Below are 143,306 nucleotides of genomic sequence, written 5' to 3'. Positions count from 1 at the left end.
AATATCCGGTTTATCAAAGTAATCCAGATCTATGGATTTAGTAACCGGATAAGTCTTGTGTATACAAAAGATGTGATGGAAACGTGGTGGTATTTTTGTACTATACTTAGATAACATTTTTGGTAGTTGGAAATAATATCAAAATTTGTCAGAAGTAAGGGTATGGTTGTCCAAACAATTCGATATAAAGGACTTGGGAGAATGTATATATTCTTGAGATCAAAGTAATAAGGGATCGCAAGAAAATAATATTTTACTTATTCCAAGCTTCATACATCGAAAAAATCCTTGCTCGTTTTAAGCATGCAAAACTCCAAGAAAGGTTTCTTACCTTTTTAGGATGGAGTAACTTTATCTAAAGATATGTCTCTGTAGACATCAAAGGAGATAAAGGAAATAAAGGCAGCTCTTTATGCTTCGGCTGTCGAAAGCCTAATATATGCTATGCACGAGATCAGAAATCTGTTTTTCCAAGGGCATAGTTAGCAGATATCAAAGTAACCCTGGACAAGGATGCAGTAAAACATATATTGAAGTACCTTAGAGGCACTAGAGATTATATGCTAGCTCACAAGGCAGTTAATTTGGTTCTTGTGGGTTGCATGGATTTTGACTTCCAATCGGATAGGAACAATAATAAGTCAACCTCAGGGTTTTGTGTTTACTTTAGGAGGAAAAGTTATAACTATGGAAGAGTGATAAGCATAGGTGTTTTTCTGGACTCCACCATAGAAGCTGAGTATATGGCAAGCCTCTGAGGTAGCCATAAAAGCTGAATGACTTAATAACCTCAAGATAGACTTAGATATGATTTCTAGTTTGTCCAAAGATTATTACAATTTATTGTAATAAAGGTGCAGTAGCAAACTCGAAGAAACCATGAGTCTATAAGGCAAGTAAACACAATAGAGCGCAAATACTACCCAATACGAGAAATTGTAAACGAGGAGAAGTTGTTGCCGCCTAGATTGCATCAGATGATAACCTAAGGTCCTTAAGGCAAGAGCTTTTTGAAAGGCATGAGAATCAGATGTATGGCAGCAGATATGGCAGCTTAGTCTTTTAGTATAAGTGGGAGATTGTTAGAATGTATACTAAAAGCCTAGCTTTTGGTATAAAACATTTATCTAGAAATAAGAATCACATTGGTCAAATGTCTACATTTGTGATAAATGTAGTTGTTCAATTAATTTATACTGTAGATAACATAGTATGTGGTGCCACATGCAGAAGATGATGTTATCAGTGCCTTATAAATTATAAACAGTAGCTCACGACCAAAATGGAAAGGAACAAACCATTAGAAGGTCGTAGTGTAATTAGGTATCAGTTTATCTTGACTGTATAATTACACTAGTACACTTAGAGTGTATTGAGTAGGACCATTTGAGGTCGTTTCTTTTATACTGATTTTATAAAGAAACAAAGACCTCGGTTATTATGGAAGTGTGTGCTCTTAATCCTAATATAATAACAAGCACATATAGTTGATATTTATTTCTTTAATTTATCAATGGGTGAGATTTAGTTCGATGAATCAATAAGCCCGATAAGTTGGGAAATGGTATCACTTATAGTGTGTATTATTGATTATAGAAGGAAACTGTGTCCTAGAGATACTAGGTTGATAATGTCCTCAAGAGGAGCTCATAAGGATTGTCATGTTAAACCCTGCTTAGTCCGACATGATGATAAGGTTGAGTGGTACTACTCTTGGACTAAGAAATTAATTAAATGAGTTGTCAGTAACTCACTTAATTAGTGGACATTCGATATCTTAAACACAGGGAGACTAACACACTCATAATAAGAAGGAGCCCAAAAATGTAATTTGGGATTGGTGCGGTAGTTCAATAATAATTCTCTAGTGGAATGAATTATTATTGATAAAATTAAGTTGTGTGTTCAGGGCGAACACGGGATGCTTAATTTTATCGGGAGACCAAAACCAATTCCTCCTCTCGATCCCTATCGTAGCCTCTTATTTATAGAGTTCTATACCCACCTATACCCACCTTCTATACCCACACAATAAGGGGGCCGGAAGCTAGCTTGGGAACCAAGCTAGTGGCCGGCCCTAGCTTGAACCCAAGCTAGTGGGGGTCGGTCAAATTAAATTTAAAAGGGATTTTAATTTTAGTTTTTATTATGTGGAAGAAATAATTTATTAAAGAGAATTAAAATTAAAATATCTCTCTTGTAAAAGATCTACAAAAGATTAAAGAAAGAGATTAGATCTCTTTCCTTATTTGTAGATTGGAGAGTTATTTTATTTTCTCTTTAAAATTATTCACATGTTGATAAAATTAAAATTATAGAAATTTCCTTTTATCAACCATGAAGAGATTTTTAAAGAGAAATTTTATTTTTAAAATTTCCGGAAACAAATTAGGAAGTTTTAATTGTTGATTAAAACTTGTCCAATTTGCTCCCAATGATGTGGCCGGCCATTGAAGTTTAATTTGGAAAATTTGTTTTATTTTTCTAAATTAAATCATGTCAAGGAAATTGAGGAAATTTTATTGTAATTAAATTTCCTAATTTGCCTAGGCCAAGGAATATAAAAGAAGGGGTGAGGGTGCCTTCATGAGAATAACCTCTATTATTTTCTCTCCTTCTTTTGTTCCTTGGTGTGGCCGGCCATCCTCTCCCTCTCTTCCTCTTGTGGTGGCCGAACCTTTCTCCCTTCCTTGGAGCTCTTGTGGTGGCCGGATACTACTTGGAGAAGAAGAAGAAGAAGGAGAGAAAGTTAGCATCTCTTGGAGCTTGGTTAGTATTTTGGTTTTGTTTCTTGGTAAAGCTTTTCCTTTGTGGCCGAACCTTGCTTGGAGGAGAAGAAGGTGGTTGGTGGTTTCTCATCTCGGTAGATCGTTGCCCACACAACGTCCGAGGTTAGAAGAGGAATACGGTAGAAGATCAAGAGGTTTTTCTACAAGGTATAACTAGTAATTTTTATTTCCGCATCATGCTAGTTATTTATGGAAATAATACCAAATACAAGAGGCTTACGTTCTAGAATTTCGAATATGTTTTTTCGATATTGTGTTCTTTTGTTTTTTTCTTTTCCTTGTGATTTGATTGTTCTCTTTGGTTAACCTAAAGTTATTTTAGGAAATTAAATATTAGCTTTCTATAAAAGGTTTTGTCTAGTCGGTGGTGGTTGCTCCCATATCCAAGAAGGTCATGTGCCTCGCCACGTCAGTACTGAGAACCAATTATGGAAATTAATATTTAATGGAATTAATAACTTAAGGAGACTTGGGTCGAACGTGTAAAGTTCCGCAGGAGATCCAAGTCAAAACCTAAAAGAACAAATAGATTAAGTTTTGGATCAAACGTGTTAAGTTCCGCAGGCGATCCAAAATTTAATTTAAAAGAACACATGGTAGCTAGGGAAAGGTTCAGATCTTTGTACAAAATTTTTGTACAGTGGAACCTATAGGTTTTCCGAGTAGCAACCAACACCTGGGTCAGCTGATCCACAGTCTGTTTATAGATACCCTCAGCCTGACTTTTTTCTTCGCGAAGGGTTTGGAGTTCCTGGTCAACCGCCCGCAAAGCTTGTTGGTGCTGAGCATTCGCCCTCTTCAAAGCCCCTATTTCGGCTCTTTGAGCACGACCGACTGATGCGGGATCATTCAATTGCAACTCCAGCTCGGATACCCTATCTTCCAACACCTTATTACGGTGATGATGGAATTGGAGCGTTCTATTTATCACCAAGGATTCGACGTGGGCCTGACCCAAAAAACTAAAGTATTAAAGAAGAGTAAAAGAAGTTTTGCTGCATGAATAAGTAAAGCATACCTGAACATACAACTCTAAGAATCTCTCTATCTAGTTGGGTATAGATAAGTCCTCCATTTGCTCAATGCTTTTATCCCAACAGGTAGCCAATTGTCCCCTCGTGAAAAGGCAACTAGTGGGGGCATCCTGTTGTCGCAGTAGCTTTGACTTAGAGGGTGTGGTGGAATAATAGTGGCGATAGGAGGAGCCAGGCGGTTGCTGAGACGGTGCTGTTGGTTCAGGAGGATTCTGAGGGGCCGAATGAGAGGGCCCTAGTCTTGATTCACTGGGCGATGTGTAGCTGAGGGACCTGCCGAGTTGCCAGAAGCCCCCGGAGGAACATTGATAGGCCGGGAAGAAGAAGTAGGCCGAAAGGAAGTGGGAATTTTCTCTGAAGCCTGGGAACGCATAGAATGAGGATCTGTGGTCGCCCCAGGACTGGGAACAGGCGCACGGGTCTCTTGGGCGTCCCAAGATGGAGGGACCGATTCATTGGACGGACCAACATCATCCAAGTCTGGATTGACATACCTTCGGCGAAGCCTGTGAGCTAGGGGTTGGTCATCTGAATTTGACTCTTCAGAAGAAGGTCGAGGCCGGCGAACCGAAGTAGGTGCTGCAGGTCTGGTTAGACGCGCTTGCCAGGATGCCCGGGAGGCCGCTCTGAAGGAAGGACTGGCGGGGGTATGTCCCCTGACCCAGAGGGAGGTCAGGGGGTCTGTCGGAGAGAGGCCTCAGGAGCCGTCTGGGAGGCGGACATAGAAGTTGATTGAGGGATGGACTGAGGGGCGGTGGTAGTTGTTCCTAGCTTGGTCGGGGCATCATGTGGGAGAAGTCTCCGATCCAATATGATTCGGCTCCTTCTCATTATTTCTTGTTCACTAAGAGGAAGAGGTTGGACATCGGATGCTCGAAGCAGCGTGTTGGATGCACAAAGAAACCAAAGTTGTAGCTACCACATCGAACAATAGTGAAGACATTTAAGGTCAAACAAAGCTTACCCAGGGAGCGAGGCAACTCGGAAGATGGGATACGGCTCAGCCTAAAGAAAGACAATACCTCTTCGGATATTAATCTCATTAAGTCCAATCGCCAGCACTTGAACTGAGCCAAGACATCTGTAAAGTGGGGGTCATTACTGAAATTCCCCATGTTAGGTATCACGGGAAGGATCCAATGCCAGCGAGTAGTCCACTCCACAGCGCACGGGAACTTAAGGACAAAAGTACCTATCCTTCCAAGTCGGATCAGAGGAGGGAATGGGGCAGAAAAAGATGGTCCGGGTGCGGCCCTGAAAGCGAAACAGACCCTCGCTATGCTGGCGAGGAGTGAAGAAATAGTGGAATAGGCGGGGATACTAGGAAAGTTTGCAAACCTCGCATAGAACCACGAAGCCACATAAGAACCTTATGGAATTGGGGGTCAGCTGACCTAGAGAAATTTGGAAGTAACAGCTTACATCAGAAAGCAAAGGATGAATGAGGAAATGAAGCTCTGCCACAAATTGTTCCTTATAAAAGGTGACGTAACCCTTAAGGAGGAGAAGAAGCCTGGTGCAGGGTGTTGGGAATAATGATATGCATGTTCCTGGAGATCTCATAGGTGAAGCGAAGATCGTCCAGATACGTACCCTCAAAAGCTGAGACTCCAGGGGGGTAAATGATGTTGGGAAAAGCCATGGGAAAATATTTAAGTGATAGTCAGGAATAAGAGGATGAGGCAGACAGTGGACAACACAAGGAATCAGGGAGCTGGAGAAAAAGGAAGCGAGAGCAACAAGAAGCAGACAAAAGGTTCCATGAGGAAGCATGGGTGAGCTATTTATAGCAGATACGCATAAGGGAAAAATAGTCACATCACCATCTAACGACCCTTGATTAAAACACTTTACAATACGTGTGCAAAAAGGAGCCGCACGATCGTCACAAAGAATGGAGCACGGAAAAAGAGGTGGGAAACAATAAGTGGCGCGAAGTACGAGGGTCATCATGAGTTACCTCGGGAAAGAACGCTCGGGAGCTAGTTCGGGGGATGGAGCACGTAGAGTTCCTGGGCAGAATCATCAAACAAAGCGTTAAGTCAGAACATCTAACTCAGAACGAATCGCAGATCAAAGAATGAACAGATCGCAGGCCGGGAAACAAACAGATCGACAGACAGGAAACAGACAAGTCCTCGATCGGGAGATAAGAAATGGGATGCTTAAGAAAAGGATAATAGATGAGAAATTTCTTGAACCTAAGTGATAGCGGATAACAGCAGCTCAGAAAACGGCAGATCAAAAAACGACATATCGGAAAACGGCAGATCGAGAAACGGTAGATCGGGAAATGGCATATCAGGAAATTTCCTAAAGTCAAATAACCTTCACACAAAAACAGTTTCCAGAGGATTACACATTAAAGAGGTTAACTTCAAGGTTGGGGATCTGGGGGAGTTACACCACTTGGAGGTGCTTGGATAGTCAGGAAATCATCGTCATCCACGAAAGAAGGAAAGGCTTCGTCGGGAACTTCTTCCAGCAAGCACTCCCTGTTCAGGAAGTCTACTGGGGGGGACATAATGAAAAAGTCCTTGCTCAAACAGTTGACGCACTGCTCCCACACCCCCGTAGCAAAGCATCCGATCGGTGAAATCCCCTATCTTCTTCTGGAACACAGGAGACTTAATATAGGAGAGCCTGCAAGCTTCGAGACGCGCGCCTTCGCCTGATCTGTATTCTACTAGTTCCACCATCACTTCCTCTGTAGAGGTCAGAGCCAGGGCCTTCTCTTACTTTAAAGTGGAAGCTACCGCACTGGCTACCAAGTCCGCTCGAGCAACTTCCAGGTCTTTTTGTATGATCTTGTTAGATTCCTGGAGTGCCTTCAAGTCTGTAATAAGAGCGGCCAGCTTGGAGTCCTTCTCCATCAACTTGTCCGCCAGCTAACGATGACGTTCACCCTCCGAATTTAGCTTGGAGTCGCTGGTCTGCAAGGCCGCTTGCAACTCTTTTATTTTTTCAGTGGACTCCCGGACCAGTTCTCGAGCAGACTGGGTGGACTCCCCGGCCACGTAAAGATAGGAGTCCAAAGGGTCAAATGGGTCACGGGGAGTCAACGACAATTCCGATTCTTGAATGTGAGCCTTCAGTGGCTCGATTTCTCAGAGCAAGTCAACGGCAAAATGAGTCAAGCATAAGCCGCTGGAGCAGGCCTGCTCGGCAAAAAGAAGAAAATCAGCAATAATGTACGAATTAAGTCTAGAAAAGGAAAACCCACCGCTAGGATGTGTCGGGAGGCCAGATCCAGACTCTCCCACTGAGAACTTTCACAGAATTGCTCATTGGTTGATCGCCAAAGGGCGGCTAGTTCACATTGCAGATGGATTCTGCCACACATGGGAGGGACATCTGCCCCGGCCGAAGTCCCTACCGGATCCAATTCAGCCTCGGAGGGTAGGCGCTAGGAGGTAGTGAAATCTCGTTCATTCTTCTGAGGTCGTCCCCTGGTGCGTGCAGATGAAGGGGAAGGGGCAGTCAGTAGAGAGGAAAGGGTCGCAGAGCTCTCGGGCTGGTCTCCAACAGAAGGACCGGCCTGCTCCGGAGCCAAAACCCGGATGGGAGTAGGGTCGGGACTTCCGCCACCCGGGGGGGACTCCTGAGCAGGAACTCTGGGTGTTGGCGCTTGGACTTTGGGAAGCTTGGAAGAAGCCCGTTCGGGCAGGTGAAGCGGAGAAGCCTGGACCGAAGGCGTGACTCTTTTACGTTTACGCTGGAGCCGCAGGCATTTGTCCAGAGGAGGAGAAGGAGCCCGCTCTTCCTCAATGGGCTCCAGAGTCGTGGGGCCAGCCTAAGAAGGGATAGCCGGCAAATAAAGGGGGGTGGAGGACTCTGAAGGTTCCCCCGAGGTTTCATGTGAGGGAGTTGCCGAAGGGGCAGTCAGGCCCTTTGCAACCTCATCACCCACAGCTTGCAGAAGATCACTGGGCATTCGAGCTGAGCCCTTTGAGTAGGCTCAGAACATAGTAGCCTCTGCAAAGCAAATAGGAAACTTCAGTTAGTGAAGACCGGCGGAAGGAAGAGCAACATCTTATCGAAAGGTGCTCCTATATTTGCTGGGACCGGGTTGAGTCCGAAGAAGTGCAAAAACCCTTCTCGCAATATCACATAGAGAAGAAGTCGGACTCCTTGTATTTTCTTGGAGGCAGCATGACAGGTAGGATGATGGGTATGGTCACGCAACTCAAAAGGAGAGGGAAGAGCGGAACGCCATTGGGTGGGCCAGGTCGACAACTCGGGTGGATGGATAAAGAAAAAATGAAATTTCCAACTTTTGTTGGAGGAAGGCATATCAGTGAAAAATTTACATCTGACCCTGGACTGCACCATGAACACACCAGGCTCGAAGCGTTTCAGTGAATAGAAATGATGGAAAAAGTTTGCAGTCAGATGAATCTGGTACACCCTATAGAGGATGATCATGCCACAGATGGCATGAATGACGTTCGGTGCGAACTGTGAAAGAGGGATCCTAAAGTACTGATTCAAAGAAGTGAAAATGAGATGAAGAGGAAGGCGGAGACCTCCCAAGAATTGGTCCTTAAAGAAGGTTACAAATCCCTCGGGAGGGGAAGAAGGGCGCTCAGTCGGTCTAGGAGCACGCAGTTAGTAATCAGTCGTAAGGCACAAGCTTTCCTGAATCTGGGCTAAGTTGCTACCATCTAAGTCAGAAATGTAATACGAATACCAGGGTACTGTGTTACCTTCCACCATGGGAGAGTAAGAAGGAGGGTGAAGACGAAGAGAAGAAACATTTGCAAATAACAATCCAAGAAGAACTCAAGAGACAGAGCAAGAGGAAGCGATAGAATCGAAAGAAGATGTCAAGGTGAGAAGGCGACGGCGGATAACCTTTAGGGTTTATAAAGCCAAAACCCTAGGGAGTCTCGAAAAGGAGAAAGGAATGATGCTGTGAGACGTTGGATCTAGGGTTGCGTGCTAAAAGGCGCTGATCAGCAACAGTGGCGGTAAGGGTTCGTGGGACACGTGTCGTTTCCCTAGGAAAGATATTAAAAAGGTCTTAATGATGGATGTCACAAGGGAATCATGAAGCGGGATTTTCGTACGACTACATTCCGGCGCGAAGATTATCATCAGGAGAGGCAACCATGTGCTTACCTCGGGAAAAGCAAGGCCGCACGTCATGATTGTAACACCACCTCGGGAAAGAGAAGAGAAAACGAAGGGACGCAAGAATTTGAATTTGGCGCTCCTTAAGGTTAAAAGATAAATAAACATTGGGTTAACACTAGTCTAATTAAAATTTGCTTGAGACATTTGCAGAAAATATTCCAAGTGCCATGCAGCTGGCTAAGCATTTACAGTATAACACCCAGGAGGGAATGACAGAAACGATCTCCAGGCCAGTCTGCAAGTATTCATCTAACCCCTGGACCTGCCAAGAAGAGGTTCTTTATATAAGTGAGATATGCTCTCATGCCCAACGACCATCCAGGTCAGTGTTCCAGACTCTCGTCCCAGAGCGAGTTATAAGTGAGCTATGCTCTCACGCCCAATGATCGTCCAGGTCGGTGTTCTAAACTCTCGCCCATGAGCGAGTTATAAGTGAGCTATACTCTCACGCCCAACGACCGTCCAGGTCGGTGCTCCAGACTCTCGCCCTAGTGTGAGTTATAAGTGAGTTATGCTCTCACGCCCAACGATCTTCCATGTCGGTGTCCCAGACTCTCGCCCCAGTACGAGTTATAAGTGAGCTATGCTCTCACGCCCAACGATCTTCCATGTCGGTGTCCCAGACTCTCGCCCTAGTACGAGTTATAAGTGAGCTATGCTCTCACGCCCAACGACCGTCTAGCTCGGTGTCCAGACTCTCGCCCCAGTGCGAGTTATAAGTGAGCATGCTCTCACGCCCAATGACCGTCCAGGTCGGTGCTCCAGACTCTTGCCCCAGTGCGAGTTATAAGTGAGTTATGCTCTCATGTCCAACGACTGTCCAGGTCGGTGTTCCAGACTCTCGCCCCAGTGCGAGTTATAAGTGAGTATGCTCTCATGCCCAACTACCGTCCAGGTCGGTGCCCCAGACTCTTGCCCCAGTGCGAGTTATAAGTGAGCTATGCTCTCACGGCCAACGACCGTCCAGGTCGGTGTTCCAGACTCTCGCCCCAGAGCGAGTTATAAGTGAGCTATGCTCTCACGCCCAACGACCTTCCAGGTCGGTGTCCTAGACTCTCGCCATAGTGCGAGTTATAAGTGAGCTATGCTCTCACGCCCAACAAATATATGATATTTCGCAAATTGCATACATGTTATTTTTCTCATAAGCCACATAGAAGATAACTGATATCTAGGAGTGCCCCGCAGTGCTGGTAGAAGGGTCATTCCTCTACTCAGGGATTCTTCCCAATTTTTTTTTTTTTTTTTTGGGGGGGGGGGGGGCCTTGAGGAAGCCTAGGTTTTTTCTGATTCCGCCTTGAGAAGATTAATAAAGTCCTATTGTTAGGCAATGAAGTTCCGCTGTTGGGCGATAGTGTCATCCTTAATACGAATTTCCTCCTAGAGAAGAGATATCGAATCAGCATGTTTATTTTCCAGATAAATTTGGAGATGTTTTTGACGTTCCAGGTCTGAGTAAGCCTTCCGTTTTAGGGCTACTTCAGCCCTGACCCGAGATTTGGCTGATGACAAGAAAGCTTCAGTATCCCAACGAAGTGTTATTTAAAGATCCCCGTCTTCAGTCATCTCAATCAGCTCTGCTTCTTTTTGAGCAAGTTGATGAGTAAGCTGATTTAATCGAAATTGGAGATGTGACTGATCAACCTCGTTAGAAGAAGATGAACTCATAGCGTTGGCAGAAGGGGGCTATGATCAAGGAGTGCTAATCTGGCATCTTTTAAAGGAGGGGAATAGTGAGAGTTAATGATACTGTAATTAAGGAGATCTAATTCCCTAGGTTAATGGAGCAATTAAGTGGGTAAGGAACCCTAAGAGGCAAGGAATAGAGGACTGTGTCGCATTTAGTTCAACAAGGTGGAAGAACAAAAAGCTCAGATTGGGCCTAGTCAATTAGACTTGTTTAGGTCAAAATACAACCGTGAGAACAGATAATGCAAGGGTTATTATATAATAAAAGTTGAAGAACATTTGTTCAGGTTGCGTTGTCATTGCGCATTGCGAGATCCAAATCCAGATGCTTGGTCCTTCCTGACTAGATGAGCCTGAGCACGAGCTAGATCTTCCGTAATAAGTTCGATGGTAAATAATATAATGAACCTGACTTTGAAAGTCTGATTGTGCCTTAAGTTTTAGAGCTATCTCGGCCCAAGTTCGAGATTTGGCCATCAGCCAGTGTCCTTCCATTTCACGAGTAAGAGAAACTTGAAGATCTCTGCTTTCAATCATCTCTTGTAAGGCTTCATCTTTCTGGGCTAGCAATTCGGTCAGTTGGGCAATCTGTGGATGCAAAGAGGAGGGTTTGCCAGATTCCATTGCAGGTTCCATGGAAGCCTGAGTATGAGAAGATAATTGATTCTATTAACAAGGGGGTAGCTTGAAGAAAGGAAGGGGGAAGTATACATGACCTTTTTATAAGGGAAGAGAAGGTGAAGGGGTTGCCTCGGAACCTGAGACGACATTTGGGAAACAGTATCTCATTTATAAGAAAGTGGTATGATCGAAAATCAAAGAGTCAGCACGCATACAGTAAAACCCCGCCTATCTTCTCGGAGGGCGAGGAATTCGGAAGATAGCGAGAAAAAGGTCAGTGAGAGATGCAAGAACCAGGTCAGGTAATAAAGGGATTTGGATCTAGTCAGTCGGACTAGAGCCTCCTTCGACTAGACTTGAGGGGGAGGCTTGTGATATGGTGTATGATTGTGGGGTCAGGGAGATGACGTGATCGAAAGTCAAGCCCAGGGAATGGTCAAAAGTCAAGCTCACGCGGCGGTCAAAAGTCAAGTCCATGTGGTGGTCAGAAGTCAAGCCCACGGGGCAGTCAAAGGTCAGGCCTATGTGGAGGTCAAAAGCTCGGCCTACGTGGAGTTCGAAGGGCCTGGTCGCAAAATGGTCTGAGTCGGGCGCAGGCGGCGTCCTAAGGATAGGCCTATATAGCGAGTAGGAACTCGGAAGCCAGGATCATAGGTCAGGATTTATAACCTTACGGCACAAGACACATAGAACGAAGGATATAGGTCGGAATGTGCTAACCAAGGATATAGGTCAGGACTTATAGCCTTACGGCTCAAAACACATGGATCAGCGCACATAGGTCAGAATGTGTTAACCAAGGATACAGGTCAGGACTTATAGCCTTACGGCTCAAAACACATGGATCAATGCACACAGGTCGGAACGTGCTAACCAAGGATATAGGTCAGGATTTATAACCTTACGACACAGGTTACATGGATCAACGCGCATATGTTGGAATGTGCTAACCAAGGACACAGGTCAGGACTTATAGGCTTACGGCTCAAAATACCTGGATCAGCGCGCATAGGTCGGAATGTGTTAACCAATGATACATGTTAGGACGTATAGCCTTGTGGCATAAGATACATGGATCGAAGCGCACAGGTCGGAATGTGCAAACCAAGGATACATGTCAAGACTTATTGTCACGCCCCAAAAAGAGTCCCTGCCAGACAAAAATTTGACAACACCTCCCCTATACGAGTGACAATCAAAACATGCAAACATGGTATCCAGTATCTGCTAAATATCATAGATGACAACAAGAGACTGTATGAATATAAAAATGAATAACTCAAAGGTTTGAGTGGGAGTATCAAGCGCAAGAAAATAAGAGTGGAGTCAAGGTAAAACGGTTCTTATCCCAAAATAGTTCATGCACCATGTTCAAAGAACTAAAGAGACAAAGTAAGAAGTACCCGCCTTTATACGTAGCTCGTGTCAACCATCTTCAACAAGATTCAAAGATCACATCCAACTCAAATCCTACAAATACAAGATACAGGACAAAACTAAGAATATACAATCAATGTATCAACTATTAATCAATCTAAACTGTTTCAAACTCTTCCTTCACATGCTTCAACCTAATCCAAGAAGGACATGAACTAACAATTCGACATACCTAATTTATAATGGATTATCCACATACTCATCAAATCCATCCATTAATCATCATCAACAAATTAACGAACCCAATGCATAAATAAAATCAAATCTCAACATATCTTACCCCAAATTTGCAACAAGGTAGCACTGGAAGTGGCTTACAGCCAACAACGACAATCTACAACTATCCTGTAATCCTAACAATTCAAATATTGAATCCATCAAATAGTCTTGTAATCCAATCAAAACTGAATTCAACAACCTTTAAACAAAACTTACCTAAATTGGCAGTTCCCTCTCCGACAGGGCTTAGGTCACACGGCTGTTGAACTCAGTGAAGGGAGGATCGACGGTGTGATGCGAGAAGAAACTGAGAGCATCGGGAGATGAAGGGCTCGACATTGGACTGTGGTCAGAGAGGGTGGCGGCGTCAAGCGGCAGTGTGCGGCTCGGGAGGGAAGAGGAGATTGGGGCGGCGGTCGCACTAGGGCAGAGGCACGCGGAGGCTAGTGTTGCTCCTTCCTTCCGGCGACGGCTGCACTCGGTGATGACTGCACTCGGTGACAGCGGAGACCACAGCGGAAGAGGATTGGCAATGGCAATCGGCGATGACAAGATTGGGAGAGCTCGTCAGTTGGCGTTGTGTGGGAGGAGACGATGCTACAACCTCGAGGTCACGAGAACATTGCCGGCTGAGGACTTCACCGGTGACGATCGGGTGAGGAGAGAGAGGTCGACGACCGCGGAAAGAGGAGAGGGGATGAGCGGTGTCGGCTTAGGGCAAGGGAGAAATGAAGGAAATGAAAAGGGAAAAGAAAATAAAATAGGGAAATTAAACATTTCCTCGTTTAAATAGGATAGCTTAAACAGGCTTTTCCGTAGCCCAATAATTGATCCCCTTAACCTACATCATACGAACTCCATTTAAATCCCAGAAAATTTCTGAATATTCCTAAAAATTTCAATAAGATTGTTCGTCCATTAATCTTATTATTTAATTATTATCTGGTTCGGTATTTTACACTTATAGCCTGACGACATAAGATATATGAACCGAGGTGTACAGGTCGGGATTCAGGATAAGCGGAAGCAAGCCGAGGCGTATAGGTCGGGACTCAGGATAAGCAGAAGTATACTGAGGCGTATAGGTTGGGACTCAGGATAAGCGGAAGCAGACTGAGGCGTACAGGTCGGGATTCAGGATAAGCGGAAGCATACTGAGGCGTACAGGCAGAGATTCAGGATAAGCGGAAGCAAACTGAGGTGTACAGATCGGGATTCAGAATAAGCAGAACTAGACTAAGGCTTAACATGTTACGACTTACAAGGTAAGGAAGGTCGGGAGTTCACAAAACATGACACGCAAGACAGAGAGGGACATACAGGTTTGGAGTTATGAAGTGGCAAACGCAGGTCAGGAAAGGTAAGTCTATACCCATAGGTCGAGGCTGGCAGATACAAGGATCCAGTCCAGGGTTAACAGATTGGCGCAGGCATACACTATACGACAAGTAAGCCAGGGAATCATAACAACCTGTCAGGAAATAATCACTGCATGTCAGAGAATATGCTAACAGTCTGGTGCTCACCGCCCGCTGATTCCTTCCTAGACCTATAGGAGGACGCCACGTGTCATTCACCCCAGACAAAGCCTGACCTCCGACATTCCTTGATACCCGTCAGACTCCAGAAGCATCCATTGCAGTATAAAAAGGGATGCTTTACCCTTTACGCAGGTACGCTCACTCGTCATTTCATACTCATCTCTTACTTTTCGTCCTTTCTCTGTGTTTTATGGGGAAAATTAAGTACCTGACTTGAGCGTCGGAGGGCATGACGCAGGGACTTTTTCCTTAATTTCTGGTCTCTAATGACTCGTGGGCTCGTCTGAGTGTGCGCAGGACCCCTTACTTCGTCACCACCCTCCGTCATCCGTTCGTGTAAGCTCTCTTGGCGGGTACCAGATCGATTCGGTTTCGCAGCGACTTTCTGTCAACCCCAGTGATAGCGCGACTCGCCTTCATCCGACACAGCTTTCGGACAGAATAAAAAATCTAGATAGAATATGATGAGGTGACAATTATTATAATTTTTCAATGAATAAAAGCAAGTTAAATTTTTTATTTATTCTTCTCTTCCACATACGGTGGATTTTTTTCCCATAATTTGTTTTATTTTTATATAGAGTGAATTTTTCTTTCATAATTTATTTTAAATTTTTTCTCCTGTCATTCTTTTTTCCTACATTGATCCCATACATATTATTGTAAAAAAAACAAGATCAGAGAACGAAAGTTTCTATTGATTTATTTCTTAATTAAACTGTGGAGATGTAATACCACAGCGAAGCCTCAAAGGAAACACAACTAGACAGACAATTTTTACTTATTTAAAAGCTTACAACAGCGCAAACGCATAAAATTATATATTTTAAGACTGGTTCTGCGAACACACGTCGTTATCGATCGGCAACGGAGACCTCCATTGCTTCTCTTTCGTGATACATCTATTTAGTTGCATTCAGTCGGAGCGTTGAGTTTGCACTTGGCGGGCAGCTGCTTGGCGAGATCGGGCTTGATGCCCATCTGCGGCAGCTCCGGCGAGTCCTTGTACTTGCAGAGGCAGGGGAGGTCCGCCTTGGCCAGCGCGGCGCAGCACTTTTCCGACGGCGGCAGCGCCGGGGCCCCGCTTTTCACGCTCGGCAAGCATGCCATGAACCCCCTCTCGTTCATCTTGCACATGCTCTTCTCCTCTGCCGCGGCGGAGCCAGAGTAGAGGAGGAGCAGAAGGGGGAGGACGACCGAGAGCAGAGCTGGCGGCGCCTTCGCCATTTGCTGATTCGCCGATGCGTTCGTAAGTCGACGGCGATGTAGATTAAATAGAGGCGAACGGGTGATGCCCGTGAGCGCGAGTTGGCGGCATTAGGGAGCTCACAGGTCGATCTTGATCCGAACAAAATTGTAGTTTATGCCTAGTCCGCAGACGCTGCATGTGAGAAAGCTTGTAGTGTTTCAGACCTTTCGGTGAGAATTATATAACATGTCCTTCAATTCGCGGATCCCATTCTTGACAAGTGTATTCATTTGTGCCTCCTGAATTAATTAATGACCGGTGAAAAATTTTGATGGATTAGATCGGTCGAGGATTGAAATAATTGGACCCGCCTGAAAAACAGATCTAAAGGAAGATAAATCATGCAACATTGATTCTGGAAATTTACAAGAAAGACGCAAACAAGCATTTGATTCGTTAAAGAAAACGACACGGTAATCATAATTGCTCAGCAATTGTCGGGCGTGCTGAGGTTGCACTTGGCAGGCAGCTTGGCGGCGAGTTCCGGGTCTATTCCCAGTTTCGGCAGCAGCGGCGAATTCTTGTACGAGCAGAAGCACTTCAGGTCGGCGGCCTCCAGCGCCTTGCAGCACGCCGCGGATGGCGGCGTCGGGTTCGGCTGAGTCACCGACGGCTTGCATGCATCGGCCCCCGCCTGCGGCATGTTGCACACGGCCTCGGTCGTCGCCGGCGTCGTCACAAACAGCAAGACGACAGTCAGAAGCACTATTACTGCTCCCGGAGAATCCATGGCTATGGGTTGGTATTCATAGCGATCTCGATGGGATGATATATAGTGTGAGGTCGATCGAGGGAACTGATTAGGGTATTTGATTTAGGTGGAATGGCGTTGGGTGGGTGCGAAGTCACGAACCTGAATGGTGCATTGGGCTTGACGTCTGGGAGATTGGCGTATCAATTAGCCTTTCTTGGCTTGACACTTGTTTTTTAAAGTTTCCGGCACGGCAACGTTTCGAACCAACCGCTTGTTATCTTCGATAAATAGGTGTTGGATGAAGGGAGTAAAAAATCTAATGATCGCTTGAACTAATTGAAAACCATGTAGTAACTCGTGCATTCCTCTCATAAATTTAATATGTTTTGGCGTTGTTGCGATGGATTTTATGTTATATTTTGAAGGTCCTTAAATTATTTAGGTCCTCATTCTGTTTTTCTAAATTAATATATTCTTATAAATTATTATGTTTCTAAAAGCCTCTTTAATATATATATACTCTTGAAATTGAGAATTTACATACTTATAAAAACCTAATAAAATTAATCACAATTTAATTTTAATATGTAGGATAACAACATTCACTAATAATAGATTTCTAAGACTAGTTTGATTAAAAAAATATCAATTTTTTAAATAATATAAATCTATAAATAATATCTAAACTAAAAGATTTAATATTATTAAAATTAAATAAGCGAATTGAGATTCTTAAAAGTTAGCAGTTCAATAAAATGCCGAATTATTTTAGCTTGATTGGTCCGACCAAAGGACTAATGAAACAGAGCAACCCAGCTCATCTCAGCCGAGCAAATCACATTTCCCTAAACACTACAAAATTCATCATTAATGACAGGTATTCTTTAAATTCCATCTGTTCTCGTACCTTCTCTTATTAATGACCATAGCAGTCGATGCCATAACAAAGGTTACAATGTATGTAGGTCTCCAGCAAATGTTGTTCAAAATATCAATAACAGATGAAGGCACCAAATGCAAATGGATTGCATAAATCTCTCCCAGCAAAACGTAATTTGCTTAAAGGAATCCATGCGGCCATTATAGTAGTTCATATGATATGTCGACTCCCAAGTATCCTATAATCTGTCAGCAAGGAGCTTCAAACTGACGCAGACTTTGGCTGACTAATCTGAATCCCTAGACAGCACATATACATGATAAGCCTAATCCTGAGCCTATTACAAAAGATGAAACACCCGCTATCAAACCCAACACATAGACAAAGCCGGAGCAATCAGAGACAAACAGTCCGACGAGGCGTAGAACAAACCGTACATAGTAGGCATAGTCAAAAGCAAAACTCTTTCGAGAACGCCATGCAAAAAAAAAATGAATCAGCAAAAATTAAAATGGAAGAAAACTCGATTATCAATAAATATTAACACATTTCGACCCAAAAACTTAAGATGTAGTAGCTAATAAGAGTTATCTCGACAAGATCCTCGAATGAGAATCAAGAACAAAAATGATATATGAAAAAGAAAAATGTCAAAGCCGGGTCGCATGGGTGATGTCGAAAAAAACAACACCACCCGTAATAATGGCTGCGATGATTTATGTTGCTGGACATGGGAGGTGCAGAGAAACCCTAAATAACAATTCTCAACACCACATCGCCAGCGACCATCGCAAACAAAAATGCAAAATTAACTCAAAACCAAAAGGAAGAAGAAATATAAGGAAACCGGAGATGTATCAGATCTAGACAAGAACGGGGCCCGTGGAGGAAAAGAGGAGTCCGCTCGGTCAGAGATCGACGGCTCAATCTGGCTGGTCATAGGAGGCGTTCGTCCATGGCGATAAGATCGACGCCGCTATACCAGCGATTGAATAAATGGAGAACGAAGAAGAACTCGTCAGAAGAATTGAAGGAGTATTTCGGCGGCATAGAGAATGGCTCTGTTACTAGGGTTAACGGAACGAAGGTGAGGGGCATATATAGAGTGGACTAGGTTCTACTTGGCCCGAAGATGTGTTTGAAAGTGGGCTTACATAAGCCCAAATCCGTTCTGATAAATAATTAGCAGCAAAAAAAAAAAAGATGATGAAATCGTCCAGGGTGATCCCAATAAAGATAGGTAGATCACATTCCGTTGAAAATTTCATCCAATGATTCTTACCGCGATAATTTTCTTTATATTGCATTTCCAAAGATTTTTATTTTTTCTCATTTTGTTTATTTCTGATATGGCGTATAATAAATAAGTTTTCTTTTTTTTTTTTCAGTTTCTTGGAAAAGGTCTTTTTTTTAAAAAAAAAAATTTATAAAAAAAATTCACTACCTGACTTCTTGACTAAGTAAGATCGCCTATAATTGGGCTTACTCCCGGTTCAATCCCACCGAACCGGACGCATGGCACGTGGATTCAGCGTGACACTGCCCTATTCCTTCGTTGCGGTACGCCGACCTTGTGGCAAGATATATCTCTCGCGTCGCGAATCGTGGCAGTGCATTTTGCTCCGCCTCGTTGGGTTTCATCGGTGACGGTCCTTTTTTTCTTTCCTTCGTCTCCACTCTCTCTCTCTCTTTCTGTTCCCTTTTTAATAAGTCGATGTGTATGCATCATCGCCTCATCACGGCTTGTTCTTCCTCTCTCTCCAAAACCCTTTTTTCTACCGCTTCCTTTTCGCTCTGCCGTCGTCGCCCTAATCGCAGGTCCGTCGTCTTAGCTTCGATTGCTGCTTTTTTTTTAATCGCTGGTTCCGATCTACGACGCCGATTCTTATCGGGTTTTGGGCGGCAGGTTTTGAGGTAGGGCGTGGTCTGGAACCGCGATGGCGGGGCACCGTTCGAGTCTCCCGCTGCGGCTGCAGCAGATCTTATCTGGCGGGAGGTCCCTCTCGCCGGTCCTTAAATTGGAGAGCGAGCCCGTGAGTTATCCCTAGACTAAACCTCCTGTTTCTGTTTTTGATTGTTACTTGCATGCTTATGTTATCGGCAGTGGGTACTGGAGTGTGGTTGCATGTATGGATGATTTGTTTAGATTGAATAATGAACTGGTGTCATAGATTTTCTTGTTAATTGATCTACTGCCTTTTTGTTGTATATTTTTCCTGTTGTAAACTTGTTTCCTCTAATTAGTGAAAAATGTTATTAGTTGCAAAGTAAAAAAAATTTGCTGGAGATTCAACTCTTTCGTCTCCACAGCGTGGTGTTTGTGATTCTTTTTCTGATCCATCTTTCTTATTAGCTAGTATGTTCGTGTCCAACTGATGCATCTGAATTAGCAAGAAAAAAAATTGTGACACAACTTGCTACTTGACGTGCAAAGTTATTACTCAGGGCATCTTAGATTTTCAGAGCAAAAGCAGAAAACTCAATAAGGGCCAAAACACACGTGAATAGGAGTTGCAACAAACATCTGAATTTGAGATATTGTTTACTGGGTAACATTAGGCTAATGATGTTTCTTGCTTCTGAGTGTACTTATTTGATCCTACTTTAGAACACTATTTTTTCTCTCATCATTATCATGCAATCTGAAACAATACATTACTTTTGATTGTTGAGGCAATTATGCATGCAGTGTCGCAAACATGGTCTGGGTTCAATTTGTTATACATTAATTGAATGGATATTATTACCTTTTTACATATATAAATGATTCTGTATACAATTTTTCTAAGTCTTTAAAGTTGAGGAGCAACCTGAAAAGGTTTGCGTACTATGAAATGCTTAAACAATCAGGACAATTCAAAGCTTTGACTTGTAATAAAAGAAATGTGCTTAGCATAGAGATATTCCAATGACGTCTCATGTATTCGTTTTGATGTGAAAGTTACAATTAAGGTGGTATAAGATAGTGCATGCTGTACACTTGGAAAACATGATGCATATGAATGTTGTAATTTGTGACATGAAATTTATGGTGAGAATTGAATCCATCAAGTCTATGAGCTATTCTTCAGTTTTTCAGAAAATAACCTGATGCATGTAAAGCCTTGTTGACGCTTCCAAGTTTCTAATCGTGTAGTTTGGAATTGTTCTGCGCTAAATTAGTGACATGCACTGATGTTCTGTGAACTTGATTGTGAGAAATTTACATTTGTCATCATCCTTAAGCAGCTAAACCAACATGCTATCCCACATTTTCTGCCCTGACCTTAAGGAAAGATATGAATGCAGATCCCTTGATTTGGAGATAATAAATTTCACTTGGATAGTTCATGTCTGCTGGAGTATCTTGCATGCATTCTGTGCATTTTAGTTAGGCGTAACTGATAGGTCATGTTGAGAGTTACTTTTGCCAGACACAGTCAAACTGTAGACCCTTCAGTATCTTGTTCTTTTGGGTTTTCTCCTCTCAAGTTAAACATTACCATTGGAAATCTCTATTAATTCTATTTATTTTGTTTGATCATGTTACTTGAAATCCTTGACTGATTCTCGTTTGAGATAATTCCAACAGTTTTTCATGAGATGTCTGTTGTTGATGGACTTTTTGGTTTCAGCTGATTAACAACATATCAGTATGAGTTGATCATTCAGTGTCAATTTATGAATCGTCTTATTATAGAATCATAGTTATAGAAATCAAACTAGATGGGCTCCAGGACATTGATTCATTTGTTGGAATGGTGGTTCAAATTCAAGATACTGAATTGCATCCACTTCCAAGCATCAACCCGGCCAAGAAAATCAATTGAGATGCTCCAAATTAACCTTCTTAATTGCAAATCTGTGTGCCTCATATAGTGTGACAATGCATACCTAAGATTTCTGCAGCTAACTTATGTGGCTTTCAAAGAAAAAAGAAAATTTGAGCCCTTGATAAAGAAACTTATGATGTGAACAAGGGCCACTGTATGGATTGTCTACAAGTTTTTTTTATTGAGATCTATTTAGGGTTAAGGTTAATTTTTACAACTTCTGGCTATGTATTTATTCCTTTTTTTTTGTCTATATACAAAGTACCAATGCTACTTCATTGCTTGAATTATTGTATACTTCCTAACAAGACAGAAGCAGATGTAGTCATGTTTGTCAAGATACTCATTGCTAGGATTGAGATACAAACTAGGAACAAGGGGAGACTTGTAGGTTTGTATTGTAGGATTGATGCATTGAATCATTTGGTTGTGATATTTATCTCTTTAGTTAGAAGTTAAAAAGACTTTGATATAATCATTTTTTTTAAACAATAAACATTGAAAAGATTTCCTTCAAATTTGAAGCTTTAAAATATCTGAATGAATGCAAATATATTCCATGAAGTGAGGGTTGTTGGGTTTGTGATCCATGTTGTAATGGTGGAGCATAGGCTCTGAAGGTAACTTTGAAAACTCACAGTATGATTTATATCCTACCTAGAGTCTGGATTGTCCAAGTCAGATTGGGTTTTAACATTGTAAGATCCCAAGGCCCAAATTACAATCACGACTAACATGGCTGTGGTAAACTATTTAATTCATCTACATCTAACACACATTGATGAACTGAAAATCTGTCATAAAGGATTTTTGAGAAATTGGTTGTTACAATTTTTTCCAAGCAAACCAGCCAGTCTGGTCCATGTTTCACCATTGTGGAATGAACTTCAATTCGTTATGGATGTTGAACCTTCTTGGCTCACTGTTTATTGACTTCTTCACCTTAATTTGATCCTGGTTTTTAAGCTTGGTTTAATCTGGATCACTATCAGTTCTGAAAGTGTTTGGTTTGATTTAATACATGTGATGACTGCAGTTTCCTAGCACTCACTCCTATTGGAAGAACCCACTCTCCTCACTGTATCACCTATCTGATCCGATTCCTAGTCATGTTCTGAACTCCTAGTTAAACTGGATCTTACCTCTTTTTCCTTGATTCTGATTGGGTTTTAATAAGCTTGGTTTGATCGAGACAAGTTTCAATTCTGAAAGTCTTACTTGATTTTAATCCATGTCATGATCCCAAGATTCCAAGTGCTACGTTTCTTGATCCTAGTCGCCAACTTGTTCTAGCTAAATTGGATTTATCCCATTCATTCTGTTCTTCAATCTCTAATCTGGCTGATATGGAAGGGGCTAATCTTCATTTTCCTTCTGATGCGTAGTTCATCTTTGACACATTATTCTTTCTAAAAGCTTCTTTTCTTATCTTTGTCTTTGTAGATTAAGGCTATTGTTAAATTGGAATGATTTATATTTTCCCAGAGATTTGATTTGGTAGTTGATTTTTTCTGCCATTTGTATACCTCATTTAAATTTGGGGTATATAAGATGCTGCAAGTGTTATATTTTGTAATTAATGAGCTGGTAAAAGAAAAGTGTGATTGATGAATTGTAGGGTAATTCATAGATTATGAATTATTTATATCAATTATGATGACTCACAATGGTATAAAATAAAATATAAGATTAATGCATGAGAAGGTGCATGTTGAGTAGATAATGAACTAAGGAAATAATAATTCTGATATATAGATTAGTGCAAGATTTCATCCAACTTGAGTTTCGTCTTGACAAATTTTAATTCATTATCCTGTTCTTCAGAGTGGAACTACTACCATACAGAATTAAACATGGCATGATGAATGAATTAGCCACCTTTTTTTTGGGCTCTGTTCATCCTGTGTAGTGGACTCAGTGTTTCTGTATCCCTCTGAAAGCAGATACAGTAGTCTGCATTATTTCTGAGTGAACATATAATTTCAGCATGTTTGTAATCTAAGTTTGACAATTCTCCCGTGTTGTTTTCATAGGCATAGGACCCCATGTTTACTACTTTATACTTTTTTCTTTGTATGGGTCTTTACAGAATGTCAATTATTGTGAGAGATAAGACATTGTTTTTATGATAATAATTTTTTCAAGGCTGTTGTATATGCACTACTATTATGGTGTATCTCTTTTCTTTTTGATATTCGAAGAACAGTCTCATATACAAATGTGATGTCCTCTTTATTGGATGTGTTTATGACTATGATTCTAGAACTGATGTCGTGTCAATTAAACGCACTCAAGTTTTTTTTTTTTTTTGATTATTTTTCTATTTATTAATTAATTTCCTATGCGTAGGTTTTCAGTTGTCTCATACTAGTTTGTATTTGCAGCCACCAAAAGTCAAGGATTTCATTGATAGGGTGATTAAGAGCCCATTACATGATATAGCCATTCCTCTTTCTGGTTTCCGTTGGGAGTATAATAAGGTACAGTATTGTTTATTAATTACTTAACATCTGAGGTTGATCTATTTTAATGCATCTTTGGCTTTAATTTGATTTCAGGGAAATTTCCACCATTGGAGGCCACTTTTTATGCATTTTGATACATACTTCAAGACATATCTTTCTTGCAGAAAAGACCTCTTATCTGAAAATATTTTAGAGGAAGAACCCTTTCCCAAACATTCTGTTATGCAGATCTTAAGAGTCATGCAGATTATTCTGGAAAATTGTCGCAACAAAAGTTCATTTGGAGGTCTAGAGGTGAATCTGAAAATTTATTTTTTAGAAGAAGAATCATACCCATATAGCATGCAATTATAAAGGACTTATATATTAGCTTTGCTTTTCATGTTGTTTCTGACTTTTTAATCATGTTCCTGAATCAGCATTTCAAGATTCTACTTGCATCCACAGATCCGGATGTCCTTATAGCTTCCTTGGAGACTCTTTCTGCGTTGGTGAAGATAAATCCATCCAAGATGCATTTGGGTGGGAAACTGATTGGTTGTGGTTCTTTGAATAGCTATCTGCTCTCTCTAGCACAGGGCTGGGGAAGCAAAGAAGAAGGCTTGGGTTTGCATTCATGTGTTGTGACAAATGAGAGAAATCAACACGAGGGATTAAGCTTGTTTCCTACTGATGTTGGTGACAAATGTGATGGGACCCAACATCGATTGGGTTCTACTCTCCATTTTGAATACAGTATACCTTCTTCCTTAGCTACAGAATCTACCACTGAAGGAAGCAAATCATCTAATATTTGTGTCATAAAGATCCTTGATATGCATTTGAGAAAAGAGGATGATTTGAACATTTTGAAACAATGTGTCGAACAGTTTAATGTTCCTCCTGAGCACAGATTCTCATTACTTACAAGAATTAGATATGCCCATGCCTTCCGATCTCCTAGAATATGTAGGTTGTATAGCAGGATTAGTATTCTTGCATTCATTGTTTTGGTACAATCAAATGATGCTCATGATGAACTCACTTCTTTTTTTGCGAATGAGCCTGAGTATACAAATGAGCTTATCAAGCTTGTTCGCAATGAAGATTATGTGCCGGGAAATGTTAGGGCATTGGCTATGCTTGCATTAGGAGCTCAGTTAGCAGCCTATGCATCATCTCATGAACGGGCTAGAATATTGAGTGGTTCAAGTATTATATCTGGTAATGGGAATCGTATGATGCTGCTAAATGTGCTTCAGAAAGCTATTGCATCACTTAGTAACCCAAATGATCCTTCTACTCCAGTGTTTGTTGATGCTCTTCTTCAGTTCTTCTTACTTCATGTGTTATCTTCCTCGAGTTCTGGTAGTGCTGTAAGGGGCTCAGCAATGGTTCCTCCTCTTCTACCTCTTTTGCAAGACTCTGATCTGGCACATATGCATATTGTCTCCTCTGCTGTTAAGACCTTACAAAAGCTGATGGAATATAGTAGCCCTGCTGTGTCTCTATTAAAAGATTTAGGAGGGATTGAACTTTTGTCTAAGAGGCTGCAGATTGAAGTATACAGAATCATTGGCCCAGGTGAAGGTACAAGTAACTCAGTGACATCTGCAGATACAATAAGCCCTGATGAAGATCAATTGTACTTGCAGAAACACCTTATTAAGTGCTTGCTTAAGGCATTGGGTTCTGCAATGTACTCTCCAGTGAATACTGCAAGGAATCAAGATTCCCAACAAAACTCCTTGCTTTCATCTTTATCCTTGATATTTAGAAATGTAAGCATGTTTGGTGGGGATATTTATTTTGCAGCAGTAACTGTTATGGGCGAAATAATTCATAGGGATCCAACATGCTTTCCTGTTCTTGATGAGTTTGCTGTCCCCAAGTCGTTTTTATTATCAGTGACATCTGGGATTCTTCCTTCTTCAAAGGCACTCATCTGTGTTCCTAATGGTCTTGGTGCTATCTGTCTTAATACCAAGGGATCAGAGGCAGTGAAAGAAACTGCTGCATTGCGATTTCTGGTTGACACCTTCACAACAAAGAAATATTTGGTAGCAATGAATGAGGGTGTTGTTCTTTTAGCAAATGCTGTTGAAGAGCTTCTTCGGCATGTATCTTCACTAAGGAGTACTGGGGTTGAGATTATTATTGATATTATCAACAAACTTACATCTTTTGGGAATGATAAATCCAAGGAAACTGTGGTGGATATGGATGAGAACACTGCCATGGAAACTGATCGTGAAGAAAAGGCAAATGAAGGGCATGATTTGGTGAGTGCCATGGATATGGCTGTTGAAGGAATCAGCGATGAACAGTTTGAGCAGTTATCCATCTTTCATATCATGGTGTTAGTTCATCGAACAATGGAAAACTCTGAAACTTGTAGAATGTTTGTTGAGAAGAAGGGTATAGAAGCATTGTTAAAACTTCTTCAACGACCTAGCATCACTCAGTCATCGGATGCCATGCCAATTGCTTTGCATAGCACAGTTGTCTTTAAGGGCTTTACCCAGCATCATTCTGCATCCCTTGCACGAGCTTTTTCTTCCTCGCTTAGGGAGCATTTGAAAAATTCTATGAATCAATTCAGTTCATTTGCTGGTTTATCTTTGCAGGATTCCAAGTCTATACAGGACAGTGGGATATTATCGTCTCTCTTTGTTGTTGAATTTCTCCTCTTCCTTGCTGCTTCAAAAGACAATCGCTGGATTAGTGCATTGCTTACTGAATTCGGAGATTCTAGCAAGGATGTTCTAGAAGACATTGGGCATATCCATCGTGAAGTCCTGTGGCATATTGCCCTTCTTGAAGATTCAAAGGCTGAAAGAGATGATTCTTCTAATGAGGTGCATGTAGATCCTGGTGTGGACCATGTGGTTGATTCTCCTGAAGAGCAACGCTTTAGTACTTTCAGGCAGTATCTTGATCCATTACTGAGAAGAAGAGTTCCTGGCTGGACTTTTGAGACTCAAGTTTCTGACCTATTTAACATATATCGAGATCTTGGACGTGCAGCCACTGGTTTACATAGACGGGGTATAGATAGCTTTTCAACTTTGCGAGTTGCTTCTGGCTACCAATCCCAGTCTTCTAATTCTTCAGACAGCTCTCCTGTGAGTAGAACAGAAGATGCCAAACAGAGATCTTACTTTTCTTTATGTAATGACATGATGAGGTCACTTGCTTATCATATAAACCATCTCTTTATGGAGCTGGGAAAATCAATGCTACTCACTTTGCGCCGTGAGAGCAATCCTATAAATATCTCTCAATCTATTGTATCTGTTGGTAACACAGTTTCCTCGATTTTGTTAGGTCACTTGAATTTTAGGTGGCATGCAAGCACTTCAGAGAGTGAGACTTCTGTGTCTACAAAATGTCGCTATCTTGGCAAAGTTATTGATTTTCTGAATGGGGTTCTATTAGACAGGCCAGAATCTTCCAATCCAATTATGCTTAAATGTTTGTTTGGACATGGTGTCATTCAGTCTGTTATAACCACTTTTGAAGCGACAAGTCAGTTGCTTTTCACACCCAACAGAGTCCCACCTTCCCCAATGGAAATGGATGATAAATGTCAAAAGGAAGACAGAGAAGAGCCAGAAAATTCATGGATATATGGTCCTTTGGCTAGCTATGGTACTGTACTGGATCATTTGGCCACATCATCTTTCATCTTGTCTTCCTCAACAAAGCAGCTGCTCGAGCAACCAATTACAAATGGGATTGTTCCATTTCCTCAAGATGCCGAGGCATTTGTGAAATTGCTTCAATCCAAGGTTTTAAAGGCTGTACTTCCCATTTGGACTCATCCTCAATTTTTTGAATGCAATTTAGAGTTTATTACTTCAATGATCTCTATTATGCGGCATATTTACATTGGTGTTGAAGTCAGGAATGTCAATACTAGTGGTGGATCTCATTTAGCTGGTCCACCACCTGATGAAGCAGCTATATCATTGATTGTAGAAATGGGCTTTTCTCGTGCAAGAGCAGAAGAAGCATTGAGACAAGTTGGCATGAATAGTGTTGAGATTGCTACTGATTGGCTGTTTTCACATCCAGAGGAACCACAAGAAGATGATGAACTTGCTAGAGCTGTTGCCATGTCCCTAGGGAACTCAGATGGACCATTGAAGGAAAATGAAATTACAAATTTTAAGATCATTGATCAGGAAGAGGATGCTGTCCAATTGCCTCCTGTTGATGAAATTCTGTCAGCATGCATGAAACTCTTGCAGGCGAATGGATCCTTAGCGTTTCCTGTGAAAGATCTGCTTGTTTTGATATGCACTCAAAATGATGGTCACCACAGACATAAGATCCTCTCTCACATCCTGGATCATGTAAAACATTCTTCTATACCATCAGTTCCTTTAAGTGAGAATGTGTTGTCTGCACTATTTCACATTCTTGCTCTAATTCTCCATGATGATGCTATGGCGCGGGAAGTTGCTTATCAAGCTGGGCTGATAAAGATTGCTCTGGATCTGCTTTCTAGGTGGAATCTGGGTTCTTCTGATGAAGCAAAACCTCAAGCTCCAAAGTGGGTCACTGCATGCTTCCTTTCTGTTGATCAGTTGCTGCAGGTGGATCCTAAGATGTCTGCTGGAATATACAATCTAGAACAAATAAGAAAGGATAACCTCAATCCTCAGAAATCAATTGTGATCGATGAGAATAAAACAAAGGATTTTCAGTCTTCTCTGGAGTCTACTATGGGATTTTTGGATATGGAGGACCAGAAGAAGCTTTTGGAAATATGCTGCAGATGTATAAAGAGTCAGTTTCCTTCTGAGACCATGCATGTGGTGCTGCAGCTGTGTTCTACATTAACTAAATATCACCCAGTTGCCGTTAGTTTTCTTGAAGCGGGAGGTTTGCAAGCTTTACTCAGCTTGCCTACAAACAGCTTATTTCCGGGGTTCAATAATGTGGCAGCTGCAATTATCCGCCACATTTTGGAAGATCCTAATACTCTTCAGCAAGCCATGGAGTTAGAAATACGTCATAGCCTCATTGCAGCAACTAGCAGACATTCAAATGCAAGAATATCACCACGAACTTTTGTTCAGAACTTGGGTATTGTTATTTCCAGGGATCCTGTGGTGTTTCTTAAAGCTGCGCAAGCTGTATGCAGGATTGAGATGGTTGGTGACCGACCTAATGTAGTGCTCTTGAAAGATCGTGAGAAGGAAAAGCCCAAGGCTAAAGACAAAGAGAAGACAGCTGAGAAAGACAAAGTATCTACTAGTGATGAAAAAAATACTGGGGTAGATGTGGCCTCAGTTGTCCCTGGAAGTGGGCATGGTAAACTATCAGATCCTTATACAAAGAACAGCAAGGCCCATAGAAAAATTCCACAAAGTTTTACAACGGTGATTGAATATCTCTTGGATTTGACTGTGAAATTTGTCCCTCTTCCAAATGCAGATTCTCAAGCTGATGCTTGTCCTCCTACTGCATCAGTATCAGACATGGATATTGATTCCACCTCTGCTAAAGGAAAAGGAAAAGTTATTGATGTTTCATCTCCGGATGGCAAAAATGATTCCCAGGAAGCTCTTACATCTATTGCAAAAAGTGTTTTTATTGTTAAACTTTTGACAGAGATACTTCTCACTTATGCTTCATCAATTCATGTATTACTTAGAAGAGATTCTGAGCTCAATAGTTCTCGTGCTTTTTCAAAGTGTATAAATAGCAATACTAGCGGGGGAATCTTTCACCATATTCTTCTTAATTTTCTTCCTTATTCGGGAATTTCTAAGAAAGATAAGAAAACTGATGGAGATTGGAGGCAAAAGTTAGCTACCAGATCAAACCAATTTTTGGTGGCATCATCTGTTCGTTCAGCGGAAGCCCGTAGAAGAATTTTTTCTGAAATAAGCAATGTGTTTAATGACTTCATTAACTCATCTAGTTGCTGTAGGGCAGCCAATTCCCGCATGCATGCCTTTGTCGACCTACTTAATGATATCCTTGCTGCTCGCTCACCAACTGGTTCATATATTTCGGCAGAAGCTTCAGTTACTTTTATTGATCTTGGGCTTGTTCATTCTTTAAGTTCGACACTTAAGGTGCTTGATTTGGACCATGCTGATTCACCAAAGCTCATCACAGGAATCATTAAGGTGTTAGAGTTAGTGACAAAGGAGCATGTTCATTCTGCTTACATCAACACAGCAAAGGGGGACAATTCCCTGACGCTGGTGTCTAACGAGCATCAACTTGGTTCATCTAATGATCATGGTGATAGGTTTGAGGCCTTGGAAACAATCTCACAACCTGATAATGCAGAAGTGATGGCTGACCAAAGAGAATCAGCCATCCAAAATTTTAGCAATTCTAGTTCCATGTTAGATGACATGGATCATGACCGTGAAATAAATGTGGGTTTTGCTCGTGAAGCTGAAGATGATTTCATGCATGAAGCTTCAGAAGATGGTACAGGTATTGAGAATGGTGTTTCAACTGTGGAAATAAGATTTGATATTCAGCAAAATGCTGAAGATGACATGGGTGATGATGATGATGATGATGATGATGATGAAGATATGTCAGGGGATGAGGGAGAAGAAGTTGATGAGGATGATGATGACAATAATGACTTGGAGGAGGATGAAATTCATCAAACCTCTCATCCTGACACAGATCATGATGAGCATGAGATGGACGATGAAGAATTTGATGAAGATGTCTTGGAAGAAGAAGATGATGACAATGAAGATGATGATGGTGTAATACTCCAGTTAGAGGAGGGAATTAGTGGAATAAATGTCTTTGATCACATTGAAGTTCTAGGTAGTGACAATTTTTCTGTAATGCCTGTTGACATATTTGGCTCTAGACGTCAAGGGCGGACAACATCCATTTACAATCTTCTTGGACGAACTGGTGACAACAGTGCCCTTCATCTTGAACATCCGTTATTGGAGGAGCCTTCTTCGTATAGACATCTAGTTCACCAGAGACAATCAGGTCAAATTATATTTTTTTGGTTCATGCTTAATCTTTTACTTTTCATAGTTTTTCTTGTCTTAATCATTTTTAGTTCAATTAACACATTATAATAAACATATCTGTTAAATTATGTAGTTTAAGAAGTACTAATGATATCTCATGCTTTCATTTTTGAATTTTTTTTCAGAAAATACTGTGGATATAGCTTTCTCAGATAGAAATCATGAGAACACTTCCTACAGAATGGATGCTATCTTCCGTACATTGAGGAATGGACGACAGGGACATCGTTTTAATATGTGGTTGGATGATAGCCATCAACGTGGTGCATCTAGTGCCCCTGCAGTGCCTCAGGGGATTGAAGAAATGCTTGTTTCCCGACTAAGACCGCCTACACTTGTCCAAAACCAAAGCATGCAGGTTAATAGTCCTCAAGAAAAGCATGAACCCAGTCAGTTGCAAATTGCAGAGACTGAAGTTAGGGAAGAAAGAGCTGCAGGAGTTAATGAGAACAATGAGAACATCGTTATACCTTCACAAGCAATAGACGGTTCTCGAAATGCTGGTATTGTAACCTCCAGTGGTGATTCACTCCAAGACACTGGTGCATCTGGTGCAGGTGAGCAAGTGTCAGAGATGCACTATGAACGAGCTGATGTTGTTGTGCGAGATGTTGAAGCAGTGAGTCAAGCAAGCAGTGGAAGTGGGGCAACTATAGGAGAAAGCCTTCGCAGTTTGGAAGTAGAAATTGGGAGTGTAGATGGACATGATGATGGAGATAGGCAAGGTCCCGTTGATAGACTTCCTTTGGGTGATTTGCAGTCGGTAAGTAGGCTGAGAAGGTCATCAGGAAATGCTATGCCAGTTAGTGTCCGTGATACATCTCTTGAAAGTGTGAGTGAGGTCCCACAACAGAATGAGGAGCAGCAGGAGCCGCAACCAACAGTAAATGTTGATACAGATACAATAGACCCTACATTTTTAGAGGCTCTTCCAGAGGAGTTGCGAGCTGAAGTACTTTCCTCACGGCAGAATCAAGTGTCACAGGCTTCAAATGAACAACCTCAAGCTGATGGAGATATTGATCCTGAATTTCTTGCTGCACTTCCACCTGATATAAGGGATGAGGTTCTAGCACAACAACGGGCTCAAAGGAGACAAGAATCACAACAATTGGAAGGTCAACCAGTTGAGATGGATGCTGTTTCAATAATTGCTACACTTCCTTCAGATGTTCGAGAAGAGGTAAACTTTACTGCTTAGCTTATTCTTTTGTATTAGATGCTGTTGCAGAACCTAGATACTTTGGACAGACACAATGTGAATATAAGAATCTGTTTTTAAGAACTTATCTCAGGGTTAGATCTGTTTTTTCATTATCTATAAGTATCCTCCTTGAAATATCATTTTCCATAATGAATAATACACTGTTCATTTTAGGTGCTTCTGACCTCACCTGATACTCTTTTGGCGACACTGACCCCTGCACTTGTTGCCGAAGCAAATATGTTGCGTGAAAGATTCGCCCATCGGCACCATACTGGAGCACTCATTGGTATGAGTTCCAGGAGTCGCCGGGGTGAGTCTTCTAGACATGGTGATGCTATTGGGTCTCTGGACAGAAATGTTGAGGCTGCTGCACGTAGAACTGCACTAGGCAAACTGATTGAAACTGATGGTGTTCCCCTTGTTGACATGAATGATCTCAAGGCAATGATTAGATTGTTGCGTATAGTTCAGGTAACTGTATATTTTTTCTATTTTGATGTTTAATGAAAAAGTAACATGATTTTCAATTGACATTTGTGATGTTTGATTTGCAGCCACTGTACAAAGGTCAACTACAGAGGCTTTTCTTGAATCTATGTACCCATCATGAGACAAGAACTTCTTTGGTGAAAATTTTGATGGAAATGTTAATGATTGATCTGAGGGGACCTATTAACAGTTCGACTGAATCTTCTGAATCACCATTTAGGTTGTATGGGTGTCAGAGTTATATTGCATATTCTCGTCCTCAATTTCATGGCGGTAATGTCTTAACTTCAGCAGAATATTTGTTCAAACACATGAACTATATTTGTTTGATGATATGGTCATGAGTCCTTGAAAATTGAGTGTACAGTTTGTTCTTGGTCAACAGCTATTTATTGTTGTTTCCATCTGCTAATCAAAAATATTATCATCATTTATTAATATTTTGCTTCATGCTCACTATTTTTTTCTCAAATGTGCAGGGGTTCCCCCACTATTATCACGTCGTATTCTGGAGACATTGACTTACTTGGCTAAGAACCATCCCAAAGTGTCAAAGCTGCTACTACATCTTGAATTGCCAATTTTGCCAGAAGCAACAGACAGGGGTCGTGGGAAAGCTGTACTAATGGATGAAGATAAATCTGAATTTAGAATTGGAGCTTATGCGATTGTGTTGCTTCTGGGGCTCCTGAGGCAACCATTGTACACGAGGAGTGTTTCCCATTTGGAACAGGTACTGCTAGTAAACAAGAGTAGCCAATATCTAATTCCTATTTCAAGTTCTGGACTATTACTGAACCTTTTCTTTTCAGTTGTTAAACCTTATTGAGGTTGTTATTGACTCTGGCCTCTCCAACAAAGCTGAAATTTCACTTGAGCAGCAAACTTTGCATGACACACCATTATCTGCCGATGCTGTCGTGTCTTCTGCCGATGAGGATGTTAAATTGATCAAAGCTGATGATTCTGGAAGGCCTTCTACTTGTGGTACGAACAATGAAAGAAATACATATGATATTTTACTTAGTATCCCGGAAGAAGAGCTTCGACTTCTATGCTCATTGCTTGCACGTGAAGGGTATGATTCTTTTCTTGTCCAGTTGCCTTCTCTGCATGATCTATGCCTTGTACCTACTTCCGTAATTGAAAATGAGATTGTTAGAACAAGATTATTTGTCAAAGCTCCTTTTTCTTCATAAGTTATGCTTCCAGATAATTGTAAATGATAATAAAACCTTAACAAAATTTTCTTTTCTGTCAGAATCTATAAGAGCCTGTTGCAGTAGCATTTTCTTTTTACACACAAACTTAATCTAGGGCTGTTAGTCATGCTATTATATTTCCTCATCAGTCATGCTACACACTAATCTGATCATTGATTCATCATTAATTAGGGTATGTAACTTACACGGTGAAAGACAGTATAGTATTTGTTTCATTAATGCAATTAGCCTGCTCTGTGCTGCACGCTTCTTTTCTTTTGCCTGCTACCTTTTACTCATTTGATTTTCCTATTTAGCATCTTTCAGTTTTGTCTGGGAATGTTTTCATGTCACACACCTACTTGATTTACGCCATGTAAAATTAGGCAAAAAGACTGGATTACTTTGTCGAACTGAGCCTCACTGCTGCTCCAGTATTTAGATTTTTTACCTGGAAATATTTATTTGGCGTTTCTTGAGTGATCTTTTTTTTTTTTTTTTTCTTCAGATTGTCAGATAATGCTTACAATCTTGTGGCTGAGGTGTTAAAAAAAATGGTGGCCAGTGCTCCTACATATTGCCATTTATTCACTACAGAGCTTGTCACTTCTGTGGGGAATTTATGTGTTTATGCTATGAAAGAACTTAACTTATATGAGGATGCTGAAAAAGCTCTTCTGAGTTCGTCTTCTATCAATGGGACTGCAATCTTGAGAGTTCTTCAGGCATTGAGCTCCCTTGTTGCTGCATTGCATGAAAAAAAGAAACCCGATTCATTTGCCGAGAAAGACCAAACTGATGCCCTTTCTCATGTATGGGTTATAAATTCTACACTGGAACCTTTATGGCTAGAATTGAGCAACTGCATAAGCAAAATTGAGATGTCTTCAGAAATTCCATCAGATTCAGCATCTCTTTCAGGAAATTCAGCATCCGCTAGCACTGGTGCAGTGCCACCACTTCCACCTGGAGTGCAAAACATTTTGCCATATATAGAGTCATTCTTTGTGACATGTGAAAAGCTGCGTCCTGGGCAATATGAAGCAGTACCAGATTTTACTTCTGTGGCAACTGACATCGAGGATGCAAGTACCTCAGCTGGAGGACATAAATCTTCTGGGTCTGCAAATACTGATGAAAAACAAGTTGTTTTTGTTAGGTTTTTAGAGAGGCATAGAAAGTTGTTAAATTCGTTCATCCGACAGAATCCTGGTTTACTTGAGAAGTCGTTTTCTCTGATGCTTAAAATACCAAGATTCATTGAATTTGACAATAAACGTTCTCATTTTAGATCAAAGATAAAACATCAGCATGACCATCATCACAGCCCAGTTAGAATATCAGTGAGAAGAGCTTATATATTGGAGGACTCATATAATCAATTGCGAATGCGTTCACCACAAGACTTAAAGGGAAAATTGACTGTGCATTTTCAAGGAGAAGAAGGCATTGATGCAGGTGGACTTACTAGGGAATGGTATCAATTGCTTTCTCGTGTAATTTTTGATAAGGGCGCTCTACTTTTTACGACTGTTGGAAATGATTCAACATTCCAGCCAAATCCCAATTCAGTATACCAGACAGAGCATCTTTCATATTTCAAGTTTGTTGGACGAGTGGTATGTTGTTTGTTTAACTAGAAGCTCTTTAAACTTTTTTATCTGAAATTTGCTAAATTGTTTCTATTTTCCAGGTTGGTAAAGCACTCTTTGATGGTCAGCTCCTTGATGTCCATTTCACAAGATCATTCTACAAGCACATTCTTGGAGTAAAGGTTACTTATCATGACATTGAGGCTGTGGATCCAGATTACTATAAGAACCTGAAGTGGATGCTTGAGGTACTTTAGAGTACATAACGTATTTTGTTTTTCTTTTATTCTTTGTTGTTTCATTTGTGTCCCCACCCACTAAAATCTTTAATTACATTTTATGTTCATTGTCATGTTGATGCAGAATGATATAAGCGATGTTTTGGACCTTACTTTTAGTATGGATGCTGATGAGGAAAAATTGATATTGTATGAAAAGGCAGAGGTGATGACTGTCTTTACCTTCTTCTGTCTAATAATGTGTTCCTGATAATGTCTGTATTAAGTTTGTGAAGCATATATTTTGTATGATCTGTGTATTTGTGCTTAACTATCCAGGAACTTGTTGCAGGGAAAATATGGTTGCTATAGGTAGTTGCATTTTCTTAACTAGATATGTGCATGGTAAAATGTTAGATGGATTAAATCTTTATATCTACTGTTAACATAATGACCAAACATCCTGCTTATGAGTGGGCTTTTATTGGGTTTATTATTTTTCTTATTTTTATTTACAATTCTCTTCGTGCCATACCTATTGGCCTTTTATTATATTCTGCATTGTTGCTACCAAGTTTAGCAGTGAAATCCCTAGAATAATATGCTAAGATGCTATGTCAAACGTTTCCTTTTCTTGCTTATGTTCTGTCAATTGAGGCATGTATTTAGTGTTTTGAAATTTAAATCCCCAAGTATGGTGCTTTTCTTAATCTTTGACCTGAAAAAAATATGATATCTTATTTAGTGTTTTAAATCCCGAAGTATGGTGCTTTTCTTAATGTTTGACCTGAAAAAATATGATATCATTTTTTTAATGTATCTTCTGAAGTTATAATCCTTTCAAATCATTCAATAAGTTATGCTTTGTTATTTCATATTTGTGTATCAAAATGTTTCAGGTAATTATGCCTTGTTATTTCATATTTGTGTATTGATATGTTTCAGGTAACTGATTCTGAATTGATTCCTGGGGGAAGAAATATTCGTGTCACAGAAGAAAACAAACATGAATATGTTGATCGTGTGGCAGAACATTTGCTAACAACTGCAATTAGGCCTCAGATAAATGCATTTATGGAAGGATTTAACGAGTTGATCCCGAAGGATCTGATTTCCATTTTCAATGATAAAGAATTTGAGTTGTTGATAAGTGGACTTCCAGATATCGATTGTGAGTTGATATTTGACACGTTTTTTTTTTCAGACTTTCATTCATCAATCTGTCATGGTATTATATATCTGAATGCTCGTTCTCTTATTCTTACTCTGTACCTCCTGCAGTGGATGACTTGAGAACCAATACTGAATATTCTGGCTACAGTAATGCATCCCCTGTTATTCAATGGTTTTGGGAAGTTGTTCAGGGCTTCAGTAAGGAGGACAAAGCCCGATTCCTGCAATTTGTTACTGGTACCTCAAAGGTAATTTTTTTAATTAGAAATTATGGTTGGTAAGCTATGAAGCATTAAATGTACTTAGATGCAAACAAATAACAATTGGCGAATACATAGAGAAACCTGTGTTAGTGCTATCTAACTAGAAGGATTAGTATACACCAAAGCATGTGGTGGTTACTAGGCATTGTGGATTTCATCTTATAAACCTCTATGTCTAACCGCCTGAAGCACCAACAAAGTAATCACTTTTGAAGTGGGTAAAGCAACAATTTGTTTTTCTTGGCATTAATTTGATTGATGAGCAAGAACATACCGTGCTTGGAAGGAGATCCATTTGTCTAGGTTATGAACTCTTGCTTTTGGACCTGAAATGAATGAGATTATTGGATTCAGCCTTTTCTATATTGCCTTACAAATCATTTGGTAACTTATTAATGCATTTCTTGGAATTCAGCCTTCTATTTCTGAAATCCCTATGAGAGCTTGTTATCATCTTCGCTGAATCTTCCTATACTATGTTTCACGCCTAAAAATAGTACCCATGTCCAAACAGATCTTACCTGCCCAGAAGAATGACCGCATATTGTTGTGCTTGTTTTGTTGGCATTTTGTTTGACGACTGCTATTTCTTCATATTGGCACATGAGTAGACATTACCTTTGTAATCAGTCAGCTATGATTAATATTCTCTTTTGCGTGTCAATGTGTAAACCTTAATTGTCTATCATTATTTGTTATACTATATACTTGAATTTGTAATACCAGCATTTGTTATTACTATCTGAATTCATCAGCTTATTACTCATTGTGTGCATCCCCTAATTGCTTTAGCATTTTTTTTATTATTTTGTTTCTTTTCTTTTTGAGCATGTCTCCACTAGTTGATGTTTTGTTGCCTTTACCAACGATTTTCCTATATCGATAGGTGCCATTGGAAGGTTTTAGTGCTCTTCAAGGAATTTCAGGTTGTCAGCGGTTTCAGATTCACAAGGCATATGGAAGCCCCCATCATCTGCCTTCAGCTCATACATGGTATGTTGTTCCTCCAATTGTGGCATATGTATTCTGAAAAGTTAAAATGAATTAGATTGTTTTTTTTTCCTGATTTTTTTTTCCTTCCAAAGGAGGACTGCACACATTTATGTAGGAAAATCCTTGTAGAGAACCATTTACAAAAAGAGAGATATGAGTAATTTGTTGATAACAATTTTTTTGGAATTTCGTTGTCCGTGTACTTTATCTAGGCCGACTTCATACAAGTACGTAGTCAAGAATAGGAAGCTCATCCCACATGACTTACTATATAGTTAGTAAAACACTTGATTTTAATAATTGCTATGCTAGACTTCTAATGAGTTGTATTCTTTCGTCTGATGTTCTTTCTCTTTTGTTTTGTTCTATTAGTTGTGGTTATCATGCACTTTCACTTCCAGAAGCAATAAATTTTTTTGCCTGAGTTGCATTGAGACTTCCATCAAAGTCATTTCCTCATGCCGTCTTCTACTTTGTATTTGCTGCAGCTTTAACCAATTGGACTTGCCAGAATACACTTCAAAAGAGCAGTTGCAGGAGCGATTGTTTTTAGCTATCCATGAGGCCAATGAAGGGTTTGGCTTTGGTTGAGACACCGGCGCTGCTTGGAAGGGTTGTGCACTTTGTACAGATAGGTGTATCAGACAGGGATTACAGAGCCAACATACCTTGCTAAGGATCCGAAGCATGGTTTTCTCAGTTGCACATCATCTTCAACAAATGGTAGGGTGGATCATAAGTTGACCGACTCCTTGGCTATTGAAACAATGATTCTAGGGGGGAAGGATCACATATACTCTCAATCTCCAAGTTCAGTTTGCAAGCCTGAAATCATAGGAAGGTTTCAGGAAAACCAAAAACAAAGCCATCTGCAATTCAAACTGTCTGGAGTGTGCTTTCTCTTGGTCAACTTGCTTTTTTTTTTATTCTCAAAATTGTTTTAGCACAGTTTATGGACCGCAAACACCGTACAGTTTTCTTAATTGGATACTTGTGGCTGATTATGGATGGGCGACCTCGTTCTTTTTGTCCTGTAAAGGTTTAAATTACCTTGTTGCCCTGTGATCTAATAAGTTTTACGTTTCCTTGATGCTTCGTGGCAGAATTTTATTTACACCCGTTATTATTATGTGCATTATTGTAATATCAGTTCGACATACACCTATTTACAACTTCAACCTAATAATAACCAACATTAAACCCTTGTAGACTAAAATAATGCATGGTTTACCTCAAGAGAACATATATCGTAAGTTTACATATGGCAATTTGTTTGATCGATGACTAGGGTAATCGCGACCCTTTGTCACTATAGTCAGTGATATAGCTGGATCGCCTGCCGAAACATTGCTTCTTGTATACCGATATATAGTTTAGCTTGTTACCTTACGAACATTGTTATCGTGGCTCATACCAACCTTATTCATTCACCTTCAAACTGTTGGATCGGCTCGACTAATTGCATATGATATCTTTCACGTGCCTATCAGATCGTCTAAAATCACCGAACGATCTGCTGTGTGTGTTTCTATTCTGACAGATTTCAGTTTTTTTGTTTGTTTTTCTTACTGAATTTCTTCACCCTAACTTTTTCAATTGACTTTTGCAAGTCAAACATAGAAGTCAGAATGCTATGCGTTGACCTATGCTCTTTTTCTTTCATCAGATACGGCGGCGCTCCTATGCTGAACTGAAGATTTTCCAAAAAAGATGGAGAAGAGCTAACGCTAAATGCTGGATCAATCCCTATCCAGATTTTACCGATTAATCCTGGAGATAGATAGTCTTTTTTTCCTTATTTGTTTCATAGATAAATTTGAAACAGAATTTATGTTTCAAAAACTCCTATTCATGGCATATTCAAATATTTCACGATATTTCTATCTTCAAATTCTATTTTTTTTTTCATCATCATCATAAGAAAAGAACAAGAAATTATATTATTTTGTTCTGGATAAAGATTAACTATTTATCTATTGCAACAATGGTGGAAAAGTACCTAAAGCAATAAAATATACATGAAATACAGCTGCACAAGGATGTGTGAAGCTTTTTCCCTAATTAAGTATTTTTAAATTTCTATTATTATTAACTAAAAGAATAAATCACACTGTGGTAAAAGTTTAACCCTGGTTAGGGTTAGAAGAATAGAATAAATAAGAAAGGTTAGGTTTTTTTTTCCCTTTTCTGTATTTTTTCCTGGATTAAGTATTTTGGTATTTAGGAAATATTGTTTGACTAAAGGTGCTCAAACTTCCCCTTAATTAATTTTGAAGAATTTGGGAGGAAATTTTGGCGTCCGCTCGGATCTAGCAATTCCTCCATTTATTCGGATCTTCTCTCAATTCGGTGATCTTTCATTCCCTTAATTTCTGATCTTATCCCCTGTTTGATCTACTATTTTATCTTCCCCCTCTTTTTTTTTTCCTTTCTTTTTTACTACCGTGTTTGCTCTGTAGTGGCGATCAGGACATCTAGGGTTTCTAGGTTTGAACGTGAATGGGAATTCGTTTCCACTGTTTGCTAATTCAGGCTCGAGAAGCTCTGTTATTCTTCAAATCTTCGTTGTTTAGTGTTTCAGTTGCTCATCTACTTCTTTCCTGAAAGCCTCGGGATCTTGGGGGGGAAAATTAGTTTTTTTTTTTTTTTACCACAAAGGCTCTGTTAAAGAAGTTTTTTTGTTTTTTGTTTTTGTTTCACTCCATTTAGCTTGTTTGTTTTAGCTTTGATGTGCTTAGCTGAAATGTGTTTGAGCTGTTCTCCTTTTATGTAGATCTAGTGTTCTATGGTTCAGTGCATGTGGTAACGCTTTGGAATTCCTAGTTCTTTGTTTTCTTTTTAATTGATGATGTTCGATCATGTTGCAGGAGAAGATCGATTTTCGAGTTGGTGATAGTACAAGGGCACCAAGAATTTCACATTGTTTTTTTAAAAAAAAATTTTCTTCTTTTCTTAATCATGATCATTGATTGAATAAGCGAAGAAACATTGTAGCATGGATTGTAACAGGGAGGAGGCCCTTAAGGCAAAGGAAATTGCAGAAAAGAAATTCAATGCCCATGATATCAAGGGTGCAAAGAAGTCAGCTTTGAAGGCTCAAACTCTCCTTCCGTCACTCGAAGGCATAAACCAAATGATTTCCACTCTGGACGTTTATCTTGCAGCTGAAAAGAAGATTAATGGGGCGAAGGACTGGTATGCAATTCTATCTGCGACTGCCTCAATGGACAAAGGGACACTGAAGAAACATTACAAGAATTTATCACTACAGCTCCACCCTGACAAAAACAAGTCCATAGGGGCCGAAGGTGCTTTCAAACTCATCTCAGAGGCTTGGAGTGTGCTGTCTGACAAGAGTGCGAAAATGGCGTTTGATCAATTGACAAACGACAATGGTTTTGTTAAGAAAGCTTCTCAACCGCGTGGTGATAGTGCTGTTCATAATACTGCAAATGGTTTTTACTCATTTTCCAACACCACAACATCTAGCAAAAGGGTTCGCAAGAGCAAAACTGCTGCTCCATCTGCTGTCCCTCAAGCTCATTCTGTTAATCTGAACACATTTTGGACATCGTGCAGTCAGTGCAGGATGCAGTATGAATACCTTAGGATATACCTTAATCACAATCTTCTCTGTCCAAATTGTCACCAAGCCTTCATGGCCCTTGAGATAGGAATTCCTGGTAATGCAGCTGATTCTTCTATTCCTTGGCCAACCAAGCAGCACCGGCAAAATTCAAACCATAACTACACTGGTAAGAATGGATATCCTTCCGAGTCCAGTACGTCAATGTTTCACAGAACAGGAACTTTGGAATTCCAGCATGGTGCAAATTTGGAGTCTGGTAATCATCAAAATTTTCAATGGAGCGCTTTTACAGGATCAACTGGGGCTACCAGTACAACAGATTCTTCACTTCAAACTGTTTATGTAAACCACAAGAAGTTTGAAAAAATGAGGAGAAAATATGAGAAGGCAGAAGCAGCCGCTCGAAGGGAACAGCCTGTTCAGACAGAAGTTCATGTCAACAGCTCAGCTGATGGTTCTGGAAATTATACTACTTGTCAAGAGCAGCCTGCTTTTAAGGTTGGCAGACCAAAAAAGAAGAGAAACAAGAGTGACGAAGGTGCCAAGTATCATGGAAGAGGTGTGACTGAAAATATATCCACTTGCATCGTCCAAGGGGATTGTAGTGTTGCAATTGACCTTCCTAGATCTAGGATGGTTTCCAGACATAACTCTTTGAAGGAAGTCTCACAAACTAATATGCGGGAGATATTGATCAACAAAGCTAAGATGACTATTTGTAGCAAGCTAAAAGAATGGAAGTTATCTAAAATAAAGAAGTTGAAAGGAAAAAAACAACTAGAGCATAAAAGTGGCCGAGAAAGAGCCATAGTGGATGGAGATAAATGTGGGCAAACACTTCCTTATGGTTCCAGCATAAAGGAATCGACTAGTGACCATGATGTGAATTTAGGTGAGAAAGTCCCTCGACCTGTATCAATTGACGTACCTGATCCAGATTTCTATGATTTCGACAAGGATCGCTTGGAAAGGATTTTTGAAGGAGACCAGGTATGGGCTACATATGACTCTGAAGATGGTATGCCTCGACTGTATGCAATGGTTCAGAAAGTTTTGTCTCGTAGACCTTTCAGTATTCGCATGAGTTTCCTCACTTCTAAGTCCAACCATGAACTAGGACCGATTAACTGGGTAGCCTCTGGATATGCAAAGACATGCGGGGATTTCAGGGTTGGCCGATATCGTATCAGTGACACAGTCAATATATTCTCACATAGAGTTAGATGGGAGAAGGGCCCGAGAGGAATAATTAGAATTCTTCCATGTAAAGGCGATATCTGGGCCTTATACAGCAATTGGTCTCCAGATTGGAATGAGCTTACACCTGATGATGTGATATACAAATATGAAATGGCTGAAGTACTTGCTGATTATCAAGAAGAATCTGGTGTTACTGTCATGCCTTTGGTGAAAGTTGCTGGTTTCAAAGCAGTGTTCCATAGGCACATGGACCCAACGAAGGTTAAGAAGATCGCAAGAGAAGAAATGTTCTGTTTCTCACATCGGGTTCCTTCTTATCTGCTAACAGGCGAAGAAGCTCATAATGCTTTGAAGGGCTGCCTTGAATTGGACCCTGCAGCAACACCTGTTGAACTTCTTCAGGTTATTACTGAAGTAGTGGAAGATGTGAGTATGCAATTGAATGACCAACAGTCAGGTAAGTGATCCTGAATCTGTACGACCAACCTTCAGAATCAAATATAGTGCTCACCATGAAAAAGAAAAAAAAATTGTGGAATCAAGCATAGTGGAATTTTCTAAAGATTGAAGTTTTATTGATCTTTTAAGTTCCATCTCTTTCCTATGATGGCTTGGACTAGGATGTCAGGTTAGATGAGTTGCCCACATATCTTGTGATCTAATCATTATTTTTTTTTTATCTCCATTTGTCATACTGATCGCATGTCTAAACAGTACCGACTAATTGATTTCTACTGAAAGTCTTAGGATTCCTTCTCCGTCTGTTTCCTTTTATCTTCACATACTCAATTGTGTAGGATGAACACTGCTGTATTTGTTTCTGTTTTTGTACTCGCATCTACACAAACAAAGCCAAATCCAACATAACTCCTTTCAATGATTGAAAACAATATACCTTAACCAACTCATTTGAATGAGAAAATATTTGTTTATTTCTCCTATTCATTTGAATGGGAATGGATTGGATTAGATGAATCTCTTAAAAAACCTGCTTATTTATTTTCTATTCATTTCAATGACAAGGGTTGGAAGAGTTATAAATGAATCAAACGTTTTTAACAAGTTTGGTGTTCGGTTTAGTAAACAAGTCTTTATGTTCGTTCAATACGCACAAGATTAATTAAATGAATAAGCTTAGACAAGTCGTTAAATTAAACAAACAAGCTTGAACATATATTTTTAGCACGTTAATGTTCGTAAATAATGTTCGTATACATGTTTGTGAACAATATTTATCAATAAAACTCTTAGGCCCCCACGTGATATCCAGTTGGTTAGAGGGCATGCCTTTGGAATAAAAATCCCTCTCATCTTCTAGTCAATTTGATGGTTGACTATAAATTGATCTTATCATTTACCTTCTTTCACATAATCTAGGGATGAATTGTAAAGGGCGCTTGGAGTTTGCATAATCATCTTTGCTACAATCAATAAAACTTCTATTAACATGTTAAATTAAAAAAAAACTGAATAAATAAATTCATATTAAGTTTAATAACTAACCAAACAAATTTAAAATGTAAATGTTTCAAACAATCAAATAAGTTTAAATTAAAAGTAAACAAAGCTCAAGCTCATAAACTAATCTAAACTTGAACAATCATTTCAATGTCTATGTCTTTGTTCATTTTGGACTGGACTTGACTCATTTACTCTATCAAACAAATTTAAACATCACAAAACTTGGATCAGCTTTGCTTGTTTACCGCCGTAGGTTGGATTTGATCTCCAACCCAACCAACCCATTAAAATCGCTTAACTAACTCAACCAATTAAACCAACTTGTCTGCCCTTTAAATGGCACACTGAGGCTTGTTGAAATTTGAGTTCAACATTTGCAAGCAGCTAGGGTTTCAATATTGAAAATTGCAAGCGAGTATTATTTTAAAACCAGTTAAATGAAACCGTTTTTCTGATTATTGATGTAGCTCGTACAGATTGAACTAAAACCTGGAAAAGAAGTAGCAAGCAATCAATGCATTCTTCAAATATTGTCGACCTTGTCACTATCGATCACGCCACAATGAAAAGTAGAAAATTGTAAGCTCGAGTGCCAGATGATCCTCTTATTCAGGTAAAAAAAATGTCCTCTTTTAGACCACTGGAAGCTCGCCACAGTCACTGATCACAACCCTCTTCTTTGGCCGGTCTCCGCGATCTGTCTCTTGAGACTCGATCAACTTCACCACGTCCATACCCTCAAGAACATGGCCAAAAACAACATGCCTCTGGTCCAACCATGGCGTCTGCACAAAAAGGAGTTGCATCTTAATCACTGGCCATAATAAATGGCACCATAAGGAAGAAAGGAGTCTGAAATCTAGTTCAGGAAAATGGTTCTATAAATGAGATTAAAAAAAGTTGTCGATGCCTGGTAACACATCAAGGGAAAAAAAAAAGGTTCTAAAGAATCTACTGATAAAATATATTATGCTAAAGTGACTGATCTCAAGATGCTTATTGGGACTAATGATGCTTACTGTTCCAAGATAAGCGTAAGGCACTGTCTTTCGATCTTGACAGGCAACATTGCAAAGGGCATAAAACAATGGACCATGATAAAATTGACTACTAGACACAATGATCAAACTTGTTAGCTTTCGTCAACATGGAATAAGCTGCATTTCATGCTCTTTCGTTTATGAAATAAGACTACCATACTAGAATTTGTAGGCCCCAACCAGTAAATAAACAGATGCAGTTAGGTTAATTAACTGTGAAAATAAACAGATGCAGTAGAGTGACCATGTTTATGAGAAGATTGCAAATGGTGACAACTGGTACAGCTATAGACTGTCATCCTCCCCAGCATTGTTAACTGGGGTACTCATGCGAATTGAAGAAAGAAAACACAGACCAGTAAGGGTTTCCCTCCTAGCTTGATTTCTGTTAGATTAGGAAAACTTGCCTTGTAGACCTCTACTTCAAGTAGCTCCATTGGCCCACAAAATGCTAATTGTATTATTAAAAATTCTATAATGAAATTTTCCCAGTTGCAATTTCTAAGGGCATTCAATTAAAAGACACGATGCTATATGGTGGTTCCACTTCTAGTTACAAAGGGACTTCATAAAATTAAATAGAATCCCCAGTCACAGGTTTTACAGTGCACGTGCCCACCACCTTTCTCCACATTGGAAGCATCATTCCGAGGTATCTTCATGAGTTTCCAACTGGAGATGGTTTGGCGTTTATATTTGCAGATGAATATCAACTAACAATATCCAATCCCATACTTAATTTGGGGTATCTTCAGTAGTTAGTTAAAAGAAAAGAAGATTTTTGCAAGGAAAATCAAATAATCTATAGTAGAGTTCAATTTAATTATCAAATTATCAGACTACTGAACAAATCTTCTCTTCATTGTCTGAGCATTGTATTATGTGCACAAGTTTTGGGCATGAGGGACAAGAATTTTTTTTTACTTTTGCAACAAGATGAATGCCCTCATCATTCATGGACTTAAAACTCAAAGCAAGCTTCCAAACAAAAGAACCAAACCCTAATCTATTGTTATGGTGTTGCAGGCAGGAAATAAGTGGAAAGATAGAAAGAAAACAAGCTGTCCTCCATTTGATCATTAATGGTCTCACAAAGTCAAAGCAAACTTCCAAACAGAAGAACCAAACGCCCAACTTATTGTAATGATAATGAATGCAGGAAACAAGTGGAAAGAGGAAAAGAAAATAAGTTTTGTCCTCCATCCAACATTTCTTGTCTTCATATTTGAAAGCAAGCCTCCAAACAAAAGAAGCAATGCAATCCAACCTTTCATATTTTCCTTCGATAATAGGTACATTATAAAAACCATTAAAGTTCTGTTCAAATTAACATAAAGCACAGCATGACTCAGCAACCACCCCAACGGAATTTCAAATATTTTTTGACTTAACAGGAATAATATCAAGTAAACCAATAAGTGTGCGTCTACTAGATCCTTTTTACAGTTTCTAGGAAATATAACATTATTCTAACTGAAATAGTTGACTAAATGTCAAGATGCATGGACAATTTGCAAATACCAGACCAAATTTCAGGAATTAATTCGCACGTAACTTTACCTTCACAGTGCAGATGAAGAACTGACTTCCATTAGTGTTGGGTCCTGCATTTGCCATACTAAGCACTCCGGGTCCCACATGAACCACTGGCAAAATCCTCGGTAGATAAGCATCTCTTATCCAATATAGTACAGTTTCAATAAATAATGGCAATGTTGAACATGTTGAACTTACACTTGAAGTTCTCATCTTTAAATGTGCGACCATAAATGCTCTTACCACCAGTTCCCTGAAATTCAACAATACAATTTTCTGATAAAGATTTTCCTTTGTGTGCATCCACATAACAGTCAAGCAAATATTGCCAAAACATGATTTCAATCCAAAATGGACTCATTGATGTTTAACTTAAGACAGTCGTAGATTTTGTTAGGTGCTTCCTATGTAAATCACACACCAAAGTACGATCCATAGTGTATTGAATGGCTCCAAGGTTATAATGCTATTTAGCATTAATACAGTGGAACACGATGTACAAAAGGAATACTTAATGAGATTTGACACTGTAAACATTCAATGACAATAGAAACAATTTATTCCCTAACTGCAATTGATATAATATTTAACTTCCCTCTGAGTTTCAGTAGATAGATGTTATACAATAGTCATCATATATTATGTAGATATATATGCTACTAATGCTGTAGCAGTAGTAGTAGTAGCAGCAACAACAACAACAACAACCAAACCTTATCCCACTAAGTGGGATCGATTATATGGATCATTTTACGCCATTGAACTATATCTTCTACTATATTATCATCTAACTAAGTCTTTTTTTGTCTTTTTCTTTCTCGTTTGATATGAGTGTTTGTCATAGTTTCACATCGCCTAACTGAAGCATTTATTGATGGTCTAAATACATATATGCTACTAATGCACCATAGAAAATTTAAGTTCACTAATATTAATACTTTTAGTCAAGTAATTTGTATGAGACTGAAGAATATGTCAAAGTTAGATTTATATTTTTAACCTAGAAATTGTTTTTACTATTCTGGATATTCATTATATATCTTCATATGGATCTTGTATGCTTAGTATGAATTCTTGAAATTCTTTCAATAACATGATGTGGAGAAAGATTATTTGATAGTGCTAGACCCTTCTTTTTTTGGTTCAGGAATGTCTTATTTCAAAATTTCAATCAGTTTGTGTCTATTTTCATTCTTTCTATTAAAAACGAAAAGAAAATTCAAGGGAAGCTGTTACTGTGAACACGTCCCAATGCAGTACATGCTTGCAAATCATCATGAACACCTACATTTCCCTTGTCAAAGTCTCCTCCTTGAATCATGAAATCCTTGATTACACGATGAAATGAAGATCCCTTGTACCCGAAACCTTTCTCACCTGACCAAACCACAAAAATGACAAGCAAATACTGTCAAACCAAGTAAGCAAAAAGAAAAAGATTAAAAAAAAAAAAAATCAGAGGACGAAGGCAACCTGTGCAAAGAGCACGAAAGTTTTCGGTCGTCTGCGGAACATCATCACCGAACAGCCCAATCACAATCCTCCCCACATCCTTCCCAACCGGGTTGCCAATGCTTATGTCAAAATACACTTTAGTGGTAACCTTAGATTGCAGCTCAGTCACCTTAAATCCCGTCAGAAAACACAAAAGAACTACATTTCAATTCAAAATAAAGGAGCAAAGGACCGAATAGCAACCAGACTAGGGGGAAAGCGAAAGCAGTTAATCAATTCAAGAAATAAAGAATCAACAGAGGGGGAAGCCCTAATCAATCGAATCGTCGAACCTTCAGCTCCGCGCGAGGCGAAATGGTGCAGCGGGCTATTCTTGGGGAAACGGGCGCGAATCGGAGAGCGGAGGAAGACGAAATTTCCGGCCGCGTCCAGGATTTCAGGCCCGAGTAGGTGTTCGAAGGCCTCAGAAGAGGAGCCCGGGAAGCGATGCTCGGAACACCCGCATCTTTTGGGCGTACGCTCGCCTACAAGAGAGACAGAGATAAGTCGTAACTACAGGACATTGAAGCAAAGGTAGAGAGAAGGGAGGAGCGTCAGTTACGATGGAGGTCAAAGAAGCCGCCATTGATGAGGAACTCGGGAGGAAGGCGAAGATGCCGTGGGTTTTGAGCTGCTCGAACCCTGCAATTGAGGAGATAAGACCGACGCAGGAGCTCATAAAAAAATAAATGTTTAAAAAACATTAAAACTATTTTTTAAATTAAAATTTATTTTAGTAGTATATTCGTTTTACCTAGAACTAACGTTTTTTTTTTCTTTTTAATTCAGATATCTGACTCGTCGGTCCAACTAACCCTAGAGATACGGTCCGACTATACAGATCGACCATCAGATGAACCTATAATTAGTCTAAACAATTTTAGTTAAAAGTTTTATTATTGATTAAAGGGATCAAAACTATTCTACAAGTAATTTTTGATATCTTTAAAATTAGTTAAAAATTATTTAAATTGACTAAAGCTACTTTAAAACTAATCAAATGACTCTAATAGTACAATGTAGGTCAAAATTGTTCCAATATTATTATAATAGATTTACTAAAACTATTACAATGAAGCTTTATTAAAACTACTCTACTATTAGTTAAAATTATTTCCATATTAATTAAAATTATTCTAATGTGATTAAAAATATTTAAATATTATTATAATATAGAAAAGATTTAACCATCACTAAAGAATTTTAATTAAAATTATTTTAAAATAATTTTAACCAAAATACTTCATATTATAATAATTTCAATCATTGTATATTTAAACAATAGTATGGCATGAAAATTTTCTGGAAAATAATAATAGAAACACATTATTATAATTATTCAACCTTTTGGTGGTATAATTTCTCAACTTAAAAAAAAAATCATACAATTTGTTTGAATCTCTCTTTTTACATATAATAGATAGAAGATAGAGCTGAGACACCATCAGTATTATCTTATGAATTTGCAATCAATGCAATCAAATTATACAAAACATGTCTAAGAAAAATTGCAGAGTATGATAAGACTGCTACAAGGCACTCTCTTCCCATGCCATGAACCAACTCAAACTCAAATTTTGGCTAAAACACAAAACAGGATGACAGCTTCCTCTAACAAAACTCACTGTGCTGGGAAATGCTATCACCATCGAACAACATGGTAGATCATACTATCGCTGATGGATAGAACCATTGTCGTCTATCTTATTGCCCTACAATATAGAGCAGGAGCAAGAGCAAGTTTTCTTCTTTGGCAACTCGTCGACCTTCTTTTCTGAAGAGGAAACAATAAGAAAAAGAATCATCTGAGGGGTTAGATATATTAGAAGAGTACTAGCAAGTAGGCAGATTCAAGTAGTTAGGATAAGAGTGAAATAATAGATGCTGTACATAAGCTTCCTTAGGAGGATTTGATCACTTGGATGGAAGATCGGATGAAGACTAAAAATGACAACAACAAATGCTCCATATCTAATTTTAAGTCTTTTATTGCTCTCTCTCATATCTGCCATCTAAGTAATTAGAACCTCAATGTTAGGAGGTCAATGACTAGTGATTGATCGTGATAAAATACATCTTGTGGAATGTCTTGGTTGATGACAGAGAGTGTCTCTCTTATACATCCAATTCTAGTGTAACAGTTCTTTTCTACTAATATAGCATTATTTTATCCCTCTCAAATTTGTAATAAAGAGGTTTAAATTAAATCGTTATGATTGAATGGAAGGACACTTTTGATGTGGTTGAATTCTTTAGTTTCAATCGTTGAAACTATTCCTTTATAGCTTACTCTCTTGATTTCAACCATTGAAAACCATCCAATACTATTGTTCATTATTTTCAACCAAACTAGTCGTATGGGAGTGAGATCAGAATGTTAACAAAAACCTGTGTATTGGAATTATGATAAATGATTTGTCAAGTGATGCTTAAGAATATGTTGAATTGAAGTTTCTCCAGATAGAATTAATCTAAGTTCTTCACAGTGCTAGAGAACCAACCTGCTGTCGCTCAATTATAAGATACAAATGCATGAAAACAGAAGAAATGTAAGTTCTTCATAGTGCTAGAACCAACCTGCTGTTTCTCAATTAAAAGTTAATAATGCATGAAAACAAAAGGAAGCTCACGGTATGAACTATTCCAACTTGCCTGTTTTTGTTTTAGTCAATGTAGGTTGCACAACGACATGCATCGTGATAACCCCTGCAGGGAGCTCACCAAAAGGTGATCTGCATTGGGCAATTGTTGTTCCATTCTCCAATACTTTGCCAGCACTGATTAGTTTAACATCATTAGCAACTTTTGGTGCAATCTTCTTGTCTACAGAAAACAGCAATCAAAACTAAGTTAAACGGTAGGCTTGGCACAGCCAAAGACTAACATGTACAAAAATCAAAATCACCAAAAAAATCATGTAAACATAGAGCCATAATAACATGAAGGGCATATATAAGAACATAAATGGACAAGAGGAATAATATCGAATAGAAGAAAAACACACCTGAATAGTGCATGTATAGAGACTCCCAGTGATCATCTGAAATAAATAACTACGAACCTTTGAACAACTTGCATGAAATGGATTCAGTGCAAACTTCTATTCTAATTATATTATTATTACTACCATTTTGTTTTTTAGTTCCAAATGTTAGATGATTCATTTTCAGTAATACCCAAAAAAAATTCAAAGTTAGGGTTACTTCCACAAAGAAGTATTTTTCCTTACTAAAGTAAATGACTTGATAGTAAAAAACAAGCAGCACGTTGTATCTCTTGCTGATTGTGCAAGAGACTTCTTCTGCCTAAGAAGAAAAGATCAACACTAATAACTACAATGTCAAAAGAATAAATAATTAAATATGTATCAAAACTGCACCGCAATGAACTACAACAAGGTCCTATCATAAGAGTTCCCGAATGCTATCCCACTACTATGTTCTTTGTTACCACACTACTATAATTGACACTAACTAACATCTAGAAGAAAAAGGTGGTTATCAACAATATCCATTGCAGTCCTAGATTCAACACCATTGCTAGTCAATCACATACATCCTCACATGGATAGTACAGTTGCTAGAAAAGATTGTAATGTGGATCAAACAAAAAGAGAAAAATGCCAATGCACTATGATAATGATTAAAGACAAGTACTGACCAGGCACAGATTGCATCACACAAAATGAGTCAAGAAAAAATTTAAAAAAAAATCAGAAAATCAGAAAATATACAAATATTGAAGGCAAGTATTATAAAATATTGAAATGTGTTGAAATTAATTCATCGTTAGATCAATGCATTGAGAGGCAGCGCAAAGGCAAAGCTTCATGGTATACTGTTAAAATACTTTAAACAAAGTGATAAAAACCATGTAAAAAATAACAACAATGGGAAAAAAACGAAGAAGATATAATTGCAAGTAAAATGGGAAAAGTTGATCGGGATCAAACTTTTAACATTTCCCCTTGAGGTTTCACAACTTCATAGTGCTCCAAACTACTTTCCACTACCTGAATTCCAAGATCGTCAGAGGTACTGTGGCAGAGAACAAATGTTTTCTGGTTGACTTGTTGGATTGCTCACACAAATTTGAGAAAACGATTGAAACTTTACTAATAAGAAAGGGCATTGCAAGGCAAAGAGCAACAATGTTAAACGGAGTTAATCCACTAAGATCGGTAACGTTAAAGGAGTACCACAAATCCAAACATAAAGTTGTCAAAGCTGAATTCTGGAGAATAACAAGATGCCACGAGGAAACTAACAAAGTAAGGATTTTTTAAAAAAAAAATCAAAAGGTTCTTGAGCAATGGAAATGAAAAGAAGTTTCATTCGTCTAGCATCAGAAAGAAACAAGAAGAAAAAAAAGATATTAATTTGACAAGAATGTAAGACGAGAAAGTGAGACTCCTACCACGAGGCCACTCGGAGATTATCCTTTCTTTGAGCATCGCGACAGTGGAAGAAGACGAGTATCGAATAGGACCGATGTCCGATCCATCATACAGCCGGAACTTGAGCTCGATCAGATCCTCTTCTTGCATTTGCTCTCCCCGATCTAACACCACATGAAGAACCCATCAAAGACATCGATCGTAAAATCCGTCAACCAAATACGAACTCCACAAAATCAAACCGACGAGAAGAAAAAACAAACCTTTCGCGACGGAATCCAGCAGGGGCGGTGAGATCGAGAAGCCAAAGCAAACCGAGGGAGAGAACTGAAGAGCCGATAAAAAAAAGGAAGACTTTGCAAGAGCGATCCCGCGAAGCGCTCGAAGAATCGCTAGGGCAAGGGTTCCAGCAGCAGCATTCGATCCAAAGATTGCAACAGGAGGCAGAGGGAGCGAAAGAACAGAACAGACGAAAAGGAAGAAGGAATAACAGGAACAGACGATGTGATCATATCAATCAACTCTCCACAATAATACATTGGGAATATTCAATAAAATCATTGGGGCTATCTTCAAGATTAATCGGTTGAAGCAGTTAATATTTAGATTATTAAAATAATAAATTAAAAAAAATTATTGGTGCAAAATAGGGATAGAAATTAGTAGAATTTAGATCGGATTTAATATCTTCTGTTCTCATTTTCATCTATTCTATACCCATCTCCATCTTCAGGATATCCATCTTTATACATATCTCTATAGATAATTAAATAGTTTCGGGGTATAGTGTCATGATAGAACATCCAGATTATCATCCAGATATTCATGACTCGATAGCTAAGATGTTGGACGTCTGACAAAAATAAGGAGAATATCTGATTATTTGAGTTTTTTAATCGGATTTAAAAAATCTTTATAAAGGAAATAAAAAAACATTGATATGATTTTATAAAGGAAATTATCATTTTACCCTTAATTTTTTTATTTTATTAAAAGTACAAATTTGATAATTTTAGATCTATATAGCAATTTTAAATAAAATTATTATACAAATCTAAACTTGCCCCCAAAAAAAATTAAAAATAAGCGGATGGAATAACTCGAGAGGTTCTTAGAAACATGTGAATTTTGAACCACTTAAATTTATATACAATTTTAAATAAAACTACTATATTAAATTAAACTATTCAAAATTAGAAAATGAATACATAAAAAGTCTCAAGAAGTTGAAAGAATAAGAAAAAGAACTTATTTGTAAAGAACAAAAAATGGAAATATAAAATATATAAAAATAAATGGGATTAAAAGGCATATTATTATGCAACTACAACCTTGTATTTTTTCTATTTTATTTCTTTCATTTTCGCAATAATTTAAAATCACACCACACACAATAATTTAATTGAGTTATCACATCCATGACAACTATCTTATTAACTCAAACGAAATTCTTCCAAAATTCTAAGTTGCTTGTGATCATAATAAACAAGCACAAAGACAAATGCAACTCGAGTCACAATCCCATTGCCTTAATATTGTGTTCAACTTTAGTTTATCACCCAACATGGCACATCTCCCTTGCTCAACCTTTCTAGCTAGAATCCTACTCCCCATGACTCCTCCAAGTGGAATTTCGACATGTCCATGAGATCAGATGCTAAATCGAAAGCGAATACAAAAAAAGAAAGAAGAAAAGTAAATCCCATTTGGTAAGATGGAACCCTAACTTTTAGAAAGAGTGGCATGGCTCCATGATTGAGGCTTTAGAACCATAGTTGAAGGTGCGCATGATGTTTTACCACTTTGAGTTTGAGCCTTACATATTGGACCACCCAAATAATAGTTTTAGAATGTTTCATTAAGTTAACGAGTCGGTGAGGCATGTGCTTAGCAACCGATAATAGACATTCACTTTTTCCCGCTTTTTTACGGTGAGATTATGATACTTTATATATATGAATCTATAAGGATGACAAAAATGAATACATTTTAGATGATCGTGAAAGGCATACTACAATTCAATATGTTTAAGTTCAAATTAATAGTGTCTCGCTCATTTAAGCTTATAAAACTTCACTATCACATGTGATCCACCTCCCGATTTGGCTCAATTTCCCTTCCCTAAAGGTCATTCGAGAATTTGGAGGACTACCGAAAATCGCCTCCCCCCCACATGCCATGCTCCTCTCCTTGCTTCCTCCACTAGTTCATCTTTGGTTCTAGCAACACATAAGAAATGAATTCGAACACCGAACCCCCCCAACCGATTGATACAAACCCATAGACATCAGTTAATTTACCCAAGAAAAGTTCCTTAAAAGGTATCAAACCATAGAGTTAAAAGATTTTACCATGTTTCTTCATGTCTCCATAGACATTTCCTAGTACTAGATTCTTGGATCACTTAGTAGTATCGATACGTCAAACCTTTGAGTCCTGATCACGCCACCTTACTACTCACCTTTTGCTATAAAACTTCCTCCTCCTCTCCCTACTTTGAAACACACCTCCTCCTCTTCAGTAATCCTGCAAAATTCAAGCACAAGGAGAGTTATTTCTTTGGTTGGAGCATGGATAAGACGGTTTTCGCAAGGCATGGCAGTGTGTTAAGGCTGCCTCCTGGGTTCAGGTTCCGCCCTACTGATGAAGAACTTGTGGTTCAGTACCTTAAGAGGAAGATCCACTCCTGTCCCTTGCCTGCCTTGATCATCCCCGATATCATCAACCTCAGGAACTATGATCCCTGGGATCTTCCTGGTTTGCTCCTCTCCTAGAAATTCTAATTAAAAAAGAGTTTTTTGTTTGTTTATTTTTTAGGACTCACTTGTCAGCTTAATTCCATAGGTGGTTGCAAAGAGGTGATGTACTTCTTCACTCGCAGAGATGCAAAAATTTTGGGCCATGGCCAATTGAACCGAGGTGCTAGATCGGGGTACTGGAAAGCTGAAGGGAAGGAGAAGCAAGTGGTGGCTTCTTGGCACAACCAGGTGGTGGGGATGAAGAAGGTTTTGGTCTTCTACCGCGGAAGGCCGCAAACTAGAACTGATTGGATCATGCATGAGTACCGTCATGTTCCACAAAGGAATCACTCTACTCATGTGAGCTTTCAATTCCCTGTAAATCTTACTATTTCTTCTGAAGAACAAGAAACCGAGGAAGAAATATTTCTGATAATCGAAATGCAGGATTCTTCAGGTTCGAAAGGCGATTGGGTGCTCTGTCGAATTTTTAGAAGGAAAAGAACAGCCAAGATGGAGAATGATAACGAAGAGGGTGGAATAAGGCCATCTTTCTCCTCTTCCATGGACTCTAGTTGTGTCACTGAGCTCTCTGATGGAAGTAGTGATGGTGAGGAAGCTATCTCAGCAAGAACATGAAGTCAAACTCCATGACAAAAGAGCATGGAGATCTACTGTATCATTATCGATCGAAATAAAATTAAAATTTCTATGTAAAATCCTTCATCTTTCTAGGGAAATTAAGTTTACTAGATATCTTGAAAATGTGAAATGCTATATATATTCATTGTGTCTGTGATAGATGCCTTTGGCTTTTAGGAAAGAAATAGCTCAGCTGACAAACAACAGTGGATGAGGAAAAGATGCATATGCTTTACGGGTCCATCGACAAAGCACACAATCTAAACAAGAATATTTTCCACAAGATTATGGTTTCATCATGCACAAGTAAAGATGACATCATTTCTGAAACAAAAAGTAGATTATGTTAATTTCCAAACTTTTATATTCTTCAAGCTTCCAAGATCGACTCAACTGAAAGCTTGTATGTTCGTATTTTCAGGGGGGAAAATCATTGTAGGAAACTAAAATAATCAACTGAAAAAGTACTAGAGTTGGATAACATATGTACTCAACTGCAATTGTTCTTCAGAATGAGTAAAACAACCGTAATTGTTCTTGCCACGGCAGGAAAATAGGAGTACATCCGACCAGAGTTTCTTGTGAGTTTGGCTTTGGAATCATCGTTGCAGACAGCAACCTCTGATTTACTTTCCTCTTTACGGACAATAACTCTCAGGAAATTTGTGCAGCAGCCTTTTGCATTAATTGCTTTGGAATTTGAACAGTGTTCCTGTCCTTTCCGCAGCTTTGGTTGAATTAGGATAAAGCTCATTTCATCTCAAAATACCTGTCACTCGGGAGAAGTCTAACTTTGATACCATGTTGAATTTGGATGGAACTCAATCTCAAAATGAAATGGGCGACCCTCTTCCAGCAGACATATTGGACTATTGAGCACAGAGCATCTTAATTAACTTCGATATGCACCATCTATTGTGAGTAAGAAGTACAAATCTAGCTCCGTCAGCTAGCAAGTTTTTTTGGCTGGTTCAATCAGAAATGCAAGTCGATCAAATGTCGACTACTACTTACTATCACTCCAGTGATGCAGGAGACCTTCATCTGAGACAATTCATCGAACATCTCTTTGTGCCACCCAATGAACGACCATACCCAAGTGCAGTAGTGGATTTGACTATCCCCCAGGCACGGTGAGGTGCAGCGGTAAGTGCACGCCTCTCATATTTGAACTTCTGGACCACTGAGGCACTATGTGTGATCTTGCGTGTGAATGTCAACTAGTGAACTATCAATGAATAGGTTTACGAATAGGTTTAGAAGCTGTCTTGGTCGCCAATCACCTAGTAATAATGAGTATTAGTGGGGAGATCTAGTAGTGATAGAAGAAGATGTAAGAAAAAGGGTTAAAATGATGGCTCTGACGTTCAAGACAACTACTTGTCAGCGGAAGTGGAGCAAGAAGAACGAAAGGAGATGTTTAGAATTTTTGGATGAGTGTTCATTTACCTAAGCCCGTAGGAATGAGCTCTCTTTCATTTCTTTCATGGAGAGACGGTTGATTCCTACGTTTTTAAGATCTATTGTGTTATTCACTTTTTCTGAAATAAATGGCGACATTATTGGGAGGAGCTCGGAACCAGAGGATAGTTTGGCCAAATGGGTCAATTCCTACTGTCTTGACTAGTGGTGCACGTGGGCCGAATCAAGTTTGGGTCAGTTCGAGCTCGAGAAAATTAAAAAAAACTCGACTCAAGCGAGTTTGTGAAGTTGAGCTTAAGCTTGACTATCTAATCATGAGCTTGAGCTTGGATCAGCTCAAGTTCAAGAAAATTAAAGAAGCTTGGCTCAAGCAAGTTTATGAATTTGAGCTTGAGCTCGGCTATCTAATCATGGATTCGAGCTCGGCTCGAAAAATTGAATTAAAATGACAAAAGGTACTATACAAAATGTAATTCAAACATTGGACCATTAGCAAATCCAATAAAACTTTCTAATCATAGATACCTTCTCAAGTTATTATTATTTTTAAAAATAGTAATTATTTTAAATATTAGAATACTGAATTAACTTGGATCGATAAAGCTCGATGAGCCATCGAGCCGGTATAAAATGGGTTTGAGATCAGTTTGAATATTAAACGAGCTAGCTAAAGCTCGACTTGAGTTCGGTCAACTTTGAGCTTGAGTTGAGCTTTGGTCGAGCCCTCGCGAGTGGCTTGCGAACAGTTTGACTCATTTGCACCCCCTAGTCTTAACTGCCCAAGCCATGTGACGCATCTCTTGCGTATTTTCGAAAAGATTATGTATTAAACGTAAGCACACCTCCGACATTACGCTTTAAATACAGTGTATGCATGATTTGCCTTAATCTCCAAGCCTAGAATGCACCAGTGTATCTTCGAGATTGCATCATATTAATGTGATGTGACCCATGATAGGTAATACGAAACGTCATTTACACTGTAATGATTACTCAAATTTGATTTAATCCATGTGATTAATCCAAAGGGCAAAATTTCATCTAACTGGTGAGATAGAATAGATTCGACGATCTCAATCAAACCCGCTGAGACATATTAGGTTGCAGAGTGATGCTTTTCTCTTAATCACACAATTGTTACTTCTGAGTCCACTATTTTTCATCTTTCTCATCTTCAAGCTTTCTGCATCTTCTTGTTCAGTAAGTCACTTGTTTCCTTCTTGTCGTTCTTTATTTCAATCAGTTTTTGATCATGTGTCATAGTTGGGTAGTGTCCATCTCGATAGTTGGGGATTCGTCTTCTGCTCCTTGGTATAGGTATATTGAGTCAAGCTTTACCAACGCAACCTTAGATCGATTAAGGACCACCTATAGCATTCTGACTGACCATTTGATAAGGCTTCCTAATGGTAATGACCGGTCAGATCATCCTTCCTTAGTTTTGTGACCTTTTTCAAAGGTCACCTTTTGAGTAGATTATGTTTCCCTATCCCGACCTTTTTTGCCAAAGTGTCACAGTATTTTCACATTATGTTATCACAACTTAACCCTAACTCTTTTTGCATCTTAATCGATATAGCAATCTTCTTCTGACTGTATCATATTCCCCTTTCTCCTCATATCTTCCATTTTTTTCTTTTATCTCAAGAAGATGAAAGACGGAGTATTCTTCTTTTCGTTTCTAGCCGGGCTTAGCTTGTTGAAAGGCCTCCTAACTTCACACAAGGGTTGGAAGTCCCAATTTTTTGTTGTAAAGCCTCCTAGCCCCGTGTCTTGGCCAACTTGTTGGTAATTTGAGGTGTTCATACCTCCCACTCTGAAAGATTACCACTTTGAGCGGGGATATTTCAGTTCGTCGTAAAAGCTGCAGGATTTGAAGTTCAATAGCAACTCTCTACTCAAGGAGGGGTTGCTTCATATGTTCGGGTTGAGTCTTCTCTTGACGCTGCTGACAACTTCATTTGGTAAGGCCATTCATTTTTACAAGTCTTGTTATCTAACTAAATGCTTGTTGATTCGTATAGCTGCTACCATGTTAAGGGCGCCTCTGAACCGATTAGTGAAGCTAGTTGAGGCTAAACTGGAGGCGCGTGGCACGAAGATTGTGGATCTTACTAGGGTGAGATGGTGCTCCGCCCAAGGTTTCCACTAAGATTATTCCCCCAACGCCCATTAGAGAATCAACTCCACCCGGGGGGTTGAGCCCTCGCTATTTACTTGCAAGTAGCGTGAATATAAAACCCAAACCCATGTCACATTTGTTATTCCTCCGGTTCAACACTTAGAGGCTCAGAAAAGGACTCCATCCGCGGAATTGGGCATGTATCTAAAATGTCAAACCATCATTTCCGAACTAGGATTAGGTCTTTCAGCACTTGTACGGCTCGGGAGAGCTTCTTTTACTGGGTCAACTCCAACTAATTTTTCATTGACCAGTCAATTGTCTTAATTCCCTCGCATATTGGTGATAGTCTTGAATGGAGTGAGTGTTAAACTAATGGTAGGCACAATAGCGATCTCTCTCAGGAAGTTCCTGATCGACTTCGAAAGTAGAAGTCAGGGCCGCTTCCATGATCTGCACAACCTTTTCCTCTATCCAATTAGTGAATTCTTGATTCCGCAAATGAATGAGAGGGGCTTTACAGTCTATCTGAGTAGAGGTGAGAGTTGGAGTCGACTTCTTTTCTCTTTGCATATTAGGCTTTTTCAACTGGAACATATTTGAGTGCATGGGCTTGCAACCCGTCAAAGCCAACTTGGGGGTTCTTCACTAGAGACCTGAAGAAGTCTCCATCGATTAGACAGTGTGAGAAAGTGCTAACCTGCACCTTGGGAATACCAAGAGAGCATCCATGACCATCTGATTGAACCTTTGTAGATACTGCTTCAAAGGTTCCTTGGGTTTTTGTTTGAGAGCAAACAGATTATGCGGAGTTTTTTGATATCTTCAACTTGTGGCGAAGTGTTGCATGGATACAATTTTGAACCCCTCGAAAGTTTGAATATAGGAGGGGGGGGGGGCAGATGGATGAGCCTCCTTTGTGACAAGTCCGAGAGTGTTGTCAAGAAGACTTGACATTTGACGCCATTTGTATACTAATATAACATGGAGACATTTTCAAATTTATAGATATGATCCTTAGGGTTGGTAGTACCATTATATTTCCCGATTTGTAACACCGAAAATGTCTCGGTAACTCATCCTGAAGGATGTTTCTTCAGAACGGAGGGCTTCGAGGGGCCTTTAACCCACCATATGTGGGAGTTTTTCCCATCATAGGATCTTGATGAGGGGTCTCTCTCAAAGATTCCATAGAAGAGTCCCTCGCTACTGATGTACTGACGTGGGGAACACAGTCTACAACGTTCATGTGGGCTAAGGTGTCCTCTGATGAGGTGCCGACGTAGCTTCAACCAACTGAGATAGTGGTTTGGTTGGGGAATGGGTTCTAAGCGGGAGTGGTTGTTGGGGCTACCCTTGCAATACTATCTGTACCGTCATAGCTACCAGCTTGTCAAAATCTTTCGCTGTCATGATGATGACGTTGAGTCTTCCGGTGTCATATATTTTAACATTTCAATTTGGGTTTTAACTTAGTATTCTCATAGTCGACGCCAATTTAATCCTGCTTGAGAACATCGACGAACGAACCTCCAGTGAATGGGCATAGAAGCCACCTTGGTCACTAATCACCTAGTGACAACGAGGATTGGTAGGGAGATCTGCTGGAGCCTAGATAGAAGAAGATAAAAAAAATAGAGTTAGAATGACAGTCAGGGGGTTCCCCAGTGCAACCATCCAACACTTAAGTCAATCGTCGACAGGGGTGAAGAAAGAAGAACTAAAAGGAGTTGTTTAGGATTTTTGGATATGTGTGTTCGTGTACCTGAGCCCATAGGATGGACTATCTTTTATATTATTGGTGCAATCATGCCCTGGAAGTTTCAATGTGTTGACAATTATTTAAGTTTAGATTAATACGGTGGAACTAACATGCATTGTGAGTTTGCAGAATGAGTTTCTTGCAGGTCAGAAGACCAGATGCAAGAGAAGACCAAGAAGGTCGAGGACTGGATTCTTGGCAAAAAGAGTTCTTGCAGGTCAGAAGACCAGATGCAAGGCAAGAGAAGTCCAAGAAGGTCGGGGACCGGATTCTTGGCAAGAGAAGCTCCTGCAAGTCACAAGATTATGTGTGTGATAGGCTCACTGTCAGAGATCGACTGGAAAATTGATTCAGACATGGCTGTGCGGCAGATTGCCTCTGAATCGATCAGCCGATCGATTGAAGGTTAGGCAATCGATTGGCTAATCGATTGGTAAGGTTCTGCGCAGCACAGAATGCGTCTGGATCGATCAGCCGATCGATTCGAGGAACTGAATCGATCGGCCGATCGATCCGTGAACATTCTGTGCGAAGCACAGAATCGTTCTGAATCGATCAGCCGATCGATTCAAGGGATTGAATCGATCGGCCGATCGATCCATGAACATTCTGTGCGAAGCACAAAATTATCCTGAATCGATCAGCCGATCGATTCAAGGTATTGAATCGATCGGCTGATCGATTCACGCAGTTGCGATTTCATGAGCAAGCGGCTGAATCGATTCAAACGCTGCCCCCAATCGATCCAAGTCAAATAAAAGAATCTGCACCATCGATCTTGACGCGATGGCTTCCAACGGATAGTTGTGAATCGATTGGAATATAACCTCAATCGATCCACGGTGACGGCGGCGTGAGAAACGGCTAGTTTTCTCAACGTATAAAACACGGGAAGAAACTGGAAAACAAACAACAACGAAAAGATACTGGTCCATTGCTCTCCAAGCCTTTTGAAAGCTCTCAAGTGATCAAGATTCAAAGCAAAGGGTTCAAGCTCCTCTCCACTACGTACTGAAATCTCACCTGCAAAGAAGAAGCTGGTTAAAGCTAGTAATCCTTCTCTACTTCTTCTTTGTAGCGTTTGTGATATTTATTTTGAAGAAAAGGGAGAGGTGTATTTTTGTTAAGGTTTCTCCACCTTCGGTGTGATTCCGAGAAGGAGGGTTTTTGATAGTGAAAGAGTGTGAGGGTGTGGATCCTTGGACTAGTCACCTCCTTGAGGAGGTGGATACCAAGAAAATACCGGTGTTAGCATTGCCTTCAGATTTTCGCTGTGCAAAACAAAGTTGGTCAGCAAAGAAGTGAGTCATTCACCCCCCCCCCCCCTCTAGCTCAACCGATCCTAACAAGTGGTATCAGAACATTGGTTTGCTTTTGAGGATTCATCGTCAAGAAAACACAAGTTAAAGAGCTACAAGATGTCAATGAAGGAGGGACATAGTACTTCACGACCACCATTCTATGAAGGTAGCAATTTTGCTTATTGGAAGAGCCGCATGGAACACTATCTCATGACCAAAATTGATATGTGGTTCTCAATCACGGAGGGATTCATGGCGCCAACTGAAAATGGAAAAATGCTTGAGTCATCCAAGTGGACTGTTGAACAAAAAATGAAGGCTCAAGCAAATGCAAAGGCGATTGTGACTCTTCAATGTGGATTAAGCTCGGAACAACTCAACAAAGTTGGACCCTTTAAGAGTGCCAAGGATTTGTGGGATAAGCTTATTGAACTAAATGAAGGCACCAAGGATTCAAGAATTGCAAAGAGGGATTTGTTGATAAATCAACTTCAAAACTTCACCATGAAGGATGGAGAAACGGTAAGCTCACTACATGGGAGATTCAAGGAACTCCTAAATGGTCTTCATTCAGTTGGAGAGAGTGTGGAGAACCGAGATCTCATAAGGTATGCTTTAAAATCTTTCCCAAGAAACTCTTTATGGTCATCCATGGTGGATGCTTATAAGGTTTCAAGGGATTTGTCAATAGTGAAATTGGATGAATTATTTTGTGAACTTGAATTGCATGAGCAAGCTAATACAAGCCATAAGGAGAAAGGTATAGCCTTGGTTGTAGGTGAAAAGAGCAAAAAGAAGCACAAGGAAAAGAAAAAGGAGAAGAAGGAGTCATCTTCAGAATCCGAACAAGATAGTGATAGTGATAGTGATGAAGAGCTATCATCAAGTGAAATGGCAAACTTCGTTTGAAGAATGATGAGACATTCAAGGAAGTTTGACAAAAAGGATGTTAAGAAAATCTTCAATGATGAGAAAAGAAAAGGTAAATCTCTTGTGGATTCTAAGAATAAAACTGATGTAATTTGCTATGAATGTAAGAAAAAGGGGCACTACAAAACGGAGTGTCCAAAGTTGAAGAAGCAAGAGGAAAAGATCAAGAAAAAGAAGAAGGCGTTGAAAGCCACATGGAATGACTCATCATCAAGCTCATCGGAAGAAGATGAAAGGAAGAGCTCAAAGCACATGGCTCTCATGGCCTTAAGTCATGTAGAAGATAGTGAAGATGAAGATAGTCATGAAGAAGATGTGGAGTCTTCAAGTGAGTCATCTTCTAGTGATGATGAGGTAATTTCTCCCAAGCTTGATAAGATGTATGCCACCATTGCATGCTTAACCAATGCACTAGCTAAATCAAAAGGGAAGGTCAAAAGATTGCAAAATGAATTGAAATCACTCAAAAATGAAATTGTGCCATGTGAAAGTTGCATGCTTCATGAAAATGACAAAAATAATGTTGATGATCCTGAAAAAGAAAATATATCATTGAAATCACAAGTTGATGATCTTAGATGTGCTCTAGTAAAATTTACTTCAAGCTCAAAATACTTAGACATGATTCTAGGAGCTCAAAGAGGCGTGTACAATAAAGCGGGACTAGGTTTTAAATCTCAAGATAAGGAAGTTAAATTCATGTCCCTAATTAGTAGAAACCATGCTTCAAGGGTTAAGGTTGTTCAAGCTTGGGTACCCAAGCAATTTGTTATTGATGCTACAGGACCCAAAGTGTGGGTACCAAAACATTTGGTTCATCGTGTTTAAACAGGCATGCGCAAAGGGGGAGCATCCAACAACATGGTTCGTAGATAGTGGATGCTCTAAGCATATGACGGGAGACTCATCAAAATTTTCATCATTTAGACACAAAAGTAAAGGTACCGTTTCTTTTGGTAATAGTGGTGAGCTAAAAGTTATAGGAATTGGAGATATTAGAATTTCCGAGAAATTTGTAATAACAAATGTGCTACTAGTAAAAGGCATGGCTTTTAATCTCTTGAGTGTTAGTCAACTATGTGACTCGGGGTATAGAGTTAAGTTCAACTCATCTCAATGCCTAGTCAAACATAGTGAACTAAACACCAATGTTCTCATAGGCCATAGAAAAGAAAATATTTATCAAGTTGAACTATTTGGTGCTACTAATGTGTTTGCTAAGTGTCTCATGTCCAAAGAAGAGGAGACGTGGCTTTGGCACCGGAGACTCGCTCACACCAACATGAAAATATCAAAAATCTCTCAAGGAAGGAGTTGGTGCACGGATTGCCAAAGTTGAAGTTTCAAAAGGACAAAATATGTGATGCATGTCAAATGGGTAAGCAAACCAAAGCTACTCATAAAGGTAAAAATGTTGTAAGTACTTCAAATGCTTTAGAGCTCATTCACATGGATTTATTTGATAGTAGCAAATATATTTCTTTAAATGGTAGTAGATATTGCTTTGTGATTGTGGATGATTACACTAAATATACATGGGTGTTTTTCTTGAAACATAAGGATCAAACTCTAGATACCTTGATTGCTTTTTGTAATAAGGTAGAAAATGAAAAGGCTCATAAGATAAACAAAATAAGAAGTGATCATGGAGGTGAGTTTGAAAATGATAGATTCACAAGTTTTTGTATGGAAAAAGGCTACAAACATGAGTTTTCAACCCCTAGAACACCTCAACAAAATGGAGTTGTTAAGAGGAAAAATAGGGTGTTACAAGAGGCCGCTAGGAGCATGTTAAATAAATATTCACTACATAGTTTCCTATGGGCCGAAGCAATCAATACGGCTTGTTATGTCCAAAATCAAACTTTAATACATAGGTTTCTAGGAAAAACACCTCATGAATTGTGGTTTGGTAAACAACCTACAATTAAGCATCTTAGAGTATTTGGGTGTAAGGTCTATATTCTAAACACCAAGGATCACTTGGGAAAGTTTTCCGCTAAGGCGGATGAGGGGATTCTTGTAGGTTACTCAAGTCGTAGCAAGGCATACCGAATTTACAACAAAAGATCAAAACTAGTTGAAGAATCACTAAATGTTGTATTTGAAGAAAATCTCTCTTTAAACTCTATAAGAACAAACGATGAAGAATTACAATTTGAGTTAGAAAAACTAACACTAAATGAGGTAAATCATCAAGGAGAAGAATATCAAGAAAGTGATGGTGAGAAAAATGAACCTTTGCCACTTGAACCCGAAATTATAACAAATCAAGACTCAAGACCTACTAGGACTCATGTAAATCATCCCTTAGATCAAGTAATAGGAGACATTACTCAAGGAGTGAGAACTCGATCTTACTTTAGAAATGAAGAAAGTCAAGTTGCCTTAATATCTCAAATAGAACCAAAAATCATTGATGATGCCTTGTTTGATCCGGATTGGATTTTAGCAATGCAAGATGAATTATCTCAATTTGAGAGAAGTCAAGTTTGGGATTTAGTTCCTAGGCCTAACAACAAATCAATTATTGATATAAAATGGGTTTTTAGGAACAAACTTGATGATAAAGGGATAGTGGTGAGAAACAAAGCTAGATTGGTCGCTAGGGGTTTCAATCAAGTAGAAGGGTTGGACTATGATGAAACTTATGCACCCGTAGCAAGATTAGAGTCAATTAGAATGATGTTGGCCTTTGCCGCCCACAAGGGCTTCAAATTATACCAAATGGATGTAAAATCAGTATTTTTAAATGGTGTAATAAAAGAAGAAGTATATGTTGAGCAACCACCGGGATTTGAAAATTTGGAGTGTCCAACCCATGTATATAAACTTAAAAAGGCCTTATATGGACTAAAACAAGCTCCTCGGGCTTGGTATGAACGATTGTCAACATTTCTAGTATCAAAAGGGTTTCATAGAGGAAAAATTGATCCTACTTTATTCTTGAAAAATAATGGTAATGATTTGTTTGTGGCCCAAGTATATGTAGATGATATTATTTGTGGTTCCACAAATAAAGATTTTTTAAATGAATTCATTAATCACATGGAGAGTGAATTCGAAATGAGTTTGGTTGGTGAGTTGACATTTTTCCTAGGATTACAAATTAAGCAAACAAAAGAGGGCATTTACATTCATCAATCCAAATATGTCAAAGAGCTATTTAAGAAATTTGGAATGGAAAATGCAAAGGAAATATCTACCCCCATGGCCACAAATACTAAGTTGGATAAAGACATTGAGGGGAAAGAAGTTGACTCCAAAGTGTATCGTAGTGCTATAGGAAGTCTTCTCTATCTCACGGCTAGTAGACCGGATATACTTTTCGCTGTAGGTATATGTGCTAGGTATCAATCTTGTGCGAAGGAGTCACATTTGAGTGCCGTTAAGCGAATTCTTCGTTATCTCAAGGGGACTCAAAATGTTGGTCTTTGGTATCCTAGAACCGAAACTTTTGACCTAGTGGGCTATACCGATTCCGATTATGCCGGATGCAAGTTGGATCGCAAAAGCACTAGTGGTAGCTGTCAATTTCTAGGGTCCTCTTTAGTAAGTTGGTCAAGTAGAAAACAACATTGTGTAGCTCTCTCCACAACCGAAGCGGAATATATTGCCATGGGAGAGTGTGTATCACAATTATTGTGGATGACTCATACTCTAGAAGACTATAAACTTACCTATAACAATGTTCAAGTGCTTTGTGATAATGTGAGTACAATCAATTTAACAAAAAATCCCGTTCATCATTCAAGAACGAAACACATAGAGGTTAAACATCATTTTATCCGTGATCATGTAACTCGAGGTGATATCATTTTAAATTATGTTGGATCAAAATCTAACTTAGCCGATATCTTCACCAAATCTCTTCCCGAAGTTGAATTTAGCTTTCTTAGAAGAGAATTGGGAATGTGTTGTATTGATTAAATCAAATCCTCCATGATCACTTTATAGGTAGAGCCTTTGGGTTCTTCACCTTAATTTTTGCCTCTCACAAACACATAGGGTTATCTTCTTTGTGTGATTTAGATGGGGGTGAGAGGTTAGGAACATTTATCTTGGTCATAATGCTTGTTATGATGCATTAAGTTGGCCAAGAAAAATGATTTTCACATGAAACATTCATTTGTCCAATCATAGGGAAAGCAAGTGTACAACTCATGTGATCCGGTAGTAAGAGCGGGCCCCCCCTTCTCTTGCAAAGTCAACGCCAAGTGGAAGTCACCGGAACAGCCGCCCACCCAGAGGAGAGTGTGGTCCGACCGGACGGACGGCCATAGATGGCCGGTCCGACTGGACTGCCGGCCGGCCGATGGAATCGAGTACCCGGAAGGGTCCGGCCGGTTTGCACTTATAGTTGGTAGGCACCCTGTCAAATCGGGGTTCCGACGCTCAGTTAAAAAGGTCATGGACCGAGCTGACCTTTTGACCGATCACAGTCATAAAGCACCCCTGTTTGTTAGTCTCCACAAAGCACAAGTAAACCACTGCGGATGTCCGGTCGGATGTTTAGGTATCTTTCCGCTCGGACTACAAGTTTGGAGCAAAGGAAAGGGCCAGAGGATTTCTTTCTCTGACAACCTGTAGGTTTCACGTGTGTGTCATGCTCCAAATCTTGTGACAGGGGATTTTGCTGTCCCATCGAGGGCGTGCTTTGACTGTAGCGATATGGGTCAGGTAAACTTTCTGACAGCCGCGTACCTAGGAAAGGACAGGTAAACTTTCTGACAGCCGCATACCTAGGATAGGACAGGGGACACTTATGCACCTTGGTACGCGTGCCCAAACCTTTCACAGCTCTATATAAAGAACCTCAGGTTTCATCGACAAGGGATTCTGGTATGTACTCTGAGACTTCTGGAGCCACCTTGTTCATCGTGATTTACCTGACTTGAGCGTCGGAGGGTCGTCGCTGGGAATCCCCTTCCCGGCTCGACTTCTGTGCAGGATAGCCGGAGCATCTCGACACTAGTTGGAGACCTACATCAGCGAGCCTTGGAGCGTCACGTGCCCAGCGTCTGTTGACTTCTGGTTCGGACAGGATCAAATTGGCGCCGTCTGTGGGAACGCTCCTGCATCCGAGCAGAGACAATGGACGAGGCTGGACGACAGCACACGGTGACGCTTTCAAGGGAGGAACTCGACGCTCTGGTCGAGATAAGGGCCGCCAAACTCGTGGAGCAAAAGCAAAAAGCATCCGCCGAGCGGGCGGAGCAACAAGCAACGTCCGCGTCGGGGGGCCGAGCGGAAGCACCTCCAGCCACCGTCGCATTCCACCGGGCCTTATTTCGCACCCCTGGAGCCACGCCAGCCCGAAGAGATATAGGATCTTCCTCAGATGAAATGCCAAGGCGGGATGACAGGAAGGGGAAAGCTCCCCGGACGGACTCATCTCCCGAGCGGACCAACCGCCAATTTTCGGAAGCCATTCTGCGAGATCCTCTGCCCAAGCACTACGTGCCCCCTACGATCGGCGAGTATAATGGAACAACGGACCCGGATGATCATTTGGGTAAGTTTGATAATACCGCCACGCTCCACCAATACACTGATGGAGTGAAGTGCCGAGTCTTCCTTACCACGCTCTCGGGATCGGCCCAGCGGTGGTTCCGTAGACTGCCGGACGGATCCATCACAAGCTTCAAGGACTTCCGAACGGCCTTCCTCCACTACTTCGCCAGCGGTGACGTTATCAGAAAACAAGCGTTAGCTTGTTCGCCATCAAGCAAGAAGCCCGTTCGAGCTTACATCCAGCGATTCAACCAAGTGGCGATGGACATCCCAACAGCCACATCGGAAACGATGATGAACGCCTTCACACAAGGCCTTGTTGATGGGGACTTCTTCAGGTCGCTCATCCGAAAGCCGCCCCGAGACTATGATCACATGCTACATCGGGCCAACGAATACATAAACGTGGAAGAAGCGCAAGCCGCTCGGAAAAAAGAAGCTCCAACCGAACGTGCACTTGTTCATGCCGAGCGGAAGCAGCACTCCGCTCAGCAACCACCTAGAGGACCAAGGGCTGAAGCAATTCGATCTCCCCACACCAGATCGCACGTGCAAGAAGTGGCTGCCGCTCGGCCCAAGTCAAAGAAGAGGTGGACCCCAATGTTCTGCAAATTCCACCAAACGGATACGCACAACACGAGGGATTGCCGAAGCCTTCCCTTTGTGTCCAATCCTGTTCCCCGGAGAACCGAACGACGGTCTCCTCCCCTCAACACGAGGCAAAGGACCCAGGAAGCCGACCGGACCCGCATAGAGAGGCGACATCACCATACGTCCGATCGGCATAGATCCCCAAGACAGGAGAGTCGCCGGACGTCCAGGGAACGGTCCCGACCATCCACTCGGGAGGAAGAAAACAGGAGCAATACTTCCCGGGGCGAAATCAACGTTATTGCTGGTGGGCCGACCGGAGGAGACTCCAACCGAGCAAGAAAGGCAGGCGTTCGGCAGCTGCAGATCCATACGGTCGGCTGTAGCCAAGAGCGGGCAAGTGGACCGGAAATCACTTTCGGGCCCGGAGACTTGGAAGGAGTAGAAGTACCCCACGACGACGCGCTGCTCATTAAAGCGGTAATAGCAAATTACACCATTCACCGCATATTTGTTGACACAGGGAGCTCGGTCAACATACTATTCAAGAAGGCGTTCGATCAGCTGCAAATTGATCGAGCCGAGCTGCTTCCAATGACGACCCCGCTCTACGGGTTTACGGGCAATGAAGTTCAGCCGGTCGGACAAATCCGGTTGGCCACCTCACTGGGAGAAGAACCGCTCAGGAGGACAACAAACTTCGTGGTGGTTGACTCTCCCTCATCCTACAACGTCATTTTGGGACGACCGGCGCTCGGTGAATTCCGAGCGGTTGTCTCAACCTTCCACCAGAAGATAAAATTTCCCGTGGAGGACAAAGTTGGAGAAGTGCGGGGAGATCAACTAGCAGCTCGGCGTTGCTATATAGAGATGATCCGAGCAGAAGCTTCTTCCGCTCGGAAGGTCCCCGAATCGAGGTACACGCCATAACCGAGAAACCTCCTGCTTTAATTTATGATGAAAAGGAGAAAGTTCAGATCCATCCGACCCGATCGGAGGCCACCACTTTCATCGCCTCAGATCTAGAGGAAAAACAGAAGAAGAAGCTGATCCAATGCCTCCAGCAAAATCATGATGTCTTTGTTTGGTCGACACACGAGTTGCCCGGAATTTCGCCTAGCCTAGCGCAACATGAGTTGCATGTCCGACCTGACGCTCGGCCAGTAAAGCAGAAAAAAAGAGATTTTAGCGCCGAGCAGAATGCCATAATCCGGGCGGAAGTAGAGAAACTTCTGGAGGCCGGCCACATACGCGAGGTGCAGTTCCCGAGCTGGCTAGCCAACGTGGTATTGGTCTCCAAGCCGGGCGGCAAGTGGCGAGTTTGCATTGACTTTCGGGACTTAAACAAAGCATGTCCCAAAGATTTTTATCCTCTGCCCCGGATAGATCAGCTGGTGGACTCTACGGCCGGCTGTGAGTTAATTTGCATGCTCGACGCCTACCAGGGCTATCACCAGGTACCGCTCGCCCGTGAAGATCAAGAAAAGGTGAGCTTCGTAACAGCCGACGGCACATATTGCTACAATGTGATGCCGTTCGGATTGAAGAATGCCGGGGTCACCTATCAGCGCTTGATGAACAAGGTATTCGGGCGGAATCTGGAAGTTTACGTGGGCGACATTCTTATCAAATCCGTCCGAGCGGCCGATCTTTTCAAGGATATGGAAGAAACATTCCGACACCGCGCAAATATGGAGTCAAGCTAAATCCCGAGAATGCCTGTTCGGAAAGGAGGGCGTTCTTGGGGTATATAGTGACCGAGCGGGGATCAAGCAAATCCCAACAAGGTGAAAGCTCTGCAAGACATGCTTCCTCCCGAAACACAAGGGAAGTGCAACGGTTGACCGGTCGGATAACCGCTTTGTCCAGATTCATCTCCAAAACCGCCGACCGGAGCTCGCCATTCTTCAAAATCCTACGCAAAGCTACTAAGTTCAGTGGAACGAAGAGTGTGACCGATCATTTGAAGAGTTGAAAACATATCTGAATTCCCTGCCTGTACTGGCCAAGCCGATCGGAGGCGAGTCACTGTATATGTATTTGTCGTCAACTGAGCATGCTGTAGGCTCAGCACTTGTGAGGGCGAACGGCGAAGAGCAGCCGGTGTATTTTCTGAGCCATATTTTGAAAGATGCTGAATCTCGCTACACCGGGCTCGAGAAGTTGGCCTTTGCATTGGTTCTAGCCGCTCGGCGCCTTCGACCGTATTTCTTGGCCCACACAATCATTGTCCCGACGAACAGTCCACTCGGAAGAGTCCTGTTGAATCCAGAAGCGTCCGGACGGCTTATCAAGTGGACGGCAGAATTGCGAGTTTGACATCCAATACCAGCCCCGCTCGGCGATTAAAGCCCAATCCTTGGCTGATTTTGTGACCGAAGTGCAGAGGCCCGAGCCGGAAGCTCTGTGGAAGATATATGTGGATGGGTCTTCCACTCGACTCGGAGGCGGAATTGGGATATTACTTATCTCACCGCAAGAAGAAAAGATGCACCTATCCGTCCGGCTGGACTACAAGGCCACCAACAATGAGGCAGAGTATGAGGCCCTTATAGCCGGATTACAGGCGGCACGACATGTGGGGGCCGGTCGGGTAACTCTCTATTCGGATTCACAGTTGGCCGCTCAGCAACTTTCCGGCACCTTTGAAATCAACTGTGTTCGGCTTAAACTCTACGCTGAGGCCTTTGAAAAACTCAAAGCTACTTTCCGAGAAGTGCTTATCCAGAAGATTCCCCGAACGGAGAACCAGGCGGCCGATGAGTTGGCCAAACTCGCGAGCTCAATAACGCCGGTCGCCATTCAGCAGCCAATTGAAAAAACGCTGATGGTGGCGCATGTCGACCGGATGCAAGGCCTCGCGTTTCCAAGTGACTGGAGGACACCTATTATAGAATTCCTCCGTTCGGCACCACACCATCCGATGAATATGCAGCCCGGCTCCTCGGAAGAAGAGCCGGTCGGTTTACACTCATCGGAGATCAGCTTACAAGAAAGCTTTCTCGCGTCCTCTGCTAAAATGTGAGCTCGGAGGACTCAACTTACCTCCGTGAAGTACATCAAGGATCATGTGGAGGTCATCCAGGGACGTTAGCCAAGAAGATCCTCTTGGCCGGATACTTTGGCCAACTTTACAAGCGGATGCCGCTCGGACAATATCTACATGCCTTTCATGCCGAAGTATCACAACTTCTCCCACCGACCGGCAGAGGAGATGAAGGCATCAACCATCTCATGTCCGTTCGATCGGTGGGGAATGGATATTGTGGGTCCATTTCCGATGGCGGCGAGGAAATTTTACTAGTGGCGGTAGATTATTTCTCCAAGTGGGTGGAGGCCGGGCCTGGCAAAGATCACCGAGCAAATGGTTAAAAATTCATCTGGCAAGACATCATTTGTCGGTTCGGCATCCTCGCCGACTGGTGTCCGACAACGGCGGCAGTTCACAGGGAAGATGTTGGAGGATTGGTGCCAAAGCTACGGATCGAGCAACATTTCACGTCCGTGGCCTATCCTCGAGCAACGGTCGGAAATTCTCCGTATTCTGCGTGCTCGGCTCGACCATTTGGGAGGAGTTGGGGATGAAGTGCCAAGCGTCTTGTGGGCTATCCGAACGACGCCAAAAGAAGGGACGGGAGTCACACCGTTCCATTTGGTATATGGCGGTGAGGTTGTCGAAGTCGGCGTTGAGTCGGCCAGATCCGTAACTATGATGATGACAACACCGAACGAAGAAACATGGAGTGGACTTGGTAGAAGAGGAGAGGGCAAAGGCTTCCGTTCGGCTGATGGCGTGCCGTCACGGATGAAGCAAAACTACAACCGGCACGTAATTCCCGGATCGTTCCAAGTCGGCGATCTTGTCTCGAAGAAAGTCAAGCCGGTCGGCGACGTCGGCAAGCTTCATGGGCGGGCCCTTTCAAAATCATCGAAAGGCTCCGCCATACTATCTGGAGGATGAGGACGGACGGCAGCTAGATAGGCCGGAGCGAACCACCTCCAGCCTTACCGGGCGAGGTGAAAGGTGTAAATCACCGTGTATTTCATTTTTCGACTAAATACTTGAAATGCAGAGATGAAAAGTCCAAGGAGCGAATATAAGGCATTATCATCGTAGCGCGAAGGCCCCCAGGCCGATCGGCCGGGAGGTTTATGTGGTTAGACTTGTAAGCAAATAACCCGTGCCGTTCGGCCGGAATTAAATTGGTCAAGCCGAACGCTCGAAGATCGAAGGCCCCGTACCCTTCGAACGGAGGTATATTATCCGAGCCAAAATACTCGATGAAGTAGATCCTGAGCCGTGCGGCCAGGAGGGCATTATCCAAGCTGGGGGAAAGGCGAAGAGCAACTCCGAACGGAAGTGTCAAAATTAGCCTTGACGGCCGTCTAGCCCAGACGTTAAACCGCAGAGCCGCGCCGACCGGCTATAAATATCCGCGCCGACGAGCACCGTCGTTAAAAATCAAGAGACGAGCCGGCGTCTATAAACCCTCCGAGCGGAATACCGACGAGCACCGTCGTTAAAAATCAAGAGACGAGCCGGCGTCTATAAACCCTCCGAGCGGAATACCGACGAGCACCGTCGTTAAAAATCAAGAGACGAGCCGGCGTCTATAAACCCTCCGAGCGGAATACCGACGAGCACCGTCGTTAAAAATCAAGAGACGAGCCGGCGTCTATAAACCCTCCGAGCGGAATACCGACGAGCTCCGTCGTTAAAAATCAAGAGACGCGCCGGCGTCTATAAACCCTCCGAGCGGAATACCGACGAGCTCCGTCGTTAAAGATCGAGAGCCGCGCCGACCGGCTATAAATATCCGCGCCGACGAGCACCGTCGTTAAAAATCAAGAGACGAGCCGGCGTCTATAAACCCTCCGAGCGGAACACCGACGAGCTCCGTCGTTAAAGATCGAGAGCCGCGCCGACCGGCTATAAATATCCGCGCCGACGAGCTCCGTCGTTAAAGATCGAGAGCCGCGCCGACCAGCTATAAATATCCGCGCCGACGAGCTCCGTCGTTAAAAATCAAGAGACGAGCCGGCGTCTACAAATAATCCGAGCGGAATATCGTCGACACTGCGATTATTCGTATTCCCCGCCGATTGTCAGACCGAAGCTATTTTCCGATCGGACTCGAGGTATAAAAGGTTCGGATCGGCTTATAGCGATCGATTCTGGCTAGCAGCCCAGATTGATATTCGGCCGGACGGAAGAGCTGGGGAAAACACTTCATTCTGGAAGAATGCACCTCGAATGCCCAAGGTATGATGTGATAGAAGACGAGCGGACCGTACAAGTGTTAGCCAGGGAACAGTGCAAAAAGATAGAGTACACGAAAGGAAAGCATTTCATTAAAATTAGAACCTTAGGTCGAGTGGCCTAAGTACAAAAAGGTTCATGTTCAGCCGAGCGGCGAAATTACAAAAATTACTCGATGTAGTCGTAGAGGTCCCTCGGAATGTTGCTCAGGAGCTCCACTTGATCGCCGGCTGGAATATTGGTGGACTCCGGAAGAAGGCCCTTCGACTTCAGATAGGTCATAGTGGCCGTAATTGCCGGTCGAAAGCCGAGTACATCCGCTCGCAAATTTTCTCCGAGAACTCGGGCGATCGGATGTAACTTTGTCGGAGAGCGGCGACTCGGCTCGGCTCGGCATCCTGGTATTCCTTGAAGGTTGCCTGGGAGCTTGTCAGGGCCTCATTCAGACGTTCAATCTTCTCCGCATCGGCCGAGCGGCCTGCCTTCTCCCGATCGAGCTGCTCCGTCAGCTCCTTTATCTTCAACTCCAGGCCCCGGGCCTCCACGTTTTTCTTCTCCAGATCGGAGATGGCTGTGTTCTTCCGAGTGGTGGCCAGAGTTATCTTTGTGTCAAGCGACTTGACCTGTCGCTCGGACTCGGCTAGGGCGTGGGCCTGATCAGCTGTTTTCTTCTGCTCAGCAGCTAGCAGAGTTTGAGTTTTCTTCAGCTCTTTTTGCAGCTCGGAGTAGGAAGGTCCTTGGGAGCCGCTCGGACCACCTGCCGCCCGCAGTTGCCTTATCTCCTCGTCCGCCATAGCCAGACGGTTGGAAACTGCTATCTCTTCCACCCACCTCTGAAACGAAAGGCGCAGTTGTTAGAAGCCGAGCGGAAATATTTTAGGTAAAACAAAAAACAAAAAACAACGAAGAACTTACCCCCGTAGCCGCTTGCATGTGGCTGTTGGCTAAGTTCTGGAGAGGGATCAGTGCTACGCGCGCCCGAGCGTCGGCCCACATCTCGGCGAGGGGCCCTTTCAAAGTAACAGTGTGCTCGGGCACGGTCGTCCGGTCAGCTTCTGGCAGCAACTCTTCAGTCGGAAGATGAAGAGTAACCCGTATTGTGCGGCCGTGCCCAGGGATCGCCCGACCGGGATCAGAAGCTGGCGCAGAAGACCGCGAATGGATGGTCGAACGTTGGACTGAACGGCGAGCGGGGGGGAGAGTGTCGACCGGAGTGGCCTCGACCGGAGCAGTCAGCTCGTCCCAGTCAGAAGGCGTCCGGTCAGATGAAATGGTCTCAGGCACCGGTGCCTTCCCTTTCGCAGTCGAGGCGGCCCGGTCAGAGGGTTGGACCGCGGAGGTAGCCGAGCGTAGCGGGGTCTCCACTCGGCGTCTCTTTTGCAGCGGCTGATCCTCCTCCCGAACGGACCCTTCCTCGGGGGCCGTTGGTTCCCTGGAGGGGGTAGCGCCGCTGTCCACATGCTGTTGAGAGGCCCGACCGGCTGAATACCCAGTGCCTTCATTTCTTTGGCTGCCACAGCCTCCAGCGCTGCTGCCTTTCTCTTTAGAACGCCGGCCATCACCGAGTCCATGACGATGTCAGCTGCATGAAGAGAAAAAGAAATCAGTTAGCAATTAAAGCAAGTGCCAAAGCAAAGTTCTTACCGAAGCCGGTCGGAAGTGGGGTCCGTATAGGACTCAGCCCAAAAATGTACATCACTCCCTCGTGAAGAAGCTTGTTGATGTCAAGTCGTAGACCGGCTAGTACATTTGCGGCGTGAAGATAGTCCGGTCGGGTCTTGAATTTCTTCAGTTCGGGAGGGGGAGGTAGACTGACTTGCCACTGGGTCGGAAAGTTTGGCTGACTGGGCATGCGGAGGTAGAAATAATAGTCCTTCCAATGTTTATTGGAAGTGGGTAGTTTATTGAAGAAGACCAAACCGGGCCGAGCTTGGAACATAAAGGTGCCCGGCTCGGCTTGCTTAGGATAATAGAAATAAAAGAAGACCTCCGGTCGGAGGGGAATGTTGTGAATCTTGAACAAAACGACAACGCCGCAGAGGAGACGGAAGGTGTTTGGTACTAAACTTCCGAGCGGCACGCCAAAATAATTGCAGACGTCTGCTATAAAAGGATGGACGGGGAACCGCAGACCGGCGGTAAATTGGTCGCGAAAGACACAGAAACCACCGCGCGGCGGTCTGTGTGGCCGAGCGGCAGGACCAGCTAGGCGAACTTCGATATCCTCGGGGATTTCGAAATTGTCAGCCAAAATATCAAAATCCCGTTGTTCGAAACGAGATCGCATGGTAGTATACCATGGGCCTAAGGATTGTTCTTCGGGATGAGAAGAACTGGCCATGATCGGGGCAGAAGAAATCAAAAAGGAAGTTCCAAAGACGAAGGAATGGAATTTCAAAGACTCGAGCTAGGGGAAGAAATACGGATTAGATACCGGAAAGGAAGGAGGAGAGATCTAAAACCTTACTGAGGGGAGATGAATCGAGGAAAGGCGCCGAAGAGCGTCAGAAGGCAGCAACAAGATCGCCGGAGCTCCACAGCGCAGAGAGCAACAGTAGAGGTAACGGAGGCGTGTGAAGGCGAGAAGGAAACGAAGAATTTATAGGGTGAGGGCCGGTCGGCCTCCACCGTCGGATCCAGGTCACGGGAATCAATGCATACATCTAGCCGTTTATTTCGAATTGCTTCGGTCACATCAAAATATCATGCAACCGCCTCCGTACTCTGATGGCATTGCTCCACGTGGCAGTCAATCATTCGGAGCAATTAATGAAGGTATGATCGACATTGATGTCGAAGATTGGCGCAGAACGCAAGGAGATCCGGCGAAAGCCATCATTGATTCATTCAAGGATACCTCTGCCGCTGACCGGGCGGAGAAGATTAGCATGGAAGAGCCGTTCGGCTAGACTCACAGTCCAGTCAGTCGGACTATGCGCCTCCTTCGACTAGACTTGAAGGGAAGGCAAGTGATCCGGTAGTAAGAGCGGGCCCCCCCTTCTCTTGCAAAGTCAACGCCAAGTGGAAGTCACCGGAACACCCAGAGGAGAGTGTGGTCCGACCGGACGGACGGCCATAGATGGCCGGTCCGACTGGACTGCCGGCCGGCCGATGGAATCGAGTACCCGGAAGGGTCCGGCCGGTTTGCACTTATAGTTGGTAGGCACCCTGTCAAATCGGGGTTCCGACGCTCAGTTAAAAAGGTCATGGACCGAGCTGACCTTTGACCGATCACGTCATAAAGCACCCCTGTTTGTTAGTCTCCACAAAGCACAAGTAAACCACTGCGGATGTCCGGTCGGATGTTTAGGTATCTTTCCGCTCGGACTACAAGTTTGGAGCAAAGGAAAGGGCCAGAGGATTTCTTTCTCTGACAACCTGTAGGTTTCACGTGTGTGTCATGCTCCAAATCTTGTGACAGGGGATTCTGCTGTCCCATCGAGGGCGTGCTTTGACTGTAGCGATATGGGTCAGGTAAACTTTCTGACAGCCGCGTACCTAGGAAAGGACAGGTAAGCTTTCTGACAGCCGCATACCTAGGATAGGACAGGGGACACTTATGCACCTTGGTACGCGTGCCCAAACCTTTCACAGCTCTATATAAAGAACCTCAGGTTTCATCGACAAGGGATTCTGGTATGTACTCTGAGACTTCTGGAGCCACCTTGTTCATCGTGATTTACCTGACTTGAGCGTCGGAGGGTCGTCGCTGGGAATCCCCTTCCCGGCTCGACTTCTGTGCAGGATAGCCGGAGCATCTCGACACTAGTTGGAGACCTACATCGGCGAGCCTTGGAGCGTCACGTGCCCAGCGTCTGTTGACTTCTGGTTCGGACAGGATCATCATGTGCCCGTTGCCCTACGATTATGATTGGAAATTTCCAATTGACCATGTAACACCTCATTTCTGAAACATTGGTTGAAGTGTGTTATTGGATGGGGATTATTATGAAAAAGATAGATACAAACTTCCTCATATCTTTGAAGTTTTCAATAATTTGTAGTTTGTGTAAGTTTTCACTAAGACGAGTTTATTTTTATTAAACTTTATTTTTTCTTGATAATATGGGACATATATAGTGTCTATGCAAAATTTCGTGATTTTTGGAGTAATGTACAATTTTTTGTTTTTGTTCGAATCTGAGTTCTGAAAGTTCTTCAGAAGTACAGAAATATCAGGCTTCTCAGTCGATTGGTCAATCGATTGGGAGGCTCGCACTCGGTCACAGAAGGCATCTGAATCGATCCATGGATCGATTCAGAGCACCTCGATCGATCAATGGATCGATTGAGACGCCCTGTCAGTTTTCCACAGAAGGCGTCTGAATCGATCTATGGATCGATTCAGCCGTCTGTTCGATTTTCACAGAAGCATTGTGAATCGATCGACCGATCGATTCACTTACTCTCAATCGATCGAAACCCTAAAACCCGTCTTAAACCCTTAGATCCGAATCGATCCCCTCACTCTTTTTCCTCTTTTCTCTCTCTCGACGCGGTCTTGCCCTAGGCGACTTGCCAGGCGACGTTTTCCTCTGTCTCGTTCGTCACTCCGGCGTGCTTCTCCGGCGAAGAGGAGCTATTCCACTTCTCTTCCAGCTCTCTCTCGACGCACTGGGCAGCTCCCTTCCTCGTCTCCGCGTCCTCACACAAGATGCGGACTCCAAACCCTAACCCTAGGTAACATTCCTTGCTCTACTCCTTGTTGTTCTTTTTGCTCCTATTTTTGACCTAATCTGTATGTTTTTTTGTGTCTTTATGCATTGTATTATCCCTCATGCATTGCATTACTTGCATTACCCTTGAATCTTTGCATTACTTGCATTCCTTCCCGTTCACTGTCAACCCTGGGCATCTCGTGCATTTGTTTTCTATCCCACAGAAAGAAACAAAAGGTCCGTGAATCGGGCGAAGGGTTGTCTGTCCCTTCCTCACGTCCTCAACCTCCCACTGACCCTAGGTTTCCAAATGCTGCAATGCAACAAGCTTTCACCAAAAATGCTTTCAAACTTATACCCCCTAGATCAGTTGATTTACCATACTATAGGACATCATGTTTTGATACCTATAATAGGTTCAAGCATTATAAACTTGACTCCTTGTTGACCTGTGAGAGGGACGTCAATATAGGTCTTGTCTCCGAATTCTATAATAATTTACACACTTCAGATGGTGTAAATTATCGCACTCGTGTTGCAAGACGGAGCCTGGACTTCTCTTATGAGATTCTTCAATCTTATCTCGAATGTCTACCCTCAAACAATGATTTTGTCTTTTATCCGAATCTTCCCGATGAGCTGCCTCCACCTTTTGAGCATATTAGCATTGCCTCCATGCATCAGTTCTTCTTTGGTCGTCCTCGTCCGGATGGGCCAGATGCTCATATCACTAAGTTTTCTTCTCTTGAGTTATCGGCTGAAAATGCCGCTTTGTTTAAAGTGATCATCAACTGTCTTTTCCCCATTGCCTCTCGTGCCCTAGCCACTCTACGACCGCCTCATATGTTTGCTCTCTACGCCATTCGTCATTCCCTTGACATCAACATCCCTCTGAATATCTTTCATTGCATCATCCATTTCACCCAGCCCGTGCAGCAGACGATACATATGCCTTTCGGGCATCTTATCACAGATTGGCTGGCGTCCCAGAAGGTTGATGTCTCCAAGGGACGTTTGGAGAGAAGGTTGATGTCTCCAAGGGACGTTTGGAGCACATGACCGTGGCTTATTCTCGGATTTCTTCACGCTCTTTCAAGAAGTCGGGTCTGATTGGTGGTCCAGCTGGAGTTAGATGGATCGATGGCCGTGCTTTTGGGGAGGGACCCCGAGCTCGCCACAGGGGGGAGGCACAGGCCTTGGCTCCTGCGGAGGATGAGGCTGAGGAGGAGTTCCATGGGCCAGCTTCTCCGAGTTTTGAGGAGACGGTTTCCACTCGCCTTGAGGAGCTGACCCTGGAGGTAGCCAGCCTGCGTACCACGATGGATACCGTGGTCCAGCAGCAGACTTTTATAATCCTTGGCCTTGGCAAATAAGGAAATTTAAATAAAAATTTCCTTAATTCTTTTGCCATTGATAAGGAAAATTTATTTAATTAAAAATAATTTTTTCTCATCAACAATGTGGCCGACCACTTTAAACCAAGCAAAGGAAATTTAATTCAATCAAGAATTAAAACTTTCCTAATTTGTTTCCAGAAATTTTATAAAAAATTTCTCTAATAATTTTTCCCTTCATGATGGTCAATAAAAAGGAAATTTTATAAATTAAAATATTTCTTTTAAACATGTGGATAAAAAGAAAGTTATCTTTAAAAATTAAAATCTCTTCCAATCTACAAATAAGGAAAGATATCTAATCTTTTCTTAATCTTTGTAGAAGCTTTATAAAAGAGATATTTAATTTTTAAACTCTCTTTTAAATCATGAACATGATTAAAAGGAAAGTTTTTACCAAAATTAAAATCAACATTTTAATCTACAAATAAGGAAAGATATTTAACTCTTCTCTTAATCTTTTGTAGAATCTTATAAAAGAAAATATTTAAAATTTTAAACTCTCTTTTAAATCATGTTATCCACATAAGAAAATTTTAAAAAATAAAATTCCTTTTTATTTTAATAGGGCCGGCCACCTAAGCTTGAGTTCAAGCTAGGGCCGGCCACATGAATTCACCCATGAACCAAAACATGGCCGGCCCTAGCTTGGTCTCCAAGCTAGCTTGGCCGGCCCCCTATAGGATGGGTAAGAAGGTGGGTATAGGCAGGTATAGTACTCTATAATTAAGAGGCTACGATAGGGACCGAGAGGAGGAATTGGTTTTGGTCTCTCGATAAAATTAAGCATCCCGTGTTCGCCCCGAACACACAACTTAATTTTATCAATAATAATTCATTCCACCAGAGAATTATTATTGAACTACCGCACCAATCCCAAATTACATTTTTGGGCTCCTTCTTATTATGAGTGTGTTAGTCTCCCTGTGTTTAAGATAACAAATGTCCACTAATTAAGTAAGTTACTGACAACTCACTTAATTAATATCTAGCTCCAAGAGTAGTACCACTCAACTTCATCGTCATGTCGGACTAAGTCCACCTGCAGGGTTTAACATGACAATCCTTTTGAGCTCCTCTTGGGGGCATTCTCAACCTATTATCTCTAGGACACAGTTTCCTTCTATAATCAACAACACACACTATAAGTGATATCATTTCCCAACTTATCGGGCTTATTGATTCATCGAACTAAATCTCACCCATTGATAAATTAAAGAAATAAATATCAAATATATGTGCTTGTTATTATATTAGGATTAAGAGCACAAACTTCCATAATAACTGAGGTCTTTGTTCCTTTATAAAGTCAGTATAAAAGGAATGAACTCAAATGGTCCTACTCAATACACTCTAAGTGTACTAGTGTAATTATATAGTTAAGATAAACTAATACCTAATTACACTACGACCTTCCAATGGTTTGTTCCTTTCCATCTTGGTCGTGAGCTACTGTTTATAATTTATAAGGAACCGATAACATGATCTTCTGTGTATGACACCACACACCATGTTATCTTCAATATAAATTAATTGAGCAACTACATTTATCATAAATGTAGACATTTGACCAATGTGATTCTTATTTCTAGATAAATGTTTATACCAAAAGCTAGGCTTTTAGTATACATCCTAACAATCTCCCACTTATACTAAAAGACTAAGCTGCTATATCTACTGCCATACATCTGATTCCCAACCCTTCAACATGCCCATCAAAAGCTCTTGCCTTAAGGACCTTAGTGAAAGGATCTGTAGGTCATCACCTGATGCAATCTAGGCGGCAACAACTGTTGGATCGAAAAGAATTTAGATATCTCCACAATAGCATGATATTGTCCACTTTGGGCCTAAGCCCTCATGGTTTTGCTCTTGGGCTCTCCCCAAAAGGCATCACGCCAATGGAGATATCTTTTCTCTTATAAACCCATAATCTTTCCCATGTGTTTCCAATATGGGACTATGTTTGCAACCTTGCAACCCAACAATCCCCCCCTAAAACAAAGGACCATAGGCTTCCCATATCCGATTCTCGACCCACCAGGTCTTCCTGCCCCTCGGTCCACCCGACCTACTAGGACCTCCTTGCCTAGTCGCAACTAGGACTTCCTGCCTTGTGTCTGGTCCTCTTGATCCGAACATAGGAGCCCCCACTTTCTTTGTTCGAGGTCAATATTGTACCCACATGGCTCAATCAGATCATAGCTCTTGTGCACAGTCGGCGGTTAAACCTTCTGGCAGTCCGGGCTCTGATACCACTTGTTAGGATCGACGGTCGCGGCTAGAGAGGGGGGGTGTGAATAGCCGCCCCAAATTCTTCGCGTTTCTTCCTACGATTAGGGTTAGCGCAGCGGAAATGAAATCGTAGAAACGAAAAGGAAGAAGACAAACCTCAAACTCGATGGATGTAACGAGGTTCGGAGGTGATACTCCTACTCCTCGGCGTGTCCGTAAGGTGGATGAGCCCTATCAATCCGTCGGTGGATGAGTCCCCGGAGAACCGGCTAATAAATACTCCTTGTGGGTGGAGAAACCTCGCCACAATAGCTTGCAACAGCAATATGGAAATACAAAGAAGAGCAAGAACAAAATACACAATGAATGTACAAATACTCGCTTGCCTTCTTGTCGACTAAAGTCCCGGATGAAGCACCAACTTCACGGACGAATGCCAACAAGCAACTCAGTCGAAGAAGCTCACACGAAGCTTCGGAGCTCAGGAAGCTCAACAAAGCTCAGAACAATTCAGAGGAGGAAGAAGAAGTAAGAAGTTGTCCCTCCGTAGAAGCCCTCGCCTTTATATCCGCATCCACTGCGAAGAAGAAACCAGAAGACAGAAGAGAAGACCGTTGTGAGCCAACGGATAGTTCTCGACCGATCAGGCTCCAACCTGATCGGTCCATCCCTGATCGGTCTTGGGACCGAGCCTCGACCGATCAAGCTATGTCCCGATCGGTCCAGAAGATCTGATTGGTCCGGACCGATCGAGCTTCCTCGATCGGTCCAGGGACCGATCGATGCATGTCCCTTCCTTTTCTCTCGAACTTCTTGCCTTCGATCGTTGTTTCGATCGGTCCGCACCGATCGATAACACTCAAGAGGCTATCGTTGTTACCGATCGGTCACCGCACCGATCCGGATACTCATCGATCACCGGATCGATCCACCGATCGATCCAGAGCTTGGTTTTTGCCCAAACCAAGTCCCAAGCCTTCCAAACCAACATCCGGTCAACCTTGACCTGTTGGTACATCATGCTTAGCATCCGGTCACTCCCTTGACCTGCTAAGACTCCCCACCAAGTGTCCGGTCAATCCCTTTGACTCACTTGGACTTTTCTCTTCGTGCCAAATATCCGGTCACTCCCTTGACCTTCTTGACCTTCACAACACCAGATGTCCGATTAGCCTTGATCCATCTGGATTTTTCCTTGCCCGGCTTCACTCACCAGGACTTCCCAACTGCCTGGCTTCACTCACCAGGACTTTCACCAACTGCCTGGCTTCACTCACCAGGACTTTCACTTTCACCTACCTTCACTCACTAGGGTTTTCACCTGACTTCACTCACCAGGACTTCCAATCTGCCTGGCTTCACTCACCAGGACTTTTCCGTCTGCCTGGCTTCACTCACCAGGACTTTCCATCTGCCTGGCTTCACTCACCATGACTTTCACCTGCGGTCCAGAGAACGAGCTACCGAGCCCTCTCTGACCACAGTTCGGGGAACGAGCTACCGAGCCCTCTCCGACTTCCATCCGGTCCAGAGAACGAGCTCCCGAGCCCTCTCTGACCACAGTCCGGAGAACGAGCTACCGAGCCCTCTCCGACTTCCCATGTGCCAAGCTTCCATACTTGGACTTCTCCGTGCCAAGTCTCCATACTTGGACTTTTCCCGTGCCAAGCTCCCTGCTTGGACTTTTCACCATGCCAAACTCCCTGCTTGGACTTTTCACCATGCCAAGCTCCCTGCTTGGACTTTTCCCGTGCCAAGCTCCCTGCTTGGACTTTTCCGAGTCAGGTCAACTCACCTCGGGTCAACCAGGTCAACCTTGACCACGGGTTGCACCCACAATCTCCCAAGCTTGTATCCTTGTAAAACATCAAGATACAACTTTTCTGTTCACGTCAAACATAACTTGTCAAACATCAAAACACAACTCGAGTCAAGTCAACTCGAGTATGGTCGACCAGGTCAACCTTGACCTAAGGTTGCACCAACAACAACTTCTCCTCGTTTATACGATTTCTCGTATTGGGTGGTACTTGCGCTCTATTGTGTTTACTTGCCTTATAGACTTATGGTTTCTTCGAGTTTGTTACTGCACCAATATTATTACAATAAATTGTAATAATTTTTGGACAAACCAGAAATCATATCTAAGTCTATCTTGAGGTTATTGAGTCATTTAGCTTTTATGGCTACCTTAAAGGCTTGCCATATACTAAGCTTCTATGGTGGAATCTAGAAAAACACCTATGCTTATCACTTTTCCATAGTTATGACTTTACCTCCTAAAGTAAACACAAAATTCCGAGGTTGACTTATTATTGTCCCTATCCGATTGGAAGTCAAAATCTATGCAACCCACAGGGACCAAATTAACTACCTTGTAAGCTAGCATATAATCTCTAGTGCCTCTAAGGTACTTCAATATATGCTTTACTGCAGTCTACTGTCCTTGTCCAGGGTTACTTTGATATCTGCTAACTATGCCCTTGGCAAAACAGATTTCTGATCTCGTGTATAGCATACATTAGGCTTCCAACAGTAGAAAAAATCGCTTTATCTCCTTTGATGTCTACGAGACATATCTTTAGATAAAGTTACTCCATCCTTAAAAGGTAAGAAACCTTTCGAGTTTTGTATGCTTAAAACGAGCAAGGATTTTTCCGATGTATGAAGCTTGGGATAAGTAAAATATTCTTTTCTTGCGATCCCTTATTACTTTGATCTCAAGAATATATACATTCTCCCAAGTCCTTTATATCGAATTGTTTGGACAACCATACCCTTACTTCTGACAACATTTTGATATTGTTTCCAACTACCAAAAAATGTTATCTAAGTATAGTACAAGAAATACCACCACGTTTCCATCACATCTTTTGTATACACAAGACTTATCCGGTTACTAAATCCAAAGATCTGGATTACTTTGATAAACCGGATGTTCCAAGACCTTGAAGCTTTGCCTCAGTCCATAGACTGATTGAGCTTGCACACAAGATGCTCTTAGCCCTTTACAATGAACCCTTCTGGCTGCTTTATATGGATGCTTTCTTCAAGACTTCCATTAAAGAATATTGTCTTGGCATCCACTTGCCAAATAGATAAAAGAATCCGGATAGACTTAAGCATGGCTACCAGTGAAAAAGTTTTCTTTTTCATCAAGCCTTGCTTTGAAAGTTTCTACCTTCCTGTCTATCCCTCTTTTCCTAATATAGACCTTTTTACACCTCCAAAGGCTTTTACACCATTTGGTAGTTCTACAAGCTTCCAGGTTTTATTAGAATATATATATTCTAATTCTTTTATTCATTACTCTTTGCCAAGATGTCCGGAGATCAGGTTCATGTCCTCACTACAAGAAAATTGTGATTCTACAACACTTAAACGACAACGTTTTTTTTAAAAAGCGTTGTCTATTTTTTTTTAACAACGCTTTTAGTGAAAAGCGTTGTCTATTTCATTATTTTCTTATTAATAGACAACGCTTTTCTAAAAACCGTTGTCTATTAGTGATTTTTTTGGATCAAAGACAACGCTTCGTAAAAAGCGTTGTCTATTAGCCTTTTTTTTAGTGTCTATAACAACGATTTTTAAAAAGCGTTGTCTACTGTCAAGTTATCATCTCAATCTTAAGTGATCTAGACCGCTTATCTTAAGATCTGACGGCTGGATCTTCATCCATCTTCATCACAATATGGACGGCCCAGATTAAAGGAGGAGAAAACTTAGTTTCCTTTTACCCATGCGACGACGACACAGTGCTGGTGATTATTCGCGACATCTCCTCTCGCACAGCTAGGGCACACGACCTCCCACCGCCGGCCGTCTCTTCTTCCTCACCACCGGCCGACAGCTCTTCACTGCCGCACAGACCCCTCTCAGGAATCGGGAAGTGCGGTGGTGGATTTCGCCGGCGATGACGACGCCCAACAACCTTCTCAACTGCGAGCCCACACCCTCCGCCCGACCCTCGGAGGCAGAGCCATTACCTCGGCACGCCCATCGCCACCCCTTCCTCCTCCTCTTCCTCCGCTGCCTAACTCCTTCAAGGGTTGCTGCTGCTGCCTCTTCCTACTCCTCACCTTCCTCCAAATTGTTAACTCATATGAACACATTGCATCTTTGTTAACATTTCAACGACTGAGGCTTCCTCCAAGTGTTTAACGTCAATATCAGTGATGCTTATCAAATCTGAATTATTTTTATGCTGACTACTAACAAATGTGTCTGTTTTAGGTTGGGAACTTCAGAGTGGAACCACCAGGGTTATTTCGTGGCCGAGGAGAGCATCCAAAGGTCATATTTCCTTGTCATGTATCTACTTTAGTTGTTTTTGGCTGTCTGGTTTGATTTCAATTTCAAGAATCCTGTTATCTTCCACTGACTTACTGTTGGTTTTCTATGATTTTAGATGGGAAAACTAAAAAACAGAATTAAGCCAAGAGATATTACAATCAATATAGGAAAAGATGCACCAATTCCGGAATGCTCAATACCTGGTGAAAGGTAAAGTAGTTAACTGAGAAAAACTTGAGTGAAGAAGGAACCAAGTAGATTGAACTTGTTGGTAGTTGGTATAGCCTGTCAGAGTCAAATTACATTTATAGGGGTCATTCTTATTTCACAGTTTGATTATTTTCAGATGGAAAGAAGTAAAACATGATAATAATGTCACATGGTTGGCATTCTGGAATGATCCCATAAATCCAAAAGAGTTCAAGTATGTCTTTCTGGCAGCGAGTAGTTCATTAAAAGGGCAAAGTGACAAAGAGAAATATGAGAAAGCCAGGTTGTTGAAGCTAAACAGTTTCTTTCTTATTTTTTCTTGAATGTATAATTTGAATGTGTTTTGACCTGTGTACTATGCTTTCACTTCATAGGTAGCAAAAGCAAGCACTTATGGTTTTCTGATAGTCCTCATTCATTAGTGATTGTCAGATTTTTTTCACGTATATGTTGTTTGACTTAATAGTTTAGTCCTGCATTGTTATTATTATGTTGGTTATGTTGGTTTCCTATATGTATGTGTAAGTTCATTTTTCACTTGTTGTACAATTTTATTGCTCTTAACTTAGCATTAAGCCATGTTCCATGCATTGGCGAAGAGGCTATGGATTTCATATGATGCAGTGACCTTGCCACCTTCTCATCTATTAATGTTACAAAATCTTTCTTTTATGTTCTCAAACAATCATTCTCCACTCCTAATCATGGAAATGGTGATCTCTCTCCTTAGTGATCCTGATGGCAACTACCATAATCTGTGACCTCTTATAGAAGTTTTACAGTCAAACTTGTCCACTGTGTCTCCCCAAGTCATGTCCCCTCAACACCCCTCTCCTATCCGCCTTTGACGATTCACCTCATCTCAACCCCACTGCCTAGTGTTGTGCATTGCTTTGAACATATCCAGCATCATCTTTAAAGTGGTTACCAATGCATGCAAATATTTGATGGTGTTTTGGCTCAACATGCTACTTTCCAAGATTGTGGGCCTTGTATGCAGTAGCACAGCTCCTCCTAATCTTAATTTCAGTGCTAATCCTGATTAAGAAAATCTCATCACTCTTCTACCTGTGAAACTCTTCCTCCTTTTTGCCTTCCTGTGAATCCCTCCTCATGTATCTAAATATGAGCATCAAATCTTTTGATTTTGTGAAAGCATTGTACTTAACGGTATCTCTATGCTTCAGTGTGAGGGGAGGTTTAGTACTAATTGGTAAGTCTCAATTGGTTATTGTGTTCAGGGTGTAATTGTTCATTTTTCTATTGAATAATACAGTTTTGTTCCTCTTATATTTGTGTTACAGGATTATATACAAAATATTTGAAGAAACTATACAAGAGATTTTAATAGTAAAGATCCAACAAAGCGGCAAATAGCAGTGGCAACTTACCTTTATTGATAAGCTGGCTCTCAGGGCAGGCAATGAAAAGGTATCAATCCTATGACCAAGGTGTATTTTTTTAGGTATTGTTGATCCTGTTAAATTGCTGGATTTTTGTCTTTTGTTTTTCTTCTATTTCCAAGTCATCTTATTTACCTTATTGATAACGGTATCTCTATCCTTTGTATTCTCGAGAAGAAATTGATGAGGTGCGATCGGAGTTGGCAGAATGTATGCAAGATCATGTTTATGAGTAGGTGTGCTCAAGTTTATGTAAGTTCATTATCATGTTTTAGCTAAAGTTTATGTAAGTTCATTATCTTTAGCAAAAAGCAACTTCTTACTTCTTTGGAATCCATTTTCATCTATGCTTGTCTTTCCCTTCCAATGCTTAGTACATCTTATGAGATGCAATCTACCCTTGTTAGTTTTTTCCTATACTCTTAAAGTTAAAGAAATGTTATGAGATTCACTACTTGTCTTTGTAATTATCTTTTCACTACTTGTCTTTCTAATGTTATGAGATTCACTACTTGTTTTCTTTGTCTTTTGAGTTCCATAGGTTATAGCATTCCCTCTATGCCTTTGCTTGTGTTTAACTTTATGAACCTGTAAAGTCAAGATCTAAGACTAGGAAGTTGAAAAAAAAAACAAGGTTAATTACTAAAGTTCTGAATAGATCTGTTGAAACTTAGAATTGTATTATTTTGGCATTTGATATTGTACTTTTCTTTTATTATGACACAATATTTATGAATAAATGACTGTAACAAGGCTAGCAGAAGATTGATGTATATTTATCAAGATTTTGATAAAGCTATTGTAGATATATATGCTGACCTGACATGATTAGCTTGATTTAAGTTAAACTAATGGTATTTATGAAAGATATATAGGTAGAGAAGGATGCATATTGATGTGACTTAAATGGCATATTGATGAAAGATTTGTAATGGCAAAATTGTTATTTCATCCTTCTACAGTAGCTTTCAAGAAGTATTCAAAACTTAATTAAACTATCTTATAGATAAGATAATTTGCCTTTTCGCAGTGGGATTTAGTTATCATCACTATGAGGTTACTCTTTCATCATATTGCAGGTTTACCACCCTAACATCATTTCAAACAGAAGCATCTGCATTGACCATCTCCAAGGTTCTCTCGATTTGCTCTCTTCTGACCGACTCAAATCCGGACGACCCTCTTGTTCCTGAGATCATCCACAGTTAAAGCTAGATTTCGTATCTAAGTAATTAAACATAAGCTTCTAAAGAATATAAGAAAAATAAACCAAGTTCATAAAATAGTGTATTATTCGATAAGATTATTTTGTATTTCTCAATCCAAATTTATTATTGTATGGTGTGAACTGTGACCTTTGTTTCAGCTTTTACCACCTAAAATTTCTTTTGCATAATATTAATGGCATTGTTTTATGTGACAGATACACTGTGGTAGGTGTTTTGTCCCAGTCTCAAGCCGACAATCCTTTTTGATCAGTATATCTAGTAAAAGTAAGCATGCAGATTGTTGTCTTCGAGGTCGGCTAGCTATTTTATACTTTTTTTTGTTTAAATTCGAATGTCACTATCTACTTTGAAACAGAACTATTTAGTCTTTGTGTATAGTTGAATTCTCCTGTAAATACTAATACTTTGTAATTGAATTCTATTGTTTTGGTACGAGTTTGAAATCATTAGTTGAGCTAATTAATGTTGTTTTATATGTCAAATTCAAATATAGGCATTAATAGTTTTGTAAATATAAAAAAAATAATTTTGTAAATAGATTTTTTTTATTTTTATTTTAAAAAGACAACGCTTTTAAAGCGTTGCACAGGTGTTGTCTTTGCCAAAAACAACAACGCTTTTAAAGCGCTGACAATGATGTTTTAAAAAATACATAACGCTTTTAAAGCATTGTCTTTGCTACAAACGACAACGCTTTAAAAGCGCTGTCGTTGAGCGTATCTTTAACAACAACATCAATTTTACTGACAAAAAGACAACGCTTAAAAGCGTTGTCTATTAGCTTTTTTCAAGGTGCTCCAGGGATCGAGTCCAAAACTCTCCCAAAACATGAATCTTTTAGGTCGCAAACAACCCTCCCACTACGATTTAGGCACTATCTCGCAATTGTGTATCATTTGTGATACGTGATGCGCTTTTCGTGGTATCTCATCTGTACATTGGTACTAGATTGGACATGTCTTTATTATTTCCTTAAGAACAAATTTTATTATGGGCACATGATTTATTACATAGTCCTTTTCTAAAAATCGATCATCGATGCTAATAATGACCTTCCGATTTTTAAGACTATAAACCTACTTTCATTTCTAGGATAACCCACAAACAAGTGAATTCTCGTCCAACTTATCATTGTCTCTTCAAAGATATGTGGACTACTGAATCCGAATATGCTTCAAAATAGCTTACGCTTATTCAAAGAATTCTATACGAGTAGAGAGTTATGACTTGGAAGGTACTATGTTCACTCCGCTTCCAGAGCATATCCTTAAAATGAATTTGCATCATCAATCTCCTTATTTCTATAAGAGTCTTATACCTTCTTCTACACCATTCAGGGGTGTACCAGTGCTTAGTTGGGATTGAATCCCTACTTCGATAAGTGACCCTAAATTCTCCCAAGAGGTACTTGCCACTACGATCTTACCATAGTGACTTTTACTTTAACATTTCTCCGCATCAGCCTTGTACTCTTCGAACTAATCAAAGTACTTAGTTTTGCGGTATATTAAGTAAATTTATTTGTATCTTGAATAGTTTAAATATTCAATACTACCTCTTGTCCGGATAGTCATAGATCACACAAATCGAATGAACCAATTCCAATATATCTTCGACTCCATACCCCTTAGACTTAAAAGCTTCTTGGTTATTTTTCCTTCCAAGTAAGACTCAGGTTGGAAAGATTTCCACTACTAATAAATCCAAAAGTTCATCACCTACCAATGAATCCTACTCAAGTTAATATAACCTAGCCTTAAGCCAAAGATATAATTGGTTCATTTTCAAGGTTACTTTCTAGAAGATGTGTTACTAATTTCCATTTGTTGTATCGTGAGAGTTATCGATTTATAAATTGTCAACCAACGATCGTATCGTATAACTTCCTCTTTTCTTAATAACAACTTTGTTATTAAAAGAGGCGAATATCAATTCTTCAATAGTTTAGAAACCGAAAACTAGTTCTTCTAAGTGTGTAAAGACAATTACTCAAAATCCATGTTTTATTCTTATCAAAAGATAAACATCTCCCACTGCAACAGCTACCATTTTTACAGAAGTGCCCATGTAGACGGTGTTTTAATTTTCATTTAGTTGCCGGGTTTCCTGGAACCCTGCAATGAATTACGGCATTCAGATCTACACTCCAGGTTCCGGTAGATAACACCACTAAACATGTTTCAACTAATTAATTAAATACACCTATATTGTTCTTAGTTCTAAGAAGACAGTTTACCTTAATGTCCAAGTCCTATTTCCAATCATTACAATTGGGATTACTAAGTCTTTCTTATAGTATGATTACTAGGGATTGACAAACATTTTAAATCCTAAGAATCACAAAAATACTTGGTCAAGATAACTCCTAAAAATCCCCATGAATGATAGTGTGGACGATACAAAATCGAAGAGGAGATTTTATTCATTAATTTTATTATCTCGCCAACTTTACTTTATGATTAATAAAATTAATAGTTGATCCGTCTTTGATCAAATATTTGGTCAAAACTTTGAATTTAAAAAATATCGATTCCTCAAACAATATTATTTAAATTCACCAACACCTCAAAACCGCGAATTTTCATGCCACGTTAGTGTGGACGATACAAATTCAACATTTGTAAAAGGAGGATTTTAACCCATTAATTTTATTATCTTGTCAACCTAACTTTTCGACAAATAAAATTAATAGTTGGTATCATTCGTCACACAAATAATAGCAATGACCCGATCGGGAGGATACTATTAGATGTGTCTAAGTGTATACCATTACTGACACTAAGTCCATTAATAAGATTATGCCCTTCCGTTGGGAAGATCACACGCCTTAATTAACTTCCTATAGTCATCCAAAATGGAAGTCTGCTCTAGTGATCCACAAACAAGCTCATCCGCATGGAGGAAGGCACTCGAGCCAACGCCAAGCTTGTTTGCATCACTTACAAACCAGTAATGGAGACCATGAGATTTACTTAAAAATCCCTCTCCCACTTAGTTATTTATAAATGAGGAATTTTAACTATGCTAGCCTACTAAATATGTAAACTAACATGCACACACAGCACAATATAAAAGAAATAAATAGAAAAATCTAATTTTCAACTATTATGGCTTTTATCTCTTGTTGTCCTCCGTGTGTTGTCATCCCAAGCTGCTGCCATATTTGGCCACTGCCACCGGGTCTAGCTGTCGCATCCATCTTGCTCCTTGTTCCGCTGCGCCTATGGTCCTCTAAAAAGTTCCACGCCTTGCAAGATTCGATCCGCGACATAAATAGAATTTTACATTTTTCGATCCTATATTCCTCGAAGGAATGTACATGTAAACTAGATCGAACATAAAATAAAATTTACATCCATCGATCCTATATTCCATAAAAGGAATGTACATGTGACTAGATCAAAAAATAAAATCCTAATAAAACTAAATACAGCTCCTGCTGTATTTTATAATACAATCATGCACACACATATAAATGCCCTTGACATGTCCAAGGGTCCAATCACACACATAATAACTAAAAGCCATAATAGTTGGAGCCTGCAACCAAAGAGTTAGCACATCCTACTATTATCCTGCCTAAATTATGTATGACATGTGCATAATTATCCTAAATACCAAATACACAGAGGCAAAACCCTAGCTCTGATACCAATTGTTGGTTGCTACTCGGAAAACCTAGAGGTTCCACTGTACAAAAATTTTGTACAAAGGTCTGACCTTTTCCTAGCTACCATGTGTTCTTTTAAATTAAATTTTGGATCGCCTGCGGAACTTAACACGTTTGATCCAAAACTTAATTTATTTGTTCTTTTAGGTTTTGACTTGGATCTCCTGCGGAACTTAACACGTTTGATCCAAATCACCTAAGTTATTAATTCCACTAAATATTAATTTCCAAAATTGGTTCCCAGTACTGACGTGGCGAGGCACATGACCTTCTTGGATATGGGAGCAACCACCACCGACTAGACAAAACCTTTTAAGGAAAGCTAATATTTAATTTCCTAAAATAACTTTAGGTCAATCGAAAAGAACAATCAAATCACAAGGAAAAGAAAAACAAAAGAACACTATATCGAAAACAAATTCGAAACACTAGAATCGTATGCCTCTTGTATTTAGTATTATTTCCAAAAATAACTAGTATGATGCGGAAAGAAAAATTACTAGTTATACCTTTTAGAAAGACCTCTTGATCTTCTACCGTATTCCTCTTCTAACCTCGGACGTTGTGTGGGCAATGATCTTCCGAGATGAGAACCACCTAGCACCTTCTTCTTCCTTACAAGTTTCGGCCATCAAAACTTCTCCTAGGATGAAGAGGTTCGGCCACCACCACCATGCTCCAAGGGATGCTAGAAACAAAGCTTTCTTTCTCTTCTTCTTCTTCTTCTTCTCTAAACTTGATCCAGCCACCATATGAGTCTCCACAAGAAGGATGAGGTTCGGCCATCAAAGAGAAGAAAGGAGGAGAGGATGGCCGGCCACACCAAGGAAGAAAAAGAGAGAGGAAAAATAATAGAGTTGTTAGCCATGAAGGCACCTCTACCCTCTCTTTTATAATCCTTGGCCTTGGCAAATAAGGAAATTTAAAAAAAAATTCCTTAATTCTTTTTCCATTGATAAGGAAAATTTATTTAATTAAAAATAATTTTTTCTCATCAACTGACCACTTTAAACCAAGCAAAGGAAATTTAATTCAATCAAGAATTAAAACTTTCCTAATTTGTTTCCGGAAATTTTATAAAAAAATTCTCTAATAATTTTTCCCTTCATGATGGTCAATAAAAAGGAAATTTTATAAATTAAAATATTTCTTTTAAACACGTGGATAAAAAGAAAGTTATCTTTAAAAATTAAAATCTCTTCCAATCTACAAATAAGGAAAGATATCTAATCTTTTCTTAATCTTTGTAGAAGCTTTATAAAAGAGATATTTAATTTTTAAACTCTCTTTTAAATCATGAACATGATTAAAAGGAAAGTTTTTACCAAAATTAAAATCAACCTTTTAATCTACAAATAAGGAAAGAGATTTAACTCTTCTCTTAATCTTTTGTAGAATCTTATAAAAGGAAATATTTAAAATTTTAAACTCTCTTTTAAATCATATTATCCACATAAGAAAATTTTAAAAAATAAAATTCCTTTTTATTTTAATAGGACCGGCCACCTAAGCTTGAGTTCAAGCTAGGGCCGGCCACATGAATTCACCCATGAACCAAAACATGGCCGGCCCTAGCTTGGTCTCCAAGCTAGCTTGGCCGGCCCCCTATAGGATGGGTAAGAATGTGGGTATAGGCGGGTATAGTACTCTATAATTAAGAGGCTACGATAGGGACCGAGAGGAGGAACACATAACTTAATTTTATCAATAATAATTCATTCCACTAGAGAATTATTATTGAACTACCGCACCAATCCCAAATTACATTTTTGGGCTCCTTCTTATTATGAGTGTGTTAGTCTCCCTGTGTTTAAGATAACAAATGTCCACTACTTAAGTAAGTTACTGACAACTCACTTAATTAATATCTAGCTCCAAGAGTAGTACCACTCAACTTCATCGTCATGTCGGACTAAGTCCACCTGCAGGGTTTAACATGACAATCCTTTTGAGCTCCTCTTGGGGACATTCTCAACCTAGTATCTCTAGGACACAGTTTCCTTCTATAATCAACAACACACACTATAAGTGATATCATTTCCCAACTTATCGGGCTTATTGATTCATCGAACTAAATCTCACCCATTGATAAATTAAAGAAATAAATATCAAATATATGTGCTTGTTATTATATTAGGATTAAGAGCACACACTTCCATAATAACTGAGGTCTTTGTTCCTTTATAAAGTCAGTATAAAAGGAATGAACTCAAATGGTCCTACTCAATACACTCTAAGTGTACTAGTGTAATTATATAGTTAAGATAAACTAATACCTAATTACACTACGACCTTCCAATGGTTTGTTCCTTTCCATCTTGGTCGTGAGCTACTGTTTATAATTTATAAGGAACCGATAACATGATCTTCTGTGTATAATACCACACACCATGTTATCTTCAATATAAATTAATTGAGCAACTACATTTATCATAAATATAGACATTTGACCAATGTGATTCTTATTTCTAGATAAATGTTTATACCAAAAGCTAGGCTTTTAGTATACATCCTAACAATGGCTTCCAACGGATAGTTGTGAATCGATTGGAATATAACCTCAATCGATCCACGGCGACGACGGCGTGAGAAACGACTAGTTTTCTCAACGTATAAAACACGGGAAGAAACTGGAAAACAAACAACAACGAAAACATACTGTTCCATTGCTCTCCAAGCCTTTTGAAAGCTCTCAAGTGATCAAGATTCAAAGCAAAGGGTTCAAGCTCCTCTCCACTACGTACTGAAATCTCACCTGCAAAGAAGAAGCTGGTTAAAGCTAGTAATCCTTCTCTACTTCTTCTTTGTAGCGTTTGTGATATTTATTTTGAAGAAAAGGGAGAGGTGTATTTCTGTTAAGGTTTCTCCACCTTCGGTGTGATTCCGAGAAGGAGGGTTTTTGATAGTGAAAGAGTGTGAGTGGTGTGGATCCTTGGACTAGTCACCTCCTTGAGGAGGTGGATACCAAGTAAATACCAGTGTTAGCATTGCCTTCAGATTTTCGCTGTGCAAAACAAAGTTGGTCAGCAAAGAAGTGAGCCATTCACCCCCCCTCCTCTAGCTCAACCGATCCTAACATATATAACTAGTGATAGTAATTTCTACGTTTTCTGCGCATCCTGAGATCTTCACAATTGTTATTTATTTCTTGAAATAGTTCAAAATCACAAGATCCACGCGATTGTTATCTATTTCCTAAAATAGAATGAGATCTCTATTTCCTAAAATAGAATGAAATCTCGAGATCTGCGCGAGCATTATCCACTTTTACCAAAACAAACAGAGACATTGTCTTCAGTTGAGAGCATCATTAAGTCGAGGGTCACCGAGTCGGGGTGTAGCTCGGGGATAAACAACTTGGGGTCGAGAATGCCATGGAGTCAAGGGCTTCTGATAATTGAGGTCATACGGACTCGAGGAACTTTTTGGCTCTTCCTTGACCTTGCCCGTCATCTTAGTAGGACTATTGACCTCCCTATACACATGACATTCTTTAATTATCTCCAAGATCAACATGTACTGCCACTTGCACTTCTAGATTTACTTGATGGATGAATCAGATGAAGACCGTCCACCTCTAGAATTATTGATCCAACCATTTAGATATCTATATTATAAAAAAACAAGTGGATTTGACTAAGTACAAACACCATAAACAAAAGAGGTACGACCGAAGAAAGAATGACCATAAACAAAGATAAGGCCGAAGAAAGAGGTACGGCTGAAGATTTCTCATTTCGCATACTTGAATGCACACTACTAGAATTAAGGTCTTTAAGGACACACATAAATGTCCTTATAGTATACTTTTAGTGACACTAAAGCTATGGTGACATCATCAAAAAATGTATTGAAATGCGATGTTAGCATATACCCTCTAGTATTCCTGACATTTGTATAATGTCATTATAAAATATTTATGCTAACTTCAAAAGTGTCTTAAATATAGAAATATAATGACAATTGAAAATGTCACGAAAAAATATTTCATGGACATTTATGAATGCCCTTTTATTATCTAAATAAGGACAAATATAAATGTCACCTAAACTAATTTATATTGACAATTATAAATATTTTAAATTTTTATATAAGGACAATAAAATATGTTAGTAATGATAATTTATAAGGATATTTTAAATATTTCATGCTTAATGCTTAATTGCATTTATTTTTCTAACTTTAACCTAGTTTGTCATCACATCAAAAAAGGGGAGATTGTTGGTGCAGGTTGCACTAATAATCTGGTTTTAATGTATGACAAATAGGTTAAAGTTAGATGTAGTGTGTGTCTAACATTTCTACCAAGTGTACAGAAGTTGATTGGTCTGAAGGACCTGACAGCAGGCTAAAATCCAGCTAGGTCTATAGGACCAGATAGCTGGTGCGAAGTCTAGATAAGTCAACGGGCCAACCTGATATCTGGCAGGAAGTCTGGTGTACAACCGACAGAAGTCTAGTTAGGTTTGCAGGACCCGACAACTGCGTGAAAACTTGATGGGTCAAGAGGCTAGTCAAACCGACTGCAAGTTGGTAAGTAAAGGTAAATCACTAAAGAAGAGTGACTCGGTGAGGACGCGTCCCGGTTGAGAGACAGTAGATGTCGGTCCAGTTTAGGACCATTTTGGATCCCTAAACACAGAGTTTAATTACTACTCAGTATTATTATGCTAACACTTGTTTTGCATGTTATTATTTGGTTTATTGGACTAACATGTTTTGCAGGACAAGAAGAGCGAGAAAAAATCCTTGGGTGAACAGTACCCGAGGCCCCTTCCAAGGGATGAAAGGCACCTTCAAGAAGTGGAAGGCGCCTTGGCATTATTCATAGAAGGTGCCTTCAGTTCTTTGAAGGCGCCTTCAACGAGATGAATCTTGGATCTCGTCACAAATAAGGTGCAGCAAAGTCAGGATAGAATTTGTCACATTGAAGGTGCCTTCAATGGTTATAGAAGGCGCATTCACATCCTTTATAAGGGGGACTCGACCGAGCTTCAGAATACAAAACTCATACGATCATCTACGCTTCCAATTGGACTTTTGAACGCTCCAACTTCCTGCTACAACTCTGCTACGATGCTACCACGCTCGTTTACTGCTAAGAAGCTGACCAAACACCGAGCTCAAGTCGACCCTATTGAAAGAGTGTTTGGTAATTTTTTTCATTTGTGTACTTAATAACTACAACGGGATAAGTGCAGTGTGTTGCACTTGTTCTGAATTCTTTTGTATTCAATTCTCTCTTTCGGAGGTACTGGAAGAGGTATTTTAGTAGATTACCCATCGATAGATCTGCAGGACCTAAGTCTTGGAGTAGGAGTCGTCAAAGGCTCTAAATCAAATAAAACCAAACGCTTGTTCTTTTACTTGCTTTTCTATTTTCGCTTTCTTACTTAGTTTTCTGCTGCGCACTCTGCTCTTAAAAATGAAAAAGACTTGTTTTTTAAAACTACGTGATTCACCCCCCCCCCCTTCTCACGTGTGTCCCGATCCAACATTTAATATTAAGAAAGTTAGGTATATAAAATGAGAAATTCCTAAACCCTAGACCTCAAGTTGAAAGCACCTCATGTGCTAGCCCTTAGACCGCCCTGAGAAGACATTCAAAAGTTCATTTAGGCACATATTATTAGTGGTTCCTTCCCTTCCCTTAATCCTTTACTCTTCGAGATGCATCTTCACAACTTCACCGGCGACAAAGACCGTTGTTGTTCTGCTCTTCTCAGAATAAATGGACTACTTTTGGATGGATTTTCACAAGAAAATGCAGCCTTCTTGCACAAATCAAAATAAACTAGAAAATGTCTATATATATATATATATATATATATATATATATATATATATATATATATATATACATCAAATCAAAATAAACTAGGAGTGTCTAAAATATTAGTATCCTAAGGTAGTTTTGATGTGATCAACCAAGTTAAGTTAGGTCATGTTAGTTTTTAACCCTGTGTCTAAGTGTGCAGGAACTTAGGAGCACAGGAAATCAAGCGAAAGACACAGTTAGTGAGAAGGATAACATGGGAGAGAGCCGACAGGCTCGGTGTGCATGAGGGACAATGTGCTGTGGAAGAGTATGAAGGAGGATGAGAAGGAGGCGCGCGACGTTTCCGAGGGACGAAAAGCCGGAGCAAAAGATTGCTCAAAGGCTGAAAGTTAGGTTCGAGTGAGCCCTATTCCAGAAGGCCGAGATCACCCAAGTGGAGCCGGAGCCGGAGCGGAAGACTCGGACCAAGGAGAGCGGAACCGGAGAGGAAGACCGGAACCAAAATTCAATAGGATGTTGACTTTCTTGGTCCAGGTGTCGGGACCAGGATGTTTATCTAGATCGCGTCAAACGCGATCCGTTGCGACGGGGATAAAATTTTATCCCCCTCCAGGTGCCTGGAACCCTTCCAGACGCCCCAACTAGGGCTATAAATACAGCCCTGGTCCCAGAAGCCAAAAGACAACACTTGAGAATACTTGTAAATGATTTCTTTTGTCTAGCTTTGTATTTTTAGTACTTCACTTCTGTAAAGAGGCTTCTCCGCCTGAAAGAGAAATTAGTGCGCTTTCCACTTCCTTGGATTAACAACCTCCCCAGTTATAACCAAGTATTTATGGTGCATCTTTCTTTTTAACTAGTCTTATCTATTTTATGCAAGTATTAATTTTGATAAAGCTATAAAAGTTTGAGAAAGGTTTTTCACTTTTCTTTGTAGGGCTATTCACCTTCCTCTAGCCGGCCACCAAGGGTCGTACAAGTGCTATCAGAGCCAAGGCGCCTCAGAAGAACTAATCGTCGACTGAAGCAATGAGACGATGACTGGTGCAAGCATTCATCCACCAAAGTTTGAGGGAGACTTCACATCATGAAATATGATTTTGTAACCCCTAAGGACCAACATGGAGCTGAAAAGGCAGAGTGTTTACGGACAAAGAAAGAACAAGCCGATTTTGTGGCGAATGGTAAAGCAGAGCTCCATCTGCTAAGCTTCCTTTCGCCCCAGGAGGTCAATCGAATCGGCAGCTACGACTTCACCAAAGTTAAAGGAGAAGTTCCTGGAACTCCACGAAGGCACTTCAAAAGTAAAGTTAGTAAGGCGAGACATCCTCCGAACCCAACTAACAAACTTACGGATGAACAGTGGAGAAAAGTATTGGACCAATCCCAATGGTCCATGTGACCATGTGTTTTGGTGTTTGGGCAAAGAGTTTAAGTTAGGTTTACCCTTGTTATTTGATATGTGTATGTGAGTGTGCAGGTTTACAGGGTACACATATGACTTAGCTTGATGCCTTCGGGTCCGATGAAGGATGGAGCATCCGAGGGACTGTAGACAAGGCAGCAAGGACAAGGCCCGAGGGAAGCGACTTCGAGGCATATACGAAGGATGACATCAAGGGACGAGCCACGGACTTGGATGCATCCGAGGGACGAGAGCCAAAGGAAGTAGGCTTGAAGGCAAGAGGTCAAGACTGCAAAGAAGAGTCAAGTGAGTCGTGAGGGTACGAGTGCATGAGAGATTGTACTCGGAAAAAAAATCCCGATGGGTACTATAGCAGTCAACCGAGGGGGGGGTTGTAGCAGTCAACCGGCACTGTAGCAGCCAACGACACTGTAGCAGTCGACTGGTGCATTGTAGTAGTCGCAATCGACTGGTGCACTGTAGCAGTCGACTGGTGCACTGTAACAGTCGATTGGTAGAGAGTCGTTGGGCTGGCACCAGTCGACTGGTGCAAGGACCAGTCGACTGGTAACGGGCAAATCAGCTTGTTGATTTCTTCCAAGCTATATAAGAAGGAGCTTGGGATGACCGGCCAAGGTGACGAAATTAGACTTGGTTAAAGTCTAATTAGTAATCACCAAAGTGCTCAAGGTCTCTTGTGTCCAAGTGTTCTTAGTTGGTGTTGTGGTGAGGTTCCTCCACCCACAAGGAGTTGCTTGAGTAGCCGGAGTTTGTCGGGGGCTAATCCACCGAAGGATCGGGATCGTCCACCTTACGGACAGCCGTGGAGTAGGAGCATCATCTCCGAACCACGTTACATCGACGTGTATTGGTTTGCTTGTTCTTTTCTTTGTCATTAGCTTTTGTATTCATAATTAGTTTTTGTATTTCCGCTTGCGCACTAACGAATACGTAGGAAGCGAGTAATTGGGGGCGCCGTCCATTCAACCCCCCTTATAGCCGATCGCAAGATCCCCTACAAAAAGGTACCACAACTCCATACACGGATCAAAGAACTCATCACTCAGCTCAACAATATCGGAGAATCGGTAACGAACTAAGATTCAATCCGGTATGCGCTCAACGCCTTCCTGAGAACTCCAGAATGGTCATCCTTAGTATATGCATATTACATCTCTAAGAACTTCGAGGTAAGTACACTAGAGAATTTGTTTTCAACTTTTGAACTTCACGAAACTCGATGTGCAGATTATAAAGAAATCGAAAAGACGAACAACAAACTTGCCTTGAAAGCCAAGAAGGAAAATCCTGACTCCGAAGCGTCGATCGACGAAGATGAAGTCATTCTACTAGTAAGAAAATTTAATAAATTTATTAAAACTAATAAATTTAAATCGCAGTTGAGAAAGTATTATCGGAACAAAAGAAAGATTCGATACTATAACTGCAACGAAGAAGGGTACATCAAGGATGATTGCCCAAAATTGAAGAACAAGGAAAAGGAAAAAAAACAAGAAGCCAACTCGGTCTAAGCATAATCTAAAAGCCGCATGGGATGAATCGTCGTTCTCTGAATATGAAATCGAAGTCTATGTCGGACTAGCCCTAATGGCAGACATTCAAAAGGAAGACGAAATTAGCTCAGAGATGAACATCGATGAAGGGGGAGGATTATCAGAGGAAAGCTACGATGAAGAGGGAGCATCAAAAGACAAGGTAAGTTAGGTACGTGTCTTATCTTCTGAAAAGTTATTTAAATTTATTAAGATTCTTTCAAAGAATTTAGTAAAATTAGAAAAAGAAAATATAGACTTGAAAAGATAATTAGGTAATACATGCCCCTTAGATTTGTTTGATAATCTAAAATTAGAAAACTATAAATTAAAAATACAAATTGAAAGTTTGAAAATGATCATGCAAAAATCAAAATTTAGAAAGTATGGAAGGTTAAACTGGTACATTAGGAAACATCAAGGATAAATTAGAAAAGTCCCCAGAAGTTATGTACCTCCTAAATTTTTAATATATCCAGTAGATAGGAACATGTACTGGGTTTACCAAAATCATATTCAGGTTAACTATTTTTCTAGACTTAGGGTTTTTCAGAAAGAAGATTAAATGTTTAAATTCTTTAAGAGACTTTGTCTAGAAGTGGTTGATGATATAATAACCAAGAAGGTCGAGTACCTTGCCACAACCTAAAAGCCAATTGTTGAATTGAATGTTTAATTGACTTATTGTGAAACATTCAACTAATGCTTCAAAATTTTTTGTTATAAAAATCTATTTAAAAAAGGGTCTATTCATTAAAATTTATTTAAGTTTTTTTAACAATCTTTTGAAATTTTTATGAACTAGTGATCAAAATGTAATTTTTTTTTAATTATTGCCAAAAATTTTTTGTTTTTTTTCACTTAGATTTTGTTTAGATCTTCTAAGTTATATGTTTAACGTATCCCACTTTTAATGTGATTCATAATAAAGATTAAGTCTAGGGGGAGAGTAGTACAATTTTAATTTTTAAATTTTGTACTTAATTTTTGCACTTGTAATTTTTTGCAAAAATTATAATTGTTATTTATTTATGGTTTACCCTAACTTAACTTGAGTTTGATCACATCAAAAAGGGGGAGATTGTTAGTACCCCAAGGTAATTTTGATGTGATCAACCAAGTCAGGTTAGGTCCTGTTAGTTTTTAATCTTGTGTCTAAGTGTGTAGGAATTTAGGAGCACAGGAAGTCGAGCGAAAGACGTAGTTAGCGAGAAGGACGACTGATGTGCACAAATATTATGATTATTTATATATGTTTTAGTGCACATTCACTTGCTTTATGCATACATATTCTTTGCATAATCGTCTCCTTTAGTGCATACTCATCATAAATACTCTTTTGTTGGGAGATCTGCTCTTTGTGTGTTTTCTCGTTGACAGGACGCTATTTGGAGCGAAAATGGAGCTAAAACGCACACAGGAGCTTGGGTCGTGTAACCTCGCACGACCGTGTGGCCAAACAGAAGGGAGATAGTGCACAGTCGTGCCAACCTTGCCCGACCGTTTGACCACAACCGAAGGAGAACAATGCTTGGTCGTGCCCCCATGACCAGCAGCCAAGCAACACATGGCTGTGCCAAATGGCACGGTCATGCCAACATTCCAGAGAGGGAGAGGGTCATGGCCGTGAGAAGAGCCGACAGCAAAGAACACTCGGCACTTAATAGCAAAGGGTCCTGTTAAGTGCCGAGAAACTCGTTGCTCTCCCCTAACCTCCCCGACATACTCTCCCACAGGGAACTTAATTTTTTTAGTGGAAGGTAGATACAACAGCTCTGAACTCATATAGAGCCGATGGCGAGTCTACTACAAGGAAGGTACTCCTCCTGGTTCTGACTAATGGCTCGCTCCCCAAGGATATGACCAACTTGATTTGACACATGGGCTTTACTTCATTACCAGTAAAGTCATATAAAGAAGTAGCGACCGGCTGAAGCTCGCTGGCGTCGATCTGCATTTCTTCAAAAGTAGACCTGAATAATACGTTGACAGAACTCCCAGTGTCAATGAAGACTCTGGCCACGCGACTATTAGCTATGACCGCTCTGATGATAAGGGCGTCGTCACGAGGCAACTCCAGTCCCTCCAGGTCTTGCGGCCCGAAGCTGATAATAAGGTCAGTGACCTGCTTCTTGCTGCATCCAACAGCGTGAATCTCCAATCAGCGTTTATGAGACTTGTGTGCCCGGCCCGACTCTTCGTCAGTAGGTCCTCCGGAGATCATGCCTATGTCCTGGATGGCCACGTTGCCCCGATTCTCCGCCTCGCGGGCTTCTCCTTGCTCCCCAGTGCGCCCTTGTTGTTGCATGCTTGGCCCCTCCTAATTGGCCCAGGATCTGCTGGCTTGTCCCGCGGCATTGCGTCGCTCCTCCATCATTCTTTGGACTTGAGGAGCCAGCTCGAGGGGTGGCAGGCCCAGCTCGGCAGCACGGCGGGAATCCCGGGTGAATTGAAAACACTCACTGGTAGCATGCGAGTGGGACCGATGATATGTGCAATAGCGCGCTCCCCAAGGTCCAGGTCGGGGGGGGGGGGCATAAACTGCAGCTACGCGCGAGATCGGCCGAACATCCTGACCTGGGTGGAAAGTAGGTCGGGCGTCCCGAGCGCGCGGGAGAGGTTGAGTAGGCGGTTGGGGTACTCTTCTCTCAGGCTTATTTACGGGAGGAGGTTTGTCTGTCTTTCTTCGGGTTGTCTGCGCTTCCTCCACATTGATGTAGTTGGTCGCCTTTTCCAGCATCTCATCGAAATTCTTCACGGGATTTCTAATGAGATTCCTAAAGAACTCTCCTTCGGTCAATCCATGAGAGAAGACACTCATGAGTATTTCTGATGTGGCCGAGGGAATGTCCTGAGCTATTTGATTGAAGCGCTTGATATAACTTCTCAACGGCTCGGAGGGCCCTTGCTTGAGAGCAAACAAGCAGTGGTCCGTCTTTTGATACTTCCTGCTGATGGTGAAGTGGCGCAGGAATGCAATCTTGAAATCAGAGAAGTAGGTGATGGACTCATGCGGCAATCCATTGAACCACTTCTGGGCAGAGCCCAATAGAGTGTTCAAGAACACTCGGCACTTAACGGGACCCTAAAGACCAACTCATCAAAGAACACTCGGCACTTAACAGCAAGGACCCGACGTTCTTCTCGAGGGACAATAGACTTCCCTCTCTTCGAATCCTTAGGCAAAGAACTCTCAGCCACCGAAACTTGTGGCTGCTCCTTGCGGTTATAGCATCCAGGGTCTGGCTGATAGTAACCCTGGCCTAGCTCTCTATAGAAGGCAGGAGGAAATTCCATGGGTTGTTTTCTCTTGGAACCCCAATCTGAGGCGTGAGCCGGTTCTTTAGAAACCTCAGGTAACTTTCGCGGTAGGGAGACAATAGTTTGTTGCTTTTCAGAGGCTGCCCGTCTTTTGGCTTCTTTGAAGAGTTCGTACTCTCCCGTTGTCATAGTTACGTTGATTCTGCCAGAATCCTCCATCTTCACATTCCGGAGCAGGTAGCTGTGTTCCCATAAACAACGCTAAATTTGATCCCGTCCGAAAGCTGAGTAGGATAGAGGCTGGCCGCGCTGTCGCCGGTGTTGATGGAAAGTCGTGGAAGCACCTAGGTGACCTGATACCTCCTGGAAAGGTTCCCACTAGCGGATGACGGGAGGTGATGACGATGCGAGGATTCTGCGCACACTCAGACAAGCCGCCTCTGTGTTAGAAACCAAGAACCAGGGAAAAAGTCCCCGAGTCAAGCCATCCGACGCTCAAGTTAGGTACTTTTTCCCCAGAAGCACAGTGAAAGGACAAAAAGTAAAAGACGAGAATGAAAAGATGAGTGAGTGTACCTGCGTAGAGACAAAGTCTCCCTTTTTATATGGCAGCGGATGCTTCTGGAGTCTGACAAGTGTTAGGGAATGTCGGGTGTCAGGATTTATCTGGCGGTGAATGACATGTGGCATCTTTCTATTGGTCTGAGGAGGGATCAGGAGGCAACGAGTCACAGGCCGTTAGCATATTCCCTGACATGTGGTGATTATTCTCTAACGGGTTGTTACGATTTTATGGCTTGATTGTCGCGTAGTGTAGGCTCACCCTGGTCTGTTAACCCTCGACTGGGTCCTCATATATGCAAATCTTGATCTATATGCACATACCTGCCTTTCCTGGCGCATTCCCTGGCTTGTTTGTTGTCCCGCAAATCCAGACTTGTACGTCCTGCCCTACATTTGTCATTCGGTCTATCTTGATAGATCCAGACCTGCGCCTACCGCCCTGTAAGACTTCGTCCACATATCCTGACATGTACGTCTTTGGTCCGTGTATCTTGTTATGCATATCTTGTCCTGTACATCCCGATCTGTAAGCCTTAGTCCTCATATCTCAACCTGTGTCTTGGCTCCACGTATCCTGCTCTACGAGTCTTGGTTCGTATATATCGACCTGTACGCTTTAGTCCTCGTATCTCCTGTGTCACGAGTCTATAAATCTTGACCTGTCATCCTTGGTTTGCATATTCCGACTTGTACGCTTTAGTCGTATCTCCTATGTCGTGAGTCTATAAATCATGACCTGTCATCCTTGGTTTGCATATCCCGATCTATGTCCGTGTCCCGACCTGTACGTTTTAGTCCTCGTATCTCCTGTGTTGCGAGTCTGTAAATCATGACCTGTCATCCTTAGTTTACATATCTCGACCTGTACGCTTTAGTCCTTGTATCTCCTGTGTCACGAGTCTGTAAATCCTGACCTGTCATCCTTGGTTTGCATATCCAGACTTGTACGCTTTAGTCCTCGTATCTCCTGTGTCGCGAGTCTGTTAATCCTGACCTGTAGGTCTTACCTTCCGAGTTCCTACTTGACATGTAGACTTAACTCCGGAATGTCGCTTGTGTCCACCAGGACTATCCTGTAACTTGGCCCTTTGAACCCCACGCAGGCCGGATTTTTGACCTCCACGTAGGCCGGATTTTTGACCACCACGTAGGCTTGACCTCTGACCATCCCGTGGGCTTGACTTCTGATCATCCCGTGAACTTGACTTCTGACCACCCCGTGAGCTTGACTTCTGATCGCCCCGTGAACTTGACTTCCGACCCCGTCCTCTGTCCGACGACCTCACTATCATGCGCCGTGTAAGATGGAGAGGCCATTTTACAATGTTGCCTCAATATTTTGTTTTCATCGTTGATCTCTTGCTGGCAATTATGGGCTACGGTGTCGGTGATTAATCCTTCTCAGCAACAGGGTCACAAGAGAGGAAGAGTAGACAAGTTAGAGCTTGCGCAGTGAGATCAGCGTTCTAAGAGGTTCTGAATCAAAGGAACAGGACCACTTCTTCATCATTATCTTTGCTAGATGTGTGTATATATAGACACTTCTTAGGGCTCTGAATCCTTGTCTCATCAAAGAGGGAGGAAATGAGGTTCATGAAGCTTGGCACCAGACCTGATACCTTCTTCACCACAGAAGCTATTAGGTCTGTTTCGTCAGAGGTCTCCACTGACCTCCGAATCCAGGTGCAGAGAAGTTTGTATCACCTGCACAAGGTAGTTTTTTTGTCACCTTTAGGAAGATTGTGTTTCTTGTTGATAGATTCGCTTTTGGAGTTGATAAAAATTCTCTTGTCTGGTTTTGTGCGTGCAGTTTCCCATGCTGTCGAAATGCCTTCGCCTGCAACAGCTCTGCTCCGAGCTCGGGGACGCCGCCGAGCCGGCCGTCATCCACCTCCCGGACTTCCCCGGCGGCGCCGAGGCTTTTGAGCTCTGCGCCAAGTTCTGCTACGGCATCACCGTCACTCTCAGCCCCCTCAACCTCGTGCCCGTCTGGTGCGCCGCCTGCTACCTCCGCATGAGCGACGATGCCGACCGGAGCAACCTCCTCGGCAAGCTCGACGTCTTCTTCAGCTCCTGCATCCTCCAGCGGTGGAAGGACACGCTCGCGACGCTGCGGAGCACGCGGAAGCACGCTCCCCTGTGCGAGGAGCTCGGCGTCACCGGCCGCTGCGTCGACGCCATCGCCACCGCTATCATCTCCAGTTCTACGCTCCCGGGAGCGTCCAGGAACCGGTGGGCCGCCGACCTCAGCGAGCTCGGCGTCGACCATTACTGGCGGATCATGGTGGTCGTGAAATCCGCCGGAGTCGTCTCCAGCAAGCTCCTCGGCGAGGCGCTGCAGATCTACGCTGGCAGGTGGCTGGCAACCATGGTACCAGGCAACGGCCAAGAGGCCACCGGAAAGTCTACGTTGCTAATGGAGAAGATTGTCAGCTTGCTGCCATCCGAGGAAGGCTCTGTTTCGTGTGGTTTCCTTCTCAAGCTTCTCAAAGCCGCAAACTTTCTCCATGCTTCAGCTCCGGTGAAGACGGAATTAGCAAGACGAGTAGGATTACAACTGGAGGAAGCATCCGTCGAGGATCTCTTGATCCCACAGGCAGCGAATTCCGGCGACACATTATACGATGTCGATGTGGTGATGACCATGCTGGAGGAGTTCCTGCTTCAGGGGCAAAGCCCCGCGACGAGTCCGCCGAGGGAGGAGAAGCTCAGGCGCCAACGGAGGCAGTCTCGGTCGGCCGATAAGGTGGAGTTTGAGGTGCATGAGAACGGCCGGCGATCTTCTTCGTCCTCCCACAGCTCCAAGCTCCGAGTGGGCAAGCTCATAGACAGCTACCTCCAAGAAATCGCCGAGGACAAGAACTTGCCCATGGAGAAGCTCATTGCCATCGCAGAAGCTGTCCCAGACTTTGCCAGGACCGACCACGACGACCTTTACAGAGTCATCGACATCTACCTCAGGGTAATTCACTGGCATTTCTCGATCAAATGATTCATCTTGTTAATCAGTCTTCGTTTTGTTTGTGATTAGTCGCACCCAGAGCTCGACAAGAACTCAAGGAAGCACTTGTGCAGAATGTTAGACTGCAAGAAGCTCACAGTCGAGGCCTGCATGCACGCGGCACAGAACGAGCTCCTCCCTCTCCGGGTGGTGCTGCAGGTGCTGTTCTTCGAGCAGTCCCGTGCCGCCATGTCAGGCTTCCAGGTCACAGAGTTGGCCAACAACATCAAGGCGCTGCTGGCGAAGACAGGCACCGGAGGAGACGCAGGAAGCAGAGAGGTTCTGAAGCTTCACCACATCGGCGCTGCTTCTCCCTCGCAAGATGGCTGGAGCATCTCGAGATTGAAACGCCCTGCCGCGAAGCTCCAAGCCCTCGAGCTGAAGCTCGAGGAGGAGAATGGCATCGACGACGGCGGCCTAATTCCCGGCGAAGCTCTCTTGAGGACCCCTTCTTCGCGGCTCAAGGCCTTGTGCTCACTTCCTAGGAATCCCAAGAAGATCATCGCCAAATTGTTGGGTCTGAACAGAAGTGCAAACGAGAGGAATTAATTGATCAATTTCATACAAAATTTTTCTGTGCCAAGGCCGTGCTGCTTCTGCTTTGTTTATCATAATTCCGGAAAAGATGAATAAGAGCTACGATTAGCCATCATCATCAAAAGTGATTTGCTTGTACAGAAATCATTCTTCTCAGAGTGCTCCTGCTTGCTTTTTTTACAAGTTGTGCAGTTCTAAAGTCTGCAAGTGAAACTTCTTATTCACCTTCTTTTTCCCTCTGCAGATGTTTCATAGATTTTGCTTTAGACTATCAATAACGCTACTGAATTATGCCATGTATTAAGCAGGTTGTCCCTTGAAGTGTGAAAGTACATTTCCCCATAGAATATTTATAAACTATTTTTGAATCAATATTGATATTGTAATTAGATCTAGAGATGACGTGTTAGCAAGGTGAGATGATTATCAAAATTAAGATGAGGTGACAATTAAAATAGATACATCTAAATGGATTATTCTCATTAAGACTCAACTCCTCACTCAGCGTTATGGTTCTCAAAATGAAGCTGGCCGGTCCAGTAGCTGGTCGGGCTTACATAATTCGGTTCCTTATTCTTTGGGTATAAGTCTCTCTGTATATGGTCAGCCGATCCTAATAGCCGACCGGACTAGGAGGACTTATTGCTCCATTTAATGTTAAGATATATAAGATAAACCTACACAACCCTAATGTTGGTCGGGCAAACGGGTCTTAAGCACCCCATCCTCCAGAAGTATTTTCTTAGCACACAGCAAAGGCAATATCTCTAACATACAGTCGGCCAGGATGATATCCGATCGGACTTCCAGATCCTAGCATAAGAATTCAGGGACAAGTCTTGTTATATATGACTACTCGATCTAAAGTGTTGGACAGACCTAGGGTGGGACTCCCAACTTCCGAGCAAAAGTACTCTCAATATATAGCCAATCGGACTTAGTGTCGTTCAGATTTAGAAGACAGTTCATTTCTCACTATTATCATACAACTTAGCATATAGCTCGGTTGGCCTAATAGCCAGTCGGACTAGAGGGACATAATTCTCCATTCTTATTACAGTCTCCTATCACATATAGTCGGTCAGATATGGGTCCGGTTGAATTACCTCCAGGGGATAACATTGTTAGGAAATCGTAATAACTCGTCATAGAATAACAGTTATTCATCAGGAAACATTCTGATATCTGACACATACATGTAACGAAATCTTCTTATAATAGTGGTTACTTGACTTCTATCATTACTGCGAGGGTTACAAAAAATAGTTCATACACATGTAATGAAAGATTCCTCGGAGGAAGATTGTATGCCTTCCATTACCCGACATCTTCTGACACCGAATATTCCTTGTCGTCTCATTATTGCGAAGGTTATGAAAGAGATATAAAAAGGGGATTCTTTCCATTGGCGAGGGATGTTGTATACTTGATACTTTATGTTTTACGCTTGAATACTCAACATTACGCACTCACATTTTACTGTTCATCTTCTCCACTTTTTTTCACTTGGCCACCGTACTGACTTGAGTATCAAAGTGCCTATGCCATGGACCCTCTCCCTAGATTTTCCCTAACGTTCTATTTGTTTTTTCAAGTGTGCATAGTGAGGAGGAGTGTCAAGCGTCATTGTTTCTCTCTATCAGAGTCTGTAGGATCATTGCGCTAGAGGGAGTGAATAGCGCTCATGACTAATTCGTTTGTTTAAAAAGTTGAGTAATACGCAACGGAAGTCTGTGGTGACTCCTACTCCAAGGCCCGCACGTGAGAGTGCTTTCGATGGGCAATCGCTAAGCAATTCGTAAAGCTTACAAGTACAGTTTGAAATAATTACAAGTAATTCAAAAACTAAGAATACCGACGACTTTATAGGATGAAAGCTTTAGCAAAGTCGTCGTCGGAGCTTTTAGACGTCGTAGAGGCTTTATGGGAGCAGTACGCAAATGCAGAAGTCATTCTGAATGTCGTTATCAAGCTCCCGGTCGAATATTGCTTATATAGGTTGTTTCGGGCGTCTGGAACCCTTTCGAGCGCTTGGAACCCTTCCGGGCACCTGAACCGCGTGTCCCAGCCAATTGACGTGCTCCACGTCAACTTGTGGATAACTTTTCATGTCTGAGCGCCTAGACCGAGTCCGAGTGCCAGGATCACTTAGGTGCCCCAGGTCCGTCAGGGGCGAGCCTGGTCTAGGCACCCGAACTAAACTTTTCAGCACTTAATTTCCTGTAAAACAAAGTTAATCCAGGTAGTATAAAATATATATAAAATATGAATTTGACAGCCTCTGACTATCTGATTCTGACTTTGAGTTTCGCCAAAACTCTAGGTTAAACTAACGTCTACTGTTCCCTCCTCGGGAGAACGCGTCCTCACCTACTCCTCTCAGGAGAGTTTACCTTTTGCCAAACTGATCCTCCGGGCCATCTGGACTTTTGCTCAGCATCCAAAACTTCAGGTCTTTATGTTGAACGTCCGCTCCATGACCCGTCCAGACTTTCACTTGGTCCGCAACCACCAGGATTTTCACCTAGAGTCCCCGACTATAGAATTTCGCCCAAAGTGCTCGACCCGCCAAGACTTCGTCTTGACTAACTACAGTTAGGATTTTCCACCTGCCTAAAATCCACTAAGACTTTTGCCTAAGAATAATTAGGACTTTTCTGCAAGCTCATTCACACTTGTTAGATAACAAGCAACCTTAACTTTGGACCCTCAGCCATAATCAAAACTTATGTTCGATCGTCTGATGCACCTTGCACCAACAAAGTCATCTCCCGATCAACAATAGCGCCACCTACCTAGCGCGTCATCTCCACCGCTTTTAAACATGATCAAATTTGGCACCGTATATGAAAATTTTCACCTGAATCTAAAATGTAGAGATGGAAGAAGCTGGATAATTCACCACCATCACCCTATCACAAGAATATTTGGAGTTACTCATAGCTGCATGAACCCAGGAATTAGCTCAATCGCAATAAGCGGCAGTAGAGCATCCCTTGCCAAATGACCCAGCCCTATTAGTGGCAGGGTCACATGCTGAGCAAAGGACAATGGGGGAATGATCAACTGGGTTTCAACTAGCCTCTCCTCCCCTAACTGGCTTCATGCAAGCACCTACGCGGTCATTCAACCTATCGCTTGTGCCACCATCCCCGATAGCATATTACTGGGAACTATTTTACACTCCACTCGAGGAGATGGGCTGAGAAGAAAGGCCCCAAGTATCATCTTCTGGAGATGCGCCCGCGCGGGATCTATGTAAAGGGAAAGCCCCGATGGGCAACGGCTCTCCCGAGCATATAAGCATGTCGTTCTCCCATGAAATATTAGAGGACAAGCTGCCAAGCCACAAAGCCACTTCTGACCACTAACGATAGGGGAATATGGAGGGGCAACTGACCTAGAAGACCACCTCCTCAATCTTGAAAATGACGCCATCCTTCATCAGGGCACGAATGGTGTGAAGTGTCATGTGTTTCTCACCACACTCTAGGGCTCGACACAGAGGTGGTTCAATTGACTATTGGCCGAATCCATCTACTGTTTTAAAGATTTCATAAGATTTTCCTTCATCATTTCGCCAACAGTTGTCGTTACCATAAAACCACCCTGAGCCTCTTTTTGTTCAAACAGGGGCCCAAGGAGACGCTTAGGGCTTATATCAAAAAATTTAATAGGATGACTATGGATGTCCCCTCATTCACCCCGATGATTCTAGTGAGTGTCTTTTCTCAAAGGCTCGCAGATAGCAAGTTTTTTTGACTCCCTGATTAAGAAGCCCTTAAGGAACTTCGATCATCTACTTGGCCAGGTGACCAAGTATATAATGTAGAAGAAACTCAATCCGCGCGGAAAAAGGAGGTCACCACACCCACGCCAACAACCGCTACTGAGAATTGGGCTCCTCCTCCTCTCCAACCACACAAAGGGCCCCGAGTGGATCCTCCATCTCCTGTCCATGAGTCGTGACCTCACACTGTGCAACAAGTGGGGCTAGGCGGACATAATTTCTTGAGTCCCCCATGTGGACTCCAAAGTTTTGTACTTATCATCAGTCAGAGACGCACAACAGTTAAGATTATTATCATTACAATCAAAAGAATCATCAGGCAATTAATCAAGGATTCTGATGGCGCTCATGTCTCCCGACCGTTAGTGTTACCAACAGCTGAACGACCCGCCCTGAAGAGATTATCAGGGCACCGAGTGGCACCAAAGAACGCCCTAGTAGTAAGAGAACTGGGCCTAGACCCCTACCCGAATGTAGCAGGAACGCCCCCAACGTGGTACGAGGAAAATGACAATAATACCGTTCGGAGGATATTGACATGATCGCAGGAGGCCCTACCGATGGAGACTCCAATCGAGCGAGGAAGTCGCACACTCATCAACTGGAAATCAATGCAATCGGCTGCAACCAGGAGCAGGCACAAGGGCCCGGGATTAGTTTTGGGCATAAGGATTTGGAGGGAATAGAAGTGTCCCATGATGATGTTTTAATATTTAAGGTTGTTATAGCCAATTATAATATATAATGTACCTTTGTTGACATAGGTAGCTCAATCAATATCATTTTCAAGGAAGCATTTGAGCAGTTGTAGATTGATAAGAGCGAGCTCCAAGCCATGATGACTTCATTATACGGCTTCATGGGTAACAAGATCTAGTCGCTCGGCTAGATTAAATTTACCATATCTTTAGGGGAGGAGCCCATAATGAGGACGCATCGATCGACTTTTACTGTAGTAGACGCGCCCTCAACATACAACATCATTTTGGGTTAGCCAGCCCTAAATGAATTCTGGCCAGTTGTTTCAACTTTCTTCAAGAAGATAAAATTCACCGTGGATGACCAGGTGAGGGAGTTTAGAGGAAACCAACTAGCAGCACGCAAGTGCTACGTCGATATTATCAAGATTGAAGCTAACGCAACCCAAAAAAACTAACCGATGGAAGTTAACACCATTCAGGAGGCACCCTCGACTCTAATTTACGAAGAGAGAGAAGTGTAAATTCAACCCAACTGACCAGAGGCTACTACTCAAAAAGCATTCAACCTATCTCCAAAGCTTAAAGCAGAGTTTGTTGTATGTTTAACACATAATAATAATGTCTTTGCCTAGGAGCCCAAGGAAATCACGGGCATATCATCAACGGTTATGGAACATGTGCTTCATGTCCGACTGGATGCTCGATCGGTCAAGCAAAGAAAGCGAGGTTTTGGTACTGAACAAAATAAGATCATTCGGGTGGAGGTAGACATGCTGTTGGAGGCTAGCTTTATCCGTGAGGCACAGTTCCTGAGCTGGCTGGTTAGCTTGGTCCTGGTGTAAGGAACTAGAGCGCTAAACACGCTATGCGTAGCGGAAATCATCTAGTTCCTTCCAGAAGATCCATGCGAAGGGAAAGAAAAATATATTAAGTTTTCTCATAAGATTATAAGAGGTTATACCTTTGGTGCGTGCACACGATCTCCCGACAGCTCGGATCACAGCACGATCTCACGTTCGCGCCTCTATAGTATCCACACGAACAAGCGTTCGTTTGTCTCACAAACTCACAAAATGGAGATAGGTTGTGCTAGCAACCTAGAGAAAGGATTTCGGCCAAGAGAGGAGAAGAACAAGGAGAATGAAGAACTAACTCAAAAAATGAAGAAAAATTGCTTAAGTATTTTCATCCAATGAAAACACTTAATTAGCATTAATAGCCTTAATGAGCATTTACACTCCATTAAGGACCACACTTGAAACTCCTCGTTTCAAATTCAATTTTGAAAATTGAATGAAATGAATCATTGAATTTTGAAATTCAATAAATCTCTCCATTAATCCTCACTTGAGTCTAACTCAAGTCTAATTCAATCGAGTCTTGCTCAATTAATCTCATGCAATTTCAAATTCAATGAATCACATTTCATTAATTTGAATTGACTCCTTGAGTTTAGTTTGAATTGGACTTAATCCAACAATTAGATCCAATTGAGTTTAACTCAATAAGTCCAATTCGGATAAGACTTAATCCAATGATTCATCATATGAACCCATCTCCAAATCTACTTGTTCTTTGTGTATGATCTAATAGGTTCTCATAACATTGGCAATGCACCCAAATTAACATTTAGATACATAAGCAATGAGTGACATCTAACAAGGCATCATTGCTACCCAAGTGACGAGAAAGTCGAGATCCAACCTAACATATCCGTGGCTATTATCTTGTATGACTTTGTCCCTCTATCCTTGATATCTAAATTGATCAATGAGGCATAGACCGTGTCATCCTCTTATCAACCTTTGTGTTTCTTGATCTCTAAGTAGACACACTCAATCAAATAAGCTCAATATCTCATATTGACTCATTTGCGCATGACCATGCTTTCTTGTGTCCTACTAATCAAGGGGTCCACAGATATCGCTTCTATCATATGGAAGGGATAGATCTCATCTACATCACTCACATCCCTCCCCATAATTCATTGCATATCCAGTGATCGACTTTATTGTCCACCTTGTTACAGGTGACGTTTGCCAATACCAAAGTACACAACTCCTTATGTAGGGCACCGTAGTAACTTCAGGTCTAAAGACTATTCATACCAATAGTCACATGAGAATGTTTATGCCACTCATATAACGATACATGAAACATTCTCATGACGGATCATTCAGTATATATTCTCTAATATATACCCATGTGTCAACCTGATATCTCGTATCCATAACTTGTGAGATTAAGTCATCCATTGACCTACATGCTAGTCTCAACGCATTAATATTGTCCTTGTATATTAATGCTCAACTAGGAATAGTTAAGAGTAGTGTTCTATGTATATATATCTACAATATCTCATTATCAATTCAACCAATTGATATGCTGTAAATAAGAACCTACTATCCAAGGACATTATTATACTTATTCAATCGGCACTGAACTGAAATAAATATAATAACCAACTTTGTCTTTTATAATAATAATAATATATGATACAAAATGAGCCCTTTACAATCATCTCATAATTGGTATTAGGGCTAATACTAACACCTGGTATCTAAGTTAGAAAATAAGTGGTGAGTATGCATTGACTTCCAGGATCTAAATAAAGTCTATCCAAAGATTATTATCCCTTGTCACGCATCGACTAGGTGGTGGATTCCACCTCCGTTTGTAAATTGATATGCATGTTGGATGTATACAAAGGTTATCATCAGGTCCCCTTAACTAAATAAGACTAGGAAAAGGTTAACTTTATAACTGCTGAAGAAACTTACTGTTATAATGTTATATGCCCTTCAAATTAAAAAATACAGGTGTAACTTACCAATGACTTATGAATAAAGTGTTCCAAAAGCAGATCAGGTGAAATATGAAAGTTTATACAGATGATATTTTTTATCAAATCTCCTCATACAGTCAATCTCTATGCTAATATTGATGAAACTTGTCAAGCCTTAAGGGGGTACAAGCTTAAGCTTAACCCCACTAAATGTCTATTCAGAGCCAAGAGCAAGAAGTTCCTCGGCTACATAGTTGCAAAGTGAGGGATTGAAGCTAACCAAGCTAGGATTTACTATTTAAAAACCATTATATATTTGGGGAGAGGGGGGTGTTCCTGCTTGATCGGTATATTATATGCATACTGGTAGGAACTGCATAGGTGAAATGTAGGTCATTAAGGTCTACCTCGTTAAAGCTTGAAGTGAGAAACATATATCATACACCAGGAATATCCATGTGAAGACTCGAGAGGAGAGGTTGAAAGAAAATAAAGAATGGAAGGGTCAACTAGAATTTGTAAAAATAGGGGATCAGATGACTTTACAGGAAGAGAAGAAGATGAGAAGACAAAGTCTCTAGGGTTTTAAATGAGGAATCCTACGAGCCTCTTTTAAGAGGGGTCGTTGGATCATGGTAGAAAAGCAGGTCAATTACTGTGGCCATCAAATCAGAAAGAAGGTGAATCGCCATGGATATAAAAATTGTGCACTAGTTATCATATCACAGGAATGAGGTTACTGGGCACGTGTCATCAATATGAGAAGCACATTTATAACAGATGTGATAAGCGAGTCATTATTCCGAAACTCTGGAGCTCGCATAAATACAAACTTTTCCTTGTCTTTAGTGATTAAGTTATGTTAAATCCGATTGGCTTTAACTACGGTCAAATGTTTAGGGCTTCGTCCTCCTCATCTCTTAAACACAGTCCTTGACATATATCCGAGTGTCCTAAGGACTGGTCAGATCTCCAAGGTTTTATTACTTAAGTGATTAAATACCCAAGCTTCTGAGTCACTCAGCATATAAAAAAAACTAAAACACCTCCACTTGAGCACGTGAGATACTCATAAATACTAAGTTAGTAGCAGTGAATGACCAAGCATAGGACCAGATTGAGCAAAAATCAAACATGGAACAAATTTAAGTAGAAAATAACATAAGTTGTATTACATGAAGAAAGTTTTTTTGCCCATGAGAGGCTGACACATAAAAAATATGCTACAAAAACTTTGGGAAGACACCGAGCGGGAGTTCTTTTAAGATCCTCTAGCGATTTAAAAACTGAGTGGGAGGTTCGGACGCCAAGTAGCCACCTTTGCAAAGTTGTATAATCGCCCCTTTAGCTCCAACAAGAAACGTCTTGTTGATGAAGGTGACAATTGGTATGTTGTGCTATCACGATTGGAGGTAGGTTGTCCCCCCCCCCCCCCCCCCCCCTCTTGGTAGGCAATTAATTCCGCTCAGGAGGTATCAACTCAGATATAGTTTTGGCCAACTTAGATTTAGAAGCATTTAATTTAGTTTTCTTGGCCTCTACTTCCAACCGCATGAACTCCAGCTCAATTCTTTATGCATCCACCCTTCATTGTTCCTCGGATAATAGATGGACTTTGGCCATTAGCTGGATTTTTTTGCACCCGTCTCCGAGGTGTGGGCAGACTTCAACTCCTCTAACTGAGCAAAGAGACTCTGGACTTCAGTGATTTTCTCGTCGAAATCTGCCATCGCCTTAGTTAGCCTAGTTGTTTCAGATTGTAGTGTATCTTTGATGGTTTCCTAGCCAGCCTTTGATGATGTCACTCTCTTTGTCTTAGCCTTCATCGACGCTTGAGCTTCCTGAAGTTATCATTCTAATTCACTTAAGTGGTCGAGTTGAGCCTAGTTTTCCTGGGGGATAGAGTGGGGAAATAAATGGAGCCTACCTATGATAGACGCCACTTTAGGGCCTCATTTTCTTGGGCTAGTTTCATCGCATATCAAAATAGATTCAGCATGACTCCCCAAAGTTACAGAAAAAAATACCATTAGAGGTGTTCTAAATAAAAGAAGATGAGAAAGCTAAAACCTACCGTAGTTAAGTCATACGAATACCCATCCGCCATCTCCGTCAAAGTGTATTCGTTCGCTCGGCTCATGACTAGCTCCTAGACCTTTCTAATGGGCCCTATAGTAATATTCGACCGTAGGCCTATTTTGGAGTCGATGGGGAAGCTATTGCCTGGGTTGACGATAGGTTATTGTTAGAACCAAAAGATTTCAGATATCTCTATAATAGTATGATATTATCCATTTTGGAACTAAGCTCTCATGAATTTATTTTTGGCTTTACCCAAAATGCCCCATACTAATAGAGATATCTTCATCTTATGAATGCATGATCTTTTCCATATATTTCTAATGTGGGACTTTGATTGTATTCCCAGCAATCCTCCCCTTAACCGAAGGACCACCATTATTCTCATGGTTCAAGCCTCCTCTCAAGCGTCAGCTTACTCTTAACCTACTCAGGGTCTCCCCTCAAGCATCAGGTCACTGACCTGCTCAGGGCCTCCTTTACTTCATTCAAGGTTCTACCCACATGGTTTAATCTAAATTATGGCTCTGGCTCATGCTTCTTTCGGCAGTTAGTCCAGTGAAGATTGCACTGCATACACAGCTTTTACCTTAGCTAGAATCTACAGTGGACTATCCCTGTCGCCGGCTAATGAGAGGTACCCCCACAGTGGTGATCGGAGGATGGCCGGAGAATGGGCCATGTGGAGGATAGTCGGGCTTCGTTCGGTTGATGGATTCTTTTAGATTGTGGCGAGGTCGAATCAGGACATGCACGTGTTACCCTCTACTATGATTGGAGAGCCATCAATGAGGTTGTCGATGAGGGATACTGCCGGGCTAGGAGAACGACCAGGACTATAGGCAGGAGGTGGAACAACCTTGGACAGATGCACTCACGATGATGATGATGACACCACATTAGTGCCAGTGATGTGATGTATGTTAGTATTATCTATGAGATTGTATGTTGTATGATTTTAGTTGATGGTGATGTAGAAGGGTGTATCTGTGCATACATTTTCCCTACAAAGTGTAATGGGATTCGACACTAATTCAGCATTGGTTTGGACATGACGTGTCCAGGATTGATAGCACCTTTTTGGCTTGTATTTTTCATTTCATTGCATATTTACCTTTTATAAAAAAAAATTTGTTAGGACCAAAAGATTTCAAATATCTCCACAATAGTATAAATTATCCACTTTGAGCCTAAGCCCTCATAGATTTATTTTTAGATTCTACCTAAAATACCTTATATCAATGGAGATATTTTCATCTTATAAATGTATAATCTTTTCCATACATGTCTAATGTGGGACTTTGATTGTATTCCCAACAATTATATACAATCAAAAATTGATAACGGCTTTTTGGCTGGCTAGAGGAAACTTCAACAGGTGGAGCTTGTTAGAATTTAAGGAATGCCCTAAGACAATCACCTTATGATTTTTTTTCCTATTTATTTGATAAATATAAATTCACTATTTGATTGCATATTATATGTTTGATTGTCTTAAACTCATTTACTGAATATAAGTTGATGCGGAAAGATGGGGATGGCTTATATGTAATAAGGAAAGGGAGAAAGGGCAGTTTGGTCTTTTGGCTTTGTGAGGGTTTGTTGTATTAAAATGACACTGTTCATCTAAGAAGAGGGGGGCTAGTTCGTGCTCCTCTCCGCCGCTAGCCACCAGAGAGAGGCTCTCTCCTTCTCAAGCTCTCCGCTGGCGCCGACCAAGCCGCCGTCGCTCCCTTCTTCCTCTCCTCTACCCTCCATTACTCCGGCCTTCTCATTATAGCACCGCCGCCATGAGGAGGAAATAGGGGGGGCTCGCTAGGTTCGTTGTTGCCGCTGCCGCCGTCGGCCTTCTCCTTTCCCCTTCTCCTCTCGCCGGCAGTCACGACCTTGGCCCGAGAGGTCGCCTCTCTTCAGTGTTCCCAGCGCTGGCCATCTCCAGCGAGGCCACCCCTGCTTCTTTACCTTCTCCTCGTCGATCCAGGCCGCCGCAAGGAAGACACCTCACGTCCTCCTCCTTTGCCGGTCGTCACCTGCCGGAACAGAGGCACTGCTTCTCTTCTTGCTGGAAATCTCCTCCGGCGTGGGCTTCCTCGTGCCCGACCAGCACGATAGAAGTGTACACAAATGGTATATTCACTGCCGCCGACGCCAGCTATGTCCAGTAGCCGCCGACATCACCCTGCAGTGGGCGCCGCCTCCGGTCATAGCCGCATCCGGCAGCCAGCGCCTCTGGCGTCCAGCGTCGTCATCCTCCGGGTCGCCACCGTCCGAGGGTTCAGGTATCGTACTATGCCTATATTCCGGCCTGCGAGCCGAGAGCGTGTTCGGCCTTCGTGCCGCTATTGTATCCCGGCCTGCGAGCCGATGGAGTGTTCAACCTTCGTACTGTTGTTGCATTCCAGCCTAAGAGCCGAGGCTGTAGTTGGACCGTGCGTCGTCCTGCGGATCCATATCGCGTCCGGCTTCGAGCCACCAGAGCCAACTACTCGCCTGGTGGACCTTCACCTACTATTCAGGGTCGCGGCGACTCGATCAGCTCATCCATCCATCCGAGGGCGCCCCCCCCCTCGGGCCAGGGTACGTTACCGTACCTTTCCTGTATTTATTTCACTATTTTGTTATTAGTATTCGGCTGCTTATGTATTCGTGGGATCCGCCTCGAGCACCGAGGTACCAGAGACCAGGGTAACCTGGTCGCTGGCTGCAGGTACGATTGACCGGAGGATTTCTGACGACTCGATCAACACAGGAGACAGCTCTTCAGCCTGGTTATGGGGATGCGGTCAACCTTCCATACACGTCGTTCCGGCAGGTCCGTCTTCTCAGCTCCCGACAGGATCATACGTAATATAATTCATAGCATGAGAGAATTTATGATTGGATCGCAACCAGTGATTATCTCTATATGTGCAATTATGAATATATTGAAATTTCCTAGTCATCGAATTGATGTATTCATATACTATCAATTCTGTAAGACTAGCACGAGTTATACTCCTTGGTTCGACTAAGCAGCTATTTTTTCATTGGTTGGAGATATTGGGATGTCGAGAGTTAAATGTGAATGTCGGTTATGGTAACTAGTTCATTGGAGTGACTCACTATAAGACTTCATATGGTTCTACATATATATAGATATGTCTTTAAAGTTCTTACTGCAGCACGAGTGCAAGTTTCCTTCGACTTGAGGTATACAAATCATCTTGGTCGTGGAGACTTATACTTTGACATCTTAAACAAGCATCTCATTGAGGTATGGACCCGGGATGATTGGGTATAAGTCGAAGTACTCCCAAGGTATTTAGATAGCCCACAAAGAATTCACCGCTCCTTGCAAGGAGACGTATACTGATCCTATCCGAATGCCGAATCAACGGACGCTGGGCACGTGGCGCTTCCGGCTGCTGGCGTGGATCTTCGACTGGCGGCACAAAGCTTCGGCGAACCTGCACAGAAGTCGGGCCGGGAAGGGATTCCCGGCGGCGACCCTCCGACGCTCAAGTCAGGCGAAGCTCCAGAAAGAAACAGTGGCTTTTTTAACTCTTAGACTGTGTACCTCCGGCGAAGAATGAGAGTCTTTATATAGGGCAGCGAAGAAGTGAGTGTACACTTACCGAGGTGTACACGTGTCCATGGCCCATACTCCAGTAAGGACTTGTCAGTGAGCTTCCCTAACCCATACTGCTACAGTCTTAGCATGTCCTCGATGGGACAGCGGAATCCCCTGTCACAAGATTTGGAGCATGGCCCACACGTGAAACATACCTGCTGTCAGAGAAAGACGTTCCTTGTCCTTTTCCCCTTTGCTCCAAATCTGGCTTCCGGGCGGACAACTCCCTCAACATCCGGCCGGACATATGCGGTGGTTTACTTGGGGAGATCCTCCATCACGTGCTTTATGGGAACTATTAGCAGTGTTACCTTATGGCTTTTGGCCGAGCGTGAGGTCCGCTCGGCCCAGCGACCTTTTCCGCTGAGCGCCGGAACCCTGATTTCGACAGGGCGCCTTTAACCATCAGCCGAATATCGTCCGGTCGGCAAGCCGATCGGATCCATCCCTCTCCGGGCGTTCGATTCCATCGGCCGGCCGTCCGTCCGGTCGGACCCGGCCCTCTCCGGCCGTCCGGTCGGACCCGGCCCTCTCCGGCCGTCCGGTCGGACCCGGCCCTCTCCAGATGGACAACTGCCACTGTGGCTTCCACGTGGCGTTGACTTCACAGGGCGGGGTCCCCTGTTCTTACTACCGGATCACTTGCCTCCCCTTCAAGTCTAGTCGAAGGAGGCGAATAGTCCGACTGACTGGACTAAGAATCCGACCGAGCGATTCGTCCGTGCTTGTATCATCCGCTCGGCCAACCATAGAGGTAGCCTTAAGCGAATCAACAATGGCATTCACCGGATCTCCTCGTGTTCTGCGCCAATCTTCGACATTAAGGTTGAGCATGCTTTCATTAAATGCTCCGAATGATTGAATGCCACATGGAGCACTGCCATCGGCGTACGGCGGCGGTGGCGTGGTGTTTTGATGTGATCGAAGCGATTCGAAATGGACGGCTCGATGGATGCTTTGATTCCCGTGACCTGGATCCAACGGTGGAGGCCGCCCGGCCTTCACCCTATAAATTCTTCGTTTCCTTCTCTTCCTCACTTGCCTCCGTGATTTCGACCATTGCCTCCTGCGCTTCGGAGCTCCGGCGATCCTGTTTCTGCTCTCCGACGCTCTCCGGCGCCTTTTCCTTGATCCCTTTCCCCGCAGCAAGGTTTTATATCTTTCCTTCCTCCTTTCCGGTGTTTCCTCCGCATTTCTTTCTCAGTTTCGATCCTTGAAACTTCCTTTCGTTTGCTGTTGTTTTGCTCCTGCCTTTTTGCCTTTTGACTCCTCCCGATCGGCCCATGGCTAGCTCTTCCAATCCCGAAGATCAGTCGCTCGGCCATGGTACACCACCATGCAGTCCCGATTCGAACAGCGAGATTTCGATATTTTGGCTGACAATTTCGAAATGCCAGAGGATTTCAAAATTCGCTTAGCTGGTCCTTCCGCTCGGCCTCACAGGCCGCCGCGCGGAGCTTTCTGTGTCTTCCGAGACCAGTTTACCGCCGGTCTTCATTTTCCTGTACACCCGTTCATCATAGATGTCTGTAACTTTTTCGGTGTGCCGCTCGGCAGTTTAGTACCCAATACCTTCCGTCTCCTCTGCGGTGTTGTCGTTTTGTTTAAGATTCACAACATCCCCCTCCGACCAGAGGTCTTCTTTTATTTCTATTACCCCAAGCAAGCCGAGCCGAGCACCTTCATGTTCCAAGCTCAGCCCGGCTTGGTCTTTTTCAACAAACTTCCTACTTCCAATAAACATTGGAAGGATTGTTTTTTCTACATCCGTATGCCCAATCAGGCAAACTTCCCGACCCAGTGGCAGGTCAGTCTGCCCCCCACTCCCGAGTTGAAGAAGTTTAAGACCCGACCGGACTACCTCCACGCTGCAAATATACTAGCCAGTCTGCGACTTGACATCAACAAACTTCTCCACGAGGGAGTGATGTACATCTTCGGGCTGAGTCCTATACGGACCCCTCTTCCGGCCGGCTTCGGTAAGAACTTTGGTTGGGCATTTGCTTTGATTGCTAACTGATTTCTTTTCCTTTCTTTGCAGCGGACATCGTTATGGATTCGGTCATGGCCGGTGTTTTGACGAGGAAGGCGGTCGCTCTGGAAGCCGCGGCGGCCAGAGAAATGGAAGCTTTGGGTATCCAGCCGGTCGGATCCCACGAAGGAGAGAGCGGGACTCAGGCTGAGTCGACCGCTCCCACTTCTCAGCAAAACGTGGCCAGCGGAGCCACTCCTCCTGGAGAACCAACTGCCCCCGAGGAAGGTTCCGCTCGGGAGGAGGAGCAACCCTTACAAAAGAGGCGTCGAGTGGAGACTCCCCTGCGGTCGGCAACCTCCGCGGTCCAACCATCCGAGCGGGTCACTGCAACTGCTCGAGCGGGTCACTGCAACTGCTCGGGGCAAGGCGCCAGAGACCGAAACCATCTCGTCCGACCGGACGCCTTCGGATTGGGACGAGCCAGCTGCTCCAGTGGAGGCTATTCCAATCAGCACCCTTCCACCCGCTCGCCATTCAGCCCAGCGCTCGACCATTCATTCCCAGATTTCAGATATACTGACTTGAGCATCAAAGTGCCTACAGCACGATCTCACGTTCGCGCCTCTACGGTATCCACACGAACAAGCGTTCATTTGTCTCACAAACTCACAAAATGGAGATAAGTTGTGCTAGCAACCTAGAGAAAGGATTTCGGCCAAGAGAGAAGAAGAACAAGGAGAATGAAGAACTAACTCAAAAAATGAAGAAAAATTGCTTAAGTATTTTCATCCAATGAAAACACTTAATTAGCATTAATAGCCTTAATGAGCATTTACACTCCATTAAGGACCACACTTGAAACTCCTCATTTCAAATTCAATTTCGAAAATTGAATGAAATGAATCATTGAATTTCGAAATTCAATAAATCTCTCCATTAATCCTCACTTGAGTCTAACTCAAGTCTAATTCACTTGAGTCTAACTCAAGTCTAATTCAATCGAGTCTTACTTAATTAATCTCATGCAATTTCAAATTCAATGAATCACATTTCATTAATTTGAATTGACTCCTTGAGTTTAGTTTGAATTGGACTTAATCCAACAATTAATCCAATTGAATCTAACTCAATAAGTCCAATTCGGATAAGACTTAATCCAATGATTCATCATATGAACTCATCTCCAAATCTACTTGTTCTTTGTGTGTGATCCAATAGGTTCTCGTAACGTTGGCAATGCACCCAAATCAACATTTAGATACATAAGCAATGAGTGACATCTAGCAAGCCATCATTGCTACCCAAGTGACGAGAAAGTCGAGATCCAACCTAACATATCCGTGGCTATTATCTTGTATGACTTTGTCCCTCTATCCTTGATATCTAGATTGATCAATGAGGCATAGACCGTGTCATCCTCTTATCAACCTTTATGTTTCTTGATCTCTAAGTAGACACACTTAATCAAATAAGCTCAATATCTCATATTGACTCATTTGTGCATGACCATGTTTTCTTGTGTCCTACTAATCAAGGGGTCCACAGATATCGCTTCAATCATATGGAAGTGATAGATCTCATCTACATCACTCACATCCCTCCCCATAATTCATTGCATACACAGTGATCGACTTTATTGTCCACCTTGTTACAGGTGACGTTTGTCGATACCAAAGTACACAACTCCTTATGTAGGGAACCGTAGTGACTTCAGGTCTAAGGATTATTCATACCAATAGTCACATGAGAATGTTTATGACACTCATATAACGATCCATGAAACATTCTCATGGTGGGTCATTCAGTATATATTCTCTAATATATACTCATGTGTCAACCTTATATCTCGTATCCATGACTTGTGAGATTGAGTCATCCGTTGACCTACATGCTAGTCTCAACGCATTAATATTATCCTTGTATATTAATGCTCGACTAGGAATAGTTAAGAGTAGTGTTCTATGTATATATATCTACAATATCTCATTATCAATTCAACCAATTGATATGCTGTAAATAAGAACCTACTATCCAAGGACATTATTATACTTATTCAATCGGCACTGAACTGAAATAAATATAATAACCAACTTTGCCTTTTATAATAATAATAATATATGATACAAAATGAGCCCTTTACAATTATCTCGTAATTGGTACTAGGGCTAATACTAACACCTAGTATCTAAGTTAGAAAATAAGTGGTGAATCTGCATTGACTTCCAGGATCTAAATAAAGTCTACCCAAAGATTATTATCCCTTGTCACACATCGACTAGGTGGTGGATTCCACCTCCGTTTGTAAATTGATATGCATGTTGGATGTATACCAAGGCTATCATCAGCCCCCCTTAACTAAATAAGACTAGGAAAAGGTTAACTTTATAACTGCTGAAGAAACTTACTGTTATAATGTTATATGCCCTTCAAATTAAAAAATACAGGTGTAACTTACCAACGACTCATGAATAAAGTGTTCCGAAAGTAAATCGGGTGAAATATGAAAGTTTATACAGATGATATTTTTATCAAATCTCTTCATACAGTCAATCTCTATGCTAATATTGATGAAACTTGTCAAGCCTTAAGGGGGTGCAAGCTTAAGCTTAACCCCACTAAATGTCTATTCAGAGCCAAGAGCAGGAAGTTCCTCGGCTACATAGTTGCAAAGTGAGGGATTAAAGCTAACCCGAGTAAAGTGCAAGCTAGGATTTACTATTTAAAAACCATTATATTGTTGGTTGCTACTCGGAAAACCTAGAGGTTCCACTGTACAAAAATTTTGTACAAAGGTCTGAACCTTTTCCTAGCTACCATGTGTTCTTTTAAATTAAATTTTGGATCGCCTGCGGAACTTAACACGTTTGATCCAAAATTTAATCTATTCGTTCTTTTAGGTTTTGACTTGGGTCTCCTGCGGAACTTAACACGTTCGACCCAAATCACCTTAAGTTATTAATTCCATTAAATATTAATTTCCATAATTGGTTCCCAGTACTGACGTGGCGAGGCACATGGCCTTCTTGGATATGGGAGCAACCACCACCGACTAGACAAAACCTTTTATAGAAAGCTAATATTTAATTTCCTAAAATAACTTTAGGTTAACCGAAAAGAACAATCAAATCACAAGGAAAAATAAAACAAAAGAACACAACTTCGAAAAACATATTCGAAATACTAGAACGTAAGCCTCTTGTATTTGGTATTATTTCCATAAATAACTAGTATGATGCGGAAAGGAAAAATTACTAGTTATACCTTCTAGAAAGACCTCTTGATCTTCTACCGTATTCCTCTTCTAACCTCGAACGTTGTGTGGGCAACGATCTTCCAAGATGAGAAACCACCAACCACCTTCTTCTCCTCCTAGCTAGGTTCGACCAACAATAAGGAAGCTTCACCAAGGAAGAAGATCAAAACTCCAACCAAGCTCCAAGAGATGCAAGCTTTCTCTCCTTCTTCTTCTTCTTCTCCAAGTAGTATCCGGCCACCACAAGAGCTCCAAGGGGAGAGAGAGGTTCGGCCACCACAAGAGGAAGAGAGGGAGAGGATGATGATGGCCGGCTACACCAAGGAACAAAAGAGGGAGAGAAATAATAGAGGTTGTCTCTCATGAAGGCACCCCCACCCCTTCTTTTATATTCCTTGGCCTAGGCAAATTAGGAAATTTAATTACAATAAAATTTCCTTAATTTCCTTGACAAGATTTAATTAATAAAAATAAAATAAAATTTCCCCAATTAAACTATAATGGCCGGCCACTTCAAAAGAAATAAATTAGACAAGTTTTAATCAACAAATTAAAACTTCCTAATTTGTTTCCGAAAATTTTAAAAATAAAATTTCTCTTCAAAAATCTCTTCATGGTTGATAAAAAGAAATTTTCATAATTTTAATTTTACAACATGTGAATAATTTTTAAAGAGAAAATAAAATATCTCACCAATCTACAAATAAGGAAAGAGATCTAATCTCTTTCTTTAATCTTTTGTAGATCTTTTACAAGAGAGATATTTTAATTTTAATTCTCTTTAATAAATTATATTTTCCACATAATAAAAACTAAAATTAAAATTAAAATTCTTTTTTAATTTAATTATGGCCGACCCCCTCTAGCTTGGGTTCAAGCTAGCTTGGCCGACCCCCTTTAGGTGGGTATAGAAGGTGGGTATAGGTGGGTATAGTACTCTATAAATAAGAGGCTACGATAGGGACTGAGAGGAGGAATTGGTTTTGGTCTCCCGATAAAATTAAGCATCCCATGTTCACCCCGAACACACAACTTAATTTTATCAATAATAATTCATTCCACTAGAGAACTATTATTGAACTACCGCACCAATCCCAAATTACATTTTTGGGCTCCTTCTTATTATGAGTGTGTTAGTCTCCCTGTGTTTAAGATATCGAATGTCCACTAATTAAGTGAGTTACTAACAACTCATTTAATTAATATCTTAGTCCAAGAGTAGTACCACTCAACCTTATTATCATGTCGGACTAAGTCCACCTGCAGGGTTTAACATGACAATCCTTATGAGCTCCTCTTGAGGACATTATCAACCTAGTATCTCTAGGACACAGTTTACTTCTATAATCAACAACACACACTATAAGTGATACCATTTCCCAACTTATCGGGCTTATTGATTCATCGAACTAAATCTCACCCATTGATAAATTAAAGAAATAAATATCAAATATATGTGCTTGTTATTATATTAGGATTAAGAGCACACACTTCCATAATAACCGAGGTCTTTGTTTCTTTATAAAGTCAGTATAAAAGAAACGACCTCAAATGGTCCTACTCAATACACTCTGAGTGTACTAGTGTAATTATACAGTCAAGATAAACTGATACCTAATTACACTACGACCTTCTAATGGTTTGTTCCTTTCCATTTGGGTCGCGAGCTACTGTTTATAATTTATAAGGTACTGATAATATCATCTCCTGTATGTGGCACCACATACTATATTATCTACAATATAAATTAATTGAACAACTACAACTCAATGTAGACAATTTGACCAAATGTGATTCTTTATTCATAATGAATCTTTACAAAGCTTAGGTTTTCAGTATACACTCCAACAATCTCCCACTTATACTAATGACTAAGCTGTCATATCTTCTACCATACATCTGATTCCCATTCCCTCCACATGTCGATCGAAAGCTTTCGCCGGAAGGGCCTTAGTGAAAGGATCTGCCAGGTTATCTGCTGATGCAATCTTGGCGATGACAACTTCTCCTTGCTTCACGATATCTCATATCAGGTGGTACTTGCGCTCTATATGTTTACTTGCCTTATGAGCTCGTGGTTCCTTCGAGTTTACGACTGCACCGCTATTATCACAATAAATTGTGATGATTTTGGGCAAACCAGGAATCACATCTAAGTCCATTAGAAAGTTCCCGAGCCATATCGCTTCTTTAGCCGCCTCAGAGGTGCTACATACTCGACTTCCATGGTTGAGTCCAAACACATTTCGCCTTAACACTCCTCCATGAAATGGCTCCACCTCCTAAAGTAAACACATGGATGTAGACTTACCATCGTCCCTATCGATTGGAAATCAATCTGTAACCCATGGAGCAAATTATGCTTGGTAAACTAGCATATAATCTCTAGTCCTTCTCGTGTACTTTAATATATGCTTTACTGCATCCAATGTCCTTGTCCAGGTTACTCGATATCTCATGACCATGCCCACGGCAGCATATATCGTACATAACATTGCATACATAAGGCTTCCTCAAGCATAAGGAACCACTTTCATGTCTTCTATCTCCTTTGATGTCTTTGGAGACATCTCTTTAGATAGAGCTATTCCATGCCTAAAAGGTAAGAAACCTTTCTTGGAATCCTACATACTAAAACGAGCAAGGATTGTATCTATGTATGAAGCTTAGGACAGACACAACATTCTTTTCTTGCGATCCCTTATTACTTTGATCCCAAGAATGTGTGCACACTCTCCTAAATCCTTCATATCAAATTGTTTGGACAACCATACCCTTACGTCTAATAATATCTTGACATTGTTGCCAATTAACAAAATATCATCTACGTATAGTACAAGAAATACCACCACGTTTCCATTACACTTCTTATATACACAAGACTCATCCGGACTTTGAATAAATCCATATGACTGGATTACTTCATTAAACCGGATGTTCCAAGATCTTGGAGCTTGCTTCAGTCCATAAATGGACCGATTGAGCTTGCACACTAGATGCTCTTTGCATTTTTCAATGAACCCTTCTGGTTGCCTCATATGGATGTTTTCCTCAAGACTTCCATTAAGGAAAGCTGTCTTGACATCCATTTGCCAAATCTCATAATCCATATGAGCAGCAATGGATAAGAGTATCCGGATAGACTTAAGCATGGCTACCGGTGAAAAGGTTTCCTCATAATCGATTCCCTCTTTCTGAGTGTACCCTTTCGCAACAAGCCTAGCTTTGAAGGTTTCTACCTTCCCGTCTGTCCCTCTTTTCCTTTTGTAGATCCACTTACATCCAATGTCTTTTACACCATCAGGTGGTTCTACAATCTCCCAGACCTTATTAGAGTACATAGACTCTATTTCAGAATTCATCGCCTTTTGCCAAGATACTGCATCTATATCTTGGAGTGCTTCGTCATATGTCCAGGGATCAGATTCATGTTTACCCGGGATCAAGTCCGAAGACTCTCCCAAAAACATGAATCTCTCAGGCTGCCTCACAACCCTCCCACTACGACGAGGCACTGTCTGTGGTTGTGTATCATTTGTGACACGTGTTGCAGTCTCTTGTGGTACTTCATCTTGTACTGTTGGTACTAAAGTAGACGTGTCCTCTCTTAGTTCTTCTAAAACAACTTTACTACTGGGCTTGTGATCCATTATATAGTCTTCTTCTAAAAACTGGGCATTGGTGCTAACAATGACCTTCTGGTCTTTAGGACTATAAAATAAACCACCTTTCGTTCCTCTGGGATACCCCACAAACACATGAACTTCTGTACGAGATTCTAACTTATCAGCATCTGGTTTCAGCACATGTGCTGGACTACCCCAAATCCGAAAATGTCTTAGATTGGGCTTTCGCCCATTCCACAATTCTGTGGGAGTAGAAGAAACTGATTTAGAAGGTACTAAGTTCGGAACATACATCGTTTTCAGAGCATATCCCCAAACGAATTTGGTAATTCAATAACTCATCATCGATCTAACCATCTCCATAAGAGTCCTATTCCTTCGCTCGCTACACCATTCTGTTGGGGTGTTCCAGTGCAGATTGGGATTGAATCCCGACCTCGATAAGTAATTCCTAAACTCTCCTAAGAGGTATTCGCCACCACAATCGGTCGGAGTGTCTTGATACTTTTACCTAATCGCTTCTCCACATCGTTGTATTCTTTGAACTTATCAAAGCACTGGACTTACGGTAAATATATCCGTATCTTGAATAATCATTTATAAAAGAGACAAAATATTCAAAACCACCTCTTGCCTGGACAGACATAGGACCACACAAATCAGAATGAACCAATTCCAACACTTCTTTGGCCCTATACCCCTTGGCCTTGAACGACCTCTTGGTCATTTTACCTTCCAAGCAAGATTCACAAGTTGGAAAATTTTCCAACTCTACCGAACTCAAAAGTCCATCAGCTATAAGCCTCTGAATCCTACTTAAGTTAATATGACCAAGCCTTAGATGCCAAAGATATGCTTGGTTCATTTCCGAAGGTTCTTTTCTCTTATTAGAGTTAGAAGATGAGTTATAAATTTCCATGTTTTGCTTTGTGGAAGAAATTGGATTTAAAGTATACAAATTGCCAACCAATGCACCAGAATAGATAATCACTTTATTTCTTTTAATAACTACATCGTTACTGAAAGAAACTGAATATCCATCTAAAAATAGTTTAGAAACTGAAATTAAATTCTTTCTAAAACTGGGTACATAAAGACAATTTCTTAAAACCAAATTTCTATTTCTACTAAAAGATAAATAGACATCTCCCACTGCAACAGCTGCCACCTTAGTAGCATTGCCCATGTAGACGGTAATCTCTCCTTCAGATAGTCGTCGGGCTTCCTGGAACCCCTGCAAGGAATTGCAGACATGATCAGTGGCTCCCGTATCTACACACCAGGTGCTGGTAGATAACACCGCTAAACATGTTTCAACTGTTGGAACCCCGAGGTGTTTTGATGTGATCAAACAAGTTAAGTTAGGTCCTGCGTTGTTTAACCCTTGTGTTTAAGTGTGCAGGAACTTAGGAACACAGGAAGTCGAGCGGAAGACGCGGCTAGCGAGAAGGAAGGCACGGGAGAGAGCCGACGGGCTCGGTGCGTCCGAGGGACGAGGTGTCCGCGGAAGAGTACACCGGTGGACGAGAAGAACGTGCGCGGCGTTTGAGGGACGAGAAACCCGGAAGGAAGGCTGCTCGAGGAGAAGGCCAAAACATGGGTTCGGGTGAGCCCTATTCCGGATGGCCGAGATCACCCAAGCTAGTGGAGTCGGAACAAAAGACCCGGACCGAGACGAGTTGAACCGAAGCGGAGCGACCAGACGGAAAAAGTCAACCAGAGTTGACTTTTGGGGTCCGGGGCGCCCGGAATGAGGTTTTTGACCAGATCGAGTCAAACTCGATCTGAACGTTGGGGGATAAAGTTTTATCCCCCCAGGGCGCCCGGAACCCTTCCAAGCGCCCCGACCAAGGCTATAAATATAGACTTGGTCCAGAAGCAAATAAATTAATCAGAACGACGAACTTGTAATCAACTTCTGTGTGCTTTACTTTTCTTCTTGTACGTTCAACGCTGTAAGAGGCTACTCCGCCCAGAGGAGAATCAGATAGTGCGCTTACATTCCTTGGATTAGCAATCCCCTGATTGCAAACCAAGTAAAACTCTGGTGTCTATTTTTCTTTACTTAGTCTCTTTTATTTATTTATTACAAGTGTTCATTATATAGTTGAAATCCGAGAAAGGTTCGTGTTTTAATTTGTAGGGCAATTCACCCCTCCCCTCTTGCCGGCCTCCAAAGGGACCAACAAGTGGTATCAGAGCAAGGACGCTTCAGGAGGACTAACCGCCGATCGAAGCAACAAAGATGGCCGGACCAAGCATCGTTCCACCAAAATTCGAGGGGAACTTCACAGACTGGAAGCGTCGTATGGAGGTATTTCTAAAAACCGAGATTGAAATTTATTTTATTATGAAATACGGTTTTGTAGCTCCAACAAATCAGAACGGTGAAGAAAAAGAAGAAAGCAATTGGACAAAAAAAGAGCAGAATGAGTTCGTAGCAAACAGCCGTGCGGAACATCACCGCTAAGCGTATTACTCTCCAAGAAAGTAAACAAAGCGGCAGCTACTCACCTAAAGAACTTTGGAAGAAGTTTCTAGAACTCCACGAAGGCACATCCGAGGCTAAGCTCGCTAGAAGGACATCCTCAAAACAAACTAATGAACATCCGGATGGAAAAGGTGAGAAAGTAGCCGGTCTACATGAAAGTATAAAGAACTAGTTACTGGTCTCGAGAACCTCGGTGAAACGGTAACAAATCGGGACGCTTTACGCCACGCACTCAACGCCTTTCCCGTAACTCAGAGTGGACGCCAATCATCGACGCCTACTACATCTCAAAGGACCTGGAGGTAAGTACATTAGAGGAATGTTTTTCTACTCTTGAATTACACGAAACTAGATGTGTAGGAACGACAAAGGATACAACCTAGACTATAGCGCCGAACACAACTCAGAAGGATGAACTCGAGTCAGACTCCGAAGACGATCAAGAAGCGCACATGGTAAGAAATTTTAAAAAATTCTTTAGGTCTAATAAATTTAAAATGCAGAATAAAAAGAATCAAAAAGGAGGAAGAAAGGTGCGATGCTACCAGTGTCAGAAGGAGGGATACATAAGAGAAGACTGCCCAGAACTCAAAAAGGACAAAAGGAAGTCTCCCAAGAAACACAACCTAAAAGCAACTTGGGATGACACTTCTTCATCTGAATCAGAAGCTCAAGAATACGCCGGGATAGCACTGATGGCAAGCTACGATGGACAAAGTATATCAGAATCGAGCAACGATGAAGAGGGAGCGACCTCGGATGAAGGCAGCGAAGCAGGGGGAGATTCAGGCTTTAAGTCTGACATGGTAAGTGAGGTATGCCTCTTACCCCCTGATCAACTTTACTCTGGCATTAAGGCAATGACTAAATCCATGTATAAATTAGAAAAAGAAAATGCCAAATTAAAAAATGAAATTTTGGAAACAAAAGGAATTTTAGCAAAATCATGTCTAATAGAGGATTTTGATAAATTGAAAATTCACAATGAAAAACTAAAAGAAGAAATAGAAAGATTGAAAAAATATAAAAGTTCAAATATTTCTACTTTTAGAAATTATAGAGGTTTAAATTGGTATTATAGATTTCATCAAAGTCAAATTAGAAATATATCAAAAATCTATGTACCTAGGAAATACTTGGTTAACCCTGTAGGTAGGAACCTCTACTGGGTTCCAAAAACCTGTTTAATTTAACTTAGCATTTTCAGCAAGGAAATTAAACGACTAATTTCATTATGAGGCTTTGTCTAAGGAAGTGGTTGTTGCTCCAATAACCAAGAAGGCCTAGTGCCTCGCCACGACCTGGAAGCCAAGTATCGAAATGAAAAGTTTAATTGACTAACTGAAAAAGCATTAATTTAATTTACCTAATGCTTTAAAAGAGTTATTCAATTTATATAATTTATAATAATTTTTTTGAAATTAAATTTTTTTTAATTGACTTAGAAAATTTCTGAAAATTATTGACTTAGAAATTTTATGAAAATTGACTTAGAAATTCTTTTTGGAAATTGACTTAAATCTTTTTAAATTAACTTAGATATTTTATTTTAACTTAGGAATTTTTCTATGAATACTGTCTTAGACATTTTCCTTTGAAAATTGCCTTAGAAATCTTTTATATAAATTCACGTTAAAATTTTCTGAATATTGACTTAGAATTTTTTTTACTAAATATTCTCTTTTGAAACATTGCCTTAGAAATTAATATTAATTGCCTTAGAAAGTTTTATGAAAATTCACTTAAATTTTTTTTACCTTAGACTTGTTTAAAGAACCCCTATTTTTAATGTGATCAAAGGGGGAGAAGAATGTTAAGACTAGGGGGAGGTATATAAAGAGGTATATAAACTTTTTTTATGAAATATCTTTGGACATAATTACAAATAAATTGTTTTTATTGCATCTGTTTTTCCCTAGCTTAACTTGGGTTGCTCACATCAAAAAGGGGGAGATTGTTGGAACCCCGAGGTGTTTTGATGTGATCAAACAAGTTAAGTTAAGTCCTGCGTTGTTTAACCCTTGTGTTTAAGTGTGCAGGAACTTAGGAACACAGGAAGTCGAGCGAAAGACGCGGCTAGCGAGAAGGACGGCACGGGAGAGAGCCGACGGGCTCGGTGCGTCCGAGGGACGAGGTGTCCGTGGAAGAGTACACCGGTGGACGAGAAGAACGTGCGCGGTGTTCGAGGGACGAGAAACCCGGAAGGAAGGCTGCTCGAGGAGAAGGCCGGAACATGGGTTCGGGTGAGCCCTATTCCGGATGGCCGAGATCACCCAAGCTAGTGGAGCCGGAACAAAAGACCCGGACCGAGACGAGCTGAACCGAAGCGGAGCGACCAGACGGAAAAAGTCAACCAGAGTTGACTTTTGGGGTCTGGGGCGCCCGGAACCCTCCGGGGCGCCCGGAACCATCCGGGGCGCCCGGAATGAGGTTTTTGACCAGATCGAGTCAAACTCGATCTGAACGTTGGGGGATAAAGTTTTATCCCCCCAGGGCGCCCGAAACCCTTCCAGGCGCCCCGACCAAGGCTATAAATATAGCCTTGGTCCAGAAGCAAATAAATTAATCAGAACGACGAACTTGTAATCAACTTCTGTGTGTTTTACTTTTCTTCTTGTACGTTCAACGCTGTAAGAGGCTACTCCGCCCAGAGGAGAATCAGATAGTGCGCTTACATTCCTTGGATTAGCAATCCCCTGATTGCAAACCAAGTAAAACTCTGGTGTCTGTTTTTCTTTACTTAGTCTCTTTTATTTATTTATTACAAGTGTTCATTGTATAGTTGAAATCCGAGAAAGGTTCGTGTTTTAATTTGTAGGGCAATTCACCCCTCCCCTCTTGCCGGCCTCCAAAGGGACCAACATCAACAACTAGAGCATGATATATACCTTTGTTTTGGTTCCTACGAGGACAGTCCGCCTTCCAATGTCCTGCCTGCTTACAGATGAAGCACTTGCCCTTCGGCTTCTTCACTCCAGCTTTAAATCCCATACTCTGAGATTTATTCACTTTCTTTGCTGAACCAGCTTGTTTCTTCTTCTTCTTTCCTCTCGGTTTAGAAGTAGAACCATTTTCAGCATAGTGAATTTGAGAATTGTGACTAAATAATCCTTCTGCTGCTTGAAGTTCTGTCAGTAGTTCTGCTAATGAATAAATCTTCTTATTCATATTATACTTCAGGCGGAACTGCTCAAAACTTCTAGGTAGCGTTTGGAGGATCATATCGATCTGGGTTTCCCCACAAATTTCTCCTCCAAGGATCTGTATCTCGTTCAGATAAGCCATCATCTTTAGGATATGATCCCTCACAGGAGTACCCTCTTGCATGGTGGCTGTCATTATCTTTCTCATGACTTCTTGCTTAGAAGCCCTATCCTGATGACCAAAGAGTTCCTTGAGATTGTTCATAATATCATAAGTTGTTGGTAAATCTTGATGCTGATGTTGCAATACATTTGACATTGAAGCCACAATGTAATACCGCGCCATCTCATCAGCTTTTACCCATTTCCTATGATATTCAATCTCCTCTTGAGTAGATTCACCAGTAAGTGCTTCAGGGCAAGCCTCAGTCAGTACAAATTTATAGCCTTCAGCAGTAAGAACAATGTCCAGGTTTCTTTTCCAATCTATGTAATTTGGTCAAGTAAGTCTATTTTGTTGAAGTATGATGGACAGTGGGTTGAAAGTCATCCTAAGAATCACAAATAACTTTTGGTCAGAACTCTAAATTTAGAATAATATTGATTCCTCAAATAATACTATTTTAAATTAACCAACACCTCAAAGCACCGTGAATTTTGTATGCCATGTTAGTGTGGACGTATACAAATTCAACATTTGTAAAAGGAGGGTTTTAACCCATTAATTTTATTATCTTGTCAACCTAACTTTTTGATAAATAAAATTAATAGTTGGTGTCTTTTGGTCACACAAATAATAGCAGTGACTCCGATGGAGAGGATACTATTAGATGTGTCTAAGTGTATACCATTACTTGACACTAAGTCCATTAATAAGATTATGCCCCTTCCGTTGGAGAAGATCACACGCTCTTAATTAATTTCCTATAGTCATCCAAAAATGGAAGTCTGTTCTAGTGATCCACAAACAAGCTCATCCGTTATGGAGGAAGACACTCAGAGCCAACGCGCAAGCTTGTTTGCATCACTTACAAACCAGTAATGGAGACCATGGGATTTATTTAAAATCCCTCTCCCACTTAGTTATTTATAAACGAAGAATTTTAACTATGCTAGCCTACTGGTCATGTATACTAACATGCAGACACAGCATAATATAAAAGCAATAAATAGAAAATCTAATTTTCAACTATTATGACTTTTATCTATAGTTGTCCTCCGTGTGTTGTCATCCCAAGCTGCTGCCATATTTGGCCACCGCTACCGGGTCTAGCTGTCGCATCCATCTTGCTCCTAGTTCCGCTGCGCCTCTGGTCCATAGAAGGTTCCACGCTTTGCAAGATTTGATTCGCGACATAAGTAGAATTTTACATTTTTGATCCTATATTCCATAAAAGGAATGTACATGTATCTAGATCAAAAATAAAATCCTAATAAAACTAAATACAGCTCCTGCTGTATTTTAATGCAATCATGCACACACATATAAATGCCCTTGACATGTCCAAGGGTCCAATCACACACATAATAACTAAAAGCCATAATAGTTGGATCCTGCATCCACAAAGTTAGCACATCCTACTATTAACCTGCCTAAATTATGTATGACATGTGCATAATTAAACTAATACCAAATACATAGAGGCAAAACCCTAGCTCTGATACCAATTGTTGGTTACCTAGAGGTTCCACTGTACAAAAATTTTGTACAAAGGTCTGAACCTTTTCCTAGCTACCATGTGTTCTTTTAAATTAAATTTTGGATCGCCTGCGGAACTTAACACGTTTGATCCAAAACTTAATCTATTCGTTCTTTTAGGTTTTGACTTGGGTCTCCTGCGGAACTTAACACGTTCGACCCAAATCACCTTAAGTTATTAATTCCATTAAATATTAATTTCCATAATTGGTTCCCAGTACTGATGTGGCGAGGCACATGACCTTTTTGGATATGGGAGCAACCACCACCGACTAGACAAAACCTTTTATAGAAAGCTAATATTTAATTTCCTAAAATAACTTTAGGTTAACCGAAAAGAACAATCAAATCACAAGAAAAAATAAAACAAAAGAACACAACTTCGAAAAACATATTCGAAATACTAGAATGTAAGCCTCTTGTATTTGGTATTATTTCCATAAATAACTAGTATGATGCGGAAAGGAAAAATTACTAGTTATACCTTCTAGAAAGACCTCTTGATCTTTTACCGTATTCCTCTTCTAACCTCGAACGTTGTGTGGGCAACGATCTTCCAAGATGAGAAACCACCAACCGCCTTCTTCTCCTCCTAGCTAGGTTCGGCCAACAATAAGGAAGCTTCACCAAGGAAGAAGATCAAAACTCCAACCAAGCACCAAGAGATGCAAGCTTTCTCTCCTTCTTCTTCTTCTTCTTTTCCAAGTAGTATCCGGCCACCACAAGAGCTCCAAGGGGAGAGAGAGGTTCGGCCACCACAAGAGGAAGAGAGGGAGAGGATGATGATGGCCGGCCACACCAAGGAACAAAAGAGGGAGAGAAATAATAGAGGTTGTCTCTCATGAAGGCACCCCTACCCCTTCTTTTATATTCCTTGGCCTAGGCAAATTAGGAAATTTAATTACAATAAAATTTCCTTAATTTCCTTGACATGATTTAATTGAGAAAAATAAAATAAAATTTCCCCAATTAAACTATAATGGCCGGCCACATCAAAAGAAATAAATTAGACAAGTTTTAATCAAAAAATTAAAACTTCCTAATTTGTTTCCGGAAATTTTAAAAATAAAATTTCTCTTCAAAAATCTCTTCATGGTTGATAAAAAGAAATTTTCATAATTTTAATTTTACAACATGTGAATAATTTTTAAAGAGAAAATAAAATATCTCACCAATCTACAAATAAGGAAAGAGATCTAATCTCTTTCTTTAATCTTTTGTAAATCTTTTACAAGAGAGATATTTTAATTTTAATTCTCTTTAATAAATTATATCTTCCACATAATAAAAATTAAAATTAAAATTCTTTTTTAATTTAATTTGGTCGGCCCCTCTAGCTTGGGTTCAAGCTAGGGCCGGCCACCCCAATTTATGCTTAGGTCGGCCCTAGCTTGGTTCCCAAGCTAGCTTGGCCGACCCCTATTAGGTGGGTATAGAAAGTGGGTATAGGTGGGTATAGTACTCTATAAATAAGAGGTTACGATAGGGACCGAGAGGAGGAATTGATTTTGGTCTCCCGATAAAATTAAGCATCCCGTGTTCGCTCCGAACACACAACTTAATTTTATCAATAATAATTCATTCCACTAGAGAACTATTATTGAACTACCGCACCAATCCCAAATTACATTTTTGGGCTCCTTCTTATTATGAGTGTGTTAGTCTCCCTGTGTTTAAGATATCGAATGTCCACTAATTAAGTGAGTTACTGACAACTCATTTAATTAATATCTTAGTCCAAGAGTAGTACCACTCAACCTTATTATCATGTCGGACTAAGTCCACCTGCAGGGTTTAACATGACAATCCTTATGAGCTCCTCTTGAGGACATTATCAACCTAGTATCTCTAGGACACAGTTTCCTTCTATAATCAACAACACACACTATAAGTGATACCATTTCCCAACTTATCGGGCTTATTGATTCATCGAACTAAATCTCACCCATTGATAAATTAAAGAAATAAATATCAAATATATGTGCTTGTTATTATATTAGGATTAAGAGCACACACTTCCATAATAACTGAGGTCTTTGTTTCTTTATAAAGTCAGTATAAAAGAAACGACCTCAAATGGTCCTACTCAATACACTCTGAGTGTACTAGTGTAATTATACAGTCAAGATAAACTGATACCTAATTACACTACGACCTTCTAATGGTTTGTTCCTTTCCATTTGGGTCGCGAGCTACTGTTTATAATTTATAAGGTACTGATAATATCATCTTCTGTATGTGGCACCACATACTATATTATCTACAATATAAATTAATTGAACAACTACAACTCAATGTAGACAATTTGACCAAATGTGATTCTTTATTCATAATGAATGTTTACAAAGCTTAGGCTTTCAGTATACACTCCAACATATATAACCTTTGGGGGGAAGATGGGGGTGTTCCTGCTTGATCGGCATATTATATGCATAGTGGTAGGTGTAGGTGCAGCGGAGGCCGCCAAGAGGGGGGTGAATTGCCTGCACAAATTAAAACTACCATCCTCGGATCTTTCAACTCGAAAGTGCAATAGCAATAATAATAAAATAACTAAAACAATAAAGAAAAACAGAAGGACAGAGAAGACGGGGAGTTAACCTGGTTACAACCAAGAAGGTTATTAATCCAGGACGATGAAAAAGCGCGTACTAGAAGAATCTCCTTCTCTGAAGGCGGAAAAGCCTTTTACACTCTAACAGCTCAGAACTATTGCTAGGAATTGATTACAGAGTTGATGAAACAGTTGTGTTCTAATTCCTAGTTCTAGAGGCCTTTATATAGCCTTTGGAAATCCTATCTCGGATGTCTGAGGTGCCTCCAATAGGGGTCCAAGGCGCCTCCATCGAGAGAGTGGATAAAACTTTATCCAGCAGCCCAACGTTCACTTTTGCCAAGTCCGAGGTGCCTCCAACAGGCATTGAAGGCGCCTTCAAGCTGGAGGCGCCTCCAAGCTGGCTGACAGCTTTTTCCAGCTTGCTTGGTTCTTTGCTTCTTCTTCCGAAGTCCCGTTCTTTTGGGTGATTCCGGCCAACCGAAATAGAGCTCACCCGAACCCAATTTTCGGCCTTCTCCTCGAGCAGCCTTCCTCCCGGATTAACGTCCCTCGAACATCGTGCACGTTCTTCTCGCCCACCCGTGTACTCTTCCGCAGCTCTCTCGTCCTTCGGACGCACCGAGCCCGTCGGCTCCATTCCCGTGCTGTCCTTCTCGCTAGTTACGTCTTCCGCTCGACTTCCTGCATTCCTAAGTTCTTGCACACTTAGACACAAGGGGCAAACACAAAGCAGGACCTAACCAATTTAGTTGATCACATCAAAACACCCGCGGGGTCCAACAATCTCTCCCTTTTTGATGTGCATCAACCCAAGTTCAAGTTAGGGTAAAAAACTGATAAATAGTAATTTTAAAGAGAATTACTAAACTAACATTTTAAGCATAAATTTATAATAAGTAAAATTGCAACTGAATAAAAGTTTAAGAGAAAAAAAATTTTGAAAAAATTATCTCCCCTAGACTTGTACAAATCTAATTTTTGAAAAAATTATCTCCCCCTAGACTCGTACTAATCTCTCCCCCTTTGATCACAGCAAAACGGGGTAAGAGTATGATATTTAAAAATATTTAACATATTTTTAAGTTAGAAGAATTTTGAGTAAGATGAATTTTCCAAAATTTTCTAAACAGAATGGAATTTTTCAAAATAATTTCTGAGTCAAAATTAATTTTTAGAATTTTCAAAAAATTTCTAAGTAAACTGAATTTTTTGAATTTTTCAAAAATATTAAAAAAAACTTTTAAAGCATTATTTAATTCTAGTTTAATGTTTTTTCAGAAAGTTAATTAAACATTTTATTTCAATATTTCAGCTTCCAAGTCATGGCGAGGCACTAGTCCTTCTTGGTTATTGGAGCAACAACCATTTCCTTAGACAAAGCTTCATAAAGAAATTCTTTGTTTAATTTTCTCTCTTGAAAGCCTTAATTAAATAAATTAATTTAGCACAGATTTCGGAACTCAGTAGAGGTTCCTTCCTACAGGATTATTCAAAAATTTAGGGGGTACATAGTTCTTGGGCACTCTTCTAAGTTGACCCTGATGGTTTCTAATGTACCAATTCAATTTTCCATAAATTCTAATTTTTTATTTTGGAAATTTATTTAAACATGCATTATTTTTTAATTTTTTAATTTCAACTTTTAATTTTTCAATTTCAACTTTTAATTTTTCATTTTTTTAATTTTA

The 143,306-nt window shown here is 41.3% G+C and overlaps 9 protein-coding genes and 1 long non-coding RNA gene across 15 annotated transcripts; 5 read left to right on the top strand and 5 right to left on the bottom strand.

Annotated features, from left to right (window-relative positions):
* Nucleotides 1-12,655: 12,655 nt before the first annotated feature.
* Nucleotides 12,656-13,653, bottom strand: LOC121973624. Its single transcript, XR_006109686.1, has 3 exons — nt 13,142-13,653; nt 12,987-13,059; nt 12,656-12,739 (listed from the first exon to the last, which is right to left on the bottom strand). It is a non-coding gene; the product is annotated as an uncharacterized LOC121973624 (long non-coding RNA).
* Nucleotides 13,654-15,372: 1,719 nt separating this feature from the next.
* LOC121972742 (putative lipid-transfer protein DIR1) lies at nt 15,373-15,693 on the bottom strand. The gene has a single exon (XM_042524384.1). It carries the CDS (start codon nt 15,691-15,693, stop codon nt 15,373-15,375), a length of 321 nt encoding a protein of 106 aa, XP_042380318.1.
* A 347-nt stretch (nt 15,694-16,040) lies between these two features.
* Nucleotides 16,041-16,470, bottom strand: LOC121973623 (putative lipid-transfer protein DIR1). The gene has a single exon (XM_042525014.1). It carries the CDS (start codon nt 16,443-16,445, stop codon nt 16,143-16,145), a length of 303 nt encoding a protein of 100 aa, XP_042380948.1. The 5' UTR covers nt 16,446-16,470; the 3' UTR covers nt 16,041-16,142.
* A 2,427-nt stretch (nt 16,471-18,897) lies between these two features.
* Nucleotides 18,898-38,809, top strand: LOC121970934 (E3 ubiquitin-protein ligase UPL1-like). Its single transcript, XM_042521960.1, has 17 exons — nt 18,898-19,107; nt 19,196-19,322; nt 23,486-23,581; nt 23,660-23,860; nt 23,986-30,538; nt 30,708-31,765; nt 31,961-32,260; nt 32,344-32,551; nt 32,758-33,011; nt 33,091-33,356; nt 33,989-35,099; nt 35,174-35,320; nt 35,436-35,516; nt 36,236-36,461; nt 36,572-36,711; nt 37,613-37,719; nt 38,208-38,809. Exons 2-17 carry the CDS (start codon nt 19,227-19,229, stop codon nt 38,308-38,310), a joined length of 10,947 nt encoding a protein of 3,648 aa, XP_042377894.1. The 5' UTR covers nt 18,898-19,107; nt 19,196-19,226; the 3' UTR covers nt 38,311-38,809.
* Nucleotides 38,810-39,916: 1,107 nt separating this feature from the next.
* On the top strand, nt 39,917-43,260 carry LOC121970933. Its single transcript, XM_042521959.1, has 2 exons — nt 39,917-40,068; nt 40,587-43,260. Exon 2 carries the CDS (start codon nt 40,715-40,717, stop codon nt 42,971-42,973), a length of 2,259 nt encoding a protein of 752 aa, XP_042377893.1. The 5' UTR covers nt 39,917-40,068; nt 40,587-40,714; the 3' UTR covers nt 42,974-43,260.
* A 1,127-nt stretch (nt 43,261-44,387) lies between these two features.
* LOC121970932 (photosynthetic NDH subunit of lumenal location 5, chloroplastic-like) lies at nt 44,388-48,724 on the bottom strand. The gene is made up of 7 exons (XM_042521958.1): nt 48,602-48,724; nt 48,333-48,524; nt 48,019-48,169; nt 47,834-47,922; nt 46,744-46,798; nt 46,570-46,655; nt 44,388-44,754 (listed from the first exon to the last, which is right to left on the bottom strand). Exons 1-7 carry the CDS (start codon nt 48,716-48,718, stop codon nt 44,602-44,604), a joined length of 843 nt encoding a protein of 280 aa, XP_042377892.1. The 5' UTR covers nt 48,719-48,724; the 3' UTR covers nt 44,388-44,601.
* A 765-nt stretch (nt 48,725-49,489) lies between these two features.
* LOC121970931 (membrane-anchored ubiquitin-fold protein 4-like) lies at nt 49,490-53,035 on the bottom strand. The gene is made up of 4 exons (XM_042521957.1): nt 52,699-53,035; nt 52,456-52,599; nt 50,692-50,862; nt 49,490-49,813 (listed from the first exon to the last, which is right to left on the bottom strand). The coding sequence occupies exons 2-4, from the start codon at nt 52,583-52,585 to the stop codon at nt 49,752-49,754; spliced, it is 363 nt and encodes a 120-aa protein (XP_042377891.1). The 5' UTR covers nt 52,586-52,599; nt 52,699-53,035; the 3' UTR covers nt 49,490-49,751.
* Nucleotides 53,036-54,813: 1,778 nt separating this feature from the next.
* On the top strand, nt 54,814-55,938 carry LOC121970930 (NAC domain-containing protein 83-like). Of its 2 annotated transcripts, none has more exons than XM_042521956.1 (3): nt 54,814-55,192; nt 55,280-55,533; nt 55,631-55,938. In XM_042521956.1, exons 1-3 carry the CDS (start codon nt 55,006-55,008, stop codon nt 55,715-55,717), a joined length of 528 nt encoding a protein of 175 aa, XP_042377890.1. In that variant the 5' UTR covers nt 54,814-55,005; the 3' UTR covers nt 55,718-55,938. The 2 variants fall into 2 exon arrangements, with proteins under 2 accessions (XP_042377890.1, XP_042377888.1); XM_042521954.1 differs by having other exon boundaries at nt 54,822-55,192; nt 55,621-55,938.
* A 30,807-nt stretch (nt 55,939-86,745) lies between these two features.
* LOC121970928 (DNA topoisomerase 1 beta-like) lies at nt 86,746-90,569 on the top strand. 5 transcript variants are annotated; one of them, XM_042521951.1, is made up of 8 exons: nt 86,746-87,052; nt 87,238-87,297; nt 87,413-87,507; nt 87,644-87,790; nt 88,812-88,938; nt 89,088-89,162; nt 89,990-90,138; nt 90,334-90,568. In XM_042521951.1, exons 1-5 carry the CDS (start codon nt 86,918-86,920, stop codon nt 88,882-88,884), a joined length of 510 nt encoding a protein of 169 aa, XP_042377885.1. In that variant the 5' UTR covers nt 86,746-86,917; the 3' UTR covers nt 88,885-88,938; nt 89,088-89,162; nt 89,990-90,138; nt 90,334-90,568. The 5 variants fall into 5 exon arrangements, 4 of the variants coding, with proteins under 4 accessions (XP_042377885.1, XP_042377886.1, XP_042377884.1 ...); XM_042521952.1 differs by having other exon boundaries at nt 89,990-90,044; nt 90,334-90,567; XR_006109034.1 differs by having other exon boundaries at nt 86,746-87,166; nt 89,990-90,569.
* Nucleotides 90,570-107,611: 17,042 nt separating this feature from the next.
* On the top strand, nt 107,612-109,988 carry LOC121970927 (BTB/POZ domain-containing protein At1g67900-like). The gene is made up of 3 exons (XM_042521949.1): nt 107,612-108,084; nt 108,182-109,333; nt 109,403-109,988. The coding sequence occupies exons 1-3, from the start codon at nt 107,956-107,958 to the stop codon at nt 109,919-109,921; spliced, it is 1,800 nt and encodes a 599-aa protein (XP_042377883.1). The 5' UTR covers nt 107,612-107,955; the 3' UTR covers nt 109,922-109,988.
* Nucleotides 109,989-143,306: the final 33,318 nt, after the last annotated feature.

Source organism: Zingiber officinale, chromosome 4A (assembly GCF_018446385.1).
Source record: "Zingiber officinale cultivar Zhangliang chromosome 4A, Zo_v1.1, whole genome shotgun sequence".
In the NCBI taxonomy this organism is placed as follows: Eukaryota; Viridiplantae; Streptophyta; class Magnoliopsida; order Zingiberales; family Zingiberaceae; genus Zingiber; species Zingiber officinale.
This window is presented reverse-complemented; position numbering and strand designations above follow the sequence as displayed.

Bases quoted from the DNA above. Each gene is read 5' to 3' on its own strand.
- LOC121972742 (XM_042524384.1), bottom strand. From the start codon at position 15,693: ATGGCGAAGGCGCCGCCAGCTCTGCTCTCGGTCGTCCTCCCCCTTCTG.
- LOC121973623 (XM_042525014.1), bottom strand. From the start codon at position 16,445: ATGGATTCTCCGGGAGCAGTAATAGTGCTTCTGACTGTCGTCTTGCTG.
- LOC121970934 (XM_042521960.1), top strand. From the start codon at position 19,227: ATGGCGGGGCACCGTTCGAGTCTCCCGCTGCGGCTGCAGCAGATCTTA. The intron at 36,462-36,571 runs GTGAGTTGATAT...TACCTCCTGCAG, and splicing joins TGGACTTCCAGATATCGATT to TGGATGACTTGAGAACCAAT. The intron at 36,712-37,612 runs GTAATTTTTTTA...CTATATCGATAG, and splicing joins TTGTTACTGGTACCTCAAAG to GTGCCATTGGAAGGTTTTAG.
- LOC121970933 (XM_042521959.1), top strand. From the start codon at position 40,715: ATGGATTGTAACAGGGAGGAGGCCCTTAAGGCAAAGGAAATTGCAGAA.
- LOC121970932 (XM_042521958.1), bottom strand. From the start codon at position 48,718: ATGAGCTCCTGCGTCGGTCTTATCTCCTCAATTGCAGGGTTCGAGCAG. The intron at 48,170-48,332 runs GTTCGACGATTC...ACGGGATTTAAG, and splicing joins CGCCTCGCGCGGAGCTGAAG to GTGACTGAGCTGCAATCTAA. The intron at 46,799-47,833 runs GTAGGTGTTCAT...GTTGAATTTCAG, and splicing joins GAGACTTTGACAAGGGAAAT to GGAACTGGTGGTAAGAGCAT.
- LOC121970931 (XM_042521957.1), bottom strand. From the start codon at position 52,585: ATGCAAGAAGAGGATCTGATCGAGCTCAAGTTCCGGCTGTATGATGGA. The intron at 50,863-52,455 runs GTAGGAGTCTCA...TGTTTTCTGTAG, and splicing joins AATCTCCGAGTGGCCTCGTG to ACAAGAAGATTGCACCAAAA. The intron at 49,814-50,691 runs GCAAGTTGGAAT...TTTCCTCTTCAG, and splicing joins ATTGACTAAAACAAAAACAG to AAAAGAAGGTCGACGAGTTG.
- LOC121970930 (XM_042521954.1), top strand. From the start codon at position 55,006: ATGGATAAGACGGTTTTCGCAAGGCATGGCAGTGTGTTAAGGCTGCCT. The intron at 55,193-55,279 runs GTTTGCTCCTCT...TTAATTCCATAG, and splicing joins TGATCCCTGGGATCTTCCTG to GTGGTTGCAAAGAGGTGATG. The intron at 55,534-55,620 runs GTGAGCTTTCAA...ATCGAAATGCAG, and splicing joins AAAGGAATCACTCTACTCAT to GATTCTTCAGGTTCGAAAGG.
- LOC121970928 (XM_042521950.1), top strand. From the start codon at position 86,918: ATGACGACGCCCAACAACCTTCTCAACTGCGAGCCCACACCCTCCGCC. The intron at 87,053-87,237 runs GTTGCTGCTGCT...TGTCTGTTTTAG, and splicing joins GCTGCCTAACTCCTTCAAGG to GTTGGGAACTTCAGAGTGGA. The intron at 87,508-87,643 runs GTAAAGTAGTTA...GATTATTTTCAG, and splicing joins TGCTCAATACCTGGTGAAAG to ATGGAAAGAAGTAAAACATG.
- LOC121970927 (XM_042521949.1), top strand. From the start codon at position 107,956: ATGAGGTTCATGAAGCTTGGCACCAGACCTGATACCTTCTTCACCACA. The intron at 108,085-108,181 runs GTAGTTTTTTTG...TTGTGCGTGCAG, and splicing joins GTTTGTATCACCTGCACAAG to TTTCCCATGCTGTCGAAATG. The intron at 109,334-109,402 runs GTAATTCACTGG...GTTTGTGATTAG, and splicing joins TCATCGACATCTACCTCAGG to TCGCACCCAGAGCTCGACAA.